This window comes from Trichomycterus rosablanca, chromosome 3 (genome assembly GCF_030014385.1).
Source record: "Trichomycterus rosablanca isolate fTriRos1 chromosome 3, fTriRos1.hap1, whole genome shotgun sequence".
NCBI lineage: Eukaryota > Metazoa > Chordata > Actinopteri > Siluriformes > Trichomycteridae > Trichomycterus > Trichomycterus rosablanca.
In genome coordinates this window covers 4,205,912-4,350,090 of record NC_085990.1, presented here as the reverse complement: position 1 = coordinate 4,350,090, position 144,179 = coordinate 4,205,912, and the positions used below count along the sequence as shown (strand labels likewise).

The window sequence follows — 144,179 nt, the reverse complement described above, 5'->3', positions numbered from 1 at the left end:
TTCATGTTGTCCTGCATTATTTAGTCTCTGCTGCGTAACAGTCAGAAAAAAAGTAATTTGTTGATCTGCTTATTCAGGGAAATTCTTTGTGAACTCAGCATTACAGGTCGTATTTTTGTGCTATTAAACAAGTCCATCAGACTTTTCCTGGCTTAATCTCTCTTTTTGTAGCATTTTCTATTAGGCTCTTATAATGTATGGAAACTGGAGTAGCTCAGTGTCTATCCAGATCTTTTTATTCATTCCGAGTGCACAGCCGTCTTCTGTTTCTTCTGGCTGAGTCAGCAAACTCGAGTAAATAACCGACTTTCAATTTGCCGCGGCACTATAATAACCAGACGCGGCTTTCTACAGGTGTTTCATCTCCTCCGGCTCTGGCACTCAGGACTTGGCAGAAATTATAAGGTAGAGGACAAGCTGAGGGCAGCTGTGAAAGATGTGTCCTCCTATATCACTTAAAACCCATTCTCGTTTTCACACTGGATTACAGTGGAACCACCGGAGCAGTCGGGATTTGATACAGCAGTTTCTCAAGGTGGGAAATGGGTTAGGACGGCTTTGTGGACAGTGAATGTGAAATGTTCAGGCCAACAAAGCTTCAGATGGTTAAGTAATCAATAGTCCTTGCAGACAGAATGTCCTTGATACAACGCTTCTCGAATTATGGTGGCACTGGTGGCGCACAAACTGTGCACACTAAAAGATAAGAAATCATTTAAGATATATGTCAAATAAATATATTATTTATATATGTTTTAAAAAGTATCAGAAAGGCTTGAGTCTGAAAACCTTGTGATCTCTCTACGTAGACGCATTTTACGTCATCCTATGCATTTTCTCCTGATTTAGCGTAGTCAATCTGTCTTCCGCTGCTGGTGGATCCCTGATTGCAGTCGAGGTGGGTATATTGCTGCTCACACCTCCTCCAATCCCATGCGCAGCCCTTAGCGGAACCCTTTTCACCCATGCATTCTGCACAAGAGCCTCTATTTGCCAATCAGGGTCCTTACACAGCATTTGAAGACCCCACCCATGTAGTCCGGTCATCCCGCCCTAGCAGAACCGTGTCTGCTGCAGGCACTGCCAGTTATGCCCGCTAGATGGCGCCCAGCCGACCGGTGGCAACCCCGAGTTTCGAAACGAGTGTGCTAGCGGAATATCCAGCTGCGCCACCTGGGCGCCGGCATGTCTAAATTCTTAGATTCCTTAAAATGCTTCTACTGAGGCGCCTTAATTCTGAGTGATAATCTGACTGAATAACGAGGGAGCATCCGACGCTTCCTGAGCGCCGAAGGCAATCCCAGCATTCAGTGCGGCACGACTTTTCTCACAAAAAATGACAATCATGACGGACGAATGCGGAGCAGTTCGAATGCAGTTCTTTTCAAATGTAAATAAATTCTCATTGATGTTTATTTTGTATGAAGGTGCAATTATACAAGTGTCATTTATTTGTAAATTCAGACTCGTCAGGGACATTTGACCTGTTTTCCGTACACAGAGGGGGGCGTTAGCTGGTGTGCTAGCGGGTTGTATTGCCTCAGCCCATCGGTTTAAATGATCTGAGGCTAACTGTGTTAGCTTAGTGATCTCTGTCTAAGCAGAGCGTCTAAATAATCTGCCTTATGAGTTCATGACTTATTAGAATCCTCTCCACTGAGGCAGCTGATCAGGTAGGCAGCAAGGCAGCTCACTAGGTTTTCAGTCAGGGGACTCCTGACTCCTGATTGGTTGTTTGACAACCATTATCTTGAGCTCTCGAGTTCGAATCTGGGTTCTTATACAAACTCACGATTAGCTGTGTGTCTGTAAGGGACAGGACGAAGTTTTACAGGGGTTCCTTATAATGACAGTTATTGAAACCTCTGGTGGCTGATCGATGGTGCCTGCACAATGAGATGGAGATGGGGATCAGTGCATGACTCTGTGTGCACGATACGGATCTTCATATGAATTCGCCTCGTGCAGATAAAAAATAGATCGATACTGGCCACACACTGTATAACCTTCTGCCATCTGGGAAGAGATACAGGAGCATACCAGCCAGGACCAGTTGGCTCAAAAACAGTTTTTTTCCAACCTCAATGACACTACTCTTCGCCGCTAACAACACAACACCCTGGACTACACACTGGACCTATTATTTATTATTGCACCGTAATACCATCAACACCCTGGACTACACACTGGACCTATTATTTATTATTGCACCGTAATACCATCAACACCCTGGACTACACACTGGACCTATTATTTATTATTGCACCGTAATATCATCAACACCCTGGACTACACACTGGACCTATTATTTATTATTGCACCATAATACCATCAACACCCTGGACTACACACTTGACCTATTATTTATTATTTATTATTGCACCGTAATACCATCAACACCCTGGACTACACACTGGACCTATTATTTATTATTGCACCGTAATATCATCAACACCCTGGACTACACACTGGACCTATTATTTATTATTGCACCATAATACCATCAACACCCTGGACTACACACTTGACCTATTATTTATTATTTATTATTGCACCGTAATACCATCAACACCCTGGACTACACACTGGACTGTTATTATTATTTATCATTTGCACCTGCACTTTACACAACTGCCATACATATAGTGTAGTTATACAGTAGTTACATATGTATAGTTATTTAGCAATGTCTTTATATAGTTATAGTTACAGTTGTATAGTTATAATTACAGTTATATAGTTATCTATTTACACATCTTTTATTATTTATTACTTTATTTATTACATACCTCACTAATCTTTTTATTATTATTACTGTTATTATTATAACATACACCTAACTAATTCCACTTTATTCATATGCTTATTATTATTATTACTGTTATTGTGTATATAGTACTATGTACATAGATAAAATTCCATATATGTAAATAGCTATAGTTATAATTATATATTAATATTACTCATGACATTCTCTGTTTTTCTTGCACAGTTCCACTATTTGCATTTCTGGTAGATGCTAACTGCATTTCGTTGCCTTGTACCTCTACTGAGCAATGACAATATAGTTGAATATATACAGTATATCTAGTGTTGGATGGAGGGCGTGTGTGACGGTTGTGACTCTCCTCAGTCAGGAGATGAATTATGGTTGGGTGATTGAATATGACTAATAAAAATGAATTCATTATTATAAGACACAAAGACTACAACTAAATTACAAAAATCTGCTGAAGAGACCAGTAGTTACACCACTCCTCTGATTTCAGTGTACAGCCTGTCATTAGATGTACAGGATGATGAATCCACTATGTCACATTTGACAGTCCTTGCAGCTCCTGCCTGGCAAAATGTGTTCTGATGGTTGAGAAGCTTAATTTGACTGTCATGAGCAGCTTCTTACTGCAGGACTTCACTACAATTTAACAGCATGACAGTCCAGTCAAGCAGCCCTGAGTATTTACTGGATATTATCGAGTGAATGAACGGCTTTAGAGGGAATCCGGTTAATATGTGCTTTACGACTGGCAGCCAGAGATGACAAGCAATATGGAAATAAACCTTAAAGTTTAAATTTACATTCATGATTTTGGCAGACGTGTTACAGGCCAAAGACTTTGTGTTAATGTATTCCCCACAGTAGGCTTGTGTCTCAGATCCACTCTTTGTTTAAATGACATTTATACTATATATTTACTGCACATGTGACTATAATGTAAATATTGTCTGTTTTATTGTCTGAAGAATTATAAATGTTTAAATAGATTTTTGTAATTAGCTGCCTAATGTCAGCTGGCTCTATAAACACATCACTCAGTTACTTGAATATTGATTTATTTATTTTTATTGGGATTTTAAAGTCATGTTTTACACACTTTGGTTACATTCATGACAGGAACGGTAGTTACTCATTACACAACATTCATCAGTTCAAGTTTTAATATCAAACACAGTCATTGACAATTTAGTATCTCCAGTTCACCTCACTTGTCTTTGGACTGTGGGAGGAAACCGGTAATGACTCTATAAATGCTACATTATTAATAAATAGTGTGGCCGGTAGCACTGATGTGAATTCGAACCATGAATACCAAAGGTAGTAGGTTAGAATAATTTACCACTGGACCACCCAAGTCCATTATTGTTATTATTATTATTTCTATTACTATATCAATTATTATTATTATTACTCTAACTATTATTATTATTATTATTACTGTTATTATTATTACTATATTATTATTATTATTATTAATATTATTATTATTATTACTATATTATTATTATTATTATTATTATTAATATTACTATTACTATTATTATTATTAATATTAGTGCTATTATTACTACTCTTACTATTATTATTATTATTATTAATATATTACTATCATTACTATTATTATTATTATTATCGAGTTCCGCACTCTGGCGGCTGAGTGCGGATGGGACGAGGGAGCATTAGTCGCCATTTTCCACCGCGGGCTAGGAGAAAGAATTAAAGACGAGCTGGCTGCTCGAGATCTTCCCACATCTCTCAAAGCCTTCTATCTCCTAGCAACCTCAATTGACACCCGACTCCGACAACGCGTCCGGGAGCGAGGGTCCCACCAACCCTTTTTCCGGCCTCAAGGTCCGCCCCGGGCCGTTTCGGGAGATCAGGGCCCGGAGCCCATGCAACTAGGGTCAACCCGGGGGGGCGCCCAACATCCATCCGGCCCCTCCACGAGAGCTCGCCCTCGGTTAAACGAGTAGGCCGCTCTCGTGGTAGGGAGTCGAGGGCGTGCCACTCCGCCATCCCTGGGCAAGGCCTATTTCTCAGCGCATTGCTACGCTGGGAGTCCGGGTCCACCGATCTCAAAGTCTGTGTCGATTCAGGCGCGGTGGAAAACTTTATTGACCACAACCTGGTACACAGGTGGGGGATTGAGCTTCAGCCATTACGGGTCCCCATTGCGGTTCACGCCGTGGACGACCGGGCGGTGGCCGGGAGTCCAATCACGCATCAAACGTGTCCTCTCACGATGCGTTTGGGGAGTCATGAGGAACGGGTCACCTTTTTAGTGACCCAGGTTCCCCAGCTTTTAGTGGTACTGGGGCACTCATGGCTTAAGAAGCACAACCCCCAGATCGACTGGCAGACCGGGTCAATCTTTGCGTGGGGTACTAGGTGCCAAGATGCTTGCCTGTTGCCAGCAAGCTTGTCATCGGCCCCAACAGCGTCCTTAGAGGCGGCCCCTGATCTGACCCGGGTGCCCCCTGTGTACCATGACCTACAGGAGGTATTTAGTAAGTCCCGGGCGCGGGACTTACCCCCACACAGACCTTTTGATTGCGCCATCAATCTGCTTACTGGCACTTCTCCTCCTAGGGGGCGCCTCTTCTCCCTGTCGGGACCGGAGAGGATCGCCATGGAGGAGTATGTCAGAGGGGCGCTCGATCAGGGGTTCATCCGACCCTCGACCTCCCCAGCTGGGGCGGGATTCTTCTTTGTGGGAAAGAAGGATGGGACCCTGCGCCCCTGTATCGATTATCGAGGTCTTAACGCTATAACGGTTAAGGATCGTTATCCGCTGCCGCTGATGGCCACAGCTTTTGAAGCTCTTCAGCGGGCTTCCATTTTTACGAAGCTGGATCTACGCAGCGCGTATAACTTGATCCGTATCCGGCGAGGGGATGAGTGGAAGACTGCGTTCATTACGCCCACGGGACACTATGAATATCTGGTGATGCCCTTTGGGTTAATGAATGCCCCTGCGGTCTTCCAACGCTTTATCAATGAGGCCTTACGGGAGGCCCTTGACCGATACGTCTATGTCTACCTAGACGATATCCTGATTTTTAGCCGATCCATCAAAGAACATGTCAGGCACGTCCGTCAGGTTCTTCAGCTTCTGCTCGACCACCATTTGTTCGTCAAGCTGGAGAAATCCGTGTTTCACGCCCCATCAGTCTCCTTTTTGGGGTTCGTAATCTCTCAGGGCGCCCTGCAGATGGACCCGGCTAAAACTAAAGCAGTGGAGGCTTGGCCGACTCCCAGTTCCGTACGCCAAGTGCAAAGATTTCTGGGCTTTGCTAACTTTTTTAGGCGGTTCATTCGGAACTTTAGCACGGTCGCCGCTCCTTTGACGGTCCTGACGGGCAAGGGTCCGTTCAAGTGGACGGTGCAGGCCCAACAAGCCTTTAACAGGCTTAAATCTCTCTTAACGACTGCTCCGGTCTTGCAGTTATCTGACCCCGAGGAACCCTTCATAGTTGCAGTTATCTGACCCCGAGGAACCCTTCATAGTTGAAGTGGATGCCTCGGACGTCGGAGTAGGGGCAGTATTGTCCCAGAGAGTGGGCCCAGAAAAGAAGCTCCACCCCTGCGCCTTCTTTTCCCACCGTTTGACTCCTGCCGAGCGTAATTACCCGGTAGGAGACAAGGAGCTTTTGGCCATCAAGTTGGCACTTGATGAATGGCGACACTGGCTCGAGGGGGCTAAACATCCCTTCCTTGTTTGGACAGACCACAAAAACCTGTCGTTTATCCAGCAAGCGAAGCGGATGAACTCTCGTCAGGCCCGCTGGTCTCTTTTTTTCAGTCGGTTCCACTTCACCCTGTCCTACAGGCCAGGGTCGAAGAACACTAAGCCGGATGCGTTGTCCAGGCAGTGGGACCTGACTAGACCCGAAGCGGAGCCTGTTCCCATTATTCCCCCGAGCCAAATAGCAGCCCCTGTAACTTGGGGCATATTCAAGACTGTTCGGGACGCCCAAGCAGCTGAGCCCGACCCAGGAGGGGGTCCGCCTGACCGACTGTTCGTACCATCGACAGTTCGCCGTCAGGTGTTTGAGTGGGCTCATGCGTCATCATTTGCGGCACATCCAGGAGTCTCTAAGACCCTGATCCTACTGCGCCGAAAATTCTGGTGGCCGCGGATGGAGGGGCAGGTCAAGGACCTAGTCCGAACCTGCGCAGTCTGTGCTACTAACAAGAGCACAAGAGAGCGTCCTCGCGGGCTCCTCCGTCCATTGCCAGTCCCTTCGAGACCGTGGTCCCACCTGGCACTGGACTTTGTCACAGGGTTGCCAAGATCCAGGGGATTTACGGTGGTACTGGTAATCGTAGACCGGTTCACCAAATCTTGCCTCTTCGTTCCGTTGCCCAAGCTCCCGTCTGCCATGGCCACAGCACAGGCTGTTCTGCAACATGTGGTGAGAGCACATGGGGTCCCATCCGACATTGTCTCGGATCGGGGTCCGCAGTTCATCAGCCAGTGTTGGCGAGCCTTTTGCCAACTCCTGGGCGCGACGGCCAGCTTATCCTCGGGGTATCACCCCGAGTCCAACGGGCAATCAGAGCGGGTTATTCAAGACCTAGGCAAGATGCTTCGGTGCCTAACAGCAGGGAATCCAGCCACTTGGGCGGATAAATTATTGTGGGCCGAATTCGCCCACAATACCCTGCACCATGCCGCATTGGGTATGTCACCATTTGAGGCACAGTACGGCTACCCGCCTCCACTGTTTCCTGATCAGGAACAAGAGGTTGCGGTGCCGTCTGTGCAGCAACATGTCCGTCGCTGCCGCGCCGCCTGGCGGAAAGCAAGACAGGCCCTCTTGGTCTCTCAGCGCTCCATGAAGCGCAATGCCGACCGCAGGCGACAGCCGGCTCTGACGTTTCGGCCAGGCCAACGTGTCCTCTTATCGACGAGGGATCTCCCCGTCAAAGGTACCACACACAAGTTGGCACCGAGGTACATTGGCCCGTTTAAGGTAGTCAGACGGATCAACCCGGTGACATATAGGTTGGAGTTGCCTCCCAGGATGAAGGCACACCCAACCTTTCATGTCTCCCAACTGCGCCCGTTCGCGAGCGGGGGAGCTTTACCCCTCCCACAACCTCCCGCCCCTCGTATCATCCAGGGTGCCCCTGCATTTACGGTCCGCCGCCTCCTGGATAGCAGGAGAGTGCAGGGTAGCACCCAATACCTGGTGGATTGGGAAGGTTACGGCCCCGAGGAACGTTCGTGGGTACCGGCTCGACAAATCCTGGACCCCGAACTGATCCGTGAGTTCCGTAGGAACCGGTCTGCGGGTCTTGGGACCTCGGGTGCTGTCCCTAGAGGGGGGGGTCCTGTTAGGGGGTCTGCGGCGTCTGATGGACTTACCACCTGTTCTCAGCGTCGCAGATCTTACAGAACAAAGAGCAGCGTGGCTTCTAATAGAGAAGCACGCTGATTAGTGCGAATGACCGGCACCTGCGCGTCCACTATATAAGTGGGCGTCGCCCGCTTACCGGCGTCGCACCGTTTGTTCTCTTACCTGGTTAATGGCTGCCTCGCACCAGCCTCTTTCTTTTATAGCTTAGGTGGTTCTCCTGGCGCCGTATGGTGGCAGGATGGGTAGGTCGTAAGGCCGAGGTAACTAGACCTAGCATTTTCAGTCTGGTGCGACTGTCGTGCAGCCCTCGCGCTGCTGTTTATTTAACCAGCGTCCCCTCTTTGTCAGCCGGTTAGCTGCCGGCTAAGTGCTAGCGTCGCAGCACTCGCCCAGCAGCGCTTTGAGCGCTATCCACTCCCCGGGGTATTCAGTAGCGTTATTGGCTCCCGCCTAGCGAGCCGCGCTCTCCCCGGAGCGACCCAGGTTCGATACCGGGCTTCGCTAATTTTTCTCTATTACTCTTGTTACCGGCCGCTTCCCAGCCTTACGCTGGTGACAGTGCCGTTCGGGCTCCCTGCTAGCCCGTCTTTTGTTTTCGCCCTTTTACCAAGTCTCGGTGGTTTTTCCCGAGCGCGTTCACGCTCGGCGCCCCCTCATAGACGCCTGAGTCCCCGCCTCCTCTAAGCCTCGCTGTAGCGAGCTGTGTCGGTGCGGCTCCCGCGAGTGAGCGACCAGGGTTCGCGACTCGCGTTTTCCGTTTTGTGTGTTTTTGTTTTCTCTGTTTATATTTCAGTTAGCCAGGACGATTTCGGCTTTATTCGGGATCCCCGGATTGTTTTTGGTTTATTGCCCTTTGTTCTCTGTTCGTTTCGGTTTACCTTGTGTACCTTTTGAAATAAAAACTGTTATTTTTGAATTCTCTGCATCTTGGGTCCTCTCTCTCTGCATACACATAACATTAACAGGATGATCAATATGCATTAAATGATGAGTTAAGAGGAAAAGTGTTTTAATTGATTAGTAAATGACCACAGGCAGATCTGAGAGACTTTGTTCTGCTTGAAAGCCAAAAAAAGCCAGAACTTATTTATCAAATGAGAATAATGTGTACCATATTATATCAGGTCTGAACCTGCTGACATGTATTATTTTCTTCTTCTTTATTAGTGTATATGTTAAGTTCTTAAAGATTTAAAGATAGCCGCTCAGGTGGCTCAGCAGCAAACCACGCTAGCACACCATACAGCTGGGCTGGGCGGCTACATGAAGAACGATTGGTTTGTTGTTCATACAGGGTGGGAAGCCAGAGCAGGGACCTCATAACTGATGTAATTACGACCTCTGCTGGCTGATTGATGGCGTCTGCGCAGAGTTGGGGAATAATACGTTGATCAGGGTGTGGCTCTCCGTTCACAAAGCTCATCCGCATATGAACTCGCCTCGTGCAGGTGAAAAGATGCAGTCGGCTACTGCACACGTGTCAGAGGGGTGTGTGTCAGTCTCGCTCTTCTCAATCAGGAGAGGAGATCAGCATTAGTAGAGATGAAGCTTAATGCAATCGGGTAATTGGATATGACTAGACTGGGAGTTTTTAAGATGATGCGGAGACTTGTGGCTGATGGCTCATGGTTCTACATGTATCCAGGCCTTTTGATCCATCAAATTTATCTAAATTACGAAACACAGTCAGAAAACCATCAGCCTCCATTCTAAATCATCTTAAATCTAACTAACGTGCACACTCACACCGAGCATAGCAAAATTCACCTGCTGTTCTTAAAGTGACACTTACCATATACAGTGGTACCTTGAAACTGCACGTCAGTTGGTTCTGAAAGTGCCGTCAAATTTAAAGACGTTGAGTTTTAAGGTTTTTTTTTTTCCATAAGGATGAGGGAAACCTGTTAATCTGTTCCATGGTCACGAGGAACTGCTTATATTTTAGGCTCATGTAAAATAATGAGGTTGTTTTTGATACTTATACACTGAAAATAACACAAATATAATATAAACACACTGAAATATAATTGAGAAACAGTTAAATACAATAAAAGCTGCACTTTGGCTTCACTTCTTTATTGTTTCCTTATGCTTCTTAATTGTGGAGATGCTTGATCTTGGAATACTGTATTCCGTTCACTTATTGTGCTAATAAACGAGTGAGGGATTTCATTAGTGGAGGGAACTTTTGAGCAGTAATAATTAAGAGAAGTTCAGTGCTCCTGTCTTCTTCTTTTAATACATTAAGTCACGTTAGGCTTTTATTTTTTAACAATAAGCGTTTTTAGAAGCTGATTCTCACAATTTCTCAGAACCTCGGCCAAGGGCGCAAGAAGAGGGTAGACTGCCTACAGTTCTGACCTGTCCCCAATAGAGAATTTTGAAAGGAAAAATGCGACAACGACGACCCCGTACTGCTGCACATCTTAAGACGTGTTTGCAGGAAGAACGAGACAAAATAAAAGCTGAAACACTAAATCACTTGGTCTCCTCCGTGCCAAAACATTTTTTAAGTGTGGTGAAAAGGAACGGCAACATTACAAAGTGGTAAATGCTTTACCGTCCCAACTTTTTCTGGAATGTTATGCAGGTTGAGCAGATAAAACATGAAATATCTCAGGTTCGTCCTGTCTGCAATTAAATAAAAGGCAAAGTAAATGTAAGAAACTCTGTGTTTTTTATTATTTGCATTTTCCATACTGTCCCAACTTTTTCTGATTTGGGGTTATAAAAACACTTAAGTGATTTATTTATCTAGGGCCATTTTGGCACCTACAATTAGGATGAAATATGACTGATAAGGATGCTTGTTGAGATACAATAACCTTGAAACAAGATATTTGGCACCGGTGTGGATATCTGTCACAGGTTTCATATAAATATCTCTTTCATTTACCAGTCCTTAAGCACCCGACGACCTACTCTCTCATCGGCACCCGATCTATTAATTGAAGCATCCAGCTCACACTAATGCAACGGGCATCAATCACATCACCACCGCAGTGTCCTTCCCTTTGACTTTGAGAAGACGCTCTATCTTATTTGTTTGTGACTCAGGTGTGATGGGCTCATGAAGCACGGACGGAAAGTCGAGCCTCTTCGTTACGAAGCCTTTAATTATGCAGATAGCATGACGTGGACAGCGCCACCGTGTGTCAGTGTTTAATAATGACTCTTTTTAAACATCATTCAGGCTAAATAAGAGCCAGTACGTACAGTACTGAGGGAGAAATCTTGTCTCTTATGGTGGCACGTCACTGTCATCCAAGTTCTATTACAGCCTCACATAATTACATAGATTTTAGTATCATTACATATGCATTATGTATTACCGCAATACAATCAGACCAACTTTTATTGCTTTTCTCCTTCTTATGTACTCATATTCATTTGGCCCAGGGCTCCTTTCACAGCGCCAGCCAGTTCTCGCAAAATTGAACCAGTCAATCACAAGCTGGGTAGCATGAGGTAAACACTAGGACTACAGTACATTCCTCACTACATTACACGTCCTCCTGTAAAAGCCTAATTATAAATGTATTAGTCATGAGCTGTAACTGCTTGTAGCAATAAAAAGCCAAGTTTACATTTAGCCTGATAACCCATTAATAGACCCACTAATACCCCTATCTAAATACGTAGATCATGTCTCTGTATACACCTCAGTTAGAATAGAACACGTCCATGTATACATCTCTATCCGAATAGAACATGTCTCTGTATACACCTTAGTTGGAATAGAACACGTCCATGTACACACCTCAATCAGAATAGAACACGTCAATGTATACATCTCAGTCAGAATAGAACACGTCCATGTATACACCTCGATCAGAATAGAACACGTCAATGTATACATCTCAGTCAGAATAGAACACGTCCATGTATACACCTCAATCAGAACAGAACATGTCTCTGTATTCATCTTAGTTGGAATAGAACTTGTCCATGTATACACCTCGATCAGAATAGAACACGTCAATGTATACATCTCAGTCAGAATAGAACATGTCTCTGTATACACCTTAGTTAGAATAGAACATGTCTCTGTATACACCTTAGTTGAAATAGAACTCGTCCATGTACACACCTCAATCAGAATAGAACACGTCCATGTATACACCTTAATCAGAATAGAACTCGTCCATGTATACACCTCAATCAGAATAGAACTCATCCATGTATACACCTTAATCAGAATAGAACACGTCCATGTATACACCTCAATCCGAATAGCACACGTCCATGTATACACCTTAGTTGGAATAGAACACGTCAGAAAATTGTACCCTTAAACCCGACGTGTGTGCGTGACCCAGATAAACCACACAGCAGCATAATATCATAACTGCTGCTTACCTGAGCTTCTCTTCTTTAAATTGAGACCAAATCTATATCCGTGTGTTGTTCCATTAGGGATATAATCTGTTTTTCTTCTTGAGAGTTTTTCATTGCCTTCTTACCTAAATGACACACATTAAAAAAAAAAAATCATATCTTGCTTTAGATTAGAGGAACAACTGAAATTCCGCCAATAAAATGAATACGGAAGATCTGATTGGTTTATACAGCTGTTTTTCAAGGCCTGAACCACGACTGATTCACTGAAACAAGTGCACTGTTTCCTAGAGTTGTTTACGCATGACACCATAATGAAACAGAGTAAGCAAAACGAATGCATCTTTACCACAGATAAGAGCACAGCTCCCTGATTCGATTCCTATGAATAATTTGTTTAAAAAAAAAGTTCTGACTTGTTTTTACTCAGTGATTCAGTACACACCTTGATCAGAATAGAACACGTCCATGTATACATCTCAGTCAGAATAGAACACGTCCATGTATACACCTCAATCCGAACAGAACATGTCTCTGTATACACCTTAGTTGAAATAGAACACGTCCATGTCTACACCTCAGTCAAAATAGAACATGTCTATGTATACACCTGTATCTGGGTTTTTACTCAGTGATTCAGTTTGCTGACCGAGTTTCAGAGCCAAAAGGGCACAAATGTCTTGAATAATGACACTATTGAGTACAAATAATTCATCTTACATATTTTTATGCAATATAATCTCTTTTCCCATACATCCTTATACCCCTAATCTAGTCGTGTCCAATTAACCTGATTGCGTCCTCTATACTGATTCGACCCTTCACCGCTGACTGAGGACGCCTCTCAACTGACATACGCCCCCTCCGGCACGTACAGTCAGTACAGACTGCATTTTTCACCTGCACGAGTCGAGTTTATACACTGACGGGCACTGTGTACGGAGGGCCATACCCCCATCAGCATTATTCCTCAGCCCTGTGCAGGCGCCATCAGTCAGCCAGCAGGGGCCGCAGTTGCACCAGTTATGAGGACCTATGATCCGACTTTTTACCCCTAACCCTGAACAACAGCCAATCGTTGTTCATGCAGCCGCCCAGCCCAGTCGGAATGCAGAGCTGAGATTCGATACGATGTATTCGAAACCCCAACTTTGGTGCGCTAGCGTACTTTACCGCTGCACCACCTGAGCGGCTAATATTTTAATATTTTAAGTAATTTTAACAACTACAGATATTCTGTGATTTTGTGTGGCTCTGCGATGGACTGGCCCCTGTCCCCGTCCATTGTTACCGGTGATTCTGTTTAGTAAAAATAAATAAATGAAATAAAAAATTATAATAACACAAAAATCTGTAAAATATAGCTATTGCTGACTTTTTAAAACATTTACCATGTAAAATGAAATCATGCAGAAAGTCTTCCCTAGATTTCACATGTTCATATCATCGCTATGGATTTGTTTTTTTTTTAATATCCTTGTTTCTTTTTAAATCTGATGCCTTGAATAGGTTCTTAAAAAGGTTGGGACTAAACAATAAAATGATTGAAGAAAGACAATAAAAGAAGCCTTAATTAAAGACTCTGTTGTTAGACACTTTGCAAAAACTGTGTAAGTCTCATTGCACATAGATATTTTAAGATTTTACCATCTACAGTCAACAACATTATTAAAAGATTCAGAAAACCCAGACAAATCCCGTCATGTTCAGTCCATCAGGACACAGTGTATTAAAATCAACATGTCTTCGTTTCAGCTGTATTGAATGCTGCTAGCACCAAAAAATAACTATTAAAGAAAAGTTATGTAGGATGGGGTAATGAACGGCTTGTGACAAAGGCACCAGGTTTAATTCATGAGAATGGACCCCTGAGCAAAAATGTAACCAAGACACAACAATACGATGGCAGTGTTCAGAAACTAAGGGTGCAAATGTTGCCAATATGCTTTAAATAAAACCGACCATCATTACTCACCATTTAACTGATAATCAAAATTTATACAACAGTTAGTTCCGACCTTACAATCTGATTGGTTGAGAAGCGTTCTAACCGTTTCACACCACAACTGTATCACTGTATCACACCAGTAACGACAAGCTTCATGCACACAAGCCGCCGGTTGTTTTTTAAGCCAATTTTTGCTCATACACATCCAGAAATTGATAAAATGGATCACTTTCAGATAACATTCGACTTGCAGCCCGTTTGGCCAGACTCTGAATTACATGAAATTCTGATTCGGTAAACGCTGTTAGGTTGGTTTTAGTAACGGAAGAACAGCTGAATACGCTGGAATTGGCGAGAAATGAACAGAATACAATTCGGCAAACAAGATGGGCTACGAAGTGCTTTACAGACTGGCTGTTACAAAATGAGGTAACATCCAGGTTAATTTATTTTTATTCCAAACTAGCGTTACTTTGTAGTGTTAAACTATATGCCTTTTTTAGCCTACTGTGTTAGGGGTAGGGAATTTTTACGGTTGCATAGCAGTAACTCATTCGTTGTGGAACTACTTTTTGGCGGAAGGTATTGTCAATATTAAAGCATATTCAATATGAAATTCAGGGCTTCTTTGATTTATTTTCTTTCTTTATTTTGTGTTGTATAAAAGCAATAGAACACTTGAGGTCGTGTGTTATCGCGAATAACATCACGGCTGTGATGATCTACGGCACTCGCCTTCGGCTCGTGACACACTCCCTCTCGTGTTCTGTTGCTTAAATAAAACATCACTGGGCTTCATATCAAGTCATTGTACTGAGATGAACATAAACACTATGTGCAGAACCAGGCAGAATCAAAGCTGTCCCAAATACACTAACATGTAGGGCCCTACACATTTCACGGCGGTCATTAAAGTACACTCATAAATTGAATGATAGAATAAATGGGAGCTACAATACACAGTACAGCGACCTTGACCATTTAATGTAGACCTAAAACATTCAGCGATGATTGCGAGGTTTCTGTCTCAAATACAAAAATACCCGCCTGCGCCCACAGAATTGGTTGAGCGTTTTCCAAACTCAGTTACCCGAGTCGTGTTTCAAGCTGCTTTACACTTCAACATCTTGGACATTTTGAGTAATAGATTACTAACTGAATTGCTGTAGGATTGCTAGGGTGCAAATTAACCAGTAAATGTGAGACACGTTTCAATGTTACGCAAATGAAAAACGTTGAATCGTTAAAAACAAACCAGCAAATTGCATAATAGACGGGAAAGGGCTCATTTCAGGGCCATGAATTAGGTAGGGCCTTACATATATTTACACACTGGATTATGTATTTATGTATGTATTCTTCATAATATAGACATACATGATGCTTCCAAACTCCTCACACTTTTATTATCTCATGCTTTAGTGCCCGGGCTCTGATTAGAAGTGTTTTATAACTTCTAATTGAAGTTTTAAGTTTTAAGTGTTTTAAAAAAAATAATAAAAAATGAAGTCAATATGGTAGCTAGTGTGAAGGGAAACCTTGCTTTGTTAATAATGGATGTGCTGGACACATGCCAGCGCTGGGTACCACAGTAGCCTTGGTGCATTGGCTTCCTCCAGAACCCAGCTGGCAAAAGGGCTTTCTAAATGCTTCCAATAAATACCTACACTTAGAGGCTGTTTGTAACCAGCAGCTGGGTGGTCAGTAGGGAACGGGTGACCTTGCAGAAAGAATGAGCGCGCTGAATGGCAGAGCGATTTCATAGCCGGGTTTGTGCTGCGGTCTGTCCGATTTTTATCTGTGCAATTGAGCATCGAACTGCAGGGGACACGGATTGTGAATGACCCTCAGGAGACGGCGGGCAAACGGTGAAGAGGCAGGGTGACAGGATCAGGCTGTGCACTGTTTGTAGCTTTTTGTGGATGTCTCTCCCACAGTAATGAAGTTAAATGATCAGAACAAACACTGCTGAGAGGACGGGGGCTGGAAATCATTTCTTCTGGATCAAAAGAAAAGCTAGACAACAGAGTGAACGAGAGACGGCGAGAAACAGGCTGTACGATCGATAGTTTTTTTGATACTGTTTTGTTTTATTGCATCCTTTTCTATACGCTCCATCATTATATTAAAATGAAAAGTCACCTTTATATGCTTGATGGGATTTTTTTAACAATAGATTATTTTTTTTTCGCTGAGATTAGTGACTTTAGCCTGAATGTCAAGCAAGCCATTAGTGAAAGGTTGCGGAGGTTGTTATGCATGTTAGACTGAAGCAGTAGAATGAAGGCATGAAGGAGCTTTATGAGACCGTTTTCATCAAAAGAGATCAAGGATGGCAAAAAGAGCCAAAACAAAGACAGACAGTGTTAACACTGAGAATACTAGGGATGTAACGACACATTCTACCCACGATTCATAATAATAATAATAATAATACATTTTATTTATATAGCGCTTTTCAAGATACTCAAAGACGCTTAAATGAGGTAAAATACTGGGTTCATGATACGATTTTTTCCTGATTTTTTAAACTAAATTAAATTGAAGACAAATGATGACAAAGTTTTCTTTTATTATTTCTCTTTAAAAATAAAATACTGTATTTGTGCTTATCTTTTATTTATCTAAATAATGAATGTCCTTTTATTTCTGAGGTAGGTACAAACTATGGAAAACAATGCTGCACATTTCCCTTGTTGTGTAAAAAAAAAACTGAAATGAAATTTCAAAACAAATCCCACATTAAATAAATGAATGAATAAAACAAATAAAGAAAGTATCCTCACATAAATACATTTGGCTAGAAAATTCCGAACCTGGCAACACTGTAGTGACATGAACCAGGCGAGGTGTATAGTGCCAGCGCACTCTGCTGTTTAAAGTGAATATCAATTCATTATACATGTGAACCTCTTTGAATCGTTACACATGTGAACCGATTTTTAACTTTCTTGTGGTGCATCGTTACATCCCTAGAGAATCCCTCCACAACATGAACTCAACCCCCACCGCACTCATTGGCTGCACTTGCCAGGTCATTATTATTATAGAATGCAGCACCCGGCTTATACATGTGCGTTCGGACGATCTGCAGTTTTGTATATTTACATTTACATTTTCAGCAATTAGCAGACGCTTTTATCCAAAGCGACTTACAGTTGTGACAGTATACAGTCTAAGCAATTGAATATGTATATATGAATACTATTTGAAAACTACTATATATGAAACTATTTGAAAACGGTCGTACAAACCTCTGTTTGACCATGCTGGCTAGCAAGAGACAGAATCATAGATTAGTTGGGGGTGGGTTGAATAGTGTGTTATCTGCAAGCATATGCATGACAAAAGAGGACTGATAGTGCTCTAATGGTTATGTAGAAGGAGGGGTTTGTCCTCAGGATCTCAGATTTTCAGTCAAGCTAGTGTTAAGGGCCTTGCTCAAGGGCCCAACAGTTGCAACCTGGCAACTATTATATTATATTATATATATATATATATATATATATATATATATATATATATATATATATAATATAATATAATATTTTTATTGGCAGAATTTAAGTTGTTCCTGTAATCTAAAGCAAGGTATGATTGTTTTTTATTTTTCCAGTATGTCATTTAGGTGAGCCGGCACTAAAAAACTCTGGGGCCCATGAGCTCCTAGTTACGCCACTGATGTCTGCCAAAACCAGGCACTGTACAATACCTGGCAAATAAAAAAGGGTGGTGGCAGCATCATGCCATGGTGGTGCTTTTGAATGGCAGGGACACGAAGACTGATAAGTATTAGGGGACAGATTAATGCATTTAAATACAGACAGATCCCTGAGGAAAACCAATAACTCTTATTCTAGTCAGGACTCATGATGCTAATAATTTCACTGCTTGTAATATTTAATTTGCTTGCAGCTATTATTAACCCTGATTGCAAACTGTTTATGATGACTGGCGTCTAAATGAGTTAATGAACTGAATGGATGGTGTAGCTGTTATGAAAAGTTGCATTTGCATACATTAATAGAACGCCACTCAGTCTCAATGTTCCCTACAGATAAACAATAAACACTAAAGGACGGCGGCTAATGTTTCAGCACTGAGATATGACTGGAGTTAAAGAGCTGAATAAATAATGAAATGTAATAAAAAGAAATACAAACAATTGTGCTTTTAAAGGTAAGAAGCTAGTAATTGCTTTGTGAGCCACCGGCACTTAAGCCGCACACAATACGGCACAGCATGACGTGATTACAGAGCCATGATAACATTTTGTCATTGTTTCTGCTGGCATAAGGCCCACACCGTGCCCACGTTCTCATGATGCATTTGATTAGATGATTTGACAAGGTACTAAAAGTACTGCGCAGGCACGTACGGCTGGAATCAAAACTGGCACAGACTGTTTAGTAAATAACACTGGATAGCAACAAAAGCTACAAAAACAAGCACGACTTTTTGTTTTTCACCAAGCCACCATGCCGCTCTTCTTGTATATTATAGTATTTTTACTACAGTGTATAAAGTACACTATAGTGCTGTCATTACTGCATGCTAGGAAACATACAGCTTTGTTAGCCCCCTTTCACCCTGTTGTTCAATGGTCAGGACCCCCACAGAGTAGGTATTATTTGGGTGGTGGATCATTGTCAGCACTGCAGCAACAATGACATGGTGGTGGTGTGTTAGTGTGTGTTGTGCTGGTATGAGTGGATCAGACACAGCAGCGCTGCTGGAGTTTTTAAACAGCCAACAGCGCCCCATGGGCAGCGTCCTGTGACCACTGATGAAGGTCTAGAAGATGACCAACTCAAACAGCAGCAATCGATGAGCGATCGTCTCTCGTCAACTTTACATTTACTAGAAGGTAGACCAACTAGGTAGGAGTGTCTAATAGAGTGGACAGTGAGTGGACACGGTATTTAAAAACTCCAGCAGCGCTGCTGTGTCTGATCCACTCATACCAGCACAACAGTGAGTGTAGAAACAAGGAGGTGGTTTTAATGTTATGGCTGATCAGTGTATGATAACAATAAGCCTCCTGATCCTGGAAGACAAAGAGTTTAAAAAAGCACAAATTTAATTGTGCACTCAAACACGAAAACTTTTTTGGTGCCGAAATGCCCCAACTTTGTCTTTAGGCTCGCTGTTAGTGGCCAGTTTGTGAATACTTCACTTAGTGCAGTTTTTTTATTACATTCTTTTACAAGCTGCTATAAAGTCTCTTGTATGACAGAATGTTCTTTTTAGTCGATTACATTTTAAAAGGCACAAAGTGTTTCGATTAGACTACTGAGGAGCGTGGCTGTAAATCTGGATCCCGTTATTACTGAAACAGACCGTCCTGCTTCTAGCCAGCTGTTCCTTCAATTAACCAGCTGTTTGATTAACTTACTTCAAATTAAAGATGGAAAAATATGAATATGTGGCTCAGTGTCACAACTGTAAATACTCAGTAAACAGCACCGTTTAAAATCAGACAGCTCGTTACTCAAATCTCTCCTGAGACTCCATGAAATATGTTTTGGGAATTATTCTGAATTGATAAATGATTAATACCTGCCAACAGTATTATAAATACAAGTTAAATAAATATGTTCGGGTGCAGAATTTAAAGGCTGTTTAATTCAGCAAAACATCAGGGCTGCAGTCTGACTGAAATTTTGGTTAATAAACTCTCAGAAGGCACAACTATTACACACTATTGTATTTAAGTTGTGAATTGGTGTCAGCATGGCCAACAGATATAACAATATAATAATAACACTGATTATCTCTTCATCACGGCACCTGTTAGTGGGGGGGGATATATTAGGCAGCAAGTGAACATTTTATCCTTAAAGTTGATGTTAGAAGCAGGAAAAATGGGCGAGCGTGAGGATCTGAGCGAATTTGACAAGGACCAAATTGTGATGTCTAGATGACTGAGTCAGAGCATCTCCAAAACTGCAGCTCTTTTGGGGTGTTCCCGGTCTGCAGTGGTCAGTATCTATCAAAAGTGCTCCAAAGAAGGAACAGTGGTAAACCGGCGACAGGGTCATGGGCGGCCAAGGCTCATTGATGCACGTGGGGAGCGAAGGCTGGCCTGTGTGGTCCCATCCAACAGACGAGCTACTGTAGCTCAAATTGCTGAAGAGGTTAATGCTGGTTCTGATAGAAAGATGTCAGAATACACAGTGCATCACAGTTACAGGGCTGTTTTGGCAGCAAAAGGGGGACCAACACAATATTAGAAAGGTGGTCATAATTTTATGCCTGATGTTCCAACTTGTGTTCTGGGGCAGCACGGTGGCTAAGTGGGTAGCACTGAATTGTTGTGTCCTATCCACTCATACCAGCACAACACACACTAACACACCACCACCATGTCAGTGTCACTGCAGTGCTGAGAATGATCCACCACCTAAATAATACCTGCTCTGTGGTGGTCCTGTGGGGGTCCTGACCATTGAAGAACAGCATGAAAGGGGGCTAACAAAGAATGCAGAGTAATAGATGGACTACAGTCAGTAATTGTAGAACTACAAAGTGCTTCTATATGGTAAGTGGAGCTGATAAAATGGACAGTGTGTGTGTGTATATATATATACGGACAACCACTACTGTGAGATAATGAAAACAACTGTGATAAGGCCTCAGCGGTCCTCTTGTAGCTGTGAATCCTCACATTTCTGTTTTGCACTGAGATGTTTGGACATGACGTGTGAATGTAATGTTTACGTGAAATCCTTTTTACCCATGTAGCTCATCTTTGCTTCTTATTAAGTATTCCACTTGAGTACTCTATTACGCCCTGTGCTGGCAGAAAACACAAGCACAACCCAGTTTGCACGGTTTACTGCAGAACTTGTGTACTGTAGCAGCTCGGGGTGTGATGGAGGAGGGAAAGGCTGAAATAGATGAATTCTGCTTAGGTTTAAGGTTAACAGCCTGTCAGTGCCACATTCTTATCAGATCACCTGAGATCGATAGCAGGGTCAGGCTCGCACAAAAATACATTTATCTCCTCACGTAGCACCACTTAGATCTCACCTCCACAGGTTATCTACACATGGCACGTATAGGAGACATATCATTTAGGATATACAGTTGCAATTGGAAATACCTCCCCCCACCCACCACCACCAAAAAAAGATAAGGATTTATAACAGTAAACTTTTCTGCAGAGCTGGATTTTACTTTTAAATGTTTATCAGTTTAATTATGCAGCAAATGAAGAAAGAGAATGAACGCTGTAGTATTTTAGAGTAGCAGGATATCGTGTTAATACTTGTTAATACCATGTCACAATTATTTAACCCCTACATCTCGGTCCTGGTGTTAGTCCCGCAATGCAGGGTTTACCCGTGTGCACAGTCTTCTCCATTTGGCGCGGCCTAGGGTGTCTACGGTGTCTAGGTGACGATCTTCATGTCTGCATTGATACAGTCCAGCCACCGTATCTTTGATCGTCCACTTGGGGGTTCAGTTGCAGGGTTGTTCGGGCCATCGTGTCCATACCAGCACAGCCTCACCTCTCTCATCTTCTCTTGGATAGGGGCGATGCTCAGACGTTTCCGGACGCCCTCGTTGGTGATGTGGTCCCACCCCGTTAGCTCCAGACTCCACCTGAGCATCTGCATTTCCATGACATGAAGGACTTGCTCGTGTTTTGGGTTACAACATGATTAAACCATTGAAAATGCAACAACATCCTTTAATTAGCTTCAGCTGTGATGTGGATTTGTTTGGTAATGTTGTTGAATTTTAGTTTTGACTGTAAGAGTAACAACACAGTTGGGTGAGTGTTGTACAGCAGTGTGTAAGTGATGACCTGGCTAACTGTCTATGTATGTAGTCTGGATTCCCATTCAGATACGGTTGGCACCAGATGCTAACCAGGATAAAAAGCATACAAGAGTCAGGAGACCAGATCCTTAGCAGTTTTATTATCCTTCAAAGTGGTATTACTGCATACAGAAGTATGGGCACAGCTTAGAACACCAACAAAACAGAATAGACATATTTTTGGGGAGGTTTTATGTACCCTAGGAGGAGAGGAGGAGATTAAGGGGGGAAATGGGAATGGAGAGGGGATTACAAAGAAGGTTGGGGAAATGTGATAGAGATAAAATGATGCTGGTTGTTATAGAGGGTAATTTCTCTACCCAAATGGTGTGAGGGGTAACACAGGATACAGGATGAGGGTCATTTCAATATTCAAAAGGTGTGAGGAGACAGTCAGGGGAGCAGTTATAATATGGTGAGAGGTGAATATTTTCTCTCAATAGTCTCGAGACCCTGAGGTCACATATGAGGACATTACATTATACCTCGTCCTGCTTAACTTAGACCTGTCGTCCCTATAGGTAGACACTATGCCATCTGCCATCTAGTGCTAGCAAAACTACTAAACATTAAATAAGTTAAAAACAAGATGAAAAATCAAAGCTCGAGCTTTTATATATATATATATATATAATATATAATAATATATACGTATATACAGTATACCACGCCCTTGTTTCTACACTCACTGTCCATTTTATCTGCTACACTTACCATAAAGAAGCACTTTGTAGTTCTACAATTACTGACTGTAGTCCATCTGTTTCTCTACATGCTTTGTTAGCCTACTTTTACCCTGTTCTTCAATGGTCAGGACCCCCACAGGACCACCACAGAGCAGGTATTATTTAGGTGGTGGATCATTCTCAGCACTGCAGTGACACTGACATGGTGGTGGTGTGTTAGTGTGTGTTGTGCTGGTATGAGTGGATCAGACACAGCAGCGCTGCTGGAGTTTTTAAATACCGTGTCCACTCACTGTCCACTCTATTAGACACTCCTACCTAGTTGGTCCACCTTGTAGATGTAAAGTCAGAGACGATCGCTCATCTATTGCTGCTGTTTGAGTTGATCATCTTCTAGACCTTCATCAGTGGTCACAGGATGCTGCCCATGGGGCGCTGTTGGCTGAATATTTTTGGTTGGTGGACTATTCTCAGTCCAGCAGTGACAGTGAGGTGTTTAAAAACTCCAGCAGCGCTGCTGTGTCTGATCCACTCATACCAGCACAACACACACTAACACACCACCACCATGTCAGTGTCACTGCAGTGCTGAGAATGATCCATCACATGTGAGCATCCAAAACATCTGTACCATTTAGGTGCTTTTGTGTCTGCAAGGCTCTGAATTACAAATGTACTTTTCTGTTGTTTATTGTTTGTTTTGCTGTTCACCTATCACGTATCGTCTGCATTCAAGAACAGCCAAGAACAGGTCACCACAAAACACAGCCTGACTTTTATCTAAATATATTCATGGCTTTGGCATAGTACAGTAGTATATAACCAGAAGAAGAACAAGCCGACACACTTACGCACAAACTGTAAGTGCACCAGGATGCATATTTACTCCTGGTGAACTTGTGTTCCAGATAAACATGGATTTATTCAGTCGAGCCCACGTTTAAAGTACATTTCATTACTATTGGTGCCAGCCTGTGCGCTGTCTGTTAAAGGTCAACATCATGCAGGTCGTGGTACGCTCGTACAATTCCTGGCTAGTGTGATCATCTATCACATAGTGACATACTGCGAAATAATGGAAAGGTTATGGCCAAACGCTACGGTGGAAATCAAAGCACAAGTCTGACATTTTGTCTGCACGCTTCTACTGACCATCTGTAACTCAAAACTGGACACAGGGTTAGGAAGTGCTGCGGTGATGAATAAGATTTTATACTGAATACACAGTGCATCTGTTGAACGTATTATTAAAAGTAGAAAATAAACATAACCTTTTCATCGTCGCCTAAAGCATTTGAATACAGCGGTTTAAAAAGCTCTCAGCCGAAATCCACACCAAGGAGTTGTGACTTATTTCAGCAGTTATGTAGGAGTTTTATGTAGCTCTATCTGTTGAACTGTACTGATCTTATAGTTAGTTTTAAAATAAGGTGCGATGAAAGCTACCAATGAAAGCTTTACTTCACCCCCACCCCTCATAATCCTACAGACAAAGAAAACAACAAATTAAAAGCTCGCAAAGAACACATTGACAATCACAAAGAACACAGTTTTCTTGTCATGATGACCGAACAGACAATGATGGACTACACAGGGATGGAATTTATAGAACAGTAGTTTCCCTCCAGGATTTTTATTTTTAGTGGGAAAAACTGGGTGGGAAAGAATTAATATTAGGATCAAATTGTTGTTCCTATACACTCTGTAGAGACTCGCCAGTCTAGTACGCTGTACTGCTGGGTAGTCGGCATTTGCTTTTTTGTTTGCTTGGTGTCAGTTAACAGTTAAATCATGGCAACCAGACGCCCAAAGGCGATGATGACACTGCCGGTGTGAACGATGAGTGATAAGAGATGAAAAATCACTGTCATAAGGTTGGACAACAGATGCCTTGGATAACTTAGCATAGATCTACTGTATATCTGAATCCCAAATAAATAAGCTGCAGCAATAGTTGATGAGGAAGAAGCCTTGAGATAAACCAGGTATACATTTAAAGCAGATGTAGTGCTCAAACATGATTAGATCTCTGGGCTCAGATCTAATTAGCAAATATGATCAGTCAAGCTAAAGTTTGTCATGGCAGCAGAGTTTTTGGGAGTGTAGTCTTGGAGCTTAGGATTGTGCCTGTATAGTTAGAAGGGTGTATGCAGAGCGTATTTGCAGTGTATTACGAGGGGTGGAGGATGAGTATTTGGTAGTATTTGGTGGGTAACGGGGCTGGAAGCCTGATTGGACGAGCCTGCTGAAAGCACTGGTGATGTGATCACATTTACATGTGATGTGATGTGATGTGATCACATTTACATTTTCTGCATTTAGCAGAGCGACTTACAGTAGTGCTTCCATAGTGAACATTACCTTACTTTAGTTCAAGTAGACAACAGTCCAAGAACACAAATCTGCTGAAACCCTGTTAGAACCAAAGTTGAATAAGAGCGTTAGTAAGACATGGACATGGAAGCACCTGCCAGGAGAGAGTTGCAGTCGTCCAAACGTGAGATCAGAATCAGAATCTTTATTTATTCGCCAAGTACCAGGTGTACAAGGAACTTCTCCACTCTCTTGGTGTATTATATAAACATAGACAGCACACTAACAAACTTTAAGTAATAAAAATTGAATGCAATGGAATTGAAATATAAAAGTAAACTAACAAAACCTCAAGTAGAAAAACTGTGCATTGGAGAAATTGACCTCAGTAGTAGGGTAAGGTGCATATGTGTGCAGGAGAATTATGGCAAGAAATAAACAGATGATACATACAGCAAGTGTGTTAAAGTGCAGTAGATGGTGGAGGTGAAATGCTGTGGTTGTTGACCTTCTGCTCGATTGATAGGAGGTGTTCATGTGGTAAGACAGTTCTTCTTACGTTCAGGCAGCGATGTGAGACGGGAATGCCTGTTTCACAATCGATATTTATCTATCTTTATATTTACTGGGGTTGAGATGTGAGCTCTGTGCAGTCCACTGGGGTTCCTCTTGTTTGTTTGTTTGTTTATTAGGATTTTAATGTCATGTTTTACACTTTGGTTACATTCATGACAGGAACGGTAGTTACTCATTACACAAGATTCATCTGTTCACAAGTTTATATGGAACACAGTCATGGACAATTTTGTATCTCCAATTCACCTCACTTGCATGTCTTTGGACTGTGGGAGGAACCGAGGACCTTCTTGCTGTGAGGCGACAGTGCTACCCACTTAGCCACCTTGCCGCGGGGTTCCTCTACGTCAGATCATGTCTTTATGGACCTTGCTTTGTGCACAAGGGCATAGTCATGCTGGAAAAGGAAAAATCCTTCCCCAGACTGTTGGCACAAAGTTTGAAGCATGTCATTTATTTGATAGGACTGATTTTATGCATGTGTTAGCAATGTGTGGCTAAAATACCCAATATAAAACTCAATCTTTAATGGGGTGAACATACATAGGTATCGTATGTGTTTTAAAGGCTTAATACCTCTAGTCTAGACAAATAACTAAATGATTCAAGGAACTGATTCATGACACAGAGAACATGCTAAATTAAACCCAAGATCATGAAACTATGTGGAAACAACACTACCCACCACACCAGCATAACACAATTACTATAATATTTACATGCAAACTATTATTAATGTGTCTTATTAGTTTATAGCACAAATATTGCTGTCATTAAATAACCGAGGCCAGATTCTGGTCTATTTTCTACCGGCTGGGTCATTTTTAAACATTAAATAATACCAGCCATATCTCATCAAATGACTCAGTGAGCTGTGAATGAGAAATTTAATACATTCCTCCTGGGGCAGTTAATTTTTCATAAAAAATCCTCAGACTTTCTCTCTATATGCATTTACATAGAGACTATAATACTGCATGGAATAATAATATTAAATAATCATTTACAGCTTGTTCGGTGAATTCTCACTCGCTGTAATTACAGATTTAATATGAACGTATAATAGAACTACATCAATCCTGCAATTTTGTTTATTACCTTGAGAGTACATGTATTTACCAGGTGTCGTTTATGTACAGTGACCACTTTATATGTATCTAGATTTTGCTGCCCTTAGAAAAAGTCAGGAATATAACCGCAGCAGTGCCTGAGTTCTGGGGGTTCGAATGATGGTTTGAATTAAGGGGGAACTGGTTGTGGTGTCTGTTCCTCCGAATAAATACATGAACCCCCATAAAAAGAGGTAAAAACAACAGTTTGAGAGGTGGTGATGGGGGTGTTATTTAGCTAAACACTTACAGTACTTGCCAATGTTAACATTCATAAAATGCAGCAGTTCACACAATCTAATTCAGAAACTCAGAAAGCAATAGCATTTATTAAAGAAGCTAAATAGCAGCTATGTACATTAACATACAGCACACTTACTGGCAACTTTATGAAGAAGCAACCAATAATGAGAGTGAAAGCAGGCGGACAAGATAAGAAATGGTACAGTCCACTTTAGCATGTTCTTCCAGGCATGAATGTAGAATATATGGGCTGGGCTCACAAATACAGAAGGCACAAGGTATTACGTGAACCTAGCCAATTTGTAGGACACATATCAGTGCACCTTTAGTGCAGGTCCCAAGCCCAGATATATTGGAGTGTTGTGTCAGGAAGGGCATTCGGAGTAGCTCAGACAAAGTAGCTCAGCTGCTTCAACAAAGTAATTAAAGTTTGTACATATTAATGCAACCACATTATTGTACGGTTTTTTTTAAAGATATTGAGGGGTGTGAAGACGTTTTTTATATCCAATGTACTAAGATGTTGTCATATTGATTGATTCTGGTCATACATATGATACATCCTGCACTACATTGGTTATCCTTTATCTGCATACATGATGATTTTATTATAATTTCATTGTATTTTCACAATTCAGCTTTAAAATAAAAGCCACATTTTTAGGCCATTTCAGTTCTGAACCATTTTAGTTCAACAGAGAGAAAAATATTCATTTTCTTTTTCCTTAAACTCACAGACCATCAGCATTTAGAACAACATCCTAGAGGTTGAATGAACAGCCCATGGTGGTCGATGGGCTGGAAAAAGGCAAGCGTGTGTGTGCATGTTCTTTTCCTCTTAAACCACATTCCAAGTCTGATGGATTGTAAGGATTTGTGAAGTGGAAACGAATTACGAAAGTCTCCAGTTTTCCCAAATGCTGCAGAATGAGCCTGAAGACTGCATGATCACCCTCCACATGATCACCAGAAAACACAGGAGAGAAAGTGACTCGAGTATAAACAAATGAACATTTGGATGCAACCTGCCGGGTACTCAATCCACCTTTGAGCTAAACCTAAATGCTCACCAGAAAACCACACAGGGAAACCAAGTGAACCGGAAATGGCTAAAACATAAGACCAAGGAGGACACTAGTCAGCCGGAAAACAAGACCAACAGAACATCGACTAAAAGGCCAGCAGGAGAAACCAGGCAGGTCATCCAGTCTGACTCTCAGCCAGGCATATCAGCTGATACTAGCTTACATTCACTTTGACTTTTATTTCATTACAGACCGTATGAACCCAAGATATATGTACCCTCTTCTTCCACAGCAAATGATTTGTAATGTGTGCATTCACACACATATGCACACATACACTAATCATCCAAAACATTAAAACCACCTCCTTGTTTCTACACTCACTGTCCATGTTATCAGCTCCACTTACCATATAGAAGTACTTTGTAGTTCTACAATTACTGACTGTAGTCCATCTGTTTCTCTGCATGCTTTGTCAGCCCCCTTTCATGCTGTTCTTTAATGGTCAGGACCCCCACAGGACCACTACAGAGCAGGTATTATTTAGGTGGTGGATCATTCTCAGCACTGCAGTGACACTGACATGGTGGTGGTGTGTTAGTGTGTGTTGTGCTGGTATGAGTGGGTCAGACACAGCAGCGCTGATGAAGTTTTTAAACACCTCACTGTCACTGCTGGACTGAGAATAGTCCATCAACCAAAAATATCCAGCCAACAGCGCCCCGTGGGCAGCGTCCTGTGACCACTGATGAAGGTCTAGAAGATGACCGACTCAAACAGCAGCAATAGATGAGCGATCGTCTCTGACTTTACATCTACAAGGTGGACCAACTAGGTAGGAGTGTCTAATAGCACTGCTGTGTCTGATCCACTCATACCAGCACAACACACACTAACACACCACCACCTTGTCAGTGTCACTGCAGTGCTGAGAATGATCCACCACCCAAATAATACCTGCTCTGTGGTGGTCCTGTGGGGGTCCTGCCCATTGAAGAACAGGGTGAAAGCAGGTTAAAAAGGTATGTGGAGAAATAGATGGACTACAGTCAGTATATGGTAAGTGGAGCTGATAGAATGGACAGTGAGTGTAGAAACAAGGAGGTGGTTTTAATGTTATGGCTGATCAGTATACATAGAGGCTTATGATACAGTTTATCTTGGGGCCACCTCACTTGCACTAACATGAAAATAAACTCACAGTGGAGAGGAACAGGTTGACACAGCAGTTCTAGTTACAGCAACAACATCCAACTGCGATTCTCAAGGGGTACAAAATGGGAAAACAGAATAAACATGATCACTAGTAATATGTGGCTAACGTGAGCCCCCAGAGCGCTGAGGTCCATTTGTCAACTTCATCGGCTGATATATTGCCAGCAGTTTCCTGGCTGAGAGAGCTGTCATGGCCCTTAATCTTAACAATAGCTAACTCACTAGGACATCAGAGCTTAATCCTGCATAATAAATGAGCTTAATTTGAGTTAATAAATATCTCTAACATGTTAAATACTACCAAAATCATGTGCAACCCCAAAAACGCAGTGAGAATCAGTGTATATTGTAACAGGTTGACCAGCAAATAGAGTGCAGGTCACATCAGGGCCACCAACTCAGCTGCCTGTGCAGAAATATAAGGTTAATAGGATTAATTAATAGGCTTACAATCAACAAATCCACAAAAAAAACTCCATCTGACGCTGTGAGCATGAACCATCAAAAATAAACCCTTTGTTCTAACCTGATGTTAAAGGATTCAGTAATGAACAGCATCATGGTGTGATTATCATTTTTAACACGATGGGTGCGTTAGTACAGTTGCAGGTACTAATAGTCAGATTGGTTGTAGCGGTAAGGATGTTTTCACAGCCAGAACAATCCTAACCTCATTAGGTATCAGGTATGTAGAAGGGATGGATACGATAGCACGATTTTGTCAGTGTGACCATGCTGGAGGAGACAACCACAGCTCTGAGGCACAAACATCAGCATCTGATGCTTTAAAAATAAGCCACAGGTCTGTAACCCCCATCGTGTACCTGTTCATTGATGGCTGAAGTTAGATCATTAGCTACTGCAGAAAACACCGGCTTCAGGCAGGGACAAAGTTTTCAGGGTGTCCCTAACACGGGTGGAAAACACGGCAGGAGAGTCAGTTGAACCCAGTGGCAAAGGTATCCAGGTGTATTGATTATGATTATAATCCACAGGACCACCACAGAGCAGGTATTATTTAGGTGGTGGATCATTCTCCTCACTGCAGTGACAATGACATGGTGGTGGTGTGTTAGTGTGTGTTGTGCCGGTATGAGTGGATCAGACACAGCAGCGCTGCTGGAGTTTTTAAATACCGTGTCCACTCACTGTCCACTCTATTAGACACTCCTACCTAGTTGGTCCACCTTGTAGATCTAAAGTCAGAGACGATCGCTCATCTATTGCTGTTTGAGTCGATCATCTTCTAGACCTTCATCAGTGGTCACAGGACGCTGCCCACAGGGCGCTGTTGGCTGGATGTTTTTGGTTGGTGGACGATTCTCAGTCCAGCAGTGACAGTGTGGTGTTTAAAAACTCCAGCAGCGCTGCTGTGTCTTATCCACTCATACCAGCACAACAGACACTAACACACCACCACCGTGTCACTGCAGTGCTGAGAATGATCCACTTGTGGGGGTCCTGACCATGGAAGAACAGCATGAAAGGGGGGTAACAAAGCATGTAAAGAAACAGATGGACTACAGTCAGTAATTGTAAAACTACAAAGTGCTCCTATATGGTAAGTGGAGCTGATAAAATGGTCAGTGAGTGTAGAAACAAGGAGGTGGTTTTAATGTTTGGCTGATTAGTGTATCTTATGTTTCAAGCTATCGCTGCACTTGAGAAATAGCTCAACAGCATTTCTTTTGTACTTTACGATTAGCTTAATAACAATAAAGATAAAGTGAATTTAATTAACCCCCCTCAGCCTGCCAGTCTTGTTATCCCTCACTGTGAGTAAAATAATAAGCACTTGCATCCAGACGCATTTCGTTTACAGCATGTTCTCTCTGCAGCACTCAAGCGATGCCAATTAGCAGCTTGGTTGTCTGGTTCAGATCGATCCTGATTGTTATTCAGGATCCTCAGAGCTCACCAAGAGTCTCCGAAGCCATTTCTCTGGTCCCTCAGACCTCAGGATCAGCACATCCTGCTCCCACAACCTTTGAACATCCTCCCTCAGAAAGCTCGACATCTTTTACTCAGACGGCCGCTGTCTGCCGCCCCGGGTCCTCTAACCACTGCCATTACACAAAGCCTTTTCAATAACAGCTTAAAAGTAGCCACACTAGTGGTCAGTACACACTTTTCTAACTCCTTATATACATCAAAGAGACACCGGGGGTGCTTTGATGTTTGGTTAGAGGTGTGGGAGGGGACGAAGAATAAATCCATTTCTGTGTTTCTCTCTCTAAGGGCGGCAGACAGGGAAGCAATCAGCCCACATTGCAAGTCAATTACAGTAAAGCATCCTGCTCAGTACCACACACCAAATAGTTCTTCTTTTAAATAGGGAGCTTAGTGTAAAATATCTACATATTTGTGAAGAGAACAGAACAGAAGGGGGACTAGTACAAACCCTAACCAAAAGAACATGGGAAACATGTGTAATAATAGACGAAAGACAAATATAGACAGTCAAAATCACAGGGCGGTGACATGATGTGGAAAAGACTGAAACCATGAAAAATAAAAATGATGTGGATGATCTCAAACTTGTGAGTTCGAATCTCAACTCTGCTATTGTCCAGCAGGGCTGGTTGCCGGAGAGGGTTCCTCATAACTGATGCAGTTATGACCTCTGATGCAGTTATGAAGATCAGTGCGTGACTCTCCGTGTGCAAGACTGAGCCCTGTATGAATTCATCTCGTGCAAGTGAAAGATGCAGTCGGTACTGGGCATGTGTCAGTCACGGCTCTCCTCGGTCAGGAGTGGAAGTCAGCAGCAGTGGACATGATCAGATGTGGAGGTGAAGTACACCCTTGTACTGCTTTGTAGCCTTATCTAATGCCTAGTTCACACTACACGATTTTTGCCCTGATTTTTCGCTCGGCGACTGGTCTGCGCTAGATTTCCCGGCACGGGAGCAACTCGGTGTTCGCTCGGCGATCGAAACTCGGCTCTCAATCGCTATGTGTGAACTACTCAACAACTCGATCCGAGCGGCTCACTGAGCACTTGCCGAGCTCTCTAGCTTGTCAAATATCTGGATCTGAGTTGCCCGACTGGCAATGAGTGCTATGTCGAACAGCCAATGAGAACGCAAGATATGGTGTGAGGGGAAGCGCAGGGGGGGAGATGTAAAAAGGTGGGACAGGGGCGTAATATAGTTTATATCAGAATACATCGGCACACACACAATATTAATTGAATTTATTAACCTCCAACTCACTATCGCTCTCTACTTGTTGACGTGCATTTTTGGACGTGGTATCATTAAACCCCTCGTCACTTCTTGCGTTTTTTTTCGTGACAAAATGAATTTTGGGAGACCAGAGAAGCTCGCCTGCGATTCCAGTTGGTGATAGATGGTGTAGTGTGAAACCCCCTATCACCGATCAGTCGTGTAGTGTGAAAGCCACACCGACCTGAAAGACTCCCAATTACAAGAGATCCAGTCTTGTGGTGTGAACTGTACAGCGACCTGACCACTTGGAAAGTCGTGTAGTGTGAACTGTACAGCGACCTGACCACTTGGAAAGTCATGTAGTGTGAACTGGGCATAAGGTGCAGCACTGGGGAGTGATCAGACTGTGCACTTATCTTCGTTTCGCCTGGTGATTTTCTGTCAGGACCCACCTGCTTGTTTTAAATCTTTCTAAAAGGACATTCTGACATTCACCAAAATTACACTCACAACCGGACAGACTCTGTCTCCAACAAATTCAAATAATGTCATAATGGCGTGATATAACGATCCTCCAGAATGCTGAAGGTTGAGATACCTCATCATAAATCTAATTACCGCTGTACTTAACTCAACAGGTTTAATGTGGAACTAGTAACGGGTCATTAAAGCTTACAACAGCGACGGCTGAAATGCTTTAACGTTGCAGGCAGTTAGCATGATCAGCGTAGCAGAACCAGCGGCGGCCTTTTCATTCTGCAATCTCTACTTTATGTTGCGTAGATAATAGCTCGTTTAAGATGACAGCTTGTTTCCTCTTTGCTACGACTGATCTGCAGCATTCGATCGCAAATGACTTAGTAAATGTAATTTACACTAATTACTTATAAAACGTGGTCAGTTCTTCATCCAAGTGCTAAACTAATAACACAATAATTGTCAGTCATGCCTTTATTACACGTATTATCACAGTCCAAGCTTAATGTGTTTTGACCTACACAGGGCTTACTGTAATGACATGGGTAAAGTTTTTGAGCATTGCGCTGGAGATAAATGTCAAGGATGGATCAGCCATGCCTGGCGTATTTTCCCTCACTGCTTGGCCAAGGAGAACAGCACAACAAATATGGATAAGATCCTCTTGCTTGACCAGATTTAGAGATGGGACACAGAGTGATCCGCTTCAGTGCATTTTACATTTGTTTCCATATTGCAGTAACAAAACGGGTCTCAGTACCTGGACGGCAGCCTCCAGTGTTACTGTTGTTATCCAATAACCCACGATTACTTTTGGGTCGTTCTTTGTATTGTTCGCTTCCATCCACATGACATGATGACTAAACCCGTCAATGCAACCATTTATAGCGATGCCATATGACTTTAGTTTACCGTACAAGTCCATAAGTGTCGGTTTTTACAGTGGCGCTAATAAGCCGTCGTAAAAATCTGAATTAGAATCAGCTTTATTCGAAAAGTATGTCTGAACGTACAAGGAATTTGTTCCCGGGTGTTGGTAGCTCTGTACAATATACAGACAGTACAGTATACAAACGCTAAGCAGACAATGTAAACATTATAATGTTAGAAGAAATACAGCCTGAGATAAATAATTAAAAATACAAATGAAATCAGACATAACATTACGACCACCTTCCTAATATTGTGTTGGAACACCCCACAAGAGCTGCAGTTTTGGATTTGGCCCTTGTCAAACTCAGATCCTCACGCTCGCCCATTTTTCCTGCTTCTAACATCAACTATGAGGATAAAATGTTCACTTGCTGCCTAATATATCGCCCCCACTAACAGGTGCCGTGATGAAGAGATAATCAGTGTTATTCACTTCACCTGTCAGTGGTCATAATGTTATGCTTAGTCAGTGTATGCAAGTCTACGGGACAATGGAACACATTAACAGGTTTCCCAACCATCCTTATGAGAAAAAATACCTTGAAACTCAACGTCTTTTATACTCAACGCCACTCCCAGAACCAATGACGTAGAGTTTCAAGGTACCACAGTATATGTAAAGTGCAGTGTGGTACGTAAAGCAGTGTACTGTGGGACATAAACAACAGGTCAGTTATATTTATTAATGTTATTAATTTTTTTTTGGTTACGTTTTTGCATCTGTGCACTGATTTACTTTGTAGTGGATCTTTTTGTACTTATATAGGTATATATGTACCTAATTAAAAACAATATATATGAAAAATACCTCCAGAAAAAAACATGATGCTGGACATCAAAACAGAGAAACCTGCACATTTATCCATCTACAAAAGGCAAGCCTGCTGAAATTTTCTATAGGGGCATGAATCCTACAAATAAAACACCGAAAGCTCAGTGTTCCATAACGGATGTGAAAAAGAAGTCAAGCGTAACAGAAAAATACCTGCAGATATTCACAGAACTTCTCTTGTACAAGTTCACTGTAAGAGACACTAAAAAAGATAAGCACTCATGGAATGACACCACTGAGAGAAACACCTCAAACAATCAGAGTTATAAAACACACACACACTGCAAACACTTCCAGAACAATTTACTGTTAAAAGTACTGCACATCAACACTATATCCACATCTTGAGATGTAAAGCATGGTGGATGGAGCATCGTGGTTTAAGGTTGTTTTAACAAATTTTACAGAAGAATAAATACCAGGAAAGTTGCCCATATACAGACACTATAGAAGTAATAGATGGACAATGCATCCTGACAACAACCTGAAAAGTATGTGGAAATAACCAGCATCGAGATTTACAAAGAGGAAAATTTGTGTTTTGAAATGATCAAGTCAGAGTCCTGATCTAAATGCAGGAAAGAAATTAAAGAAATCCCAGAACAATTCACAAATTATTCTATAGATCTTAAAAAGACATCATTATTAAGCACTGATATTGGCAATGCTAAAAAAAAGCCATAGCAAACATACTAAACATTCCTAAACAAAAACAACAACAAACAAAATAGTTCATCAGTAGAGCAATTTCGACAGAATGTGGTGCCATGACAAACGTGTCAGTTTTGCAGGTCGTGTATTCGGCTTCCCAAGGATCCTGACCAAGACAAACAAGTGGATTTTGTCTGTGGAGAATCATTTGCACTTGGGCATTTGAAGAGTGCGAGAAGGTGGGACCTAAAGAGAAAACATGCAAAGAATAGCGCACCAGACTACAAAAGCCGAATCCCGGACATTTATTGTGATTCTGGACGCATTTTTGAGGTCCAAAAGAGTGGACATGTCTGGAAAGGGAGGACGTATGGTCACCCTGGTTTAATTCCTTCTTACTTCTGTTCAGGCCAAATCAGCAGTACCTGAAAATGGTATTGCAGCTTAACTAGTTCTACTAGGTATTAAAAGAATGGGAACAGACAATTGTATTCAATAATTTACCAAGGTTGTTCATATTTCATTATAAAAGCTCTGACAATGGCAAGAAGCACTGATGGGTAAAATGATATAACGTCATAGCACAAGTCAAAAGTCAATGCGAGCACAAACCATACAGGCTGGGTGCACCACACATTGCACAACATGCTTAGACTGTCGACAAGCAATAAGAGTTGCAGGATGACCGGAAAGCAGTAGGAACAACAGTTACACTGTAAACAATAAGCAATAACCTACACCACCTTTTCCTCAAAACTAATCTGCTAAAAAGAAAACACTGAGCTCAAATTTTTGAATATTAGAGGATAATTTTATCCCACCAGCAAGGAAACAAAATCTGGGCATTTTCAGAGAACAACAACCCAGAAAATAAATATAGGATTATGGATTTGCAATTCCAATAGAGGGAAGCCTGCAGGCTTGGGGAATTGAAGACAACGTCAAGTGAAATAAATTAAAAATCTAAAATCTAATTTCTTACCGTAGATGGCTCGTACATATTATTTGGTTAAAAGCAGACGTGATTGAACACTTGTTTCTCTGCACTGTGCTCGATATTCCTCTATGCATGAAGCGCATGGAATTAAATCCAAAAGTTTATGACTCATGTACTTGATATTCGTCTCATATTTTATGATCACACATCATAACCCACACACTAAAATGCAGTGAGGCTGTACAAACTCCCACAGTAGCTTATTTTGCCCTCACAAAAGCTCGCACAGCACATGTTTACTCGTATTATTATTCAGACTTTACATAACTTTAAGGTTTCTATCCCTTAAGCTGCCTGAGGCTTCGCAGGAGATCTTTCACTGGGACTGAAAATAGAGATGCGCCCCATTCTGAGTAATATCATCACGTGTACAAACCCCAAAATCTGTGACTTGTGAAGTGTGCATTTATATTCAAACTACTGAGAAACAGCATCATGGGAGACGTTTGTGATTTCACATTTGGCGTTTACTCACTCAGTCACTCACTCACTTTCTTAACCGCTTATCCATTTAGGGTCGCGAGATGGGTGCTGGAGCCTAGCCCAGCTTTTCAATGGGCGCAAGGCACACAGTAACACCCTGGACGGGGCACCAGTCCATCACAGAGCAAACACACATACACCCACACACATACACACACATATTCAACTACCGGGCAATTCAGTGTCTCCAGTTAACCTGACTGCATGTTTTTGGACTGTGGGAGGAAATCGGAGCTCCCGGAGGAAACCCACGCAGACACGGGGAGAACATGTGAACTCCACACAGAAAGGACCCAGACCGCTTCACCTGGGGATCGAACCCAGGACCTTCTTGCTGTGAGGTGACAGTGCTACCCACTTAGCCACCGAGCCACATTTAGCGTTTAAATACAGATATTGATATTAAATGAGCTCTAAGTAGCGCGGCCGTGCGGCACTTTATGCTCCATAAATTAAACTAAAATACTCATGATGATTGTCTATATTATTCTGGTAAATGTGCTGTAACTTTGGGACATTTGTACATAATGTTTATCAAATTACCAAATTAATGTGCATCGGGTGCTTAGATAGACCCAAATCAGATAAATAAAATGTTCTGAGTTTGCTACTCTGGTGGTACGGTGGCTCCAGAGTATCTGGAGGTTCTGGGATCTTTTCCCAGGTGGAACAGTCTGGGTCCTTTCTGTGTGGAGTTTGCATGTTCTCCCCTTGTCCATGTGGGTTTCCTCCGGGAACTCCGGTTTTCTCTCCCAGTCCAAAGACATGCAAGTGAGGTGAATTGGAGATACAAAATTGTGTGTGTGTGTGTGTGTGTGTGTGTGTGTTAAGGTGTGAATGTGTTTGTGTGTATGTCTGCCTTGAAATCTGGGATAGGCTCCAGCACCCCCGGCGACCCTGATCTCAGCTTATTAATTACCTACAGTCCTTACAGCTTCACACAGGCTTTGATTTTTTAGGTGCATCTTGCATGTGTACAGTTAGTGATTGTAGCTTTTGTGTTAGGCAGATGCAGTTTTTTTTCAGCCCCCTTAACCCTGATGATCAATAAAAACAGAGAACATACTAAAGGTGCAAACTATTAAATTATTAAGGATACAATTTAAGTGACAGCGAATGTATTTCTGTACCTGTCTGTCTGATTGTTTGTTGTTAATGTGCTTCCATCCACAAGAAATACAAAGCATTACAGTACATTAACAGCATCTCAAATTCATATTTCCATAACCAAAAGTATGTGGACACCCTTCTTAATGATTCTTTATTGACATTTACAGCATTTAGCAGACACTTTTATCCAAAGCGACTTACAGTACTGTAACAGTATACAGTCTGAGCAATTAAGGGTTAAGGACCTTGGTCAGGGACCCAACAGTGGCAACCTGGCAGTGGCGGGGCTTGAACCAGTGACCTTTTATCTACTAGACCAGTACCTTAATTGCTGGGCTACAACTGCTTTCAACTTCTTGGCAACAGTTTAGGAATGACCCATTTTACCTGTAGCATGACTGTGTCCCTGTGTGTGTTTGAAATGTTTTACACTTTGGTTTCATTCATGACAAGACATGTAGTTACAGTTTACCCACAATTCAATAGTTTAAGTTTAATATCAAACACAGTCATGGACAATTTTGTATCTCCAATTCACCTCACTTGCACGTCTTTGGACTGTGGGAGGAAACCGGAGCTCCTGGAGGAAACCACACAGACACGGGGAGAACATGCAAACTCCACACAGAAAGGACCCAGACCGCCCCATCTGGGGATCAAACCCAGGACCTTCTTGCTGTGAGGCGACAGGTATGGCTTGGTAATACTCAGTTTGAGGCTAAGCCTCAGTGTAGTGTCAAGGGCAGTGGTAGCCAGCGGTTAAGGTACTGGACTAGTAATTAAAAGGTCACTGGTTCAAGCCCCACCACTGCCAGGTTGTCACTGTTGGGTCCCTGACCAAGGACCCTTATCCCTTAATTGCTCAGACTGTATACTGTTACAGTACTGTAAGTTGCTTTGGATAAAAGCGTCTGCTAAATGCCGAAAATGTAAATGTAATGTTAATGTTGTTATTGACCAATGTTAAAGACCTGTGAGTTTCAATACCTTAGGATGCTTTAAACCCTGTAAATGAATAAAAAATATAATAATAAATGGTGATTGTGTGTGTGTGTGTGTGTGTGTGTGTGTGTGTGTGGTACTGATATCAGCATATTGTAGGCAACTATATAGTTGTAGCCTAAAGGGTAAGGTACTAGAGTAGTAATTAAAATGCCCCTTGTTTAAGCCCCACCACTGCTAGGTTGCCACTGTTGGGCCCTTGAGCAAGGCCCTTAACCCTCAATTGCTTAGACTGTATACTGTCACAGTACTGTAGGTTGCTTTGGATAAAGATGTATGCTAAATGCTGTAAATGTATTGCTGTGATTTTAATACTGGGTACGCGCTGATACAGACTATAGGTGTACAGTTAGGGACCAGGGATCCTGTAAATATGCAATAACCAAAGGCTATTAAAATAGGATTAGTTTTCATAGCATTATAGCTGTGTGTGTGTGTGTGTGTGTGTGTGTGTAGATGTATGCACACTTGAATGTATATGTTTGAGACACGTTGATACACATAACCGTATTAGCCATGTCCCCCAGCACAGCTCGGATGAGATTACTGTCACATTTGATAAGGTGAAGGCCAGTTAAGTGAAAAGTGAGAAATTGAAAAAAGGAAATGGTAGCTGCATTAATTTCATTTCCAGATCAGGTGGCTAAACATATAAACGCATTACCGTGGTGCGCAGCACACTTAATGGAATATTCATGCACTGATGGCTGGGCTCCATCTTCCATTATTTCCTCTTGTCTATTTTCTGCCTGTGCTGTGATGACTGTCCTGGGGTCTTCACACCTCGATTTCACCACATGTGGATCTGAGCAGTATGAGGCCAGTTACAGTACAGCAGAGGTTACAGAAAAGCACAAGACTATATATATATATATACAGTGTATCACAAAAGTGATACACCCCCCACGTTTCTGCAAATATTTCATTATATCTTTTCATGGGACAACACTATAGACATGAAACTTGGATATAACTTAGAGTAGTCAGTGTACAGCTTGTATAGCAGTGTAGATTTACTGTCTTCTGAAAATAACTCAACACACAGCCATTAATGTCTAAATAGCTGGCAACATAAGTGAGTACACCCCACAGTGAACATGTCCAAATTGTGCCCAAATGTGTCGTTGTCCCTCCCTGGTGTCATGTGTCAAGGTCCCAGGTGTAAATGGGGAGCAGGGCTGTTAAATTTGGTGTTTTGGGTACAATTCTCTCATACTGGCCACTGGATATTCAACATGGCACCTCATGGCAAAGAACTCTCTGAGGATGTGAGAAATAGAATTGTTGCTCTCCACAAAGATGGCCTGGGCTATAAGAAGATTGCTAACACCCTGAAACTGAGCTACAGCATGGTGGCCAAGGTCATACAGCGGTTTTCCAGGACAGGTTCCACTCGGAACAGGCTTCGCCAGGGTCGACCAAAGAAGTTGAGTCCACGTGTTCGGCGTCATATCCAGAGGTTGGCTTTAAAAAATAGACACATGAGTGCTGCCAGCATTGCTGCAGAGGTTGAAGACGTGGGAGGTCAGCCTGTCAGTGCTCAGACCATACGCCGCACACTGCATCAACTCGGTCTGCATGGTCGTCATCCCAGAAGGAAGCTGACGCACAAGAAAGCCAGCAAACAGTTTGCTGAAAACAAGCAGTCCAAGAACATGGATTACTGGAATGCCCTGTGGTCTGACGAGACCAAGATAAACTTGTTTGGCTCAGATGGTGTCCAGCATGTGTGGCGGCACCCTGGTGAGAAGTACCAAGACAACTGTATCTTGCCTACAGTCAAGCATGGTGGTGGTAGCATCATGGTCTTGGGCTGCATGAGTGTTGCTGGCACTGGGGAGCTGCGGTTCATTGAGGGAAACATGAATTCCAACATGTACTGTGACATTCTGAAACAGAGCATAATCCCCTCCCTTCGAAAACTGGGCCTCATGGCAGTTTTCCAACAGGATAACGACCCCAAACACAACCTCCAAGATGACAACTGCCTTGCTGAGGAAGCTGAAGGTAAAGGTGATGGACTAAACCCAATTGAGCACCTGTGGCGCATCCTCAAGTGGAAGGTGGAGGAGTTCAAGGTGTCTAACATCCACCAGCTCCGTGATGTCATCATGGAGGAGTGGAAGAGGATTCCAGTAGCAACCTGTGCAGCTCTGGTGAATTCCATGCCCAGGAGGGTTAAGGCAGTGCTGGATAATAATGGTGGTCACACAAAATATTGACACTTTGGGCACAATTTGGACATGTTCACTGTGGGGTGTACTCACTTATGTTGCCAGCTATTTAGACATTAATGGCTGTGTGTTGAGTTATTTTCAGAAGACAGTAAATCTACACTGCTATACAAGTTGTACACTGACTACTCTAAGTTATATCCAAGTTTTATTTCTATAGTGTTGTCCCATGAAAAGATATAATAAAATATTTGCAGAAATGTGAGGGGTGTACTCACTTTTGTGATACACTGTATATATATATATATATATATATATATATATACACCCCGATCAGCCATAACATTAAAACCACCTCCTTGTTTCTACACTTACTGTCCATTTTATCAGCTCTACTTAACATATAGAAGCACTTTGTAGTTCTACAATTACTGACTGTAGTCCATCTGTTGCTTTGAGAATGATGATCCACCACCTAAATAATACCTGCTCTGTGGGGGTCCTGACCATTGAAGAACAGCATGAAAGCAGGTTAAAAAAAGTATGTAGAGAAACTGCGTATATGTAAACAGTTGCAATAAGAAATTTTCAACCCCCTCATGGAAGGACGGGCAGACAGACAGACAGATAGATAGACAGACAAACAGACAGATATATAGATGATAGATAGACAGATAGACAGACAGACAGACAGACAGACAGACAGACAGACAGATAGATAGATAGATAGATAGATAGATAGATAGACAGACAGACAGACAGACAGACAGACAGACAGACAGATAGTAGAGAGAGAGCAACAGACAGACAGAGAAAGAGAGATAGATAGACAGACAGACAGACAGACAGACAGACAGATAGATAGAGACATACAGATAGAGACATACAGACAGACAGACAGATAGATAGAGAGAAACAGACAGACAGACAGACAGACAGAGAAAGATAGACACAGACAGACAGACAGACAGACAGACAGACAGACAGACAGAGAAAGAGAGATAGACACAGACAGACAGACAAATAGATAGAGAGATAGACAGAGCGAGAGAGAAACAGACAGACAGACAGACAGAACCTGATTGAACTTCTGACTTTTTCAAAGCACCTCCAATAAGATGAACTGTTTGATATGAGGCAGTAAAAGAGACTCAGGCCGTACAATCAACGCTTAACATAACAAAACTTAACGTGACTTATTGTACTAAAAAGGAATTTTATTAGTGAAGAGAACTTATGATCAATAATAAATAAGAGAAGTTTAGAGCTGCTGTGTCGTTCTTTTAATACATTAAAACACATTAAGCTTTTTTTTTTTTTTTTAACCAGAAGCGTTTTAGACTCTGGGAGAAGCTGATTCTGATTCTCACAATTTCTCAGAAGCTCGAGCTGTAACACAAGTTTAAAAGTGAAACAGTGAGGAAAATCCAGATAAACACAGATACATGTGGAGCTGTAACACTGGATTTGACGGTTATTCCACACAAACGCAGATTCGTCTCATATTCACACTTTGATGAGCGCTGAGCAAATTTTGCGTTGGGACTCGTGATGAGCAAAGCGCAAAAAGCTTTTCATGTGATTGCGCCCTAATAGTATCATAAGATGACAAACTCTTGAGTTTAAATGGTGAAACATTTAGATTTCTTAACAAACCTCCATGTGCACTATTATTCAACCCCCAGCCGCATCATCTTGCATTAATACCTCTAATAAGCAATTTCAGCAAGTGCTAACAAGCTTCTGAAGCCTCTCTTTTGGAAACTTTGCCCATTCTTCCCATGCAGAAGCTTCCAGCTCCTTTGATGGGATTTGTGCGGTTTGTTTTCCATGCCATTCAAATCTGGAGTCAATAAGAAAGGGGCACCAGAGGAGTCCAAAATGAAAAGTGGTACATTGTGAAGTGAATGAGAGATGATGAAATGAGAGCAAATATACATGGGTATTAAGCATTCAGTTGTAGTGTACCAAAGCTTTAGCTATAGCTCGTTCGGAAGATTTCCATCATGAGAATTATCCGTGCTGCCACTGTGCAGTCACATTCCCATTAAACAACTCACACTGTGAAAGCTTTTCCTCCCGACTGCTAAAATGAACTTCGAATCACAAAATGTGACAAATATGTGGCTATTCATGCCATGTGTATTATGCAGTTCAAAGAGCCAATAAGTCAGCAGTAAAAAACACTACATGGCATAAGTATGTGGACACCTGATCATGAAAAGTGTTGGCTCACAAGCAACCCTCCAGTATAATCATAGATCCACATAGATCATATTAGATCCACACTGTCAGTAATGTTGACAAAATGTTTTTATATATTATACATACACTGATCAGTCATAACATTAAAACCACCTCCTTGTTTCTACACTCACTGTCCATTTTATCAGCTCCACTTACCATATAGAAGCACTTTGTAGTTCTACAATTACTGACTGTAGTCCATCTGTTTCTCTACATGCTTTGTTAGCCCCCTTTCATGCTGTTCTTCAATGGTCAGGAGCCCCTCAGGACGTGGTGGTGTGTTAGTGTGCGTTGTGCTGGTATGAGTTTTTAAACACCTCACTGTCACTGCTGGACTGAGAATAGTCCACCAACCAAAAACACCCAGCCAACAGCGCCTCGTGGGCAGCGTCCTGTGACAACTGATGAAGGTCTAGAAGATGACCAACTCAAACAGCAGCAATAGATGAGCGATCGTCTCTGACTTTACATCTACAAGGTGGACCAACTAGGTAGGAGTGTCTAATAGAGTGGACACGGTATTTAAAAACTCCAGCAGCGCTGCTGTGTCTGATCCACTCATACCAGCACAACACACACTAACACACCACCACCATGTCAGTGTCACTGCAGTGCTGAGAATGATCCACCACCTAAATAATACCTGCTCTGTAGTGGTCCTGTGGAGGTCCTGACCATTGAAGAATAGCATGAAAGAGGGCTAACAAAGCATGTAGGGAAACAGATGGACTACAGTCAGTAATTGTAGAACTACAAAGTGCTTCTATATGGTAAGTGGAGCTGATAACATGGACAGTGAGTGTAGAAACCAGGATGATCAGTGTATGATATAATAATGTGTTCAGGCACCATAATATTAACAACCTTTATTCTCTCCACTTTTTGCCCTTCAAACACTTTCCAAGTTGCCATATTACACTCAGACTTGGCATTTTTGGATGGGCAGATTGTGGTACAGAGGTCAGAGGGTTCAGCTTCCAGCTTCTTCCCCAGAGAAGCTTCTGGGTCTCGGGTTGTGCAGCATATACAATAAAATACTTGTACTTGACTGCAAACATCCAGATCAATGTCAAAATTTTCTCACTGAATGAGAATCTGTCGGAACGCCCGACTGTAGCTAATGTCAACAAAACGATGTGAAATTTAAAGGCAGAGAGCATCAGAGGCGTCTGCAGAGACAAAACGGTTACATTCAGCTCAATACAGAGCCTACAGGCAGACACACACCGTGCCTTCAAAATGTTCGTACGGCTTGCCAAGTACAAAGACAATAAAAAAGCAATTGTTGGTCAAATGTCTCAAGGTTATTATTTAAAAAACACAGCAAAATCAATGAGGTGTCATTTATCCCATCATAAAAATAAGAAATGGTTTCTCTAGAGTGTTTCAGAGCGTTGACTTTTGACTCATAAGCATTTCTACACCCACACCGTACCGTTTCCAATGGGCTCCAGAGCTGCCGTAGAAGCAGACACATCTTTTTTAAGTACAAAAACAAAACCATGATAGAGGACTAGAACAAAAGACTGAATCATACACCAAGATCCGATACAAACGGCTTACAAAAAACAAAGTGAGACACAACAGATAGACATGATATATAAAGGCTTATATACACATTTTATCCCCAATAACACTTTCACAACAATTATCAGTGAGCAACTTCACAAAGTAAAATGTTGGTATATGTTATTAATCCTCTTTTAAAAGTAGGTTTTAGCAGTGATATTAAATTACTACTAATAAATACACAGATCAGGCATAACATGATGGCCACCTTCCTAATATTGTGTTGGTCCCCCTTTTGCTGCCCCAACTGTGATACACTGTGTATTCTGACACCTTTCTATCAGTAGCTCGTCTGTTGGGTCGGACCACACGGGCCAGCCTTCACTCCCCATGTGCATCAATGAACCTTGGCCGCACATGACCCTGTCGCCGGTTTACCACTGTTCCTTCCTTGGACCACTTTTCATAGATACTGACCACTGCAGACCGGGACACAAGAGCTGCAGTTTTGGAGATGCTCTGACCCAGTTGTCTAGCCATCACAATCTGGCCCTCGTCAAACTCGCTCAGATCCTCACGCTCATCCATTTTTCCTGCTTCTAACATCAACTTTGAGGATAAAATGTTCACTTGCTGCCTAATATATCCCCCCCACTAACAGGTGATGTGATGAAGAGATAATCAGTGTTATTCACTTCACCTGTCAGTGGTCATAATGTTATGCCTTGTCGGTGTATATAGGAGATTTAATGACGTTAAGATGAAGTAAGATAAGGTTAACTTAACTTGTTGCAGCAGTACAGAACACAAAGAAAGACAACTAAGGAAAATGTACAAATAGTGTGTAGTTATTTACACTAAAAAGTATATAGTATATATATATTAATATATTATTATATATTATATAATATATTATTATTATAATATATTAATAATATATTATTATAATAATATATTATTATTATAACATAAAATATATTATTATAACATACATGTATTTTCTGGCATGACTTATATTTGTTCAGTTTAAATTTGGACAAAGACGCATGCTGCACACAAGCACCAAAACCTTGTTTTGAGTTGAAAATAAGTTGATTGAAGTTGATGAAGTATTTAAGAAGCTCTACATATCATATAGAAATAAGTATTTTGACATATATGTTACATAAATAATTTATTACACATACATGAGCATACATATTTGTATGGACCACACATATATGTCAATATATGAAATTGTTTCATATATAGTTTGCACAAATATGGGCATATATTTTATATATGAACATTTTATATAGGTACATGTATCACATGTGCGTATGGGTTGGAATAAAAAGTTTGAAAACCACTGATTTAATTTAATTTAAACCCTGTGTGAGTCCAAACAAAGAGCAGAATATAAAGGTCTGTAGTGTGAGATTAAGAAAAGACATATTGCTACTGAGCAGCAACCTGAGCAGCACGATACAAGGACTGAGGAGCTTTAAAGAAGCTGAAGGATCTCACTGAACAAAGAAAACAAAAGCCTTCCAATTATACAATCACTCAGAGAAGGAAAAACCAGCCCAGATTTGATTTACACCTCTGTCATCTGGTTTTAAGTGAGCTGCTAATTGCACTGACAAGCTGCTTAGTTCTGTGGTTTGGCACAAGCACACGTGACTCTGTGCTTCACATTTACAGGCATTTGTAAACAAACACTGACATGCGTGTAGAATTGAGAAAAGTGCATGATGTTGCTGTTTGCCTGATTTGTGGAACAAGTGCTGCATTATTTAGTTAAATAAAAAGACATACCTGATCTAACAAGTCCTGTCTTCCTTTTATTTCTCAGTTGTATTTTAGCGTGACAACAGCGCCCCCTGCGTTACTGTTGTTGTATTGCACAGTGAAACGCCTGACAAAAGCAGAACCACTCGTTTTACGCAAGCACAGATTAGTGGATCTCAGACTAAAGTGGGCTCTGGATGGGTTTAATCCCCCTTTATAACTCAAATACAGGTTATCCGTGAGAATACAGGGTCTCACTGAGGTATTTCTAAGGAACACAGTAATCCTGGGGCATCAGTGACATCCTAATTCACAGTAGATTTGTTTATTGATTAAATCTATTGTTATAATCATGTTTTAATTATATTTAATTTATAATTTTTTAATGTGTAAAGCACTTTGAAAAATCACAGTGTATGAAACACAGTGCTATATGAATAAACATGCCTTGCCTAAGGGTTGTTACCCCATGTGTAGTCATCTGAGTTGCAGATGGGGTGTGTTTATTTATTTATTAGGATTTTAACGTCATGTTTTACACTTTGGTTACATTCAGGACAGGACAGGTAGTTATTCGTTACACAAGGTTTGTTAGTCCAATGAACCTTGTGTAACAAGACACTGTCTTGGACGATTTAGTATCTCCAATTCACCTCACTTGTACGTCTTTGGACTGTGGGAGGAAACCCACGCAGACACGGGTAGAACATGCAAATTCCACACAGACAGGACCTGGACCGCTCCACCTGGGAAACGAACCTCCTTGCTGTGAGGTGACACTGTGCCACACTTTGAAACTAAGTTGTAAATAAATCAATAAATAAACAAGCATTTTTTAGTATCCAGTATTAATCAGAGAGCTCATGCACAATTTCACTTTGTTCATTTTTCATGTTTATGTTTTACCAACGATTTATCCTGGTTAGTGTCCCGGTGGGTCAATTTCCTCGAAATTACCTAGTGCAATACAGTGTGTGTGTTTTTGCCCAGTCCGATGTGTTTTCTACCTTTTGGCCAGTGAATCAGACCCACTGAGACCATGAAAAGGATAAAGTGGTGGTAAAACAGATAAACAATAAATGAATGAATAAATCAGACAATAAAAGAATGAATGGTCAGAATCACCACAACCTTACAAAGCAGAGGATAAATAAAGTGCAGTTTCTTAGGATTTCTCTAGTGTTGTTTTACATGGAAAAAATGTTGGATTTTTTCCCCTTTGCTGCTTTGGAAACCAAGCAAATGTACCTGATGTAAGTGAAAATGTAGGTGAAAATATTAAAACAGGCTGGATCCATTCTTACACTTTAACAGACTGACAGAGATACATAATCTACATTTGAAAGACTTGAACCAGTGTGTCAACATTAGGAAGCAACCAGAAAGAACAACTGCTTATATTAAGGTTCTCGGCCGGCACGGTGGCTCAGTGGGTAGCACTGTCACCTCACAGCAAGAAGGTCCTGGGTTTGATACCCAGGTAGGGCGGTCCGGGTGTTTTCTGTGTGGAGCTTGCATGTTCTTCGAGTGGGTTTCCTCAGGGTGCTCCGGTTTCCTCCCACGGTCCAAAGACATGCAAGTGAGATGAATTGGAGACACTAAATTATCCAAGAATGTGTTTGATATAACCTTGTGAAGTGATGAATCTTGTGTAATGAGTAACTACCGTTCCTGTCATGAATGTAACCAAAAGTGTAAAACATGACGTTAAAATCCTAATAAACAAACAATATTAAGATTCTCATGGAATACTTGCACTGCGTTTACTATATTTGGAAATTTAAGGTGGTTTTAGTTCTTTGATTATATTTTTCAGTACAGTAAATTATATTGTCATAATTAAGATCCAGATTTCAATATCAAAGCCTAGAGGGTCACAGTTTGACACGTCTCTGTATGATGAGGTCACGTGGCACAAGGCTTTTCTGTACCTGCCACTAACACACCTTGGCTCTCTGGTTTGGTTCTCTTTTAGCCCGTCGGTTCCATTGACCTGACAGTGAAGAGTGACTTCATGTCAGTAGCAGGTGATGGTCAGAAAGAGAGAGAGAGAGGAAGGCCAGTGTGTGCTGGTCTGATTTAGTCTCAACCTTACAGTACAACAGACTCAACTTTGGAACTGCAGGTAAGAAACGGCTAAACCTGTCTCATTTAGTTGTTTATTTAATAGTTGTTTTATTGCTTATATTTAATTAGCACATTAGTAAGTATTCAGTGTGGTGTAAAATCTAGATAGAAGGTACTTTGTGTATAAATGTGAGAAATGACTAGAATAAAACAGTAAAAAAAATATATATAAGCAAACCAAACTGAGCTGCTATTTAAAGCACAGATCACTTTAAATTCTGTACATAAATATTCTATTGTGCAATAATATTAATAATTACTACTCACAATGTACATACTCATTTCTCAGTTCTTGTAATTTTAGCTTATTTTATGCTGTACCTAGTTTTTTCTTTTAATAGTTTATATTTTTTGTACTTTTTTCTAATATATTTTAATTAGGGCTGTCTTTAATCGTATTAATTAACACGATTAATGCATAAAAAATTTTCAAGATAAAAATTTTTAATCAAATGATCTTTTATTGGGCTGTTTGTGCCACTTTAAACATACGTCACTGTGGTAATTTGCACTGCTTTAACACAGTAACATTGTGTTTATACTGTATAGAGATAACACAGCTCTTTCTCAAATTTGTGGTCGTGAGTTACAAATGACTCGAGCTGATGCTGCTACATATTGTGAAATGTCGGGTATTTTAAATAATCATTTTTGTTTTCAAAAAGCGTGAGAAATCATCACTAGACAAAATTACAGTTATTAATTGACACTTTAATATCATCTTTGGTCAGAGCACGCCTTTATCTCGTCAGGCGTCTGAGTGCACGGATACGCGTTACAGTCTAAATGAGCTCAGACTCCATCTAACTTTATTTCAGAGGAATGTGGATGGAAGCCTGTGGACTGTACACGTCGTGGGAACATTACAAACACTGGTGTTAAATGGATCGCAATGGACTGTAGACGCTTTAACATAGTTAACGATGTGGGTCGACATGACGTTATACGTGTTTCATCTAGAAATGGTTCATATTAGGACCCTGAGCGCCTGTTTTCAGTGGCAGGGTCACGAACAGGAAAAGATCCTCACTCACTATTACCAGATAATGTGAACAGACTTGTTATTTTAAATAACTGGCTGAAAGATGGGTAGCTGTTAACAACTCTATACAGGCATTGGCTGGCTTTCTAAAAAATAATTTAGATTGAATAATTGTATCATAATTTTATTAATTTTTTTTATTGGTAAACATGTTCTTGCAATAAAAATTTGCAAAACTGTTCAAATATTGCTTAGTTATTTTTGCCGTCGATTAATCTCGATTTAAAATTTTAATCGTGTGACAGCCCTAATTTTAATATTTTTAACCTATGTTTATTTTATTATTGTCTGTCTATCTATCTATCCATCTATCTATTGATCTATCCATCTATTCATCTGTCTGTCTGTCTATCTATCCATCCATCCATCCATCCATCTATCCATCCATCCATCCATCCATCCATCTATCCATCTATCCATCTATTTATCTGTCTGTCTGTCTGTCTGTCTGTCTGTCTGTCCGTCCGTCCGTCCGTCCGTCCGTCCGTCCATCCATCCATCTATCTATCCATCTATCTATCCATCTATCTGTCTATCTATCTTTGATTTTGCTGACTAATCTGCTTCATTTTCCTCACATATTCAACACGTGCTGTTAGTGGAGGAAGAACTCTAGCAGTTCTGAAGCCTCTGAAGATGTACGGCTTGTATCTGGAAGCTGTGAATGACTACATTAATGAGTCCTATGGGGAGGACGTGTGGCGGCTGATCGAAGCTCGGGCAGAAATCCCTCATCTCAAGTTTGTACGCCACCAGATGTACAAGTAAGGCTGCTATTTATGATTCAGAACAAGTAGCGTGAACCCGACTCTGGACCCGAAACTGTGCAAACATTTCAATTTTAAATCACGATTCAAGAAGTCTCATTAAACAGAGTTTGTTTGACATACACCAATCAGGCATAACATTAAAACCACCTCCTTGTTTCTACACTCACTGTCCATTTTATCAGCTCCACTTACCATATAGAAGCACTTTGTAGTTCTACAATTACTGACTGTAGTCCATCTGTTTCTCTGCATGCCTTGTTAGCCCCCTTTCATGCTGTTCTTCAATGGTCAGGACCCCCACAGGACCACCACAGAGCAGGTATTATTTAGGTGGTGGATCATTGTGGTGGTGTATCTCAGCACTGCAGTGACACTGACATGGTGGTGGTGTGTTAGTGTCTGTTGTGCTGGTATGAGTGGATCAGACACAGCAGCGCTGCTGGAGTTTTTAAACACATCACTGTCACTGCTGGACTGAGAATAGTCCACCAACCAAAAACACCCAGCCAACAGCGCCTCGTGGGCAGCGTCCTGTGACAACTGATGAAGGTCTAGAAGATGACCAACTCAAACAGCAGCAATAGATGAGCGATCGTCTCTGACCTTACATCTACAAGGTGGACCAACTAGGTAGGAGTGTCTATTAGAGTGGACAGTGAGTGGACACGGTATTTAAAAACTCCAGCAGCGCTGCTGTGTCTGATCCACTCATACCAGCACAACACACACTAACACACCACCACCAGGTCAGTGTCACTGCAGTGCTGAGAATGATCCACCACCTAAATAATACCTGCTCTGTGGTGGTCCTGTGGAGGTTCTGACCATTGAAGAACAGGGTGAAAGCAGGTTTAAAACGTATGCAGAGAAACAGATGGACTACAGTCAGTAATTGTAGAACTACAAAGTGCCTCTATATGGTAAGTGGAGCTGATAAAATTGACAGTGATTGTAGAAACAAGGAGGTGGTTTTAATGTTATGGCTGGAGCTTCCTTCTGCTTTGATAACCTCTAATAAGCAATTTCATTAAGCACTAACAAACTTCCGATGCCGTTCTTGTGGAATCGTTTCCGGTTTTAATTCATTACTCCGTAGACCTGTTGTCCAAGAACTCAGCAGGCCAATCTAAATTCCTCCTGGCATATTCCAGTCGAACCTACCTTTGCTTCTTGGTTAAAAGTGGCGTGCATTGCAAAGTCTTGCCAAGTCCTTGGTTGTTAAGTGATCTTATGGTTGCCTTATTTGCCTCAGTCTTAATCAGGTCATACTGTAAGTCTTTTGGAGTAACATGGGGGGACTGGTTTGTTTGAGATTGCTAAAGCCCCTGGATGAACTTTTACACGATGATGTGCATTGACTATTTGCAGAGGGTGGCTATTTGTAGGGAGCTGTAAGTGTCCGTTGGGAAAAATAAGGTGATGTGGGGATGGTCAGGTGACATGGAGAGCATTATGGGGCTTGTTCTTGTTACACTTTTCTCATAGGGTTGGATAAATGTGGAGACAATATAAATTAAACCTACCGGTACTATTTTTTTTTTTTTTGTTACAAAAGAACTGTTATCTCCAGGTAGACAAATAAAGTAGACACATGTACCAGAAGGTTGAATGATGTGTAGATAGTGAGTCAGGGAGGGTCTCAGATTAGCGAGGATGTCAGCTATAAAGAGAATGAAGAGTGGAAAGGCAGTTGGCCCAGTGTCCTAAGGATAGGAAGGTGAATGTCCTTCTGGTGCAAGTCAGACCCCGGACATACTGTAAATCTGATAGATACTTGAAGAGAGCAGTGCAAGCTCACTAGGGCAGTGATAGCTCAGTGGTTAAGGTACTGGACTAGTAAACAGAAGGTTGCCGGTTCAAGCCCCGCCACCACCAAGTTGCCACTGTTGGGTCCCTGAGCAAGGCCCTTAACCCTCAATTGCTCATCGTGTTCAGCTCATTGTGTAAGTCGCTTTGGATAAAAGCGTCCGCTAAATGCTGAAAATGTAAATGCAAGTAAGAATGGCCAAATGTTCCCCAAACTAGGTGTGCAAAGCAGGTAGGGGCGTATCCAAACAGACTGATGGCTGTAATTAAAGCAAAATGTGGCTCTTCAAAGTACTAAATCAAGATACTAATCATCTCTCTAACTATTTTACTGTAGTATTTCAGTCAAATACTTCATATCGAGTCTCAGCTCTGCCTGCCGGCTGGGCTGAGCGACCACATGAACAACGATTGGCCTGTTGTTCAGATAGGGGTGGGATACTAAAAAGCCGGATAGGGACTCTCACTCATAACTGATGCAATTACGACCTCTGCTGGCTGATTGATGGCACCTGCACAGAGATGGGAAAAGAGTGCTCTCAGGGTGTGTCTCTCCGTACACAGTGTTGATCTGCATTGCACTCGTCAAAGTGTAGGTGACTAGATGCATATGGCTGCTGCCCACGTGTCGGAGGGGGTGTGTGTTAGCTGTGTTCTCCTCAATCAGAGCAGGGATCGGCATCGGTGGAGAGGAAGCGTGACGCAATCGGGCAATTGGACACTAAAAGGGAAAAAAGGGAGAAAATTCATAAACAAAATATAAAAAAGTGACTATTACAAAGGGGTTAAGAGACTTTATATAGCCACTGTTCATGTCAAAACAGTATCAATTTCACAGGTCATAAACTTACAAACTATATTTACAGAAATAATTACAGTGTATCACAAAAGTGAGTACACCCCTCACATTTCTGCAGATATTTAAGTATATCTTTTCATGGGACAACATTGACAAAATTACACTTTGACACAATGAAAAGTAGTCTGTGTGCAGCTTATATAACAGTGTAAATTTATTCTTCCCTCAAAATAACTCAATATACAGCCATTAATGTCTAAACCACCGGCAACAAAAGTGAGTACACCCCTAAGAGACTACACCCCTAAATGTCCAAATTGAGCACTGCTTGTCATTTTCCCTCCAAAATGTCATGTGATTTGTTAGTGTTACTAGGTCTCAGGTGTGCATAGGGAGCAGGTGTGTTCAATTTAGTAGTACAGCTCTCACACTCTCTCATACTGGTCACTGAAAGTTCCAACATGGCACCTCATGGCAAAGAACTCTCTGAGGATCTTAAAAGACGAATTGTTGCGCTACATGAAGATGGCCAAGGCTACAAGAAGATTGCCAACACCCTGAAACTGAGCTGCAGCACAGTGGCCAAGATCATCCAGCGTTTTAAAAGAGCAGGGTCCACTCAGAACAGACACTCAGTTGGTCGTCCAAAGAAGCTGAGTGCACGTGCTCAGCGTCACATCCAACTGCTGTCTTTGAAAGATAGGCGCAGGAGTGCTGTCAGCATTGCTGCAGAGATTGAAAAGGTGGGGGGTCAGCCTGTCAGTGCTCAGACCATACGCCGCACACTACATCAAATTGGTCTGCATGGCTGTCACCCCAGAAGGAAGCCTCTTCTGAAGTCTCTACACAAGAAAGCCCGCAAACAGTTTGCTGAAGACATGTCAACAAAGGACATGGATTACTGGAACCATGTCCTATGGTCTGATGAGACCAAGATTAATTTGTTTGGTTCAGATGGTCTCAAGCATGTGTGGCGGCAATCAGGTGAGGAGTACAAAGATAAGTGTGTCATGCCTACAGTCAAGCATGGTGGTGGGAATGCCATGGTCTGGGGCTGCATGAGTGCAGCAGGTGTTGGGGAGTTACATTTCATTGAGGGACACACGAACTCCAATATGTACTGTGAAATACTGAAGCAGAGCATGATCCCCTCCCTCCGGAAACTGGGTCGCAGGGCAGTGTTCCAGCATGATAATGACCCCAAACACACCTCTAAGACGACCACTGCTTTATTGAAGAGGCTGAGGGTAAAGGTGATGGACTGGCCAAGCATGTCTCCAGACCTAAACCCAATAGAACATCTTTGGGGCATCCTCAAGCGGAAGGTGGAGGAGCGAAAAGTCTCGAATATCCACCAGCTCCGTGATGTCGTCATGGAGGAGTGGAAAAGCATTCCAGTGGCAACCTGTGAAGCTCTGGTAAACTCCATGCCCAGGAGAGTTAAGGCAGTTCTGGGAAATAATGGTGGCCACACAAAATATTGACACTTCAGGAACTTTCACTAAGGGGTGTACTCACTTTTGTTGCCGGTGGTTTAGACATTAATGGCTGTATATTGAGTTATTTTGAGGGAAGAATAAATTTACACTGTTATATAAGCTGCACACAGACTACTTTTCATTGTGTCAAAGTGTCATTTTGTCAGTGTTGTCCCATGAAAAGATATACTTAAATATCTGCAGAAATGTGAGGGGTGTACTCACTTTTGTGATACACTGTATATATATAAGTCAAATACTTAATACAAAATTCTTGAATTTCTTGTTCTAGTGACAATCTGATTCTTCGTCTGGCAAAGGCAGCTGGAGAGGTTCTGGGGAAGACTCATGATGAACTGATGTATGCCTTCGGAGTCTATATGGTCAAACGAATAGGAAACTATGGTTATGAGAGGATTCTCAAGGTACTGTGGGGCCAACACTACAGACAACAGAGACACATTTGTAATTAATAGCTTCTAATAAGTTTTTAGACAAATTATTAGCCTCTTAATCCACCTCTGCTTCTCGTTCTGTCTGCTTAGGTGCTGGGCCGTAATGTGCGAGACTTCATTAACGAACTGGATAACCTTCATGAGTACTTTCGCTTCTCATTCCCTAAAGTTCAACCACCAAGTTTCTGTGTGGAAGAAGAATGTGAAACCAGCCTGACACTTCACTATCGCTCCACCCGGAAGGGTTTTACTCAGTTTGTAAAAGGTAAGCACCAACTTGCTTAATAAATGAGCGAGCAACTTCAAATTCATTTATAATAATGTAAGCCAGTGGTTTCCAAATCGTGCACAGCAGCATCCTGGGTCACCTTGTTTGGTTTACCTTGTCAATCAGTTGAAGGAGAACATAACTTAATGCAAGATTGGAAATTATTTACTTCTCTCACCATCTACCGAGCATAATATTGTGAGAAGATTCAGGGTTTCCATTAAAATCACCATCTTGACAAGACCAGAAACCACAGCTGAATGTGCATGACATTTAAGCCCTCAGACAGCACTGAATGAGAAACAGTCCTAGATTAAATATAGCCACATAGGCTCAGGAGTACTTCAGAAAATCCTTGCTACTTAACCCAGTCCACCGCTGCATCAAGAAATGTTCTATGCAGAAATGCCACCTAAGAGGAAACAAAGGACAGTGAAAACCTGTGCTGTGATCAAATACCTCTATGGTTTAGCGCCTTTTTGCAAAAAATGGACAGTGAGATGAAAAGGATCATTCAGATCTGTAAGCTGTCAGTGTATTTGGACCTAAACAAGAAATCATGCAGCTTGTAACATTTAGTAAAGCAAGGTTAAGCTAGTAAAATGAACTAAGCCTTTTTTACACATGGTCAGGTCAATGTTACTATACAGTTTTTGTCATTACACTAAATTTCTGTGGTGGATTTTTGCAGGCCAGCTCTCTCAAGTGGGTCGACAGTTTTACAACACAGACATTGAGGTGGAGATTTTGTCAAAAGAGGAAACAGAGAAAATGACATACGTGGTAAGTGATGCCTACAAGTGCCTACAACACTCAGAAAATGTTTGGTCTTGCTAAAATAACCACGAACCTCACAGGAAAAGGAGTTGCCTTGATGGCAACATGTGTCTCTCTAAAATATAGAGAGATATATACGCCTCTGTGTCAGTGGTATCGTCACCCATCCAGTAATTTCAGTAATTTCCTTTAGGATAAATAAAGTATCTATCTATCTATCTGTCTATTTATCTGTCTGTCTATCTATCTGTCTGTCCGTCCGTTCGTCCATCTATCTATCTATCTATCTATCTATCTATCTATCTATCTATCTATCTATCTATCTATCTATCTATCTATCTATCTATCTATCCATCCATCCATCCATCCATCCATCCATCCATCCATCCATCCATCCATCCATACCCGTCTTTCTTTCTTTCTTTCTTTCTTTCTTTCTTTCTTTCTTTCTTTCTTTCTTTCTTTCTTTCTTTCTTTCTTTCTTTCTTTCTTTCTTTCTTTCTTTCTTTCTTTCTTTCTTTCTTTCTTTCTTTCTTTCTTTCTTTCTTTCTTTCTTTCTTTCTTTCTTTCTTTCTTTCTTTCTTTCTTTCTTTCTTTCTTTCTTTCTTTCTTTCTTTCTTTCTTTCTTTCTTTCTTTCTTTCTTTCTTTCTTTCTTTCTTTCTTTCTTTCTACATATAGAAAGGCTAAAGCAGCATAGCCCCATTAATAAATTATGACCTATTTTTGATATTTTTGCAGGTCTACAAAATGAATTTTGACAACGCTGCCTTTAAGCACCGCATGCCCCAGCAGAAAACAGCACCCGGTTATGAAAAGCTCCCTATGAAAAGGGGAATCTTCTTTGACATGTTTCCCTTTAGCGTGATCTTCCGCAGGGACATGACCATGTACCGCATCGGTGACGGCCTGAAGGAGGTCTTCTCAGATCTGCAGGGAAAAAAGGTCAATGAGGAGTTCACGCTGGTGCGGCCCATGCTGGAGTTCAGCTGGGATAATGTAAGTACATCACAGTGGTGTGTGATATACTTAACAATGTTAAATGTGGTAAGGATATACAGTATTAATAATAATTGTAAATCACAGTGCTGTGAAAAAGTATATCCTAATTTCTTCTATTCAGTCCTACCTGGCCCTATGTGAAAAAAAGTAATTGCCCCCTTAGCTACAAAACCAGCCAGTTAACCAGATTTAATTGACAAATTGGGTTCATTTTCACAAGCCTCACCCAAAAGGCTAGTAGATCTCGAAAAGCAGCATAAGACACCATCCATTCTCAAATACAGGTGTGAAACAAAGTCAATGAACTCCCTCAGGCTGGAAAGTCACACACAGCCATTGCTAAGGCATTGGGATGCCAGCGAACCACAGTGAGAACCATTATCCACAAAGAATCTTAGGAACAATATTGAACCTTACCAGGAGTGACCAGCCAACCAAAATTTCAGCACAAATGCATTAAGCATTCATCCAGGAGGCCACAAACGAACCCAGACGAACATCTAAAGAACTGCAGGCCTCACTTGCCTCATTTAAGGTCAATGAGCTCAATTCTACAAAAGAAACCATTGGGCAAAAACGGCATCCATGGCAGGCACAAATCACTGCTGCCTAAAAAAGAACACAAAGCCTTATTGCGTCATCAAGATGAGCAAGACTTAATAGACATAATATTCTTTGGACTGAAGACAGGAGTCCCCCTACATCTGGCTTAAAGCTACCACTGGGGCGGCACGGTGGCTAAGTGTTAGCACTGTCGCCTCACAGCAAGAAGGTCCTGGGTTCGATCCCCAGGTGGGGCGGTCCGTGTCCTTTCTGTGTGGAGTTTGCATGTTCTCCCCGTGCCTGCGTGGGTTTCCTCCAGGAGCTCCAGTTTCCTCCCACAGTCCCAAGATGTGCAAGTGAGGTGAATTGGAGACACTAAATTGTCCATGACTGTGATCGAACCTTGTGAACTGAAGAACCTTGTGTAATGAGTAACTACCGTTCCTGTCATGAATGTAACCAAAAGTGTAAAACATGACGTTAAAATCCTAATAAATCAACAAACAAACAATAAAGCTACTATTGCATTTCACCTGAGAACATAATTCCAACAGTCAAACATGGTGGTAGTGTGATGGTCTGGGGATGCTTTGCTTGATGGAACTATGTATTCTGCTCTCTATCAAAAAATCCTGAAGAAGAAGGAGAATCCACACATCAGTTTGTGACCTAAAGCTCGAGTGCTTTTGGGTTCTGCAGCAGGTCAATGTGTTTTTAATTAAGGTTTTATTCAGGCTCCCTTAATCTAATTAAATTCTATTGGGATGCAGAAAAAGTCAGTTGCAAGCTAGGAGACTTCTCATCCAATTCTATTAGATAAAGACTTTCTTGTGGAAAGCCTGTCCAAAAATGTGGAGGCTGTTATAGCTGCAAAAGGTGTGGCAACTTCATGGATTTGTAATATTATAACTAACAAGCTCATAGTTAGGTGTCCACATACTTTTGGTCATATAATTTACCTAGTGCTGGAACATAAAAGCACATAGTTGTTTGTCGGTACAGTTACGTCTGTATTTGCATTGAGTAATAAAACACCGATGTTTTCTGCTGTTCGTCAGATCTACACCCACCTGAACAATGTGTTTGAGCTTCTGTCAAAAGCGGTTGTAGAGAGCAAGCAAAAGGTTAACATCCCCAAACTCAGCAAAGAGGAACCAGAGGAGAAAGAGGAGAGTGAGAAGCCAAAAAAGGAAGAAAGAGGTAAAGACTGCTACCACACGGCTTCTTTTTTTTTTTTCTGGCAAAGAGGAACATGAATATTTTATTATTAAATTAAGTTTTTCTGTAGACTTCAAGGATCTGGAGGTGCACAAGATTTTTTTAATAAATTAATTTATTCAGTCAGAATTACACCATGGACTCACTAACACACATAGAGGCGTTATTATCGAGTTTTACTTTCATCCCTATTGCTACTTGTTGCATAAAATCTTCCCTACCAATGGCAACAGCGTTTACAATAAAAAGTGGTGCAATGTGCACAAAAACTTTATTATTATTATTATTATTATCTGCAGTAGTAATATCTAGATCAGGGGTGTTCAAACTTTTTTCTTGTTGGGGGCCAGATCGACTTCGAGAATGAAGTCGTATAAGATTCGATTACGAGAATAAAGTCGAAATGATTTCGAGATTAACTTGGAAATATTATGGCCATAGCATCCTCCTCGTGTTAAAATGAGGAATGTTCATGATTTGGTAAAGTTATACTTTCATATCGGTTTCACAGATAAAGGAATCCTCGATCCCCTGCACATCAGCACCAGTTTGTTACTAGCGTAAGGACGCTGAAACAGCTTTGCAATAAACTGTGTTTATTTAGAAGAGTGTGCGCCACCGGTGCAGTCAGCGGCGTCGCCAGTATTTCAACCAAGCCTTATGGACTTGTACGATAAACTGAAGCCGTATGGCATCGCTATAAATGGTTGCATTGACGGGTTTAGTCGTCATAACGTAGATGGAAGCGCACCGTACAAACAACGACCCAAAAATAATAATCACAGGTTACTGGATAACCACGGTAACGCGCAGTGGACGCTGCCTTCAGCGTTTGCGTGTCGATCCAGGTACTGAGACCCGTGCTTGTCTGAATTGACAAGCCTAAAACGGCTGCACACTCTTCGGCCATAATGTTTCAACTTTATTCTCGAAATCAAAACCAGTAGCCCTAATACAGTATGTCATTGTACTTTTGTAATAAAACAAACAAAAATATAACAGAGCTCCTGATTACTAACAATTCCACTTCCTTTTTATTTAAGTGACTGATGATCTATTGTCGACAGTCTCACCAGTTTATAATCCTAACGGGAAGATTATTAAACTTCTTTAAATTAAATGGTAATGGGCCGCAAATGGCCATAGTTTGGACATCCATGATCTAGAACTTTGTTAAATTTTTTTATGGGTTTAAGAGAGAAAAAGGGTTTGTTTGTATGACTGGCCTGCCTGCAGTCTAGACCAGTCTTATATTAACAGTATATGGCACATCATGAAGAGGAGAACCAGACAACTGCAAACACAGAGAGTGGAGTAGCTGAAGTATTTTATCAAACAAGAACAGGCAAAATACTACACAAGCAAACTGCAACAATAAGTGTCCTTAGTTTATAAACAATTAAAAAGTGTCACTGATAGGAAAGGTTATGTAACGCAGTGGTAATTATGCCAAACTTCCATAAAATACACTTGTTTTTTTTTTTACTTTTGTCAGGTAAATAATAAAGCTCATTCATTTTATTGCATTTTACAAAATGTACCAACTTCTCTGAAATCGGGGTTTGTATATTTCATTATGAAACCATTTTTAGACCTAAAGGCAGTGGACGAGATGAAAGGACCGGACCAGGAGTACAACAGCGCTCTGAACCAGTACAACAGTTCAACCAACTTCGGAGGAGAAGACATAGAACTGCTCGCTTTCCAAACAGTCACTGGTGAGAAGTACTATCAAAACACCAACACAACTACTGACACCTGTCCTAATTAGCCTAGCAACATGCTAAGTTGTTATAATTTAGGGGGGTAGTTATAAAAGATTTTGATTTTATCCTGCTTGACATCACATCACATATCGTCGCTCTCCGATGAAAAACACGTATCCCCACTTTTAGCGGTTTTCACTTTTTTGATTTGTTTGTTGATTGTGGGTAAAAATCTCTGTCTGTTCATAGCAGCGAATATCAAAATGACAAATGAAAAGATGAAAAATCACGCAATCTGTTTAACGAGTATCTCCATTGGCTGCTAGACCTGCTAAACCACGTATCTCCTCCTCCTTCCCCTCCGGTGCTGTTTGAGAAATGCGTAATGTTTGATATTTACAGTTTATTCAGGTTATTCAATCGCATGGTTGTAAACATGATTTATATTTGCACACATAAGTCCATTTTACATATGAAACCGACAGACTGATGACCTGATAAAGATATATTTTTATTTCTGTGCAGAATTGTATCTAAATGTCGCCATCTGTGGTTTATTTGCACCGTTACATTCAACCTTTCCTCATCGGACAGCGACGATATGCTACCATTTACCACTTCAATTTCATAATACATTTCTCTTTACTTTTATTTTAAGGTAAGTGCAGTGAAACTATATTTGAGGACATGCGAGAACCTCCCAAGAAGCCTCTCCATCTGAAGGGCCAGATGAAATACGTCCCCCAGTGGGATTCCCTCATCTTCCTTGGCACACCCATGTAAGATTTGATTTCTTCTGCCATGTCTGTAATACATTTTACATTCACAGCATTTATCAGACTGAATACAATGCAAGCAGTTTAGGGTTGAGGGCTTGGCACAAGGTAGTGTTTGATCTAGTGTCCAGTACCTTTAACTCTGATCTACCACTGATCTAAAACAGATAAAGTAAAAGCTAAACAAGTTGCTATAAAAAAAGCTCTCTGTTCTACAAATAATGCTTTGAATAACTCACTCTGGATCTGTGTTTTTTTTAGTATTGAGACTGTGGAGGACATGATTAAAATGGGCGTTTACGTCAATGACTTGAACCTGCATGACTCCAGCAGAGAGCTCATTCTGGCAGGAACTCAGCAATCAGCCGAGCTGCAGCTGGCTCTCGACCAGGTACGTCCACTTCGTTCCCATAAACACTGGACAGCTCTGGACAGCTCTTAAGTTATTGGCTAAATGAGCTCTTCACAATACAACAATTAATTGTTTGCCAGGCTTTTTAAAAGTAATGAGAGAAGAGCACAAAGGCACTTAAGGTATTAGTGCTGGAAATGAACACAGATCATGAACTGAGTACCTGAGACCCCTGGGTACCTGAAATAAACAATATATTGATATAAATGGTTTAATAAAAAAGAAGAGCTGGGCTGCCTGTTCCCTTCCCAGAAAGGTCCACTTTTTTAAAATGCATTTTCTCCCTTTTAGCGCTTCCAATTGCCCGATTACATCATGCCGATACCTGCTCTGATTGAGGAGGACGAAGCTAACCCACGCCCCCTCCGACACGTGGGCAGCATGCCATATGCATCTTATCATCTACACTTTGACGAGTGCGGTGCAGCTCAGCACGGTGTACGGAGAGACACACCCTCAGAGCACTCTTTTCTCATCTCTGTGCAGGCGCCATCAATCAGCCAGCAGAGGGCGCAATTGCATTTTTTATAAGAGAGACCCTATCCAGCTTAATTCCGCCCCTATATGACCAACAGGCCAATCGTTGTTCATGTGGAGGTCCAATGAAGTTTTAATCTGTGATTTGTTCAGGTGGCGCAGTGATATAACATGCTCAGTTCTGCCATCCGGCTGGGCTGGACGGCTACACAAACAACGATTGGCTGTTGTTCATACAGGATGGGGACCTCATTTCTCTGCTGGCTGATCGATGGCGCCTGCACAGAGTCGAGGGATAATGAGGATCAGGGTGTGGCTCTCCGTACACAAAGCTGATCCGCATATGAACTTGTCACATAGAGGTGAAAAGATGCAATCGGCTACTGCACACGTGTCGGAGGGGGCATGTGACAGTTTTCTCTCCTCAATCAGGAGTGGAGATCAGCATCAGTAGAAAGAGAGGAAGTGTAATGCAGTCGGGTAATTGGATACGACTAGATTGGGAGAAAAATATGACCAATTTCATGAATGTAGTTACCTCTGCAACGGCTGCAGACTATCACCTGCTTCTTCCAAAAATGCAGTAGCGACCACTTCTTTTCACCCGGCCTAGACTCACATTGAACTGTACTGTGTACGGAGGGTCATGAACTGTCATCTGTGACACATCCATCTCTCATCCATCCATCTCTCATCCAGCCAGGAAAGCTACAATTACAGCAGCAATGAGGAACCTATTCACCCACCCTCCCTCAGACACAACCAATGTGCCTAGCTCAGAATTCCATTGTACATACTTTTAATTATTAAGTCTAAAACTAATAAAGGAAAATCTTTGGTGCTTGTGCAGGAGCAACAGAAGTACGCCCAGCTGCAGGAGATCATTAAAAAGCTGGACGAGGAGAAGAAGAGAGGCGACTCACTGCTGTACGCTATGATTCCTAAAGCTGTGGCTGACCGACTGCGCAAGGGCAGCACAGCACTGGAGACCTGTCAAGTACACACACACACACACACTCGCACACTGTTAAATTATTCGGCTAGCCTTTATATCATTCGATTCACAAGTTCCTGTTAACAAAATCAGTGAGGTAAACGGATATATTACAGGGAGGGGTGGTTGATCAGCGTTGCCACTTTATTTTGCCCTTAGCTGAGTAAATAAGTGACTGTGTGATGCCTTGCATTTTTTTGGCACTCTGTCTAAATACAATGAGGTACATCTTACCCACAATGACATGAGGTTCATCCTTCTTTTTGACAAAATAGCCACAAATTCTAACAGACACACTCTAAAATCTTCATATCAGACTCTATATTACTGCATGTGGTTTTGGGGCGGCACGGTGGCCAAGTGGGTAGCCCTGTCACCTCACAGCAAGAAGGTCCTGGGTTCAATCCTCAGGTGGGGTGGTCCAGGTCGTTTCTGTGTGCAGTTTGCATGTTCTCCCTGTGTTTGCGTGGGTTTCCTCCGGATGCCCCGGTTTCCTCCCACAATCCAAAGACGTGCAAGTGAGGTGAACTGGAGACACTAAATTGTTCAAGACTGTGTTTGATATAACCTTGTGAACTGATGAACCTTGTGTGTAATGAGTAACTACCGTTCCTGTCATGAATGTAACCAAAGTGTAAAACATGACGTTAAAATCCTAATAAACAGACAAACAAACAGCACATGGATTTGAAACAGGAGGTTTCCCAAGCGATTGATCAGCTGTCCACATACTATCGATACGATTCTGCTGTTTTGTTTTGGTTTTAGTGGCTGATTCTGATCTGTCCTTCAGGTTTTCCCTGATGTGACCATCCTGTTCAGCGATGTGGTCAAGTTCAACGAGATCTGCATCCACATCACACCCATGCAGGTTGTGGACATGCTCAACGAGATCTACATCGTGTTCGACACCCTGAGTGAGAAACACAACGTGTATAAGGTAACAGCATATAAAGGAACTACACTGATCAGCCATACCATTAAAACTACCTCATGGTTTCTACACTCACTGTTCATTTTATCAGCTCCACTTACCATATAGAAGCACTTTGTAGTTCTACAATTACTGACTGTAGTCCATCTGTTTCTCTACATACCTTTTTACCCTGCTTTCACCTTGTTCTTTAATGGTCAGGTATTATTTAGGTGGTGGATCATTCTCAGCACTGCAGTGACACTGACTTGGTGGTGGTGTGTTAGTGTGTGTTGTGCTGGTATGAGTGGATCAGACACAGCAGCACTGCTGGAGTTTTTAAATACTGTGTCCACTCACTGTCCACTCTATTAGACACTCCTACCTAGTTGGTCCACCTTGTAGATGTAAAGTCAGAGAAGATCGCTCACCTATTGCTGCTGTTTGAGTCGGTCATCTTCTAGACCTTCATCAGTGGTCACAGGACGCTGCCCACGGGGCGCTGTTGGCTGGATATTTTTGGTTGGTGGACTATTCTCAGTCCAGCAGTGACTGAGGTATTTAAAAACTCCAGCAGCGCTGCTGTTTCTGATCCACTCATACCAGCACAACACACACTAACACACCACCACCATGTCAGTGTCACTGCACTGATCAGTGTACGATGGACGTTTTACTCTTATTTTTTGTGTTGCAGACATCAGATTCTAATTTTTTTTATGTTTGTGCTATAAAATACACAAAAATTAGGGAGCCAAAACATTAAAAGTATTTTCTTTGTATTTTTCTGACTTAAATAAAGGTTCATAAGAACAAACAGACTAGTGTAAATGAATAGTCTAAAAGTCTTAAGTAACTTACAAAACCCTGTCATTTGTTAAGTTTATTAAAACATTCAGATCAACGTGACGTTCCCTGTTTTCAGGTTGAAACCATCCGAGATGCCTACATGGTGGTGGCTGGGGTGCCTAATAAGACCACATTTCACGCTCATCATATCTGTGACATGGCTCTAGACATGCTGAGCTCCATCGATCATCTTAAAGATCCCTCAACGGGTGATAACATTCAGATCCGTGTCGGTGGGTGCACTCCTGAGATCCTAAGTTATTACTGTACATTCATAAAAAAAAATGTATTTTACACCTTTCTGATTCGACATTTAGTATAAATTAAACACATTTTTCTACAACCCCAAATCAGAAAAAATGGAAAATGCAAATAATAAAAATGAGTTTCTTACATTTACTTTGACTTTTATGTGATTACAGACAGGATGAACCTGAGATATTTCATGTTTTACTTGCTCAACTTCATTTCATTTATTAATAAACATCCATTCCTGCATTTCAGACCTGCAACACATTCCAACACATTGCAACACTTTTCACCACACTTAAACGATGTTTTGGCACCGAGGAGACCAAGTGATTTAGTGTTTCAGCTTTTATTTTGTCTCGTTCTTCCTTTGAACACGACTTAAGATGTGTAACAGTACGGGGTCGTCGATGTCTCATTTTTTGTTACAAAATTCTCCACACATTCTCTATTGGGGACAGGTCAGGACTGCAGGCAGGCCAGTCCAGTACCTGTACCCTCTTCTTCCACAGCCATGCCTTTGTAATGTGTGCAGCAGGTGGTTTTGTATCGTCTTGTTGAAAAATGCTGGACGTCCCTGGAACAGACGAAGTCTTGAAGGCAGCACATGTTGCTCTAAGATCTCAAGGTACTTTTCTGCATTAATGCTGCATCACAGAAGTGTAAATGACCTTTACCAAGGTCACTGACACGCCCCATACCATGACAGACCCTGGGTTTTGGACTTGTCGCTGATAACAGTCTGGATGGTCCTTTTCGTCTTTGGCCCGGAGCACACGACGTCCATTTTTTCCAAACAAGACCTGGAATGCTGATTCATCTGACCACAATACACATTTCCATTGTGTGATGGTCCATCCTAGATGTCTCCGAGCCCAGAGAAGTCAACGCCGCTTCTGGACATGTTTAACATAAGGCTTCTTTTTTGCACAGTAAAGTTTCAAGTATCATTTGTGCAGTAACTCCGTATTGCAGTGCTTGACAAAAGGTTTGATTAACTAATCCCTCACTCATGTGGTTATATCAGTTATTGTTGAGTGGAGGTTCTTGATGCGGTGCCGTCTGAGGGATGGAAGATCACGAGCGTTCAGATTAAGCTTGCACCCTTGGCCTTTACACACTGAAATTCCTCCCAATTCCTTGAATGGTTTAATGATATTCTGCACTGTAGAGGGAGAAATATGCAAATCCCTTCCAATCTTTCTTTGAGGTTCATTGTTTTTAAACATTTCAATCATTTTTTCACACATTTGTGGACAAACTGGATCCTCTAATCATCTTTACTCATCAAGGACTCAGCCTTTCCTGGATGCTGCTTTTGTACCAAACCATGATTACAATCACCTGTTTGGAATCACGTCATTATTTAGTTTTTTCACCTCATTACTAGCCCTAAATTGCCCCCGTCCCAACTTTTTTTGGAATGTGTTGCAGGCCTGAAATGCAGGAATGGATGTTTATTAATGAATGAAATGAAGTTGAGCAGATAAAACATGAAATATCTCAGGTTCATCCTGTCTGACATCAAATAAAAGTCAAAGTAAATGTAAGGAACTCTGTTTTTTATTTTATTTGCATTTTCCATACTGTCCCGACTTTTTCTGATTTGGGGTTGTAATTAATTGACTTGTAGTTTAAGTGACAGTTAAATGTGTAATGGGCAGTAAAATCCCATAAATGATATTTTCTAGGGAAAAGTGAACTCGAACAATGCGAGGGTAATACATGTTTTCCACGCTATTTCCAGGTATCCACTCTGGCATGGTGGTGGCAGGGGTGGTGGGGCTGAAGATGCCGCGCTACTGTTTATTCGGAGACACCGTTAACACCGCCTCTCGGATGGAGTCCAACGGAGTGGTAAGAGATGATCACATGTTTATTAATTCATTAATAAAGAGACGAGGCGACAGGAAGCAACAAAGGGCAGGTCCCGAGACAAACGAAGTATTAAGAAAGTTAATCACGTTCATTAAAATTGAGAGAGATGATTGTGTTTGTTTGTTTGTTTATTCTGGTCCTGCTTTGTGTTTAGGGTATGCAAATCCACATTAGCCAGACCACCAAGGACCATTTGGAGCACGAGCCATACAACATCGAAGAAAGGGGGAAAATATTTGTAAAGGTACCTATTAAACTACACAAACATTATACGGCCTGATGTGCATGGTGTCGCATCCTAGAGTGAGTTGTCCTCTTGTGTGTGTTGAGACATAAAAAAATAGTAAAATTACTTTAAAATTCTTATCCGCTTATCCAATTAGGGTCGCCGGGGGGGGTACACCCTGGACGGGGCACCAGTGCATTGCAAGGCAGACACACACACGCATTCACTTATAGGGCAATTCAGTGTCTCCAATTAACTTGACTGCATGTCTTTGGACTGTGGGAGGAAACCGGAGCACCCGGAGGAAACCCACGCAGACACGAGGAGAACATGCAAGCAAACTCTGCACAGAAAGGACCCAGACCGCCCCACCTGGGGATCGAACCCAGGACCTTCTTGCCGTGAGGCGACAGTGCTTATTTAACGTGCTTCCCGTTAAATGTAATGAATATTAACACATACATAAATTTGTTTTGTAATTAAGGGTAAAGGCTACATGAAGACGTACTGGCTGAAAGGAAAGAAAGATTTGTCCTTTAAGAATCCAGCTGAGCTTCGATACAGCAGTGAGCACAAGGACTCGGATGATCGGAGCTCTGCTGGGTGAGTACAGAGGATTAGGTAGGCAGACTTCAGACTAGACTAATTAAACATGTAGATTTAATAGTTAATAGTAGATTATAACAGTCTCCACCCTTCTGGCTAAGTTTGGGCTAATTAAGTCACAATATACATAAAGTGTCACTTTAGACACTTAGGCTGGACATGTTGTTCATAAGGGGTGGGATATTAAAGCCGGATGGGGTCTCTCTCATCACTAATGCAATTACGACCTCTGCTGGCTGATTGATGGCACCTGCACAGAGACGGGGAAGAGAGTGCTGGTGCGTCTCTTCGTACACAGTGCTGATCCGCACTGCACTCGTCAAATTGTGGGTGACAAGATGCATACGGCTGCTGCCCACATGTCGGAGGGGGCGTGGGTTAGCTTCGTTCTCCTCAATCAGAGCGGGGATCGGCAATGGTGAAAAGAACAATTGGACGCATAAAAATAAAACAATACACTAAAAATGCTTGAATCCAATAGAGTAGAAGAGAATAGAGACTAAATTACAACTATAATTAGGAAAAATACTTTTCATTAGGCAGACAGAACAAACTAAGTGAAACAGAGAAGACAATGCTACAACAATACACAAAAAAAAAACTAGAATAGAAATTAATTAACCTAAAAGACTATAATAGAGGAATAAACTAATGTAAAAGAATAATGAGAACAATATTTAATTCAATAACATGTCTTAGGTCGGTCTGTTTAAAGATGATCTGCACTAATAGATTTTTGTTTGCTTATTCTTCCAAAAATCTTTCCTTTCCTTTTTCCCCTCTGATGAACTTTTGTGTAGTTCCACTTGTACCAGTACCAAGCACTCGAACTCCAACCTAAACCACCCTAATGAGGAGCAAGCTGAAGGAAAGCCCATCCCGGCAGACCTGCCCCCTGACACACTCCCACCACTGGAGGGCACCATAGACGTTTCTGCAACCACTAACGAGCCCCAAGACAAAGAGAAAGTAAAAAAGACCAAAAACAACAGAGGAGGCAAAGCCGAGAACACCTCAGATTCGCAGGGAAGCTCGTCCCCTGCCGAAGACCAGAAGAACGAAGGTCCGGTGGGTAATAACAAAAGGAACAGCTTCAGGAACCAGTACATGCGGCTACCGGCCAACCTGCCCCTGCGCAGCACGGCCTGCACCCTGCTGTGAGCTGTACGCAAACCCTCATCCTGCTGGTTTAGGCAGAAGGAACCTCATAAAAGCCCAGATTTACTGACACAATACATTGTGAACCAACAACACCCAAACTTTGGAATTCACAGATACACCAAAAATACACCCAGTCCGAATGTTAATACATAACAAAGGTCTCATTCAGTACAGATGTGGAACCAACATCATAGATTTAGGATTTAGGATTTCACACTCTACAATTAGTCCATTATCACAGCAGTATTCCAAACAGATTCAACACCTGAAGGTCCCTTACAAATATAAGTCATTTTTACATGTTATAATTGAAGAAAATAGTGTTGCTACACACACCCGAGTTCCCATCGTATGGCACATTGCATTTTTTTTGCAATGGGTGGGTGAGGGCTTACACCTTCAACACGCTGAAACCACTGACACTTATTATAGATGGAAACTAAAAATAAAGATTAATATGTGGTGGTACAAAAATACAGCTTAGTAACAAGTACTTTTTCTTCTTCCACGGCCTTTGTCCCGTTGGGTTGTGGGGTCGGCTCTCGGCGGATCATAATCCGCATTGATTTGGCACAGTTTTTACGCCGGATGCCCTTCCTGACACGACCCTCCCTATTTAATCCGGGCTTGGGACCGGCACTACAATGCACTGGCTTGTGCATCTAGCGGCTAGGTATCTATAGGACAATTCAGTGTTTCCAATTGGCCTGGTGGCATGTTTTTGGACTGTGGGAGGAAACCGGAGCACCCGGAGGAAACCCACACGGACACGGGGAGAACATGCAAACTCCGCACAGAAAGGACCCGGACCGCCTCATCTGGGTATCGAAGCCAGGACCCTTTTGCTACCCACTAAGCCACCGTGCCGCCCTGCTTGCCATGTGTGACTATCAATAGAGCTGGAACATTTTAGAAGTAAAAATATAGTATAAAAGTAAAAATATAGAAGTAATAATATTTTTATACAGTAAAAATCTTGATTGATGTTGAAATCTTTGCCCATTTTGTCTAATTGTTAAATCAAATCCGTGTTAAGCTTTACTATAGGCAGCAGTATAAAGATACATGGAGGGGGGGAAACTTCAAACTAGAAAGTATTATTTTGACAATATCCCAAGATCATTTACTCTATTTTACCTTTACTGCTCTCAAATGTGAACATGGTGGACTCTACTGTCCACAAAGGGAAACATGTTAATATTCAAACATCTCATATCTTCCCTTCTTGTACTGCTAGGAAAATAAGGAAATATTTATTACAGAATATTTATTAAATATGAAATACTGATCTAAATATTAAATACTGAAATAATTATAGTTAGAAATAATTAGAACTTTACATCTGTGGTCACCACAGGTCTCCACATACACAACGGACTAGGGATGTAACGATACACTGTACTCACGATGCGATAAGATTCACGATACTGGGTTCACGATACGATTTTTCCCCGATTTTTTTTTAAACAAAATGAAATTGAAGACAAATTATGACTATTTCCTTTTATTATTTCTCTTTAAAAAATCTAATATTTTATTTATCTAAATAAAGAATGCCCTTTTATTTCTGAGGTAGGTACAAACTAAATAAATAAATGAATAATACAAATAAAGAAAGTATCCTCACATAAATAAATGTGGCTGGAAGATTCCGAACCTGGCAACCCTGTTGTGACGTCAACCAGGCGAAGTGAATATCGATTCATCTTAAAAGAATAACCGGTTCGAATCGTGGCACATGTGCACCGATTTTTAACTGTCTTGTGGTGCATCGTTACATCCCTACAACACACACTTGTAACTTACATAATTTGAGATGCATTATGGGAACATTAGTTCAAATGGTTGGTGTGACGGAGGAGAATGTTTGGGACATTTGGTCTGCTGTGGCAATTAAGACTACATAAAAGAACAAATAACCAGGTGAGAGGCATTGGTAAGTCTGGTGTAGCTGCCTAGCTAGGCCTTACAGTATATATTCTAGTAATGCTCCAAAAAACCACATCCCTAGAAGACCTTCATTTTAATTTAACAGTATTTTTTGTTTGTTTTTTCTTCCAGTTTTTTTTATTATTGAATGAAGCAGGCAGTCACTGTTCAGCTCATTCGAGCAACAATCCTATAAGCATCTGTCAGCTTGTGTTTACAGATTAGGGAAGTTTTCTCACCCTCGTAATCACCTGTCCTGTCGTGAATGTAACCAAAGTGTGTAAAACATGATGTTAAAGTCCTAATAAATAAATATCTGTATGCTGCTGCTGTCAGGTAACGTAAGGTGCTGTTTTAGCCAAAGTGTTCAGTGTGTTGTGTCAGGATTTAAAGGCTGACACTCCAGCTTTGGGTTCACAGAAATGTTCATTATTCTTAACAGCTCACTCATGATGTATTAAACAAGTTGGTTCTGAATTGACTCCATTAGAATTGTGTCTGTACAGTTAGAATCTTGGTTTATTTAATGAGTGGAATGATACTGATCTGCATGAAACGTGTTCTGTATTGTTCTTTGTAATGCTGATGATGGGTATGTTTTATCTTTTGCATTTAAATATAAATATTTATGGGACATTACTGTGAATTGTTTTTCTTTCTTCTGCACCTAATTGATTGATGAATTAAAAGACTTCAGCAGAGACACGAGTGGCCTAAAACATTTACACGTATAGATTTTATACTCATGCTGTAATGTTTAGCAAGGACATCACAGTACATGAAATATTTAGCTAAAAGTATGTAAACACCTCTTCTAATTTAAGGTCGATAAGGTCTAATTTAAGTCCCTTGGTTCGATCATTGCACCCATTGAAAAGCTGGAATAGGCTCCATCACCTCCCCATGACCCTGATTGGATAAGCGAATAAGAAAGTGAGTGAGCGAGTGTTTTAGACTCACACCCATTGTTAACAGGTGTATAAATTCTTCTATTTCATTTTCATGGTCTATTTACTGCTTTATCCTGGTCTGGGTTGCAGTGGGTCAGGCTGCTTAAGGGGCTTCTCAAAGTATTAACATCTTTAACATTTATCTACAACGTATACTGGAGGTTACAAAAGAACAGATCAAAATCTAAGAAGCGTCAGGCCTCGTTCATCTTAGATAAGGTTAGTATTCATAAAACGAATAGCTTTCAATAATAATGGGTGGCACAGTGGCTAATTGGGTAGCACTGTCGGCTCACAGCAACAAGGTCCTGGGTTCGATCCCCAGGTGAAGCGGTCCGGGTCCTTTCTGTGTGGAGTTTGCATGTTCTTCCCGTGTCTGTGTGGGTCAAAAGACGTGCAGGTGAGGTGAACTGGAGATACAAAATTGTCCATGAGTGTGTTTGACATTAAACTTGTGAACTTGTAACTACCGTTGCTTTCATGAAGGTAACATTTACATTTTAGGCATTTAGCAGACGCTTTTATCCAAAGCGACGAACAGTTGTGACAGTACACAGTGTAAGCAATTGAGGGTTAAGGGCCTTGCTCAAGGACCCAACAGTAGCAACCTGGCAGTGGTGAGGCTTGAACCGGCAACCTTCCAATTACTGGACCATTATCTTAACCATTAGGCTACAGCTGCCCTGGGTTACCAAGAGTGTAAAACATGGCGTTAAAATCCTAATACATAAAAATAAATTCAACAATAAGAACATCATACCAGCAGTAAAACATGTTAATGGTACAGTGATGGTGTGGGAATGCTTTGCGTCTTAAGAGCACAGACGAGTCGCTATAGCTGAAGGACACAATTGTTTTTTTCTCTATCAAAAAATACTAAAAAGGCCGCTCAGGTGGCGCAGCGGTAAAAACACACGCTGGAACTAGAGCTGGGATCTCGAATACATTGTATAGAAACTCATCTCTGCCTGCCGGCTAGGCTGAGCGGCCACATGAGCTGGATGGGGTCTCTCTCTCATGACTGGTGTAATTACAACCTCTGCTGGCTGATGGCGCCTGCACAGAGACGAGAAAAGAGTGCTCTCAGGGTGTGTCTCTCCATACACAACGCTGAGCTGCACTGCACTCGTCAAAGTGTAGGTGATAAGATGCATATGGCTGCTGCCCACATGTTGGAGGGGGCGTGGGTTAGCTTCGTTCACCTCAATCAGAGCGGGGATCGGCATTGGTGGAGAGGAAGCATGACGCAATCGGGCAATTGGACGCGCTAAAAAATAGGGAGAAAATGCATATATATATACAGTATATATATATAAATACTAAAAGAACATTTCTGGTCATCATTTAATGATTTGAGCTCCTTACATCAATGTAAAAGCTTAATGAAGGCTATTTTTATAAGATATCTGGTTTATTAGAAGTGTTTGGTTGCAGTAGTGTTGCATAACTTATCATTCAGTAAATATGATTATTATTTATAAATGTGCTTTCCTTGTTGTATATTTTAGTTTGTACGTGGATCTGAAACCACTTAGTGTGACAAATTGCAAAACAGAAAATAGAAGTGCTTTTTTACAGCCCTGATATATTATTATTATTATAATGATCTCGGACACACAAGCTCATGTTGATCATATAAACTATAGCGTCGTCAATCATTTAAGTGCAAAAAAGAATAATAAAAAAAGCAGCTAAAATATGAAGAAGTGAGTAAAATCTAGAGCGGTGTGTGTATCTCTCTCCCTAACCACACTCACATTCATGTCAGATGTCACTCTACGATAAATAGGAAGTCATCAGGAAACCAAATAAGCGACACTTCCTGTCTGTTGCCTTGGAGACAAACCCAATTCCGCAGTTGCCCTGACTTTCCCTGCACGGCTGCTGCAGTCTCTCCGAAACACAAAACGATCCTCACTTCAGATCACAGTACCGTACAATCATCTTCCTGCACGTTCTGATCATTTACGATGCACTTACAGCAACTTTAAAAGTAAAGTGAGCAAGATTTACACACCCTAAACACATTCAGATCAGAAATGATCCAGACACGGTGGTTTAATCCACAGCATTTATAAATACGGCCACCTCTGACTAATCGTTTGAGTCTGGTTTAAATTAGGACGGCATTTAACTTGACCCTTAAGTCTGTAAACAATCTCCAGCTAATGATCAGAGCCAATTCAACGTGTAAAACATGTTTTTAAGAGAGACTGGGTTGGGTCCAAATGGTTGTAATTTAGATAACAAGCAGATAAGCTGCCGTCTTTGAATTTCATGTCACTAGTTCAAGAATGGAGGGGAAATAAAACAATCCTACAAGAAACTAATGCTAAAAAAATCATTTATACATACACCGATCAGCCATAACATTAAAACCACCTCCTTGTTTCCACACACATTGTCCATCTTATCAGCTCCACTTACCATATAGAAGCACTTTGTAGTTCTTCAATGGTCAGGACCCCCACAGGACCGCTACAGAGCAGGTATTATTTGGGTGGTGGATCATTCTCAGCACTGCAGTGACACTGACATGGTGGTGGTGTGTTAGTGTGTGTTGTGCTGGTATGAGTGGATCAGACACAGCAGCGCTGCTGGAGTTTTTAAACACATCACTGTCCCTGCTGGACTGAGAATAGTCCACCAACCAAAAATATCCAGCCAACAGCACCCCGTGGGCAGCGTCCTGTGACCACCGATGAAAGTCTAGAAGATGACCAACTTAAACAGCAGCAATAGATGAGCGATCGTCTCTGACTTTACATCTACAAGGTGGACCAACTAGGTAGGAGTGTCTAATAGAGTGGACAGTGAGTGGACACGGTATTTTAAACCTCCAGCAGCGCTGCTGTGTCTGATCCACTCATACCAGCACAACACACACTAACACACCACCACCATGTCAGTGTCACTGCAGTGCTGAGAATGATCCACCACCTAAATAATATCTACTCTGTGGTGGTCCTGGGAGAGTCCTGACCATTAAAGAACAGCATGAAAGAAGCTAACAAAGCATGCAGAGAAACAGATGGACTACAGTCAGTAATTGTAGAACTACAAAGTGCTTCTACAGTGGGGCCAAAAAGTATTTAGTCAGCCACTGATTGTGCAAGTTCTCCTACTTAGAAAGATGAGAGAGGTCTGTAATTTTCATCATAGGTACACTTCAACTATGAGAGACAAAATGAGAAAAAAAAAATTCAGGAAATCACACTGTAGGATTTTTAAAGAATTTATTTGTAAATTATGGTGGAAAATAAGTATTTGGTCAATAACAAAAGTTCAACTCAATACTTTGTAACATAACCTTTGTTGGCAATGACAGAGGTCAAACGTTTCCTGTAAGTCTTCACTAGGTTTGCACACACTGTAGCTGGTATTTTGGCCCATTCCTCCATGCAGATCTCCTCTAGAGCATTGATGTTCTGGGGCTGTCGCTGGGCAACACGGACTTTCAACTCCCTCCACAAATTTTCTATGGGGTTGAGGTCTGGAGACTGGCTAGGCCACTCCAGGACCTTGAAATGCTTTTTACGGAGCCACTCCTTCGTTGCCCGAGCGGTGAGTTTGGGATCATTGTCATGCTGGAAGACCCAGCCACGTTCCATCTTCAATGCTCTCACTGATGGAAGGAGGTTTTGGCTTAAAATCTCACGATACATGAGCCCGTTCATTCTTCCCTTAACACGGATCAGTCGTCCTGTCCCCTTTGCAGAAAAACAGCCCCAAAGCATGATGTTTCCACCCCCATGCTTCACAGTAGGTATGGTGTTCTTGGGTTTTTCTTCTTCCTCCAAACACGACGAGTTGAGTTTTTACAAAAAAGTTCCATTTTGGTTTCATCTGACCACATGATATTCTCCCAATCCTCTTCTGGATCATCCATATGCTCTCTGGCAAACTTCAGACGGGCCTGGACATGTACTGGCTTAAGCAGGGGGACACGCCTGGCACTGCAGGATTTGAGTCCCTCTCGGCGTAGTGTGTTACTGATGGTAGCCTTTGTTACTTTGGTCCCAGCTCTCTGCAGGTCATTCATCAGGTCCCTCCGTGTAGTTCTGGGATTTTTGCTCACCGTTCTCATGATCATTTTGACCCCACGGGATGAGATCTTGCGTGGGGCCCCAGATCGAGGGAGATTATCAATGGTCTTGTATGTCTTCCATTTTCTTACAATTGCTCCCACAGTTGATTTATTCACACCAACCTGCTTGCCTATTGTAGATTCACTCTTCCCAGCCTGGTGCAGGTCTACAATTTTCTTCCTGGTGTCCTTCGACAGCTCTTTGGTCTTGGCCATGGTTGAGTTTGGAGTCTGACTGTTTGAGGCTGTGGACAGGTGTCTTTTATACAGATAACGAGGTCAAACAGGTGCCATTAATACAGGTAACGAGTGGAGGACAGAAGAGCTTCTTAAAGAAGAAGTTACAGGTCTGTGAGAGCCAGAAATCTTGCTTGTTTGTGGGTGACCAAATACTTATTTTCCACCATAATTTACAAATAAATTCTTTAAAAATCCTACAATGTGATTTCCTGGATTTTTTTTCTCATTTTGTCTCTCATAGTTGAAGTGTACCTATGATGAAAATTACAGACCTCTCTCATCTTTCTAAGTAGGAGAACTTGCACAATCAGTGGCTGACTAAATACTTTTTGGTCCCACTGTATATGGTAAGTGGAGCTAATAAAATGGACAGTGAGTGTAGAAACAGGGAGGTGGTTTTAATGTTATGGCTGATTGGTGTAGTGTAGAAATGAGTTATGTAAGCGGTGCAGTTTCATGTTGCTTATTAACCACTTTTAACAGAGTTACACTCATCTAGTGCAGATTAATGATCTATCTCAGTCACACCACGTACAACCCGTATTACTGCTATGTTCCCAGTGATTAAGGGTAGGCTCTGTAGAGGCTGGTCAGAATTGTGTCATTAGCACAAGGGTGGTGATGGCTCAGTGGTTAAAGTACTGGACTAGCAATCAAAAGGTTGTGGGTTCAAACCCCACAGCCACCAAGCTGCATCTTTTGCCCCCCTGAGCAAGACTATTAACTCTCAATTGCTTAAAGTGTATTCAACTGTATTCAGTCATAATTGTAAGTCACTTTGGATTAAAGTGTCTAAACGTCATAAATTGAAGGGCAGTTGTAGCCTAGTGGTTATGGTACTGGATTAGTCATCAGAAGGTCGCTGGTTCAAGCCTTACCACTGCCTGTTTTCTGGTGTTGGGCCCTTAAGCCACAATTGCTTGGACTGTATGTTGTCACAGTTCTGTAAGTTGCTCTGGATAAAAGGATCTGCTAAGTGCCGAAAATTTAAATATAGTAAAAATTAATACATTATTAAAGCTAACACAATAAGCTCCCTGCTTCTTATATTAACTTTAAATGTAGTAAGAACTGTCAGCAGAATATATCAGAGACCCCCCTGAGTCTCTGTGCTCTCTCTCTTAATGATTTACTGATAAATGTTAATGTTTTACTTAGTAAAACTGATTGAAATATCTGACAGTTGCATTGTATCACACTCATCTGTCAGACCGCCGGTATCCTGTGGACGTGAATCAGACTTCAGCAGTGGCTCTGACGTGACGCGCTGACCCTTTAACCGGCCTGCATCACAGGATTACTGCTAAATTCTTTACAGGGGTTTCACTTGTAAGGACACGCAGGGGCTCCGTCAGCACCTAGCAGTGAGAGAACGGGGTGGAGTGTGTGTGTGTGTGTGTGTGTGTGTGTGTGTGTGTGTGTGTGTGTGTGTGTGGTAAAAAAATGAGACAGCACAGACATGCACACTTAGGGGTGTGTCTTTGACAATTAGTTCCTCAAGGAAGTACAAGTCAAATTATCTTGAAACACAGTGCCGAGCAGATCAGCGAGTTCACGGGGCAGATCTGGTGCCGTTTCTTTTTGGTGTGTTCTGCGGAGGGGATTCCATCTGAAAAGAGAACCTGGATGACCACCTGAGGTGCAGGCAGAAGGAGGACAGAGATTTGACACAGCAGAGGGAGGGAAGGAAAAGAAAACGCAGGTAAGAACTTATACACACGCTGACCTATGCCCTCGAGGTAAAAAGCGCAGTACAGCGTGCCAGTTCACATAGATCGAGAGATCTGAGGCTGCTGGGGTTTATTGAGATATCAGATAACGTATCTACATAACGGTGCTGGAGATTTTTAAGGGGGAAAGTGTAGAAAATACTCAAAAGCAACATCAAGCAAAGAAAAAATATATTATGTAAATCTTTCATTAATATTAAATGAGTATATCTAAGAGATGAGCTGTCGTGTTCAGCATCTGGAACAGCTGGCTCATGTACGAATGTTTTTTCTTTCTATTTCTACACGTCCGACAGTCAGTTGCAGTTTGGAGGGAATATTTCCTGTGTTCAAGCTGAAACACGCACCATCTCTGGTTTCTCTGTATTCACGATTACGCCACAAAAAGATGGACTAAAAACTGGACCTCACCTATCTAGCCGTGACCTAAATACTTTGTGTTGACCGCCACTATGTCCGATCCAGAATACTACAGCGTAAAAACTAAAAGGCCTCTAGAATTAGAATTAGAACTGACTCACTGTCTTGTGAAATTGTAAAAAAAAAAAAAAAGGAAAGGTTGGTAAATCTGCTGCTGCTCAACAGAAGTTTCACTTCCTTTTTGAGTGGCCCTGTACATTCCTCAGTCATTTTTCAAAAAAACAACGGCTACAGCCGAGCTGGGCGTAAAGAATATGATGACACACACACACACACGGAGAGAGAAGAGTCTGTGCTTGCCACGGCGCGAAGCAAACATTCCACCTTAATGCGTCCTGTCGCTTTTACTCACCTAGAAAAATTATATAAAAAATAGCTGAGGATGTTTGTCAGGACTGATAGGGCGCATCTCAGGGGCCATCGCTCATTTGTTTACAAAGTCACAACAGATCATAGTCTTTTCTTTTCAGCAATCGTGACGTGTGTGGTAGATTTCTCTCAGCTATGTTCAGTATACACTGTATCACTGTCCATTTTATTAGCTCCACTTAACATATAGGAGCACTTTGTAGTTCTACAGTTACTGACTGTAGTCCATCTGTTTCTCTGCATGCTTTGTTAGCCTCCTTTCACACCACAGAGCAGGTATTATTTAGGTGGTGGATCATTCTCAGCACTGCAGTGACACTGACATGGTGGTGGTGTGTTAGTGTGTGTTGTGCTGGTATAAGTGGATCAGACACAGCAGTGCTGCTGGAGTTTTTAAATACCGTGTCCACTCACTGTCCACTGTCACCTTGTAGATGTAAAGTCAGAGATGATCACTCATCTATTGCTACTGTTTGAGTCATCTTCTAGACCAGGGGTGTCAAACTCATTTTCACCGAGGGCCACATCAGCATTATGGTGGCCCTTAAAGGGCCGATTGTAACGTATTCTGCTGTGATTGCAGTCTGTTGTTTTTCTTGGAGGCTAAATTCTGCATTTATATTGTCCTCCTTTACCACAGACACAGCCTCATAACACAAGAGATGCACCGGTTTCCCTTCCTGAAGCATAAACTTGTATTCACTTTCATTAAATTTCCTCCTTATGCTTAATTTTCTTAATTATCTTCATGTACATTTTGGGATTATTTGTAAATATTTCTTAACATCATCTGCTGGCGGGCTGTGTCACCTTGCAGGTCACAAAATCAGCCTGCATTTTGAGAGATGCAGTTTATGTAGTATTTTACAGTGTATTTTAAGACAATTGTTCTGCCCTCACTAATAGTTTATCCCCCTTTCTCAGCTAGACAGACAGACAGACAGACAGACAGACAGACAGACAGACAGACAGACAGACAGCTCCCTTCAGAACACATTCGGTTTTATTTGCTTCCCAGCTGTGTGATACACTGTGTGCATCAAAATAAAGTAAAAATACAAACAATAAAAACAATAAAGAACTTAATACAGTAAAAGCACACAGCTGTAGTTCAGTGTTACATCTGGTACAATATGAGATTTACCCAAACGTAAAATAGCGCTAACGAGTTAGCATTTTGTGTAAAGATACTAATTGCTATAGTAACGGTAACAATTGTATTTAATTACGGTAAATTTGTAACTAAAACGCTGTGATATACTCACTAAACACTTGCAAACAACTGAGAATATAAACGCCACTACTTACAGACGATGCTTCTGTATTATATTGCAAGATAATTCTTTTTATTTACTATTATTGTTTACATTACTGACTACGCTACCCCGCGTTCTTTTGCCGTAAAAGTCACATGGCCTCTAGCGAAGGTCAAAGTTAGTTGCCATGACTACCATGTCAACAGTTGCCGCTTAAAGGTGCAGGCGTCCCATTAAATTATAAGCGCGTCTCTGTAACGACTCGAACCATCACAACAATCATACAGTCGTTTAAGCTCTCGCGGGCCACATAAAATGACGTGGCGTGCCGGATTTGGCCCGCGGGCCTTGAGTTTGACACCCCTGTTCTAGACCTTCATCAGTGGTCACAGGACGCTGCCCACGGGGCGCTGTTGGCTGGATATTTTTGGTTGATGGACTATTCTCAGTCCAGCAGTGACAGTGAGGTGTTTAAAATCTCCAGCAGCGCTGCTGTGTCTGATCCACTCATACCAGCACAACACACACTAACACACCACCATGTCAGTGTCACTGCAGTGCTGAGAATGATCCACCACCTAAATAATACCTGCTCTGTGGGGGTCCTGACCATTGAAGAACGGGGTGAAAGGGGGCTAAGAAAGCATGTAGAGAAACAGATGGACTACAGTCAGTAATTGTAGAACTATAAAATGAGTGTAGAAACAAGGAGGTGGTTTTAATGTTATGGCTGATCGGTGTAAAAGAGGGAGTACATATGAACTTGCTGAACATCTCCCTCCAAAATAATGAGCATTAATATGAACTTGCTGAACATCTCCCTCCAAAATAATGAGCATTAATATGAACTTGGGCCACATTTGCTGGGGGATCCTCCAGATTTCGAAACATGACTCCAGGGATTCACTTTCATTAGCATTACTAAGGATATGCATTGATGTACTTTGTGGCTTCATTGGTGTCATTGGAAAGGTGTTTTATGGACGTCTATGCCCCTTCCAACACATTTACAGTTGGCATTAGGCATCTTCTCAAAGCATGCACCAATCCCAGATTCAGACGATGATCTCCGGTGATCTCTGGCTGAGGAGAGCCACAGGCTAGCACTCACCTCCAAGTGTCAAGCCACCAGATACATTTACATTTTCGGCATTTAGCAGACGCCTTTATCCAAAGTGACTCACAGTTGTGACAGTATACAGTCTGAGCGATTGAGGGTTAAGGGCCTTGCTCAAGGGCCCAACAGTGGCAACCTGTCAGTGATGAGGTAAGAACCAGCGACCTTTCGATTACTAGTCCAGTACCCTAACCGCTAGGCTACAATTGTTCTTAAAAAATACTTTCCTATGTACTCTGGTTATATCTGTTTGCTACACAATACCCACTCTGGCTGAGGAGAGCCACAGGCTAGCATGCACCTCCAAGTGTCAAGCCACCAGATACATCTTTACACCAGTAAGTGAATTTCATATTTGCCAACCAGTCGAGCAGTCAGTAGGGGTCACTGTTGCAGCCGCAAGGAAGTAACCCCCCCCCCCCCCCCCCCGCTTCAGACATTTACACTTACATTTACAGCAGTTAGCAGATGCTTTTATCCAAAGCGACTTACAGTACTGTGACAGTATACTGTCTAAGCAATTGAGGGTTAAGGGCCTTGCTTAAGGGCCCAACTGTGGCAACCTGGCAGTGGTAGGGCTTGAACCAGCAGCCTTCCGATCACTAGTCCAGAACCTTAACCGCTAGGCTACAACCGGATTTTAATTATGACCATTGAACCTCCAGCCAGGCCACTGGGACTGATTGCGCAAACAGACACATTTTAACTGTGGATTTAATAGTGGTGTGCTTTACACCAATCCATCTGACACCTTGCATTGTACACGAGGACCTAAAGCTCATATGAAGCAGTTCTCATGCTAGTGCTGCTTTTATTTATTTATTTGGGTTTTAATGCCATGTTTAACACGTATGTGTCATTACTGTCTGCTTATTTTATCTTGTCTTAATAATTGAGCTATTTTATATTTTCATTTTAATTTTTTATGGCTGCAAGGTAGGTCAAGACTGTTCATGCTGCTTTTAAGGGCAGTTTAAAACTTTCAGGTATGTGTTCCACCTGAGGACGGACCATTAATTGCATTTTAGCACTCACCTGTCCTGTTTGGTCAGCTTATGCCCAGTTCACACTACATGATCTTTGCCCGGATTTTCACTCGGTGACTGGTTGGCGCTAGATTTGCTCAAACTATTCTCATAGTTTGGGAGACCAGAGAAGCTCGCCTGTGATTCCTCCTGGTGATAGATGGTGTAGTGTGAAAGACCACGACTTGAAAGACTCCCGATTACAAGAGATCCAGTTGTGTAGTGTAAACTGTACAGCGACCTGACAACTTGGAAAATCGTGTTGTGTGAACTTGGCATAATGTAGCTGGTTTCCACTGTAACAAAAGCAGCACTTTGATCAGGGCCGAAATCTGACAGAATGACAGTCAACTGTGACGTGTAGTGACGGTTTTATAGCTGTAGTACAATTCATTCTATCACCAATGATAATCTACAGAGATCATTTTATAATACTGATAGTAAAAGTGATGTAAAGACTCATCGCAGGTTATGATCTCTAATCTCACTGCAGTTGCTACTGATAAGAGTGGCGATTACATTTCCACATGGGTGATACTAGGTTTGAAAAAATCTTTATCTTCAATAAATGGAACGATGATTTAGAAGCTGTATTTCTGTTTACTTGGGTTGCCTTTATCTTATATTTAAAATATTTGGAAGATAAACAAGCTAAAATAGAAGTAAGGGCAACTACTTTTGCACAGCACTTAAGGAATCTTGCTGTGTTTATATGAATAATTATTACATAATACGCACATACTGCAAGTATGCAAAGTAATATCATAATAATTAGTCACCAATTAAAGAACTGATAAAGCCAACCGTGTCTACAACTGACTTTAATAAAGAACACCGATCAGGCATAACATTATGACCACCTTCCTAATAATGTGTCGGTCCCCCTTTTGCTGCCAAAACAGCCCTGACCCATCAAGGCATGGACTCCACTAGACCCCTAAAGGTGTGCTGTGGTACAGTATCTGGCACCAAGATTTACAGTTGCTTGTCTGTTGCTTTCGCTCCCCACGTGCATCAATGAGCCTTGGCTGCCCATGACCCTGTCGCCGGTTTGCCACTGTTCCTTCCTTGGAGCACTTTTGATAGATACTGCAGACCGGTAACACCCCACAAGAGCTGCAGTTTTGGAGATGCTCTGACCCAGTCGTCTAGCCATCACAATTCTAGCCCTTGTCAAAATCGCTCAGATCCTCAAGCTCGCCCATTTTCCTTCTTCTAACTTTGAGGATAAAATGTTCACTTGCTGCCTAATATATCCCCCCCACTAACAGGTGCCGTGATGAAGAGATAATCAGTGTTATTCACTTCACCTGTTAGTGCTCATAATGTTATGCCTGATCGGTATATGTAGACTGTACATAACTACAGTGGTACGTTGAAACTCAATGTCAATTGTTTCTGGGAGTGGTGTTGAGTTTAAAACATAATAAGGATGTTTGGGATACCTGTTAATGCGTTAATGCTTGTTAATTGTGGAGATGCTTGATCTTGGAATATCGTATTCCGTTCAGTACCGGCGCATTCACACGAGAAGCGACAAAACCGCTTTTACACTGTGCCGTTATTTCCTATGGAGTTTGATGGTGCACAAACTTAAAGTGACTTATTGTACTAAAACAACGAGCGAGGGATTTAATTAGTGGAGGGAACTAATGAGCAGTAATAATTAAGAGAGGTTTAGTGCTCCTGTGTCGTTCTTTTACTATATTAAGTCACATTAAGCTTTTTTTTAATGAGAAGCATTTTAGACTCTGAGAGAAGCTGATTCTGATTCTCAGAATGTCTCAGAACCTCGAGCTGTAACACAAGTTTAAAAGTAAAACAGGAGAATGCACACTTTGATGATGTTTTACCGCATGGCTATTCATAGTTAATTTGAAATTAAACAAATATTTGTTTTTAAAAGCTGAACATGTTGAATTTCTCCAGGCAGGGTAGTGAGGTTATGACCTGCACCATAGGTGCATCCTAATGATATGTTTAGTGCTGCCGCTTCAGTATAACACACACTATAGGACGACAGGATGTTTTACATGCCAAAAAGCTTTAAATTAACATTTCACACACACTCAGAATGTTTAGAGGTGCGTATACAGTCACAGCCTTGGGCTACATGCTGCAGTCATGAGTGGAATGCTAAATATTTACCTTTTTTTGTGTATATTCCACCAATCAGATGGGGAAACACACGTTTTCATTACTTGTGTAGGCTTTGCAGCTGAAACCTCAGCCACTCACATGCTAATTAATAAATGTAAAAAAATACAAATTATTTAATAATTAATTATTTTTGTTATGTACACCGATCAGCCATAACATTAAAACCACCTCCTTGTTTCTACACGACTATGACTGTAGTCCATCTGTTTCTCTGCATGCTTTTTTTAACCCGCTTTCACCCTGTTCTTCAATGGTCAGGACCCCCACAGGACCACCACAGAGCAGGTATTATTTAGGTGGTGGATCATTCTCAGCACTGCAGTGACACTGACATGGTGGTGGTGTGTTAGTGTGTGTTGTGCTGGTATGAGTGGATCAGACACAGCAGCGCTGCTGGAGTTTTTAAATATCATGTCCACTCACTGTCCACTCTATTAGACACTCCTACCTAGTTGATCCACCTTGTAGATGTAAAGTCAGAGACGATCGCTCATCTATTGCTGCTGTTTGAGTTGGTCATCTTCTAGACCTTCATCAGTGGTCACAGGACGCTGCCTATGAGGCACTGTTGGCTGGATATTTTTGGTTGGTGGACTATTCTCAGTCCAGCAGTGACAGTGAGGTGTTTAAAAACTCCAGCAGCGCTGCTTTGTCTGATCCACTCATACCAGCACAACACATGCTAACACACCACCACCATGTCAGTGTCACTGCAGTGCTGAGAATGATCCACCACCCAAATAATACCTGCTCTGTAGCGGTCCTGTGGGGGTCCTGTTAATTGAGACGTAATCACTGAATGTTATCACTGTAGAGGAAATGTCTAGGGTGAACAACAGCTTAGCAATGAAGTGGCCCACACAAGTTTACAAAGTAGAAGCAGGACCATGAATCTGCCCTGGGTGTAAACACTTTGAAAGCAATGTCAGCATTGATGCTTTTTGTTCATAGCTTGTGGGAATTCATCAGTAGGATTAGTGTAAAGCACACCACTACTGTATCAATAGAAATGAGTTAACTAGAGCAGGGTTTCAACTTTTTTCCTAGCAACCCACATTTTGTCCATGATTTTTACTGCCACCCAGCCAAAACAACACATATATATATATATTTTTTTCCTAATCTAGTCATATCCAATTACCCTGATTGCGTTACGCTTCCCCTCTACCTATACAACCCTCCACTGCCCCCTCCAACATGTGTGCAGTACCGACTGCATCTTTTCACCTGCACGAGGCGAGTTCATTTGTGGATCAGCTTTGTGCACAAAGAGCCACACCCTGATCAACGCATAATTCCTCGACTCTGCGCAGGCGCCATCAATCAGCCAGCAGAGGTCATAATTGCATCAGTTATGAGGAGCCCTGGTCCGACTTCCACGCTGTATGAACAACAGCCAATCGTTGTCATCTAGGTGCCCAGCCCAGATGAGCTGAGATTCGAAACAATGTGTTCGAGATCTCAGCTCTGGTGTGCTAGCATGTTTTACACAACACAAATTTATCAAAACATCAAATGTATCAAAACAAAACTCGAAACGAAATATACCTAATTAATGAAATTGGTGGAAATCTGGTCCCACTGTGGTTCACAATGTGTAACGTATACACATAGATAGATAGATAGATAGATAGATAGATAGATAGATAGATAGATAGATAGATAGATAGATAGATAGATAGATAGATAGATAGATAGATAGGCAGACTGACTGACAGACAGACAGTCAGATAGATGATAGATAGACAGACAGACAGATTGATAGATAGACAGACAAACAGATATATTGATAGCTAGATAGATAGACAGATGGGTAGACTGACAGACAAACAGACTGATAGATAGATAGATAGATAGATAGATAGATAGATAGATAGATAGATAGATAGATAGATAGATAGATAGATAGATAGATAGATAGATAGATAGATAGATAGATAGATAGATAACAGTGCAGTTATTAATGATGAAGGATTTGAGTGAAAATTGAATGAGTGAAAGTAAAAGTGCAGGGAGGTGCAGTTGTTAAAAATGAAGTAATGATTTAATAATGATGATTAGATAAGCACAACAGTTGGCAAAAGCTGCAGATCTTTTTTATTTTCTTAAGTCACAGAGTTGATGCGCTTTTTTATGCTGTGTGCTACTGAGTTATGACCCAATTTGGAGTTTGCATGTGGAAACTTGTGTGAGCAATGCAATCGGCTTGTTCTTCATACCTGCCTTTGCATGCTCACCGAACGCAAGAACCTAAAAAAAAAACAGGAACAGGAAGCACATCAAGCTTGCCTCGGTCGCTTTTACTTCGTTCTGTAAAAATAAAACTAGAACAAACTGAATAGAAAGGAATAAAACATGGATCTGACATGAGCATCACATCTAGGTTTGTTTACATGATGTGCTAACACTGACGAAATCCTTTAGGATGCGATTTTTACCCCCATCAGAGCTCGGTTCTTCCACCGAGGCCCTGAGGGGTATCCTCAAGAGTTAAAAACACAGCGCACAAACATACATGAGACACAGAGGATGTGGCATTGAGCGCTACATATGGCACACTGTGACAAAAACAAGGCCTTTGTTGACTGAAATATATTGTCGAGCAGATAAATTACGTTTAATAACACATTTCAATTACTATAAGATGTGAGCGCACTCATATACAGCCTGGTGACTAATTTATTATTATTAGAAAAAATATTACCTCAGTACGTCACCAAAAGTCACCACAACAGCTTTTGTGTGCCTTTTACAATGTGTTCTTTAAAATTATCAGCATACAACTGTATATGTACACCGATCAGCCATAACATTATAACCACCTCCTTGTTTCTACACTCACTGTCCATTTTATCAGCTCCACTTACCATATAGAAGCACTTTGTAGTTCTACAATTACTGACTGTAGTCAATCTGTTTCTCTGCATGCTTTGTTACCCCCTTTCATGCTGTTCTTCAATGGTCAGGACCACACAGAGCAGGTATTATTTAGGTGGTGGATCATTCTCAGCACAGCAGTGACACTGACATGGTGGTGGTGTGTTAGTGTGTGTTGTGCTGGTATGAGTGGATCAGACACAGCAGCGCTGATGGACTGAGAATAGTCCACCAACCAAAATTATCCAGCCAACAGCGCCCCGTGGGCAGCATCCTGTGACCACTGATGAGTAACAGCAGCAATAGATGAGCGATCATCTCTGACTTTACATCTACAAGGTGGACCAACTAGGTAGGAGTGTCTAATAGAGTGGACAGTGAGTGGACACGGTATTTAAAAACTCCAGCAGCACTGCTGTGCCTGATCCACTCATACCAGCACCACACACACTAACACACCACCACCATGTCAGTGTCACTGCAGTGCTGAGAATGATCCACCACCCAAATAATACCTGCTCTGTGGTGGTCCTGTGGGGGTCCTGACCATTGAAGAACAGCATGAAAGGGGGCTAACAAAGCAGGCAGAGAAACAGATGGACTACAGTCAGTAATTGTAGAACTACAAAGTGCTTCTATATGGTAAGTGGAGCTGATAAAATGGACAGTGAGTGTAGAAACAAGGAGGTGGTTTTAATGTTATGGCTGATCGGTGTACATATACAGTTGTACAGTACAATGTACAACTGTTAGAACATGCTGATAATGTTGAAGAACACATTGTAAAAGCCGTATCATTTGATTTTCATGCACTTAAATGTATTATCTGACCCCTATAGCGCTTTCCCACCAAAATAACCTTGGTTCTTGAACCGGTTCTGTTCAGGTTTCTTTGAAACTTAGTTTTATTCCTAGTTCACACTACACGATTTTGCCCTGATTTTTACTCTGGGACTGGTCGGCGCTAGATTTGCCGGCTTGGGAGCAACTCGGCGATGGAAACTCGGCTCTCAATTGCTATGTGTGAACTACTCAACACCTCGATCCGAGCGGCTCGCTGAGCATTCGGTGACCGAAGAGAGATTTCTATCATGTCAAATATCTGGATCTGAGTTGCCCGACTGGCAATGAGTCCTATGTCGAACAGCCAATGAGAACGCAAGATACGGGGTTATGGGAAACGTAGGGGAGAAGTTGGCTTTTTTAAAGATGTTTCTGTGGGTCAAAGACAGAGGTGCTCAGGTGGCGCAGCATGATATTCTGCGAGCACACCAGCACAGAGATTGTGAACCCCTCGGTTCAAAATACGACGTTGCCACCGGTCAGATGGGCACCATCTAGTGGGGATAAATGGCAGTGCCTGCAGCAGACACTTTTCTGCAAGGGCGGGATGACCGGACTATGTGGGTGGGGTCTTCAAACAATGATTAGCAGATAGAGAGGCACCTGTGCAGAGTGCATGGGTAAAAAAGGGTTCCGCTAAGGGCTGCGCACAGATCGGAGGAGGTGTGAGCAGCAATATACCCACCTCGACTGCAATCAGGGATCTACCGGCAGCAGATGACAAATTGACTACGCTAAATCTGGGGAAAAGGGGAGAAAATGCTGTCTAGAGAGGATATTAGAACGTTTTTGCTCATGAGTGTATATTTCAAATGTAAATGTACATATAAACCCTCCTGTCTTATCTTTTCTCTTTTCTGCTCATTACAAAGACATGGAGGGCTTCAACTCCAAGGACTTGGCAATGAAAACCCAGAAGAAGCTTCTCAGCAAAATGGCCAACAAGTCGGTAGTGCAGATGTTCATTGATGACACCAGCAGCGAGATCCTGGATGAGCTGTACCGAGTGTCGAAGGAGTACACGGGGAACCGCACAGAGGCCCAGAAAGTCATTAAGGACCTGATTAAAGTGGTGGTGAAGATAGCTGTGCTCTTCAAACACAACTGCTTTAGCGATGAGGAGCTCAACTTAGCCCAGAACTTTAAGAAGAAATTACACCAAGGAGCCATGACGGCCATCAGTTTCCAAGAGGTAAATACAAAATACACTAAAAAATATCAGTCAGATAAGGGGCTGTAAGGGGGCTGTATGGGGCTGTATTGAATTGTTAGGGTTAAGGTCAGAGTAAGCGTCAGGGTTGGTTAGACTTACCACTTCCATTTTACAGAGACCTTAAACTTAAAAGGAAATTAACTATTTGGCTAATTTATGTGTACATCAATGTTTACATTTTATCAGCTTCACTTATAGGAGCACTTTGTAGTTCTACAATTACTGATTGTAGTCCATCTGTTTATCTGCATGCTTTGTTAGGTATTATTCAGGTGGTGGATGATTCTCAGCACTGCAGTGACACTGACATGGTGGTGGTGTGTTAGTGTGTGTTGGTATGAGTAATGCTGATAGAGTTTTTAAACACCTCACTGACACTGCTGGACTGAGAATAGTCCACCAACCAAAAATATCCAGCCAACAGCGCCCCGTGGGCAGCGTCCTCTGACCACTGATGAAGGTCTAGAAGATGACCAACTCAAACAGCAGCAATAGATGAGCGATCGTCTCTGACTTTCCATCTACAAGGTGGACCAACTAGGTAGGAGTGTCTAATAGAGTGGACAGTGAGTGGACACAGTATTTAAAAACTCCAGCAGTGCTGCTGTGTCTGATCCACTCATACCAGCACAACACACACTAACACACCACCACCATGTCAGTGTCACTGCAGTGCTGAGAATATATAGTGGAATATGCAGTGCTGAGAATATATAGTGGTCCTGTGGGGGTCCTTACCATTGAAGAACAGGGTGAAAGCAGGCTAAATAATTGTAGGACTACAGTAAATAAAAAGGACTACAGTCAATAATTGTAGAACTACAAAGTGCTTCTATATGGTAAGTGGAGCTGGTAAAATGGACAGTTAGTGTAGTTGCTTTGGATAAAAGCGTCTGCTAAATGCCAAAAATGTAAATGTAAATATGTAAAGGCTCTTTAACTCCACCATCAGTTACCTTAACCAATAGTTAATGGGAAAAAATCCATTGTTGCCCATGTTGTTTTCTTGTTTATCCTGGTGCCATGCCCAATCAGTGAAAATATGTAAAACACACATGAAGAACTTCATGAGACACGCAGTACTGGCCTGTTTTCTGTCTTTTGCTTGTTCACAGCTTAACCACAAAGAGGAAGATAAAATCTCTAATGGTTACAGAAGTCTAAAAGTAAGAAGCAGCAGAACCAAAAATGTGCAAGTCCGTGACACGTTCAAACATTAGAGTAAATAAAACAAGAGCAAACCAAACAGAAAAGTGTAATTCGTGGTCTACAATGTCTAGAGACCATAAATAGATGTAGTGAAAGACAATGCACAGCGATCCTGACCAGGTGTGACATGACGTTTGCAGCACAAGCCACTGGTTTAGATCGCATTGCGTGTAAATAAAGGCTGGATGAACTGAAGACGAGAGCACTCAGTAACAGTATACCAAATGAACAATGCTTGTCAGCAGACCTTACCGCTAACCCGAACTCTTCAGTTTGACCACAGAGTCTAAATGCCACCAGTGGCTGCTGCAGACTTACATTCAACAGAAGTTTCTTGACCAACATTTTCATCACCCACATCAACAGTGGCACATTTACACACTCACCATGCAAATGTTTGAACTGGATGTAAAACAGACAGCTACATCTCATCTTCATTCATGCAGTGTACAGTAGTAGCTCAGTGGTTAAAGTACTGGACCAGTAATTAGAAGGTTGCCAGTTCACGGTTGGACTTTAAAGCCTCTCAGTTGTGATATTTGTCCCTCCTGCTAGCCATTACATTTACACAGATCAGGCATAACATTATGACCACCTTCCTAATATTGTGTTGGTCCCCCTTTTGCTGCCAAAACAGCCCTGTAACTGTGATGCTCTTGTGTATTCTGACACCTTTCTATCTATCTAACTTCCTACGTGCATTTTTGGACGTGGTATCATTAAACCCCTCGTCACTTCTCGCGTTTGTTTTCATGACAGAACGCAGTTTGGAAGACCAAAGAAGCTCGTCTGCGATTCCAGTTGGTAATAGATGGTGTAGTGTGAAACCCTCTTATCGCCGATCAGTCGTGTAGTGTGAAAGCCACACCGACTTGAAAGACTCCCGATTACAAGAGATCCAGCTGTGTAGTGTCAACTGTACAGCGACCTGATGACTTGGAAAGTCGTGTAGTGTGAACTTGGCATAAGACGGATGTCATTTTTAAACCTTATTTCCAAATATATACATTAACTTTCTTTCTCATCACTTCAGGTGGAGTTCACCTTTGACAAGGGAGTGATGTCAGAGATCCTGACCTCATGCAGGGACTTGCTGCTTAAGCTCGTGGAAAAGCATCTCACTCCAAAATCCCACGGACGCATCAACCACGTCTTTAACCATTACTCCGACCCGGCTCTCCTCACCCAGCTTTACAATCCCAGCGGTGCTTTCAAGTCCAACCTCAACAAAATCTGCAATTGTCTCAACAAACTGCTGGAGGAAGAAAAGTTATGAGTGTCGTAACACTGAGACTTTTAATGCAGTTACCTTCAAGAAAAGCCAAGGTACTGGACTGATAAAGCACGGTGCAACATGTACATTTTGGACGCATTGTGACCTACTGGTACAGAACTTTATTACTAATGCAGATACTGTTTAATATTGTGCTTTGTCTGTGGTACGATAACTGCGCAGTACACAACGAAATAAGATTATTTGAATTATTTGCTTATTTTCCTTTAATCTGATGTGATCCGTTTGTAAACAGATTCGTTACCTTTTAATTTTTTTCCATTTTCCCTCAAGCCTGCCGGTAGCAGAGCTGAGATCTGAACTTATGAGTTCGAGTTGTCAGCTCTGTTGTGCTCTTTCTCCCATTTTTCTCCCAAATTAGCGTACTCAATTTGTCTTCCACTGCTGGTAGATCCCTGATTGCAGTCAAGGTGGGTATATTGCTGCTCACGCCTCCTCCGACCCGTGCGCAGCCCTTAGTGGAACCCTTTTACACCCATGCACAGCGTTTGAAGACCCCACCCACATAGTCCGGTCATCCCACCCTTGCAGAAACGTGTCTGCTGCAGGCACTGCCAATTATGCCCGCTAGATGGTGCCCAGCCGACCTGTGGCAACCGAGGAATTCAGAATCTCGGCACTGGTGTGCTAGCGGAATATCCCCCTGAGCCACCTGGACGTCCGCTAGTGAGTTTTAATGCTGCACCAAGGTCAAATTTATCCAAAAACCTCGGTGAATGTTATTAACTACAGGAGCTAATTATAATAGATAAGGTACTAAGCTCTAAAATCAAAATGTAACCGTAATAATGACACAATTAACCCTAGTGCAATTAAGTCAAAATTATTCCTGTCCAGAACAATTAATTCAACCACATAGCATGTAATTAATGGAATGTGAAGAATTATACCGTATATATGATAATAAATCCCAGCTGTATAGTAGTAAGGAATACTTACTGCCACCTGATGAAACCTGGCAGTAAATAAACTTGTGTTTTCCCATAGGTGTGTGTACATTAGACTGTTTATCAGCAGCATTTGCTAAAAATACATTTCTAAAGTTTAGTTCTAAATAAAGGTTTGTTATATTGCAGTATTACATTTTCAGTGTTGCAATTGAAAGCCAAATGTAGCATATAAAACCCTTGTGTTATTTTGTGATCTCATAGTTCCACCAGCATTTCTACCATGGCAAAGCCACCACACATCATTTACTGGCTTAACCTGTTACATGGCAAGAACATCATGATGATTAATATAACAATGTGCCAGAGAACAAAAACCCAATAAAATGAATAAAGACTGCAAACCAAGCTCTGTACTTCTCATAATAATTCCTCAGTGTACACTGATCAGCCATAACATTAAAACCACCTCCTTTTTTCTACACTCACTGCCCATTTTATCAGCTCCACTTACCATATAGAAGCACTTTGTAGTTTTACAGTTACTGACTGTAGTCCATCTGTTTCTCTGCATACTTTGTTAGCCCCTTTTCACCCTGTTCTTCAATAGTCAGGATCACCACAGGACCACCACAGAGCAGGTATTATTTAGGTGGTGGATCATTCTCAGCACTGCAGTGACACTGACATGGTGGTGGTGTGTTAGTGTGTGTTGTGCTGGTATGAGTGGATCAGACACAGCAGCGCTGCTGGAGTTTTTAAATAACGTGTCCACTCACTCTATTAGACACTCCTACCTTGTTTGTTCACCTTGTAGATGTAAAGTCAGAGACGATCGCTCATCTTTATGGAATGCTCTCCCCAAACACCTACGAGATTGTCCTGACCTGTCCAAATTCAAGTCACTTCTCAAAACTCATCTATTCAGAGTGGCATTTAACTTGTAACAACACAAAATAAATGCTTTTATTTTTGCTATTCTTTTTAATAGTTTTTATACTTAGATCACGACAGAAATGTGAAGTCCTAGATCCTAAAACTTGTAAAGTTTTCAGTTTCCTGATTGCATGTAAATCTGTCCTGCTTCTGTCTAATTTTAAGAAATTGTTCTATATTTGTTGTTCTCTCTCATAATTTAGCTAATTTTTAATGAACTGTCTTATGCTGCTCTCTTTGTTTTTATCTTAATTATTCTTGATGTTGATGTACTATTTTGATTTTGTACTATGATTTGTATGGTGTATGTACGTATTTGTTTTGATTATTTGTCTTATGTAAAGCGTCTTTGAGTATCTTGAAAAGCGCTATATAAATAAAATGTATTATTATTATTATTATCTTTTGCTCCTGTTTGAGTTGGTCATCTTCTAGACCTTCATTAATGGTCACAGGACGCTGCCCACGGGGCGCTGTTGGCTGGATATTTTTGGTTGGTGGACTATTCTCAGTCCAGCAGTGACAGTGAGGTGTTTAAAAACTCTGATCCACTCACCAGCACAACACACACTAACACACCACCACCAAGTCAGTGTCACTGCAGTGCTGAGAATGATCCACCACCTAAATAACACCTACTCTGTGGTGGTCAGTACAGTCAGTAATTGTAGAACTACAAAGTGCTTCTATATGGTTAGTGGAGCTGATAAAATAGACAGTGTAGAAACAAGGAGGTGGTTTTAATGTTATGGCTGATCAGTGTACATCAGTTCATGTTACACAAAGAATATCAACAAATATTTTACAAAACTCTCTTTATTCATCACTGATTACTTTCTGTTTACAATCTTTTAGGAATTATTACATTTTCACATTAAGTCACTTGTGCAATATGTACATACAGAGAACATAAACCTGGGAAGAGCATAAATCCCTCGGTCACTCAGTGATTCAGGAGCTTATTTTGCAGAACATGTGAATGTTCTCTGGGTTTTTACTTGGTTTTGTGCTACTGCTGTTCATAAACATTTACATGATATACATTTCTAATCCCACCTAAAATCCATCTGCATTCAAAATGTCCTGTCTGTCTTACTACGCTGTTTAAACTTAATTGTGGATGCAAACTAAGCACCAGATGAATAAATAAATAATAAAGTAATGATCAGTAATTTATTTTCTAGGAAACACAGTGACATTTCTGAAAAGAGAAAAATAAACTATGTACAGAGGGCATAGAAAGTATTTAGACTATTTGACTGTTTGCACACTTTGTATTGTGGGTTAGATTTTAAATGGATGTTTGTTTGTTTGTTTATTAGGATTTTAATTTCATGTTTTACACTTTTGGTTACATTCATGACAGAAACGGTAGTTACTCATTACACAAGGTTCATTACTTTACAAGTTTATATTGGACAATTTAGTATCTTCAATTCACCTCACTTGCACGTCTTTGGACTGTGGGAGGAAACCGGAACACCCGGAGTAAACCCACGCAGACACAGGGAGAACATGCAAACTCCACACAGAAAGGACCCGGACCACCCCACCTGGGGATCGAACCCAGGATCTTCTTGCTGTGAGGCGACAGTGCTACCCACTTAGCCACCGTGCTGCCCTTTAAATGGATGTAATTGCCAGTTTCCCATCAGTCTACACTTTGGGCCCTTCAGAAGGGCCCTTAATTCTTTCAGATCCAGGAATCCTGGCCAGGATAGCTTCCAAAGAAGCTGTGATATGTGGAAGAAACAATTTACTGTACCTGTGTATATGTATATTTTATATATGACAAAGGCATTCCATCTGACCTAGATTATTATTATTATTATAATTAATGCAAAGCAATAGAGTTTTTCAACAATTAAAAATCAGACCCCGAACTGAGACGCTTCACAAAACTTCACACAGATTTGTGAAGGATCTGAAGATGGCAAATCCCAGACATTTACCATCCTGCCAGAGTTTAAGAGGATCTGCCATAAAGAATGAAATAAATGCCCAAATCTAGACGTGCAAAGCTTGTAGAGACGTATCCAAGAAGATTTGCAGCAGGAGAGGTTTCTAAAAATAAACGTTCTAAATAATTTTGAGAATAAGAATAAGAAGTTTTCGATGGTTAAATAAGACACATTACAGGCGATTAGGAGTAGATTGATTGGTAGACAGGAATTATATCCATTTAAAATAAAATCCACAACACAATAAGGGCAAAATGTCAATGAGTCTGAATACTTTCTAAATAAACTGTATACCATTAACAGATCAGTGCCAGAATAACTCACCATAATATATTATGCATTAGAATAAATAAAGATTTTACAGTAATATTATGGCTGTGGGTCAGCAAGATGACCAATCCTGCAATCCTGCTTTGTAACATATTCTTGCTGGCAATGTAATAGCTATCTGACCATAAACTGAGGTACATGTAAAGTAACCATAATGAATTACTGTAACCCTGCTTAACCAAATGACTCGAAAGTCACATGGCTTTTTGCTTTGAACAACGTGGCTCCACAAATGGATCACTCACTCACTTTCTTTACCGCTTATCCAATCAGGGTCGTGGGTGCTGGAGCTTATGCCAGCTTTTCAATGGGCGCAAGGCACACAGTAACACTCTGGAAGGGGCGCCATTCCATCGCAGGGCAGATACACACACATACACACACCCATTCACCTATAGGGCAATTCAGTGTCTCCAATTAACCTGACTGCATGTTTTTGGACTGTGGGAGGAAACCGGAGCTCCCGGAGGAAACCCACACAGACACGGGGGAGAACATGCAAACTCCACACACAAAGGACCCGGACCGACACGCCTCGGGATCGAACCCAGGACCTTCTTGCTGTGAGGCGACAGTGCTACCCACCGAGCAAGCGTGCCACCCCCACAATGTCAAATAGCAAAGCAACCATATGTCAAAAACATACTATGTTACACAATTAATGCTAATGGAGGCAGATGTTCGCCATGCCACAGTATCAAAGCTCAGTTTTAGTGAGCACATTTACCGAAATATCACAGAACCAATTTAGTTGCATTGCTAATGATTCAGGATCTCAGAAATGCCAACATTAAACATCACAAACCATTCTGCATTAGACTAAAGTGCTTTAAAAAAAGAAAACAGCTTAATATCTGATTACATACGTCTGGTCAATGTGTCCTTTATTCCTAATGGACTATGTACAGGACAGATAAACAAAACCTGTTTTAAGTACTTTAAATAAAACAGTTTTCATTTATAGTTTTAGTCTTCTTGCCATGCAGGGTGTGCCTGAGTTAAAGGTCAAATATTCAGACTGGCAACTTTACTAGAAACACGTGTACACCTGCAAGTACATTTAATTATCATATCATCCAGTAATGTGGCTCCTGCGGTATGCATTCAATCATACAGACACTGCACAGACATTCACTTACAACGTGAGAATAAAAAATGACTTTGCTGGATGGTTGTTGGTGCAGGACGAGCTTGAGTTTAAATGTCAAAAAGTGCTAATCTCATGGGAGTGGCAGTAATGCAGGTGGAAATACCGTGTCAATTAAAGATGTCAGAGAAGAACGGGCAGATTTCTGAGCTGACAAAGGCTACAGTAACTTAAATAACCATGCCTTAAAAAATAGAGGCGACAAGACACTCCCATCAGCCAAGAATAAATACCTGGGGCTACAGTGGGCACAGGTTTACTGAATCAACCAGTTAAAAGATTAGAAAAACACTCAAGTTTTGCTGAATATCTATTTCTGTGGCACCGTGCAGAGGATAGGATCATAATTTAGAATAAATAGCATTAATTTATGTCAGTGTAACATATCAACCACCTTACTGGCACACACTGGGTTCTTTAATACTAATGAAGCTTTGTTTGAATGCCAGAGTCTATCTAGTATCCATGTACCCATATTTTTACCTTCAGCATAATATTGCAGCCATCACCAGATCTGAATCTAAATCATACACTTTATATAAACTATGGCACCAAGAATTAAAGCTGGTCTAAGAGCAAGGCAAGGTTTTGCTCAGTACATGTATGGTGTTTCTACAACCTCAAATCAGAAAGTTTTAAAATAAAAACACAAAGTTTCTTACATTTACTTTGACTTTTATTTGATGTCAGACAGGATGAACCCGAGATATTTCATGTTTTATCTGCTCAACTTCATTTCATTTATTAATAAACATCCATTCCTGCATTTTAGGCCTGCAACACATTTCAAAAAAAGTTGGGACGGGGGCAATTTAGGGCTAGTAATTAATGCAGAAAAGTACATTGAGATCTTAGAGCAACATGTGCTGCCTTCAAGACGTCGTCTTTTCCAGGGACGTCCAGCATTTTTCAACAAGACGATGCAAAACCACCTGCTGCACACATTACAAAGGCATGGCTGCGGAAGAACAGGGTAAGGGTACTGTACTGGCCTGCCTGCAGTCCTGACCTGTCGTCAATAAAGAATGTGTGGAGGATTTTGAAAGGAAAAATGCGCCAACGACGACCCCGTACTGTTGCACATCTTAAGACGTGTTCACAGGAAGAACGAGACAAAATAAAAGCTGAAACACTAAATCACTCGGTCTCCTCGGTGCCAGAACGTCTTTTAAACGAGGTGAAAAGGAACAGCAGCATTACAAAGGGGTAAATGCTTTATGGTCCCAACTTTTTTTGAAATGTGTTGCAGGCCTGAAATGCAGGAATGGATGTTTATTAATAAATGAAATGAAGTTGAGCAGATAAAACATGAAATATCTCAGGTTCATCCTGTCTGACATCAAATAAAAGTAAATGTAAGAAACTCTGTTTTTATTATTATATGCATTTTCCATACCGTCCCAACTTTTTCTGATTTGGGGTTGTAATCAAGTAGACAGTGAGTGTAGATCTTCTTCTTTCCTTTAAGTCTACACATCTTACTAGTTTTGGTTCTCTTCTTATCTGTCACGTGTCAACAAGTTGCCAGTCACACTCAATAAGGTAGTGTTAATTTTCTGTGTACACCAACATGATGTGCTACCATCATACCACTGTCTATGGTTCGCACATTAAGTACCGTACAATCCCCAACCTGCTGCCCTGAGCACTTCACAGAAGCCAGAAAGCTTTGGTAACAGCGTCAGAGCTGAAAGATCTCGTCTTCTCTGTCCATCAGTTTTCTGGTACGTTTAGTGATGGTAAGTGGCACAGCGCCCAGCATTGCCAGCTGGCTCGGGGGAGAGCTCCTGGTATTCTGACTGCTGTATTGAAGCGTTTCCATTGAAGAAAACCTTAAAACAAAAGATTTTTTTTATTAATTAGGATTTAACACACATACAACATGTTGGCAACACTTTATTAAAGGAGAACCATAATGTAAAAACAAGCACACACAAATCTTTCATTCATAAACAGTGTGTGTTATAGACAAGTATATATTTTTTTATGTCTGCGTGAGTAGGAAGGATTTGTAACTTCACGTTTGTGTGTAACCATGAAAGTGTGAATCTTTGTGTGTATCGCCACATGACATTGCAGCAGGAAATAGAGCAACGTGCACCTTTAGCTCATCTTTATATCTGATTTTTTGTACTATTTTTCCACAGCTTATTGTTCTACTATTGCTTGAATGTAAGAGCAGTTGTATTTGTTTGTTTGTTTGATTTTGTTTGTTTGATGTGGTACATAGGTTGCGTATTGTAATTTAAAGCAAATTATAGAAGATGTTTTAGATTTAAATGCGTCCAAAAAATTAGTATTGGCCGCTCAGGTGGCGCAGCGGTAAAAACACACGCTGGAACCAGAGCTGGGATCTCGAACACATCGTATCGAATCTCGGCTCTGCCTGCCGGCTAGGGCTGAGCGGCCACATGAACGACGATTGGCCTGTTGTTTAGATATGGGTGGGATTAAGCCGGATAGGATCTCTCTCTCAAAACTAATGCAATTACGACCTCTGCTGGCTGATTGATGGCGCTTGTACAGAGATGAGAAAAGAGTGCTCTCAGGGTGTGTCTCTCCGTACACAACGCTAAGCTGCATTGCACTCGTCAAAGTGTAGGTGATAAGATGCATACGGCATGCTGCCCACAAGTCAGAGGGGGCGTGGGTTAGCTTCGTTCTTCTCAATCAGAGCGGGGATCGGCATTGGTGGAGAGGAAGCATGACGCAATCGGGCAATTGAACGAGCTAAAAGGGAAAAAAAAGGGAAGAAAATGCATAAATAAAATATTAAAATATATATATGTAGTATTTTCCCTGGTGCTGTTGTCTTAAGTAGGTTTTGTATATCGTTTTCATTAAAGAATTTCAGTCTTCTGTGTTTAGCAGTCCATCAATATGTGTTTAATTGTTAGTCTATCTTTACATAGCTGGCAAGTTGGTGCATCTTCCCCTGTAAGAAGGTGCTTGTGTGTCACCTTGGAGTGTCCAATGCAGCATCTTGTAAGGATAGTCTGATTTAGTCGACTGTCCATTTTAGTGTAGCATTTTCCCACCTTTGGCTCTATTTCATATAGTTGTTGTGAGGTTTGCTGTCCCATTCGTTTTGCCATTTTTTTTTTTTTTTTTTTGAACTGGTTTTTTATTATTTATCACACAGAACAATACATACAAATTTCCAACATGTATGAGATGTATTCATAATCACAAAAAAGAAAAAACAAAAGTGGTAAAAAACATAAATTAAATAAATAAATAAATAATAATAATTAAGAGAAGAGGTAGTTACAGTTCTTGCATTTCAGGCATTAATGGTAACCATTTTTTGTTAAACAAATCTGATCTTAGCTGTAATCTTGCTGTAATTCTCTCCATAATAAAAACCTTTTTAACCATATCTCTCCATTGTATAATGTTAGGTGGTTGAGGCTTTAACCAACACACTGTAATCGCTTTCTTTGCTACCAGAAGCAGAATTCTTAATAAATATATCATGTCCCCGTCAGTCACATTGTCAGGTGGTATACCTAGTATATATAGTGCAGGGTCTAATGCAAATCTGATTCCTAAAATTTTAGTAATCTCTTTTTGAACTCTTTTCCAAAATTCTGATAATTTAGGGCAGTCCCAAAATGTATGAGTCAAGTCCCCCACTTGTCCACAGTTCCTCCAACATAGCTCAGATGTATTACTATATTTTGATGTAACAGAAGGTGTATTGAAGTATCTCATTTTTATTTTCCAGTCAAATTCCCTCCATGTTGGACTATTAGTTAGTTTATGGCCTGCTATGAATGTTTCTTCCCATTCGTCATCTGTTACTATAATATTTGCCTCTAACTCCCATTTTTCTTTAACCTCTATATTATTATCTTCAGAGTCCGCCTGTAACGCTTTATACAGTTTAGATATTATTCCTTTTTTAGTCTCTTCTTCTGCATATGTCATTAATAATTCCTCTATTTTTGATGATTCTCGGCAAATATTCTCCCATTCCCTATGTTTCTGGAGGTAATGTCTTACTTGGAGGTATTTATAAAAGTTGTGAGTTGGTAGTTCAAATTCTTGTCTAAGTTGTTCATATGACTTCATGTTTTGCCCACTGAACAGTTGTGCAATGTATATTAACCCATTATTTGCCCACATTTTGTATCCTGCATCCATAGTAGATGGCACAAAATCTGGGTTTATTGCTATTTTAGTGGCTCTACAAATGGAATTGGATAATTTTAACTTCTTTCGCACCACTGTCCATATTTTCATTGTTCCCCTGATCCATTCATTTCCTATTTTTAATTTTCTCTGTGTTCTTTCAGTTAAAAATGGAAGTGACTCCAATGGTACCACTTGGCATGACCTTTGCTCCATTCCCACCCATATTGCATCTGTCTCTTTAGTTATCCACATGATTACCGCTCTCAATTGTGCAGCCCAGTAGTAATTTTTTAAATTAGGTAGATTTAATCCTCCTTTGTCTTTTGGACAAAGAAGTGTCCTATATTTAATTCTAGCTTTCTTATTTTGCCATAAAAATTTTAATATATATTTATTTAATACTTTAAAAGTAGAGCTAGGAACCCGAATAGGCAGTGATTGAAATAAAAACAACAACCTTGGTAGGACATTCATTCTAATAGTTTCTATTCTTCCTGTCAGGGTCAAAGGCAATATCTCCCATCTAATCAAATCCTTTTTTATCTCCTTTATTAATTTCCCATAGTTCTCTTCATATAATCCAGATGTTACAGGTGTGATAATAATACCCAGGTATCTAAATCCTTTATTAGTCCATTTAAACTGAACTTTCCCCTCTAGTTCTTCTGGACATTTTCCTGAGAGCATCATAGCAATTGACTTAGATTCATTGGTTTGGTATCCTGATAGTTCCCCATACTCCTTTAAGTTAATCAATAATGCTGAAATAGATGATGTTGGCTCACTAATGTATATCAATATATCATCTGCAAATAACGATACTTTATGTTCTATGCCCCCATCATCTCTTATTCCCTTTATATTGTTATTTATTCTTATTGATTCGGCCAATGGTTCAATACATGCTGCGAACAATAATGGACTAAGACAATCGCCTTGTCTTACTCCTCTTTTAAGATAAAAAAATTCTGAACAGTAACCATTAACTCTTACCCGTGATTTTGGATTTTTATATATTACCTTTACCCATTTTATGAAGGTTGGATGAAACCCAAAAACTTCCAATGTATGATATAGAAAATTCCATTTTACTCGGTCAAATGCCTTTTGTGCGTCTAGGCTGAGCAACATGGTTGGCTGGGGATTCTTTTTAGTGCATGACACAATGTTTAACGTTCTCCTAATATTATTAGCCCCCTGCCTCCCTGGAATAAAGCCTGTTTGATCTGTTTTAATTAATTTAGTTATGTATCTCTGCATTCTTTGTGTCAGTATGCTTGTTAATATTTTCATATCCATGCAGAGCAAACTAACAGGTCTATATCCCTCACAAGCAGTTGGATCTTTGCCCTCCTTATACATGACTGAAATAATGGCCTCTGACCAAGTTTTTGGTGGGTCATCTGATGATAAAGAATAATTAAACACGCTAGCTAACACTGGTGTAATCTCTTCTGCAAATTTTTTATAAAATTCTCCCGGGAACCCATCGGTGCCCGGGGATTTATTATTTTTAAGGGTTTTTATTGTATCCAAAATTTCCTGTATTGTAATTGGTCTTATCATTTCATCTGCCTCTTCTTCTAATAATGATGGTAACTGTAGTTTTTCAAGAAATGTTTGTGTTTTTTTGTCTGTGATGTCAGATTCTGAGTCATTATATAATTCTTTATAATATTCTGCAAAGGTCTCTGCTATCTCTTTTGGCTTTCCCAGAATTTGTTTGGAAGTAGGGTGTTTGATTTTCGAGATTGTCCTATTTGTTTGTGCTTTCCTAAGTTGGAATGCTAGTAGACGGCTTGCTCTGTTGCCCATCTCGTAGTATCTTTGACTTGTAAAGCGTAAAGCTCCTTCGGCTCTATATGTCAAAAGTTCCTCTAGTCTGTGCCTGGTGTTTTTCAATTCGAGAAGTGTGTTGTTATCTCCTTTACTTTTATGTTCTATTTCCAATTCTTTAATTTTACTCTCCAGGTCTTTTTGTAGTTTCATCCGTATTTTTTTTAGTCTAGATGTTATTTCTATTATTTTTCCTCTTATTACTGCTTTACCCCCCTCCCATAAGATTGACGGTGATACTTCACCGTTATCATTTAATTGAAAGTATTCCAGTAAGCTTTGTTTTATTTCTTTTACCACCTTCTCATCTGACAGGATCGATACATTAAGTCTCCAGTATTTATAAAAATATTCTTTATCTATCTCTATTGTTAGTGTGATGGGGGCATGATCACTTATAGTTATGCTTTCTATGTTACAGTTCAGAACTTTGTGGGTATATTGCTGGGAAACACAGAAAAAGTCTATTCTTGAATAACTTCCATGCGGATTTGAATAGAAGGTAAAATCCCTCCCTCTTGGATTATTATTTCTCCATGGATCTACTAGACCTAATTCTCTAATCAAATTATTTAGTGCCTTAGACTTTGTTGTGATTGGTCCCTGTTCTGGTGGCAGTCTGTCTATTTTCCCATTCTGTACCACATTAAAGTCTCCTCCCATTATTATCATCCCCCTTCCATTACTGGTAATCACGTTTGCAATGTTTTTTTTAAAAAATATTTCTTTTTCCTCATTCGGAGCATACACATTCAATATCGTTAGAGTTATATCACCTATGTAGCCAACTACCATTACATATCTTCCCATGTTGTCTTGTATTACATTTTCTGCAGTAAATGGTACGGACTTATTTATTAATATGGCTACACCCCTTTTTTTCCCACCTGAGGCGTAAAATACTTGATTTACCCAATCCCTTTTCAGTTTTTTACATTCACCCTCCATTAAATGTGTTTCCTGTAGCAAAGCAATTGAGCACTTTAGTTTTTTCAGTTGGCTCAAAATCTTCTTCCTTTTGATGGGGTGGTTTAGTCCATGGACATTATACGAAACAAGATTCAACCTATTCATATAATTTTCTTTTGAAACATATTGGTTCTGTACCTCTTAGAAAACAATACAGTTAAATAAAGCAAAAAAACCACATTGTACAAAAAATAAACAATATGCATCTCCTTTCGAACTAATGTACAATAACAACAGTATGTGACTTCCAAAAGTATCATGCCCAGAGAGATGTGGCATGTTCTCTCTGGGAGAATAATGCTATGTGCATCTGCAACTTCCCAGCTGTTACACAAAGTTGCCATTTACTCTAACTGAGTGTCTATCTAACTCCACCCAACCAATATTATTGTTGTTTTATATAAACAATGTCTCATTAGCCTCCTTTATTTATGTAAAGTGTATTCTACATTAGGCTGATGTTAATTGTCTCTTTAATTTCAAGGACTATATTCATTTATGTGTTTATTCAAATCATTTCTTTGAGCCCTACCGTACTGCCCATATAAATGAATTCAGTCTATGGGGTCCTGCCAGTTAGCCTCTGTATTTTGCATCTGTTTTCTTTTTCCCCTTCTCCTTGTCGCCATGGTCCAGTTTTCTTGTGTCATCCCTCTCCGTAGATTATCTGTCTCATCTTCCTCCACACTGATCCCCATTTCCCTCAACATCGGTGCCGCTTCTCTTAGTGTGGCATAGGTTTTAGTTCCTGATTGCAATAGCACTTTCAGCTGTGCAGGGTATGGTGATTGTGCCTTCACGTTTTTCTCCTTTAGTTTTTTAATCACGTCCCTCACCTGTTTCCTCTTTTTCTGTACTTCGGTTGTGTAGTCTTGATTAAAGTAGACAATCCGCCCCTCGTACGTGATCTTTTGTTTCCACGCTTGCTGTATTATGTGATCTTTTATCCGACAGTCTAAGAACCGGACAATGATTGCTCGTGGGGGGGCGTTTTCTTTCGGTTTAGGAAGCAGAGAACGGTGTGCTCTTTCAATACGGATTTCTAGATCATCCGCGATTTGCATTGACGTGCGAATAAATTCCGTTATAAAACCGATAGTGTCATTTTTCTCAGATCCCTCCGGAATGCCATGAATCCTTATGTTGTTACGTCTCATCCTTGACTCTAAATCGTCACACTTTGCGGCTAGTTTTACCTCTTGTTGCAGTAGAAAAGCGACTGACTTCTCCAGCTGCGTTGTTCTGTCCTCCGTGTTTCCTAGCCTTTCTTCCATGTTTACTGCGCGATTTTCTAGATTAGTTGTTCTCTCCACTAACTCTCTCACACTTGTTTCTAATCTTGCCAAAGTTCTTTTGCTATCATTCACTGCATCTGTGTGTTCTTGTCTGAGTTTGCGGATTTCCATCAGTATTACCGAGTCTTGTTCTTCTTCCGCTATCAATTTCCCCCGCGCCATCTCTTTCTCAACTTCGGTTCCTCCTTCTGTAGTATTATCTTTCCTTACAGACCTCATTTTCCTTTCCATCTCTTTCGCTGGGCTTCCTCAGTCCTTTCTTTATAAGTTTATCTCTCTTTCTGCCGTTTATGTCGCTTAAAGGTGCTAATTTTAATTGGTTTTATTAGAGCTATGTTTTCTGCTGCCTCCTTCTACATAGCGCCACCGGAAGTCCTTCTGCCATTTGTTTTTAATAAGAGAAGATTTTTGGAAAGGCGCCTGTGTGTTGGGGTTGGGGGTCGCGTGGTGATCGTGTCTTCAGTTGATGTTCTAGCAATCTGATCTGAAGAGCAGTTGTAGCCTAGTGGTTAAGGTACTGGACTAGTAATTGAAAGGTTGCTGGTTCAAGCCCCACCAATTTCAGGCACCAATGAGCAAGGCCCTTAACCCTTAATTGCTTAGACTGTATACTGTCACAGTACTGTAAGTCGCTTTGATAAAAGCTGAAATGAAATTAGAAATGGCGATTCTATTATTCTATATTATTTATTTACTAGGATTTTAACGTCATGTTTTACACTTTGGTTACATTCACGACAGGAACGGTAGTTACTGGTTACACAAGATTCATCAGTTCACAAGTTCAATGTCAAACACTCCAATTAACCTTACTTAATGTCTTTGCACTACGGGAGGAAACCGGAGCACCTGAAGGAAACCCACACAGACACTGGGAGAACATGCAAATTCCACACAGAAAGGACCCAGACCGCTCCACCTGGGAATCGAACCCAGGACCTTCTTGCTGTGAGGCGACAGTGCTATCCACTGAGCCACCGTGCCACCCTATTACTCTAAAACATATTATGGCCTGCTGTATTACCGTTACTAAGGGACAGTGGTAGCCTACAGCCACTTTTGGGTACATGAGCAAGGCCCTTAACTCTGTGCTCCAGGGGTGCCATACAATGGCTGACCCTGTGCCCTGACCCCAGCTTCCAAACAAGCTGGGATACGCAAAGAAAGAATTTCGTTGAACTGTACATTGTCTGTCGTTGTCTGTATATGTATATATGAGACAAATAAAGGCATTCTATCTATGACAGACCAAGAACTTACTGCAGGAAGAATGACTGCTCGCACCCTTTATTAACATCCCACATTTCATGACAAGCTTTATGCATTTACTCACTGTTTTTCTCCTGTTTGACACGTCTTCACGGCGGCTTGTTTTGATTCCCGGATCAAACCGTCCATTCTTCTGAAATAGTCTGATGGAGAAAGATCTGCAGCCACTTCTGGACTTTCAGAGTCTGTTCCATTCTTTGCAGAAACGTGATGATGTGAATTACTTTCTTTGTCTTTCTGACTTGACTCCTCGTCACGAAGTTCATTCTCGCTGGTAAATGATAGAGATTCTGCGAGTACAGGGATGTAGAGGAATTTTTTCAGGAATATTGAATCGTTGGTGTACAGTCTGTTTGCTCTTTTGATTTGCTCCATCTGCAAAGCACAGATAACAGGTTGAGTCAGAGAGATCAACAGTTTAACAGAAGTCAGTCACCAACAAGGTAAACATTTCTAAGTGTTTAGAAAGTGTAAAGATTTTGAAAGTCTCAGAATCACTACTGTACTGGTGTAATTATAGCAAATACACTATAGGTACACAATAATGTCAATTATGTCACGTGCTAAGAATGGTTTACCATCTTAATAAGATCAAGTGTCCTACAGTTTCGTCTGGCACATGCGTTGTGTGGCAGTGGTTTCCACTAGATTTATAAGTTACATACAAGTGGCACAGCAAGAAGGTCACGGGTTCGAACCCCAGGCGGGGTGGTCCATGTCCGTTCTGTGTGGAGTTTGCATGTTCTCTCCATGTCTGCGTGGGTTTCCTCCCACAGTCCAAAGACGTGCAAGTGAGGTGAACTAGAGATATAAAATTGTCCATGACCGTGTTTGACAATAAAACTTGAACTGATGAACTCACACCTAAAGGCAATTTAGTATCTCCAATTAACCTGACTGCATGTCTTTGGACTGTGGGAGGAAACCCACACAGACCATGCAAACTCCACACTTGCATTTATTTATTTATTATGATTTTAAGGTCACGTTTTACACACTTTGGTTACATTCATGACAGGACAGGTAGTTAATGGTTACACAAGTTCACTGCACGTCTTTGGACTGTGGGAGGAAACCGGAGCTGCCGGAGGAAACCCACACAGACACAGGGAGAACATGCAAACTCCACACAGAAAGGAATCGAACCCAAGACCTTCTTACTATTCAAACATGTTTAACAGCATGTAAACATACTCACAGACACGCCGTATTTCAGAGCCAGGCCTTGTAACGTTTCTCCTGGTTGAACTTCATGCTCGATGCGTTTTTGTCGGATGGACAGAGACGAGGTTAAACTCCCGTAAGATTTAGTGCGCTGTCCGCGGAGCAGCCCGTCCGACATCACGAGTTTCAATTACTATCACAACTGTGGGTGTTGATATTTTATCAGCTCGATTAGGACGTCAAAACACATCTGGAAGATCGACGTGGTTGCTACGTACAGATGTGTATTGTCAATTAATTTGGCCGGTCACTTATCCGACAGTACTGGCTAACCTCCACTTACTTTCCGAACCAAAACAGTAACACTAGCAATGCCAGCAACCTGCATAAGTCGTTATAAAGAGTTCGCATTTGTGCTAAGCTAAAAAGCTAACGTGAAAACATGTTAGCGAACTTTTCTGACAGCCCATATTACACTGTTTACTACATGTAACCCTCACTTTTTTACAAGCTCTACCTGTCATATACACATAATAACATAATAAACATGCAGTCGTTGCTAGCCTGTTGTCTTTTTTAGTTTTATTTAGCAGTAGCAACTGTTTCAATTGAGGCTAGCCAAACGAGCTAATGCTACAAGCTAAACTACGTTTCCCGTGTTGCCATGGCTTCCGCTCGCCTTTAAAAGTCCACCCACGAAAAATCATGCAACATTCAAGTGCTCAGTACAGTCCTATTATAAAGTGCTACTTTCTAAAAGACAGTTTAATCAAGAGAGACGAATGATTCCTCAACACCGATCACTGAAACTCTAAAATCTTTTAGTTTTAATATTAAAGCGGGACGTGTTAAAGTTTTTACCTTTAAGGGACGTTAATTTGTAACATTTAGGTAGGGAACTCATAGACACTGTAATTCTGTTAGCACACGAAGGTAGCATCATTTGGTTTTATAAACCGGAAGGTGTGTGGACCAGCACATCTATGAATTCATTGGGGTCAGTTTTGGGTTCAGTTTTGGGTTCAGTTTTGGGTTCAGTTTTGGGTTCATCAGCCAAGCATGTCTTTCAAAAGAGAAGGTGATGACCAGAGTCAACTGAACGTTCTGAAGGTAGCTGTTATTTATGTGTTAATAATCTATAAATGAAGAAATACAGAGTAAGAATAGCATCACGGTGTTCCGCACATTACGTTTTGGCTGAGTGTTTGATAAAACTTTTATTTAATTTTACATTTCTTTATTTCTTTATTTTTACACTCACTACCGCTTTATCTTAATCACCAACGCTTCGTTCTGATTACTGCAGTTTTGTTATAATAACCACAGCTTTATCATGCTTATTACCAGTTAATTCTGATCACTACCAGTTCATTCTGATCATTACCAGTTCATTCTGATCATCACAGCTTTATCCTGCTTATTACCAGTTAATTCTGATCACTACCAGTTCATTCTAATCATCACAGCTTCATCCTGCTTATTACCAGTTCATTCTAATCACTACCAGTTCATTCTGATCATTACCAGTTCATTCTAATCACCACAGCTTCATCCTGCTTATTACCAGTTCATTCTAATCACCACAGCTCCATCATGCTTATTACCAGTTCATTCTGATCACTACCAGGTCATTCATCCTGCTTATTACCAGTTCATTCTAATCACTACCAGTTCATTATGATTATTACCAGTTTGTTCTAATCATCACAGCGTCATCAAGCTTATTACCAGTTCATTCTGATCATTACCTGTTCAGTCTGATCACTACCAATTCATTCTGATCATTACCAGTTCATTCTAATCATTACCAGTTCATTCTGATCATTACCAGTTCAGTCTGATCATTACCAGTTTATTCTAATCCTCACAGCTTCATCCTGATCTGGCCAACATAAGCAGACACTTGGCAGTGTTATCGATTTAATAATGTAGATATAATTCTGCTGTGTTAAAAACTTTACACCAACATCGTTGTTTTTTTAAAACAATTAGGTCGACCTTTGACTTCATTACAATTTTTTTTTTTTATGTGTAATTAATAGGATCTTCATAAGAAAGCACTAAAGTTGGTATGGTTAGTTTTATAGTGGTGCCAGACCAACAGACCAACCAAACATATTTGGACTGGTACCAACATGAATACTGGTACCACCCCCCCCCACGACCCTAATCTGCAACTATTTACTGTAACTAGAAGTAAAGCCATTTTTAATTGATTAACTCATATACAGAGTAAAATGCTGTTTTACAACTATTATTAGCAGACAATAAGTTACACATTTTACATTGTTAATACTATATATAAATAACTTGTGTGCTCGCCTTTGATTATATCAGTGCTGTACCTGATGTTTTACTGTTGCAGAAACGGCGTGTTGCAGACTTGCTGTCTAACTTCATACCAGAAGACGAGGCTTCTTTACTGAAAAATGGAAGGTAGTTTATATCCTCAGTGTTCTCAGTATAAAGCTAGAACACATTACCTGACTACAGGTTGCTGCATACATGACTGAGTTGTATTTCGTCCACAGTGGGCTGAGTGGTTATATAATAAAAATATAATATTGTAAAATAACATAGAGTTTATTGAGTAGGGATGTAACGATGCACTCTACCCACGATGCGATATGATTCACGATACTGGGTTCACAATACGATTTTTTTCCCGATTTTTAAAACAAAATTAAATTGAAGACAAATTATGACGAAGTTTCCTTTCATTATTTCTCTCTAAAAAATAAAATAAAATACTGCATTTGTTCTTATCTTTTATTTATCTAAATAAAGAATACCCTTTTATTTCTGAGGTAGGTACAAACTATGCAAAACAATGCTGCACATTTCCCACATTATATAAATAAATGAATAATACAAATAAAGAAAGTATCCTCAAGTTCCACATCTTCACCTGCTGTCGCCATGTCACTAAAGCAGTGTAGTGACAGGGTTGCCAGGTCAGTCAAAAATCACCACCTCACAACCTTTAAAATTTCACCCATTTCGAATGATTCCCAATTTGGCTGGAAAACCCCGAACCTGGCAACTTTGTGTAGTGACGTCAACCAGGCGAGGTGGATAGCGCCAAGGCACTCTGCTGTTTAATTTGAATATCGATTCGTTTTACATCTCAATCGATTTGAGTCGTGGCATTTTTGCATTGATTATTAACTGTTTTGTGGTGCATCGTTACATCCCTGTTATTGAGTATTGTTAAGTATTGTCAGGTGTCAAAAGTCAGGCGTTTTTGACACCCCCCTACATGTTTAAGGATTGGAAAGAGCCCCATTTATTTGATGCTTTCTGATTGATTTATTGTACCCTAAGAAATGCAAGCCATGGGCATCACTATCTGTACATGTAACTATTACTACATGATTCACTCATTAGATTCATGTGATTTACCATTTTCTATTTGTATTTTGATGTTTAAAACACCTATATTAGAATAAATGAATAATATTAATATGTCAATCTGATTACATCTGTTCTACCTCTGCATTGTATAGGTATTGCTGTTTGGTATGTTCTCATCGTCCCATTTTCGATACAGTGGACATTCTGACTGTACACAGAAAAGGAAAGCGGCATCTTGAAGGTTTGCTGGTTCTTTGTTTATCTTTTTATGTTTTATTATATGATTTATGTAGATTTTCCACATTTTGTCTGGTCTCTCACTTTTTTAAGGTATAAAATGGTTTTATGGCAAAAAAACTCAGCTAAAACACGAGGTTGTTAAAAGACAACATCAAGAATATGTTAAACAAGAAGATAACCGACAGGTAAAGCAGATTGTTCACACTGTTTACTGTTGTGTCTTTAACAGACTTGATAAGATATTTTAACAGACAGATCGTTTTGTTCATAGGAAGCCGGCAGTTCCGCACCTTTACTCACAGAGACACGAAAAATCACCCATCATGCTTTACTGAGAGCCACTCCTTACAGCAGCTGCCATAAGAAAGCCTGGTAAATGCTGGGTTATTAACTGCATGTACTGAAAACCTTTTAGAGATCATCTGTAGAGATAAGTTTAAGCCTAAACATCACAATATATCTATATATAGTCTGATATGCTCAGTAAGCTACAGCATAACGTATTAATGTATTAGTTTAGGTTTTTTTTTTACATATCACTATTCTGCCTATGTTTTATTTGTTTTATGTACAGTGTATCACAAAAGTGAGTACACCCCTCACATTTCTGCAGATATTTAAGTATATCTTTTCATGGGACAACACTGACAAAATGACACTTTGACACAATGAAAAGTAGTCTGTGTGCAGCTTATATAACAGTGTAAATTTATTCTTCCCTCAAAATAACTCAATATACAGCCATTAATGTCTAAACCACCGGCAACAAAAGTGAGTACACCCCTTAGTGAAAGTTCCTGAAGTGTCAATATTTTGTGTGGCCACCATTATTTCCCAGAACTGCCTTAACTCTCTTGGGCATGGAGTTTACCAGAGCTTCACAGGTTGCCACTGGAATGCTTTTCCACTCCTCCATGACGACATCACGGAGCTGGCGGATATTCGAGACTTTGCGCTCCTCCACCTTCCGCTTGAGGATGCCCCAAAGATGTTCTATTGGGTTTAGGTCTGGAGACATGCTTGGCCAGTCCATCACCTTTACCCTCAGCCTCTTCAATAAAGCAGACAGAGGTCTTAGAGGTGTGTTTGGGGTCATTATCATGCTGGAACACTGCCCTGCGACCCAGTTTCCGGAAGGAGGGGATCATGCTCTGCTTCAGTATTTCACAGTACATATTGGAGTTCATGTGTCCCTCAATGAAATGTAACTCCCCAACACCTGCTGCACTCATGCAGCCCCAGACCATGGCATTCCCACCACCATGCTTGACTGTAGGCATGACACACTTATCTTTGTACTCCTCACCTGATTGCCGCCACACATGCTTGAGACCATCTGAACCAAACAAATTAATCTTGGTCTCATCAGACCATAGGACATGGTTCCAGTAATCCATGTCCTTTGTTGACATGTCTTCAGCAAACTGTTTGCGGGCTTTCTTGTGTAGAGACTTCAGAAGAGGCTTCCTTCTGGGGTGACAGCCATGCAGACCAAGTTGATGTAGTGTGCGGCGTATGGTCTGAGCACTGACAGGCTGACTCCCCACCTTTTCAATCTCTGCAGCAATGCTGACAGCACTCCTGCGCCTATCTTTCAAAGACAGCAGTTGGATGTGACGCTGAGCACGTGCACTCAGCTTCTTTGGACGACCAACGCGAGGTCTGTTCTGAGTGGACCCTGCTCTTTTAAAACGCTGGATGATCTTGGCCACTGTGCTGCAGCTCAGTTTCAGGGTGTTGCCGATCTTCTTGTAGCCTTGGCCATCTTCATGTAGCGCAACAATTCGTCTTTTAAGATCCTCAGAGAGTTCTTTTCCATGAGGTGCCATGTTGGAACTTTCAGTGACCAGTATGAGAGAGTGTGAGAGCTGTACTACTAAATTGAACACACCTGCTCCCTATGCACACCTGAGACCTAGCAACACTAACAAATCACATGACATTTTGGAGGGAAAATGACAAGCAGTGCTCAATTTGGACATTTAGGGGTGTAGTCTCTTAGGGGTGTACTCACTTTTGTTGCAGGTGGTTTAGACATTAATGGCTGTATATTGAGTTATTTTGAGGGAAGAATAAATTTACACTGTTATATAAGCTGCACACAGACTACTTTTCATTGTGTCAAAGTGTCATTTTGTCAGTGTTGTCCCATGAAAAGATATACTTAAATATCTGCAGAAATGTGAGGGGTGTACTCACTTTTGTGATACACTGTATAAGCCATACAGAGAGACAGAGAGAGAGACAGAGAGAGAGACAGAGAGAGAGACAGAGAGAGAGACAGAAAAAGAGACAGAAAGAGAGACAGAAAGAGAGACAGATAGATAGACTCAGACAGACAGATAGATAAACACAGACAGACAGATAGGTAGATAGATAGACACAGAAAGAGAGACAGATATATAGACAGATATATAGACAGATAGATAGATAGACAGACAGATAGACTTAGACAGACAGACAGAGATAGATAGACACAGACAGACAGACAGATAGGTAGATAGATAGACAGACACAGAAAGAGAGACAGCTATATAGACAGACAGATCAACAGAGAGATACACAGATAGAAGACATGCAGACAGATAGGTAGGTAGATAGATAGATAGACACAGACAGGCAGAGAGACAGCTATATAGATAGATAGATAGATAGATAGATAGATAGATAGATAGATAGATAGATAGATAGATAGATAGATAGATAGATAGATAGATAGATAGATAGATAGATAGACACAGACAGGCAGAGAGACAGCAATATAGACAGACAGACAGACAGACAGACAGACAGACAGACAGACAGACAGACAGACAGATAGTAGGTAGGTAGGTAGGCAGACAGACAGACAGACAGACAGACCTGTTGATGTTATGAATTATGTTTTGGTACATTTACAACGTCAGTAGTTAATTAACACCTAAAATGCAACATGACATTTTATGTTACTTTTAGAGCTGCACTGTGTGTGCTTTGTTTATCCTTCACAAGATGGCGCCATCCATGACTGTTATACAGTACACAGAGTTTTAAACCCTTTTTAAAATATAAAATACAGCTTTCATTTGCAAACATATAAAATATGTTATTGTAATTAATACATGAACAGGCAACAACAAAGTGTGCAACATGTGTATAGTAAAGCAACAGCCTGTTCATGTTCTAATCTAACAAACATGATTTATACAGTAAACCTTCCTCCACTGTAACTTTAACTAAATCACATCACGTATTTGTGGGGGTATTTACAGACAGGGACAGGCAAGCATTCAGTAACAGTATCATTTAGCATCACAAGATGCTCTTTGGGATATTGTAAAATCATGCTGGTATAATACAGGTCATCAGATTTCAGCTTAAATGCACAGTGACACCCACAAAGAGGAACATACCAAACACAAGAAATTATATTATTCATGTAATACAACTATTTATTCAAAGTAAAGTAAAGTACAGTATTCGTAGTAAATTTTGGGAAAAAAATATATTAAAATATAATAATTTGCATTAGTGTCTCTACTGTATTTTGTTTTACCAATTTACACTTATTACTTCTTTTTAATTTTAAGTGAAAGGACTGAAAACCCCTCAACTCAGCTGGATCCAGACTTCCGGAGCCATCATGGTAACAACAGCAGGCCCATTCAGAACGTTATACCCACTGCTGAAATAAAAATCAGTAAAGAAACCAAACCTGTCTGTGGTCAGAGAAGTAAGTCTGATATGCTCAGGAATCTACAGCATAAAGTTTTAATCTGTTAGTTTTTTATTTTACTTATCACTTTTCTGCCCGTGTTTTATTTGATGTATGTTTTTTCAGCAAGTACAAGCCAGTGCCAGAATGAAATACTGAAAAGAAAAAAGGAAAGCGCCTCGGTTGCCGCTAACACTCTGGAGTCTGAGCCTCTCACAGAGCAGAGACGCAGAGAACTAGAGGAATACCTGAAATTAAAGAGGTGCAGTATAATTCAGCTGATTTATACACACGTTTAATGTCAGCACACTTCATCATACAGTCTGCTGTGTTAAAAAAATAAAATAAAATTTCCATGTTCCTGTGGAACAAACAGTTGGTCACCCTGTTCTGCTATACATTTACATTTTCAGCATTTAGCAGACGCTTACAGTACTGTGACAGTATATAGTCTGAGCAATTGAGGGTTAAGGGCCTTGCTCAAGGGCCCAACAGCAGCATCCTGGCAATGGTAGGGCTTGAACCAGTGACCTTTGGATTACTAGTCCAGTGCCTTACCCACTAGCCTACAACTGCCCTCAACATTATTTAATTTTTCTGTTACAATTTTTTAATTAAATTACATTTTTGACATTTAGCAGACACTTTTATCCAAAGCGACTTACAGTCTAAGCAACTGAGGATTAAGGGCCTTGGTCCAGGGCCCAACAGTGGCAACCTGGCAGCCTCTATTTAATACAATTTAGAACATGACTACAGGGATTTTCATTTATTCAGTTATAAGAGCATTACTGGGAATTGGAACTAGTACAGGAGGTATTACTGCACAACATTGCTTATTGGAATGAATTGGAAAGCCGTTTACAACAGCATTCCTATTTATTCTACTGTGCTTTTGGGTTGGAGGCCAGAACACAATCCGGACCGCTTAAGTTCTTCCAAAACAATCTTCCAAAGCAAGCTGGTGCGTGGTCATGCTAAGACAGCAAAGGACCGTCCTCTGTTGTTACACATTTACATTTTTAGTATTTAGCAGATGCTTTTATCCAAAGTGACTTACAGTACTGTGACAGTATACTGTCTAAGCAGTTGAGGGTCAGGACCCCGACAGGACCATCACAGAGCAGGTATTATTTAGGTGGTGGATCATTCTCAGCACTGCAGTGACACTGACATGGTGGTGGTGTGTTAGTGTGTGTTGTGCTGGTATGAGTGGATCAGACACAGCAGCGCTGATGGAGTTTTTAAACACCTCACTGTCCCTGCTGGACTGAGAATAGTCCACCAACCAAAAATATCCAGCCAACAGCCCCCCGTGGGCAGCGTCCTGTGATCACTGATGAAGGTCTAGAAGATGACCAACTCAAACAGCAGCAATAGATGAGCGATCGTCTCTGACTTTACATCCACAAGGTGGACCGACTAGGTAGGAGTGTCTGATAGAGTGGACAGTGAGTGGACACGGTGTTTAAAAACTTCAGCAGCACTGCTGTGTCTGATCCACTCATACCAGCACAACACACACTAACACAACACCACCATGTCAGTGTCACTGCAGTGCTGAGAATGATCCACCACCTAAATAATACCTGCTCTGTGGTGGTCCTGTGGGGGTCCTGACCATTGAAGAACAGGGTGAAAGCAGGTTTAAAAAAGTATGTAGAGAAACATATGGACTACAATCAGTAGTGGAGCTGATAAAATGGACAGTGAGTGTAGTGTATTTAATATTGTATTTGTAAACAGAACTGCTTATTGGAGGAATCTGGTTTACAAAACAACTTTGTATTACCAGTATTGAGCAGTACTGAATATTTATTTGGTTTCAGTGCTGGATGGATACAGGATCCCAGTGGAAAATGGATAAAGGATGAAAACGTGGAGTTCGATTCAGATGAAGAAGAACCGGCCTCACTGTTACCATCTAGTGAGGATACATAGTCACTGCAGCGAGTTCTGTGGCTGAAGAGTTCTACCTGCTTCCTCAAAACGACTTCCTGTTTTCAGTTTAACGTGCAGAAAATACAGGAAAGCAAAAGGAACCGCAGAAGGAACGGCTAACCAGTGAGGAAGCTGGTTTCACATGCAAAAATGTTAAGTATGTGTCTTACTGTTCACTAAGAACACAGTCAAAGTACCAACAAACAGGTCGTTATGTTTGGGACAGGGTTTTTCAAGACAGTTTGGGACTGTCTTTCAAGCGACACAAACAACACAAATGATGCATCTTCCACTCTCTGCTCTGCTCTGTACAATCTGGTCCCACTGTGGTTTAGTAGGTGTAACATCAAGCCTCCACAAGGGGGCATTCGTGTACAAGTTAATTTAATTTTTTTTTTTTCTGCTACCCCTTTTGGCTTACAACCCTGTTTTAGGATGCTGTTACCCTTATTGAAATACCAGAATGTATTAATATGGACGAATATAAATTAAAACCATCCTTTCATCCATCACAGAACTATTTCATAACCAGTCAGTTTTTTATGTAAGCTCACATTTAGTACCTGATTAATTACAGACATTTTTTCAACTGTTACCAAAGCTGTCAAATTATATCTGCAGTCATGACATTTAGTAGGTTGTCTATCAGTCTCCCAATCCACCACTCTACTGTGCTAAAAAATATGTTAAATAGTGTACCACCAGAGGTAACACTGTGTAGTATACAGTGGTGGGCAGTGGTAGGTTGGTGGTTAAGGTGGTTCAATCCCACCTCCAAATTGCCGAATAACACACCAAGGATGACATATAGACCAAGTCATACACACAGGGTCAGAATCGGCCTCACCAGAATAACCCACCAAAACCTGATAAAAGGAGAAAACAACCTGTGAAATCTGCCAAACACCCATTATGATAAAACACATCCTGATATCACTGCTTATGCACCTTAAAAAGGTACAGTCAAACCAGCCCGATTTATCTGGACACAGGAAAGTGTAGTTGGTGAATAATCTAGATTATCAAATTGTTAAATGTATGTTAATTAATAAATTTACAATAAATTAATAAAAGATGTGATTTAAATGGTACAGTGGTAAAATACACTAACACACCCGAGCTGACGTCTCTGTAGGGTGGATGCTGAAAGGAATTCTTCATAACTGATGCAATTACGACCTCTGCTGGCTGATCGATGGCGCCTGCACAGAGACCAGGAATCATGGGGTCGATGTGTGATTCTCCATGCACAAAACTGAGCCCTGTATGAACTCATGTGCAGGTGAAAAGATGTAGTCGGCTACTGCACACGAGTCGGAGGGGGTGTGTGTTAGTTACAACTCTCCTCTGTGATGAGTGGAGGTCAGCAGCATTAGAGAGGAAGCGAAATGCAATCGGGTAACTGGATACGGCTACACTTGGAGAAAATTTGAGGAAAAAATGCACAAAAAATGTCTTTTAGACAAAGATGAGTGTGTTCCAGTTAATCAATCATAACGCATCAGTTGCTGAAATCATAAAAAAATCGTAAGTGTCCCTTACAAGTGTGGATTTCACTGTGGAAATAAAATTAATCATTCAAACTGCTTGTTAGTGTATTTAAAATATTGTTTTTGACTAAATGAATACCATTGTAAGAAGATATAAGGAATAATGATATGCTACCTCATGTATTTACGTCAAGTATCTTTCCATGTTCACAAATGAGAAACAGAATCTCTCATGACATTAAGTCACAGCTCAGGATCCTGCACCGAATACCTTAGTGGGGTGTGTATGTAGGGTGTATGTAGAGCCACTGCTGCTCTCTCAGTTTTGACCACAGTGATGTCCAGGATGTAATTAACACCAACAACCAAAAGCGGTCCAATTTTAAAATTAGTTTAGTAAATAAGTACCTTTGGATTTAAAGTTGAACTCAGTAGTTTGTGAGTCGTTTAAGAGAAAATAATTGCCGTTATAAAAAGACGTGAGAGGTTTGCAGCTGTTCCAAAGGTGGAACATCAATCATCCTGTACACGCCCCTCGCCTCTGACCTGGTATGAAGCTATATTTGGAGCGGTGTAACTAAATCCCAGGGGACTGGCTCTCACTGGTATAAATAGGCAGGTGGCAGTAGATTAGGCTGCATTAGGGTGGGAAATTGAATAGATCCGACCAGACGGAGCTCAAAGAGATCAACGGTAAAAAGCTCAGTCTGCTCGATGAACGCATCACACACACAATGGTTATTCACAATAAAGAGATGAATGGCCAAAAAGTACAGAACTGCATACAAGTAGGAATGGTAATCGTATGGCTTGACTAAAATCTGTATTTAGTTAAACGTCTAGTCTGTTAAGTATTTTAAAACAGTGTAAATCATAACCAAAGCCATAACATTAAAACCACCTCCTTGTTTCTACACTCACTGTCTATTTTATTTTATTCCATTGTAGTTCTACAATTACTGACTGTAGTCCATCTGTTTCTCTGTGTGCTTTGTTAGCCCCCTTTCACCCTGTTCTTTAATGGTCAGGACCCCCACAGGACCACCACAGAGCAGGTATTATTTGGGTGGTGGATCATTCTCAGCACTGCAGTGACACTGACATGGTGGTGGTGTGTTAGTGTGTGTTGTGCTGGTATGAGTGGATCAGACACAGCAGCGCTGCTGGAGTGTCCACTCACTGTCCACTCTATTAGACACTCCTACCTAGTTGATCCACCTTGTAGATGTAAAGTCAGAGACGATCGCTCATCTATTGCTGCTTTATCAGTGGTCACAGGACGCTGCCCACGGGGCGCTGTTGTCTGGATATTTTTGGTTGGTGGACTATTCCCAGTCCAGCAGTGACAGTGAGGTGTTTAAAAACTCCAGCAGCACTGCTGTGTCTGATCCACTCATACCAGCACAACACACACTAACATGTCGGTGTCACTGCAGTGCTGAGAATGATCCACCACCCAAATAATATTTGCTCTGTAGTGGTCCTGTGGGGGTCCTGACCATTGAAGAACAGCCTGAAAGGTGGCTAACAAAGCATGCAGAGAAACAGATGAACTACAGTCAGTAATTGTAGAACTACAAAGTGCTTCTATATGGTAAGTGGGGCTGATAAAATGGACAGTGAGCATAGAAACATGGAGGTGGCTGATCACTGTACAGTACTGTGACTGTGGCAGTGGTGGGGCTTGAACCAGTGACCTTCTAATTACGAGTCCAGTACCTTAACCACTAGGCTACAACGTCTCTAAAAATGTTGGAGTGCCTTGAATGAATCAAGCACATGAAACAATGTTGATGGCGGTGAAACGTTTAATGACTACTCATCGATCCATGAGTAAAACCTCAGAAATGTGGAAGCTTGTATAGCATGAAATGGTTGTTCACGTCATTTTATGATCTCAACAAAACTGAAGCCTGATTAGACAAGTTAGAGAGTGTTTTATTTAAAATATGTACAGATCTTATTGTTAGAAGCACCATATAGCAAAAAATAAATCAAATAGAATTAATAATGACTCAGAAATACAAGTCTTTTTACAAGTTTACAAACTGATTAATGGCACGAGACTTTTATTAGTTGAGAACACAAAGGACTTGATGAAATTCAGGGTTTACAATACACAGAGCAGGGCTGAAGTTAATGATATCCACAATTAAAGATGAATTCATGGTTAATTGGCATTGCAGGGTAGTCTGTGTGTCTGTGTCACCGGCTGGCTTTGTGGCTGGCGAGATGATCATCCCACCCTCTGCTGGCGAACTAAATATGAAAGAAAAATACATTTATAAATTTTTTTACGATTTTAACGTCATGTTTTACACTTTGGTTACATTCATGACAGGAACTGTAGTTACTGCTTACACAAGATTCATCAGTTTAAGTTTAATATCAAACACAGTCATGGACTGATTTTTGTGTCTCCAATTCACCTCACTTGCACATCTTTGGACTGTGTCCTTTGTCCTGAAACTACAAAGTGCTTCTATATGGTAAGTGGAGCTGATAAAATGGACAGTGAGTGTAGAAACAAGGAGGTGGTTTTAATGTTATGGCTGATCAGTGTATATTTACATACACTATATAGAGAAAGTATTGTAATTTTGAATTCATGTGTCTCAACTACAACAGTTGCTAACAGGAGTAATAAATTAATTATATAAAGGGAAACTAAATTATTTTAACTTTGCAGCAACAGTTTGGGGAAGGCTTTTTCCAGTTTCAACATGACTGTGCCCATGTGCACAAAGCAGAATTCTATAAAGACATAAAGAAAAGCTCGGTTTAAAGAATCTCAGGACACGGAGCCCTGACCTCAGTATCACTGAACAGCTGTGGAAAAAACCAAAACATCAACTGAGGCTTCCTTGACCAACATCAGTGGCCATCCGTACAAATTTCCAGGACCCTAAACTAGCAGTTTATGCTTGAAAAACCCTTAAATTCTGTAAAGAAGAGTGGGCAAATGTTTGATTGCCAAGGGTGGCACAACCAGTGTTTAGGTTAGGCAATTACATTGTTACAGGTTTTGAATGAATCTTTGACTAAATAGAATAATTTAGAAGCTGCATTTTGTGTTTATGAATGTTATATTTAAAGTAGGTGGATGATCTGAAACATTTAAATGTCACCATATGTGTCAACACAAATGTGGATGCCTACATACTAAATATCATCTTATCAGTTATCAAGCTCTTTCTAATACTAATCCCTAAGGTAGGAAAGATGCTGTAAGTCATTCTCTGTGGTTAAAACAACACACTCTGTGTACAGTAACTCACAGTAGTCGTTATTTCTTGTGATGGCCATGGCTGCTCTGGCACGGGGGCCCTGCTGGGTAAAGTGGTAGCCGATCTTTAGGATGCATGCGTTGTTTTCCAACATGGAAGCAATTTCCATCTCTACAGAGTCTCCGAGCTTCTGCCTCTGTGTGAAGACCAAACACAAATCATCGATGAGTTCAATATGATGAATGTGTGAATTCTGTGTTGTAAAAAACTTAGAATACACTGACAGCTTAACAATGCAATGATTGTTACATCATAACAAAGCTAGCTATGTTTTTTTACCTGGTTGTCTATCTTGATTTCAGCTAGAGTGGTGTTTCCAGACAAGGCTTTAATGATCGCCATCATTCCCTCTGCAGTAATGAAGTTGGACTCGATGTTTAGACTCTGCAGTGTGGTGTTTCCTGTTAACATTTCAGCTACGGCCTGGCCAAAGACGACAGAAGATCAAAGAATCAAGTTTGGTCTCAATAAATATGGGGACAAATTCTCAATTTGACACTAAATTAGGGTTTTTCAAACTTTTTTCCAGTGACCCATATTTTGTCCATGACTTTTACCACGACCCAGGCCACACAAACAACTCATCAAAACAAAACACAAAACGAAATGTAATTAATTATTAAAAATGGTGGCAAACTGGTCCCACTGTGGTTTACAAGATATAACGTAAACCTCCACAAGAGGGCACTGAATGCACTAAATTGCTACAATTTAGTTAAATTAACGGCATGGTGGCTCAGTGGGTAGCACTGTTGCCTCACAGCAAGAAGATCCTGGGTTCAATCCCCAGGTGAGGCGGTCCGGGTCCTTTCTGTGCAGAGTTTGCATGTTCTCCCTGTGTCTGTGTGGGTTTCCTCCGGGAGCTCCAGTTTTCTCCCACGGTCCAAAAACATTCAGTCAGGTTAATTGAAGACTCTGAATTGCCCTATAGGTGAATGGGTGGGTGTGTGTATGTGTGTCTGCCCTGCGATGGACTGGCGCCCCGTCCAGGGTGTTACAGTGTGCCTTGCGCCCATTAAAAAACTGGGATAGGTTCCATCTAAACTGGGAAAAAAGGGGTTAAATATAAAATGGATAAAAAAAATAGATAGGTGTACAGTATAAGCATATAAGTACTTGAGTATGATCAAGATGTGCATAAAGTGCAAACTAATGTGCAAATGCAACTTTAGTGAGTAATGACTACATGTATAAATACAGTACATACATATATGTGCACAAACATGCATATACATATATACATACATACATACTATATGTATCTATACATTTAAATGACCAAGCAAAGCCCAGAAAACACTTATATAAACATTCGTGTAAAACAGGGTGTAGAATGTTGGTTCTGAGTACTCACATAGGCCACAGGATCGTTACTGCGTGTAGCAGCAATGCTCAAGCTCAGTACATGAGTGTTGCTCTTCATAGCCTGGAAGATCTCCTTCAGCGTGGGGATGGGAATATCCTAAACAATAAAGCACTTATTAATAATTATAGTACTAAGGTGGAACTGATGCGTCTATCCAAAGCGATCCACAACTGTGACTAAACACAATCCAAACAACTGGGATTGAAGGCCTTGCTCAGGGGTCCAACAGTGCCAACCTGGGTAATACTTATGGCAATACTCACTAGTCATGTACCTTAAGCGACAAGGTACCCCTGTCTTACACAGAAACATGGGTTTTGAGGACCTGGGTCACTGTTTGTGTAGAGTTTCACAGTCCGTATAAGTGAGTTTACTCCTGGTACTCTTTCCTCTCACCTTTCAGTAAAACATACAAAAGGTTTATACTGATTTATCGTAGTCAATTTGTCTTCCGCTGCTGGGGGATCCCTGATTGCATTCGAGAAGGGCATATTTCCTGCTCACGCCTCCTTTGACCCTGGCGCAGTCCTTGGTGAACCCTTCTTTTCACCCATGCACTCTGCACAGACGCCTCTATCCACTAATCAGGGTCCTTGCACAGCGTTTGAAGACCCCACCCACTTACAGTCCGGTCATCCCGCCCTAGCAGACACAGTGGCCAGTTAGTGTCTGCAGCAAGCACTGCCAATTATGCTCGCTAGATGACGCCCAGCCAACCGGTGGCAACGTCGAGTTTCAAACCGAGGAGTTCAGAAACTCGGTGCTGGTGTGCTAGTAAAATATCTCGCTGCGCCACCTGGGCGCCACCTGGGCGCCCCCCTTCCAGGGTTTATTCCTACCTTTCGCCCAGTGTTTTGGGCACCGGATCCTGCAATGCTGACTAGTATAAAGTGCTGGTGGCTCATTGGTTGGGGTACTGGACTAGGGATCAGAAAGTCACTGACTCAAGCCTTCATCTGCCAGGTTGCCAATGTAGGGCCCTTGAGTAAGGCCCTTAACCCTCAATTGCTAGGTTTGCATAGTCACTGTCAGACTTGAAGTGTCTAGTGAAAATGAATGACTTGGGATTCAGGTATAAATTACTGCGATGTTGTTGAGGTTAACATCTGTCAGGCCGCTGTCATTTTTCTGGATCCTGTGCAGAGTGTCCTCAACATCTGTGTCATTAGGAGGCTCATCAGGGTAGATTTTATACACATCAGGCTTCACTACACCTACAGAAGCATGAGATGAACCATATTAGAGGAATAACAATGTAAAAGGAAACTGAGGAAAGTTACATATGTTATATTTCTGAGCTTAATTAAATAATAAAGTAGTACATACTGTTAATGCCTTCTGTGTTGGCGATCTTGCCAGTGACACCGAGGGCATCATAATACTGCTTGTTGCTCATCAGTGTGTACATTCCCAGGATGGCTGCAGAGACACAAAACAGGTTATTGCACTAGTTTGTTATGCTAGCCCACCATTGCTGAGATTCGGGTTCAAATCACAATGGTGCTATCGGCCAGCCAAACATCTACACAGACAGTGGAGGGGGTTGGGGTAAAGCCATGTGATAACCAGGGCAGAAACTAAAACAGATTGTGTTTTATCAAAAACTAAAGAATGACAAGGTGAGAAGAATCTTTAATCCTTTAAAGATCTTTAATCTTTAATAAGTCCCATATCTTTAATAAATAACAAGAACGTGGGAACATTACAGTACCATTTGATTTATTGTAATGAGTTCTTAACATTTTTATAATGGTCAATGTAATTAAAACTGAATAAATCCGAGGCAAACCATAAGTTCAGATGTTGTGGTTTTGAGTCCCCTTGTCCCACTGGAAGGAAGGTTCACTGAAAATCAATACAAATTTATCTTGATCAAACTTTGGGCTGCCTAGAGATAAACTGCATGAAACCCATTTTTTGGGGTGTGTTTACTTTTGTATGGGATTTTTTTCCTAACCCAATCATACACTGATTTTCGCTCGATGACTGGTTGGCGCTAGATTTGTCAGCTCAGGAGCAACTCGGCGTTCGTTCGGCGATCAAAACTCACCTCTCAATCGCTATGTGTGACCTACCCAACAACTTGATCCGAGCACTCAGTGACTGAAGATAAATATCTTGCTTGCTAAATATCTGGATATGAGTTGGCCGACTGGCAATGAGTGCGCTGTCGAACAGCCAATGAGAACGCAAGATACGGTGTAAGGGGAAACCCAGGGGAGGGGTTGTAAAAACGTGAAATACGGGCATAATATGATTTCTATCAGAATACATCAGCACACACAAGCTTTACAGTATTTGTGATCTTATTACCCACACCAAACCATAATACCCACGCTGCATTGCAAAAAATATTTATTAACCTCCAACTCACTATAGAACAATTCCTGCTGTTCACGTAGCCAAATCCACTCAGATTCATTTATTTTTCGTACTTGCATTTACGCTGCACATCAGCGCACAAACAACTTTAATCGCTTGCTACTTGTTGACATGCATTTTTGGACATGGTATCATTAAACCCCTCATCACTTCTCGCATGTGTTTACGCGACTAAACGTACAGTAGTTTGAGAGACCGGACAGACTCGCCTGCGATTCCTCTCGGTGATAGATGGTGTAGTGTGTAATCGCCGATCAGTTGTGTAGTGTGAAATACACAACGACTTAAAAGACTCCCGATTGCAAGAGATCCAGTCGTGTAGTGTGAACTGTACAGTGACCTGACCACTTGGAAAGTTGTGTAGTGTGAACTTGGCATAACCTAACGTTTACTAAATGCTGTAAATGTAAAATATTACGCTTTTTTAACGACAAACAACATGCAGAAGTAACATATGGTTGTTTTGTGAACTTGCACAACTGAGAAAACAGCAGGACGAGTGGAATCGTGGCTATAAACATCCAGCACCAAAGAGAAGTCTGTGACTCAAAAGTTCATGGAACATTAGAAGGAGGGTTTGGTTGCATTGCTATATTGTTACACCAAGAAGCTGGCAGAGGTTGGTAGTCTTGCAGAATGATTTATTACTTGGATGGTTAAATGGATTCCCCAAAGAGTTGATTGGAAATTATTTCCATTTCCATCATCATTTATAGTACCGGAGCCAATTATGAATGCCACGCACAACCCAAAGTTCTCCCACCCGATTTAACCACTGCCCCCAACAACAGCAGTGCTATACGTGCTTATATTAGTGTCAAGCACTTATACCAGTACCAAAACCTAATACCAGTGAAAGACATGAATGTTACAGGTATAAACCATCCACCATTTATTTCGAAATAGTCAGTTGTGTTGCTATGATTGTTGTTTTCCATTAACAGGCAGGGTAAAGGGTGGCTGGCTTAAAATCCATACCTACACCCACAAAGTGTACCTATACACCGATCAGCCATAACATTAAAACCACCTCCTTGTTTCTATACTCACTGTCCATTTTATCAGCTCCACTTACCATATAGAAGCACTTTGTAGTTCTACAATTACTGACTGTAGTCCATCTGTTTCTCTACATGCTTTATTTAGCCTGCTTTCACCCTGTTCTTTAATGGTCAGGACCCCCACAGAGCAGGTATTATTTAGGTAGTGGATCATTCTCAGCACTGCAGTGACGCTGACATGGTGGTGTGTTAGTGTGTGTTGTGCTGGTATGAGTGGATCAGACACAGCAATGCTGATGGACTTTTTAAACACCTCACTGTCACTGCTGGAATGAGAATAGTCCACCAACCAAAAAAATTTCCAGCTAACAGCGCCCAGTAGGCAGCGTCCTGTGACCACTGATGAAGGTCTAGAAGATGACCGACTCAAACAGCAGCAATAGATGAGCGATCGTCTCTGACTTTACATCTACAAGGTGGACCGACTAGGTAGGAGTGTCTGATAGAGTGGACAGTGAGTGGACACGGTGTTTAAAAACTTCAGCAGCGCTGCTGTGTCTGATCCACTCATACCAGCACAACACACACTAACACACCACCACCATGTCAGTGTCACTGCAGTGCTGAGAATGATCCACCACCTAAATAATACCTGCTCTGTAGTGGTCCTGTGGGGGTCCTGACCATTGAAGAACAGGGTGAAAGCAGGTTTAAAAAGTATTTAGAGAAACAGCTGGACTACAGTCAGTAATTGTAGAACTACAAAGTGCTTTCATATGGTAAGTGGAGTGTTTAAAACCAAACAAGCAATGTAGCTGAGAAATACATGTTTTCCTGCCATAAAATGAATGTCGCAAAATGATCTGTTTCCAAAACTACCCCCCATTAACCCTGTCCGTGTGGTAATGCAAACCCAGTGGCTATTGGCCAGCTTATTTTGGTGACTTGCTGAGCTATGGGAATAAGATACTGTGTGGTACGGCTCTAGCTTCATCACATCTGTAGTGCATAGTGACACTTAGGAATATCACTTCTTCGTAGATAAAAATAATCTTAGACATCATACAGATATGAGCTGGTGAAAAGTGGCCAATGACAGACATATGAAGTGTCACAAAATGTTCTATGTATTGAGTGAATCTAGAAGTTGCTGTTTTGAGAAGAATGAATGAAGTGTTATATCCTAGGGTATACAAAAATAGTTACAATAGAACAGTCATTCATACACCAATGAGGCATAACATTATGACCACCTTTCTAATATTGTGTTGGTCCCCCTTTTGCTGCCAAAACAGCCCTGCAACTGTGATCTATCAGAACCAGCATTAACATCTTCAGCAATTTGAGCTACAGTAGCTCGTCTGTTGGATCGGACCACACGGCCCAGCCTTCACTCCCCACATGCATCAGTGAGCCTTGGCCGCCCATGACCCTGTCGCTGGTTTACCACTGTTCCTTCCTTGGACCACTTTTGATAGATACTGACCACTGCAGACAGTTTTGGAGATGCTCTGACCCGGTCGTCTAGCCATCACAATTTGGCCCTCGTCAAAGTCTCTCAGATCCTCACGCTCGCCCATTTTTCTTGCTTCTAACATCAACTTTGAGGATAAAATGTTCATTTGCTGCCTAATATATCCCCCCACTAACAGGTGCCGTGATGAAGAGATAATCAGCGTTATTCACTTTACCTGTTAGTGGTCATAATGTTATGCCTGATTGATGTATGTTTAACTGAATATTTCCATATTGTGCATATTGTGTCTAGTTGTGCTAATTGACTTGAATATTGTGTTCAATTTTCAAAAAGCATCAAATTATTGCACAAATGTATAATGATTTTGATTATTGCTCATTCTCACATACTAGTCGGACGTCTTTTGTTACACCAGCTACCCAGAAGGGAGGATAAAGCCCCCCAAAATTTGTGCTACAGCATTTAAAAGTGAACATCTTGGTGTTGGTGGTCAATTAGAAAGAAGCTCTTCAGTCATTTTACACGATCATATGAACCTTTTTTATTTAAGCATTTCATTCACATTGTTTACAATCACTTCATAGCTTTAAAAAGTATTTTTTACTTTTATTAGTGTGTAAATTTGACACAATACTGTGTGTAAGTGTGTAAAATATTAAAGCACAGAGCTAATTTGATGTGATCTTCATTATTTAAACCATGTTTTTTTTCTATTTTATTTATGCATTTTCTTTTAATTTATCGTAGTCAATTTGTCTTCTGCTGCTGGGGATCCCTGAATGCAGTCGAGGTGAGTATATTGCTGCTCACGCCTCCTCCGACCCGCAGAACCCTTTTTCACCTATGCACTCTGCCAATCAGGGTCCTTACACAGCGTTTAAGGACCCCTCCCACAAAGTCCGGTCATCCCGTCCTAGCAGAACCGTGTGTGCTGCAGGCACTGCCAATTATGCCCGCTAGATGATGCCCAGCCGACCGGTGGCAACACCAAGTTTCGAACCGAGGAGTTCAGAATCTCGGCGCTGGTGTGCTAGTGAAATATCCCTCTGCACCACCTGGGCACTTATACCATGCTTGATGTTGTGCGTCTATCATGATATCACCCACCTGCAATGTCACACATTTCGGCGTCTGTAGCGTTTTTCAGAGCTTCTTCCAGCTCTGGCTCCAGGGTGATCTGCTCCTCAATAGGGATCTGTCCTGATCCAGGTTTGGGGATAAATTTCTTTCCTAAGGAATAAAATAAGCATTTAGATTTAAAATCAAGGTCCCTGGGTTACTGCTCTTTCTCTACAGAGATGATTTCTGTGCTACCTCTCTTTTCCCCGGTGAAAGGAACCAGGTCTTCCCGGTCCTCGTGTTCCAGAGCCTGTTTCTCCAGATGATCTAGGAGAGCGGGGCGGTCAAACGGCCCTGTTGGACTCTTTTTGGTCTGATCGTGCTGACGGAAGCCAGCTGGAAGCATCGCATTCTGGAGAAATAGCAGAAAACGCTCAGAATGTCTGAATTCCTGTATACTGTGATTGTGCTTGCATATACACTGATCAGCCATAACATTAAAACCACATCCTTGTTTCTACACTCACTGTCCATTTTATCAGCTCCACTTACCATATAGAAGCACTTTGTAGTTCTACAATTACTGACTGTAGTCCACCTGTTTCTCTACATGCTTTGTTAGCCCCCTTTCATGCTGTTCTTCAGTGGTCAGGACCCCCACAGGACCACCACAGAGCAGGTATTATTTAGGTGGTGGATCATTCTCAGCACTGCAGTGGCACTGACATGGTGGTGGTGTGTTAGTGTGTGTTGTGCTGGATCAGACACAGCAGCGCTGCTGGAGTTTGGTTAAATATTATTGTTCAAACTGGCTCATATTGTAGTTAAAGTGAGTCCTGTTTTAACCCTAAAAACCAGTTGTTCAGGTGTTCAACGTACAATGATTGGCTTATCCGAAGTGGGAATGTTAAATGGGATTCCTCATAACTGGTGCAGTTACGACCTCTGCTGGCTGATCGATGCACCTGCGCAGTGAGATGGGGGATAATGGAGATTGGTGCGTTACTCTACGTGTGCAATACGGATCTCCATTTAAACTGGCCTCATGCAGGTGATAAGAGGAGGCGTGTGAAAATCACAGCCCTTTTTGGTCAGGAGTGCAGGTCAGCACCAGTAAAGGAGGTGAAATACGATCAGATAATAAGATATGACTAAATGGTTTAAATGGTTTCTTGCTGCCAACACATCTGATTTAGCTCATGAGCTAATAATCAAGCCGTTTATTAGCTGGATTAGTTCTGTCAGAGTCAGTGGGCCTCTAGAAAGGACACTGACAAACCCGATGCTAATGCACGCTTAATTTAAATCTGTATCTGGCTGTAAAGCCTGTAATTACTTTAGCACGGTATAATACATGTAGTTTTTTGCAGCACATTTAGGAAGCCGCTTCATGGTGGGTTATGTTTATTAATGAGCGATATGTTCTCTACCTCGGGGTCCATCTCCTGCAGCTCATACTCGAGCTGCTCCAGCTCCTCTGCGCTGAGCCCCTTGAGGATGGCATCCTCGTCAATGTCCCTGGGGTCGCTCTTTGACATCTTGGCTGCTTGATCTAACTCCTACCGCACACTGCCAGCCTAGAGACAGAGAGCCCTGAAAAAAGAAAAAGAATAAAGGCACGGAATTCAATGGAAGCTTTAAAGTACAAATAGATTCATTACGCTTTTACGAGCACGGCGGCTGATGCAAGACGTGGCAACGGGAGTGGATCGCTATTAAAGAGACGACTGACAAATGGTCTGGGTTTCTTTACAAATTGTTCTATGTCGTCTCTAAATCAGTTTCATTAGGGGAAACCTTTTTACTCTTCCAGGAGGTCCAAGGACTAGACAAAAACAAGCAAAAAAGGAAAAATGTATTTCATTATTATTGTTTTTCTCTGGGGTGCCACGGTGGCTTAGTGGGTAGCACTGTCGCCTCACAGCAAGAAGGTCCTGGGTTTGATCCCCAGGCCGGGCGATTCGGGTCCTTTCAGAGTTTGCATGTTCTCTCCCCGTGTCTGCATGGGTTTCCTCCCACAGTCCAAAAACATGCAGTCAGGTTAATTGGAGACACTGAATTGCCCTGTGTGTGTGTGTGTGTGTGTGTGTGTGTGTGTGTGTGTGTGTGTGTGTGTGTGTGTGTGTGTGTGTGTGTGTGTGTGTGTGTGTGTGTGTGTGCCCTGCAATGGACTGGTGCCCCGTCCAGGGTGTTACTGTGTGCCTTGCGCCCATTGAAAAGTTTTCTTTGTGACCTATTACTGGTCTACAGTATAAGGTCATCTAACCATGATTGCTGGGTATCCCATTCCAAAACCATTGGCATGAACATGGAGTTGGTCCCCACTTTAAATTTACAACAGCCTATTCTCTTCTGGTATGGCTCTTCACGTGATTTAGGAGTGTGCCTGTGGGAAGTTGTGATGATCCAGTAAAAAGACGAAGGTGTTAGGAGTTCCTCCATGCCAAATTGGTTAAACCTCTTTATGGACCTTGTTTTGTTCATGGGGAACAGTCATGCTGGAACATAAAAGGCTTGTTTGTGGGTGGCTGAACCTTGTTGTAATTAGGAGGGGTGTCTACATACTTTTGGCCCTGTAGTGTATAGATAGAGAAACAGGGAGAGAGAGAGAGAGAGAGAGAGAGAGAGAAAGATCTTTGCTATTCTTAGTGGCAGAACGGCAGGCCTGAGTTTTAAGTTACAGTGGCGAGAGCTGCGTTTCCACATTTATCAGTGGCTTACGATTACAGTCAGGCTGTCCTCACTGCTGCACACCCACTTCTGAACACAACTGATAGGAAACACTGAGCAAATCCCCGATTTTACGTCACCACGCCCGAATACAGAGACATATTCAACAAATATTCAACACTCGGGCCAAGAACTCACTAGCAATGTAGGATCAAGTTCTTAAAGTCTAATTTACTCTAATAAAGGACTATACAGGTTAATATTTTGGACATATACATGAAAACACTGTTTGAATGAATCTAGAAATGGTATAAAACCTCAATTATTAATTCATTCTTTGTCTGTTTTAATAATGCTTTATTCTAGGAAAGTTGTAGCCTAGTGGTTAAGTACTGGACTAGTAAGCAGAAGATTGCTGGTTCAAACCAACCACTGCCCAGAGATGGGGACTCGAGTCGCACGTAAGTCGCACACACAGCCTCAACTCTGACTCTTTTTAAATGACTCGGACTCGACTCGTGACTCGCAAAAAATGACTTGTGGACAACAAAAGTCAGCAACATTAGTTACGTGTGACAATTATATATATATATATATATACGTATATATATATATATATGATCCGACATCATTCTGATCGTGTCATTTTCTGCTCTCTAATAAAGCTCTGACCGTCTTAACCCGCAATGCACCCAATAGGTAAATGTTCCAGCCAGCTTCCAGTGTAGTGATGAAGCGTCGCTCCCTACTTAAAATGGTGGAATACCCTACGTAGTACACTTCACAGTAACAGATAATGTAAATGGAACGCTCCTACAGAATTGACGCTAATGGTTGAAAGAACGCTTACTGAATCTCCTGATCAGACCTCCTGATTTTAATTGTCAGTAAGAATTGCTGTTATTTGCATGTATTTCGTTTGCAGCGTCACACAGATGACGTGGTAATGAAACGCTTGATCGGCTTTCTAACGAGTTCGTGTTTTACTTCACAACCGGGAAAAGTTTGGAGGTTTTAAATTATAAGCACATTTACAAAATAACGGATTCTATTCCTAATGGGACACACGCTTATAAATATAACAGCATCTGGAAGAACATAAGCTAAGGTAAGCAGTATTATGGATTTTTTGCTGTGTTTGGGATTTTGGCTGCTGTGCAGTCATTTGCAGTGAAAACAAAACGTCACTTTAAGCTTTTAACTGGTACCTAAGAAAGTAAAGGCACAAAGTTGTTTTTATCTGAACTTACAGATTATTTGTTTATTTCTACGTTACACTTGCAATATAAGTTTTGTGTAGATTATATTGACTCGTGACTTGATTCAGACTCTAGCCTGAAGACTCGTGACTTGACTCGGACTCGTATTTTGTGACTTGTGAACATCTCTGCCACTGCCAGGTTGCCAATGTTGAGCCCTTGAGCAAGGCCCTTAATCTTCAGTTGCTTATACTGTAAGTCGCTTTGGATAAATACGTTAGCTAAATGCCGAAAATTTAAACGGTCAGGGTCACGGTGGGTCTGAACCATTGGCCGAAAGGCACAAACACCCTGGACGGGTTGCCAGTCCATCTCAGGGCAAACACACACACTTAAGACAATTTTCAATAGCTCCAATTGGAATTGGCCTGACTGCGTATCTTTGGACTTGTGGGAGGAAACCGGAGCACCCGGAGGAAACTCATGCAGACACACGGAGAACATGTATAACTCCACACCTTGAGGAACTTGGTAAATCAAACCCAGGCCCTGATTGCTGTGACGCAACAGCAGTACCCACTGCCACCATGCCGCCTTAGTACTCAATTAACAAAACTTATTGTAAAGGATGATACAGTTAGATTACAGGTGAGCAGTGATTAATGTCACCAACTATTTTGTGAGGATAGTCAAGGTATGACAATGTTTTTTACACCCTGTGGTACACACACTGTCCATTTTATCAGCTCCACTTACCATATAGAAGCACTTTGTAGTTCTACAATTACTGACTGTAGTCCATCTGCTTCTCTACATGCTTTTTTTAACCTGCTTTCACCCTGTTATTCAATGGTCAAGACCACCACAGGACCACTACAGAGTAGGTATTATTTGGATGGTGGATCATTCTCAGCACTGCAGTGACACTGACATGGTGACATGAGTGGATCAGACACAGCAGCGCTGCTGGAGTTTTTAAATACCGTGTCCACTCACTGTCCACTCTATTAGACACTCCTACCTAGTTGGTCGACCTTGTAGATGTAAAGTCGGAGACGATCGCTCATCTATTGCTGCTTTTTGAGTTGCTCATCTTCTAGACCTTCATCAGTGGTCACAGGACGCTGCCCATGGGGCACTGTTGGCTGAATATTCTTGGTTGGTGGACTATTCTCAGTCCAGCAGTGACAGTGAGGTGTCTAAAAACTCCAGCAGCGCTGCTGTGTCTGATCCACTCATACCAGCACAACACACACTAACACACCACCACCATGTCAGTGTCACTGCACTGCTGAGAATCATCCACCACCCAAATAATACCTGCTCTGTGGTGGTCCTGTGGGGGTCCCGACCATTGAAGAACAGCATTAAAAAGGGGGCTAACAAAGCATGCAGAGAAACAGATGGACAGATGGTCAGTAATTGTAGAACTACAAAGTGCTTCTATATGGTAAGTGGAGCTGATAAAATGGACAGTGAGTGTAGAAACAAGGAGGTGGTTTTAATGTTATGGCTGATCGGTGTATAATTACTCTTTTATAAAGCCTTTGTTGTTGTTGTCAAGCTGACGTCCAAAACCTCTGATCCACACGACATTGGCTTGACATGTTGAGAGAACACCAACAAATAACACCAGACCTAATTATAAATAGGTGTAGACAAGGTCAAACCTGGTCAGTCCCACTGGTCAGGGGACATCTTTATATGAGTTCTGCATGTTCCCCAAGATAGCGTGGCTGACTGCCTGCTTTGTGCACCTGTCTAAAAAGCTCCCAAAACACATCAAACTCATCGACTCTGCTTCAAACAACATCGTGGAATGACAAAGCGGTGGGTGGCACCTGTTCAGCCAGCTGGTACTAAAGCATGTTGAAGTGACATTTTTTCCACGTGGAATCTCTCCACACTTTGCTCCATATAACCAACCTGGTGCATCCAATTAAACAGTCGCCAGTAATTTGTCCTAGAGGTCAGAGAAATGTTCTTTATTTGTTATTACTGATGTTGTCCCTAATAAATAAGGCCCTACCTAATCGACACCCGTGAAAATGGTGGCACGGATCGTAAAATGAGACTTTTCCAGTGTAATATGCAATTTGCTGTGAAATTCAAACTTGAAGGTCCTACGGCAATTCAGTTAGCAATCGCTCAGTCAAAATGTCCAAGATGTCGAAGTGTAAAGTAGCTAAAAACACGACTCGGGTAACTAATTTGGAAAACTGTTAACCAATGATCCATATATTACCACTATTACACTTATCCATACCTATGTCTGATATATTTTATATCTGATACACAGTCTATATTCATATTCTGTTCTATTATATATATATATACAATTTGCACATACTGTTTTTCTGTTGCATACCATATGCTGTATAAATGCACCTTATTTACTGAAAGGGGGGAATCTGTGTCAAAACACGGTCGAGAATTTTTGTTTTTGGGACAGAACATGAAGCCTCCCATTGTTGCTGGATGTTCTAGGTTTACATTCAACTATTAAGGGAGCTGTGCTGTGTGTTGCAGCTTCCATTTATTCTACCATTCAATGTATGAGTCTTATTTAATGACTGACGTGAAATGTGGTGCTTTTCATTAAAACCGTGAAGCCTGTGATTTTTAGTAGGGTCCTCATTATAATGAAGAATATAATTAATAACATCAAAATAGAGAGGCTTTCCACGAGGGATTGGAGTGTGTCTATGGGAATTTGTGATAATTTAGTCAGAATTTCCAGCATTTGGCCCAGACTTTAAATGTTAGAGCCAGTTGTATTAGAGGATAACACAGAGTGTACTACTGTCTGATCTGTGTAGCTCACCAGGATGAGCAACTAACATTCCTAGTTTGCACAAATATCACAAGTCCTTCTGTGAACACACTGCAAAGTGTTAGCAATAATAATCATCAGCCATCATTACAGTAGATGATCATTTCGTAATGAAAAGTCACCTTAGTGACCTCATTAGCATGAAAACATTAACAATGTCAAACATGAGCATACATATTGGACTTCCAGGGCATCTGGTGGATCGAAAAAACATCCCTGCAGACGCAAGCAAGGTCATGCTGTTACAGGTCTGCATCTCAAAATCCCCAAACCGCCTGTATGCTGTAACAAGGGTGAATGTCAGATCCTCAAGCTCAGCTAAAGTCGACAGAGTAAATGATTAGGTAAGTTTTTACTGGGTAGAGGTAGCTTAGTGATTAAGGTACTTGACTAGTAAAAGCACTTGACTAGGGGTTCAAGCCCCATCACCACCACCGAATTGCCACTGTTGGGTGCCTGAGCAAGCTCCCTTACCCTCAATTGCTGGAGTTGTATTAAGTCATAATTGTAAGGTTTTTATAGTATTAAATAAATCATGAAGGTAATAAAGGTAATTCCCACAAAAGTAATTCTGGGTCACCTTTATGCACCCAAGCAGCCAGCCCACCACAACGCTGTGTCCCGTGTGGCGACAGTGGTCAAACTCAGGAGTGACCAGGATCATCTGGGGTGGCTAAATTGATCCTTAAAATTGTTAGTAGTAGGGATGTAACAATACACTCTACCCACGATGCGATGCGATTATCGATACTGGGTTCACAAAATTAAATTGAAGACAAATTATGACAAAGTTTCCTTTTATTATTTCTCTTAACAAAACATTAAATTAAATACTGTATTTGTGCTTGTCTTTTATTTATCTAAATAATGAATGCCCTTTTATTTTTGAGGTAGGTACAAACTATGCAAAACAATGCTGCACATTTTCCTTATTGTGTTAAAAAAAAACCTGAAATTAAATAAATAAATGAATAATATAAATAAAGAAAATATCCTCACATAAATATATTTGGCTGGAAAATTCCAAACCTGGCAACCATGTAGTGACGTCAACCAGGTGAGGTGAATAGCTATGATTTGAATCGTTACACATGTGAATCGATTTTTAACTGTCTTGTGCTGCATCGTTACATCCCTAGTTAGTAGTTGATAGTTGATCGTTAGTGGTTTAAAGTGGCTTTTATTTTAATTCCCCACATTAACAGAAACATGTTTACATACACTTACAGGGACATGGATACCATGACAGTATTGGAAATTTGTTAATTTTTGCAAGCTTTGTGTATTTTCTGTGACTAACTGACTAAAGCACATACTTTTTGTCTAAAAAGACGGCCTCTTGTTGGTCTGTCTGCTTTCTAACCTTTCTACAGAGCTTCCAAGACGTTTCAGTTCATGGCCCGGTCTAACGTGTGTACGCAAACCAGCCCTATTTATACAGGCACAGAAAAGTCACCAGGCGCAGTCAATCAATAAGAAGAAACGAGGAGGCCAGGTAAAGTGTATTATGATCCTTTGGGTGACTTTGTTTCCATGTAAATGAAGTTCCTTCAGCTGGCCCATCACACACAAGATTTCTCACTATTCGTGGGTCAGCTCCTTCAGGTCTCACCATCCGAGTGTAAAATTCCAAATCAAGCCCAGCTTAATTTTAGCTTCAGAAGTCACCCTGTTTGAACAGGGTAAAATCACCCCCAGCTCTCTGCTTAGCCTCCAATCAACTATAATAGTTCTACTATGTATTTTTAGGACATAAAACACACTTTTACAGACATTTAGTTAGAAATTACTGTACAGTGTCTTGTGTAACAGGCTGATAAATAAATAAAGTGTGCACGTTTGTTTTAAAGCCTTACTGGCTGCTTAGAATTTGGTGAATTCTAATGGTGGAGACCTAGAATTAAACACTGCAATACAAAGCACACCTTGTACAATATCAACACAATGAAATTCCTTTATATATTATATATTGTTATAGATAAATGCATGAAATGCAACCTGCTGCCCTGCAATGCCAGATTATTACTGAGCACAAAACAGTAATAATAGTCACCTATAGTCAAAGTAAAGCTAAATATCTTATAGCTATGTGTACAGTATTTCCATATCAATAATAATGATAATAGTTTAAGTTAGATTAATCAATACACAGGTTTAAAACAAACACACACACTGACACATACACACACACACACTCACAGACAGATTAAAGAGAGATTTAATAGAGATTAAAGAAGCCCAGGCCTCTTGTGTCAGTCAGAAACTGCTACTCACCTGCACTCCGAGTCGGTGCTAAAGCAGGGCTGAGCCAGCATTTGGAACCAGAGAGCGCCGATACTTTTCTCCCTTTCCCCACCCACAGTGGGCTCTCCCCACCCCTCACCCCTCACCCCTTACCCTCTCTCCCTCCCTAATAAACTCGGCCTGCTTTCTGGCTAATGCTGAGACAGGCATAGTGGCAAACAGTTGTTGAGGTCAGCATGGCAGTATGTTTTATTTATTTAAAAGTGTGTTTGGAGATATATATATACCGATATAGAAGCACTTTGTAGTTCTACAATTACTGACTGTAGTCCATCTGTTTCTCTGCATACTTTGATAGGTCCCTTTCATGCTGTTTTTCAATGGTCAGGACCCCCACAGGACCACCACAGAGCAGGTATTATTTGGGTGGTGGATCATTCTCAGACCTGCAGTCACACTGACATGGTGGTGGTGTGTTAGTGTGTGTTGTGCTGGTACGAGTGGATCAGACACAGCAGCGCTGCTGGAGTTTTTAAATACCGTGTCCACTCACTGTCCACTCTATTAGACACTCCTACCTAGTTGGTCCACCTTGTAGATGTAAAGTCAGAGACGATCGCTCATCTATTGCTGCTGTTTGAGACGGTCATCTTCTAGACCTTTATCAGTGGTCACAGGATGCTGCCCACTGGGCGCTGTTGGCTGGATATTTTTGGTTGGTGGACTATTCTCAGTCCAGCAGTGACAGTAAGGTGTTTAAAAACTCCAGCAGCGCTGCTGTGTCTGATCCACTCATACCAGCACAACACACACTAACACACCACCACCATGTCAGTGTCACTGCAGTGCTGAGAATGATCCACCACCTAAATAAAAATTATGTTGCTTTGCTAACTAAAGTATCTAAATAATTTTCTTAGATACAGGAAAACGTAATCAAATTAAGTGATCCACTACTTTTACATTATACTGTTACAACCTAAATATTCTATATGAATAATTTAATACATGGAAAAGGTGCTTAATAAATAATAAATAAAACAAGAATAAATATGGTGGCAGCTACACAAACTAAACATACCTAACTTGGTCCATCACAAGTTTGCCATTTCTTAACTGAACATTTTTTTACAATTATTTTGTTCTGTGCTCACATTATTTAAAAAAAAAAACATTTAACCATTCCTGCATTGTATCACAAGCGCAATGATATCATTGTTTACAGAAATACCAGGACACTTCTGAATGACTATTTTGCAATCATATTTTGCAACAAGAACTTTAAGTTTACCCTTGACCTGTTCCTTCTTTCCTCACATGATATTTATGCTCAGTCATCTGCCTTCATGACAAATCACAATGTGCTCACTGACTCATCACTGACAGACAGAGTTTACTGTACTATATATACTGTAGATGTGATATTTTACTAAAACAGAATCAGACAAATCAAGAAAGACTCGAACAATAAATACTCATCTTTACTAACCGTTTTATACTGATCATGTTGGTAATTAGTCTGATTGCATTCGGCATCCAAGAGAAACAAGTAGTCAGGTGGGGTTTCCCCTCGCTGCCGCTGTAATGTGGGATCGGTCTTGGCACATGTGGTGGTGGAATCACATAGGGCATAGCGTGTCTCATAATACACAACATGGGTCTGTGTGGGAACCCACAACAACCAGGTGATAAGTAGCGGGTACCGTCTGCATGTTGGGCAGACGGATTGCTTGGAAGTCCTTGGCCAGAACAGGGGTGTTGCAAGCAGTAGTACACAACTACAATGAATAATTAAAAGGAATTAAAAAAAATAAATGGTAAAAATGCTGTACGGCACTACAACACTTATAACAAAAATGAATGATGCAGCATTGATGGATAAAACACACCTAAAAAGACTAGAGAGCATTTTACATTGACCATTATAATTGACTATAAATGTAACAGACCAATCTGCCATATAGATAGATTGTTTGTTTGTTTATTAGTATTTTAATGTCATGTTTTACACTTTGGTTACATTCATGACAGGAACTGTAGTTACTCATCACACAAGATCAAGGTTATATTGAACAGAGTCATGGACAATTTTGTATCTCCAATTCACCTCAGTTGCATGTCTTTGGACGGAAACTGGAGCTTCCGGAGTAAACCCACACAGACACGGGGAGAACATGCAAACTCCACACAGAAAGGACCCGGACCGCCCCACCTGGGGATCAAACCCAGGACCTTCTTGCTGTGGGGCGACAGTGCTACCCACTGAGCCACCGTGCCGCCCGATAGATAGATAGATAGATAGATAGATAGATAGATAGATAGATAGATAGATAGATAGATAGATAGATAGATAGATAGACAGACAGACAGACAGACAGACAGACAGACAGACAGACAGACAGACAGATAGGTAGCACTTTATTAATCCCAAGGGAAATTGTTTATAGCTCAGCTGGGAACACAGATTACAGTTCATGCCCACATGCCATGCCATTATGACTCATAGTATCAGTTCCTTTACCCGACAGCCTCATTGAGCGTTAGTTGGCTCCAGGTGGAGATGTTTCTACTTAATCTTACTTTGCATCCCAAAAGGTTGCTGGCTTCTCTGTTGGCAATCTGTTTTTCTGTCAGCACAAATATCAGAGATCTCAGCAAGTGTGGTGGTGACTTTTTTTGCCATAACAACTGAACCATTTTAAATGGGCGAGTAACCTCAGAGTGACCCTCTAATGAGCGGGCCCAACAGATGAATCCACTTGTAATGTGGGCTGTGTCAGCCGATGGAGTGATTGTCTTTACTGGACTTTCTCTCTCTATACTAGAACTCAGTTGTAGCTGGCTCAGTTGTAGCTCAGAGTTGCTGGCCCAATTATGACAATCAGTTTTCATTCTGATTTTATCCCTTTTCTCTTCAGTATCATTGTTATTTCTTTTTTTTCTATTTTATTCATGCATTTTCTCCCAAGTTTTAGTGTAGTCAATGTGTCTTCCGCTGCTGGGGATCCCAGATTGCAGTCGAGGTGGGTATATTGCTGCTCACGCCTCCTCTGACCCTTAGCAGAACCATTTTTCACCCATGCACTCTGCACAGACGCTTCTATCTGCCAATTAGGGTCCTTAAACAACGTTTGAAGACCCCACCCACATAGTCTGGTCATCCCGCCCTAGCAGAAACGTGTCTGCTGCTGTCACTGACAAGTATGCCTGCTAGATGGTACCCAGTGGACCGGTGGCAAGGCTGAGTTTCGACCCAAGGAGTTCAGAATCTCGGCACTGGTGTGCTAGCAGAACTGCTACTGTTATTTTGGCCACCCCTTACTTTCTTCAATTCCCCTCTTAGTTGTGGCTGTTTAGCTCCAGTATTGTTCTATCTTGGTTAATTATACAGCATCTTGAGTTAATTCAAGCGCTTCTTGTGCTTCTGAGGCAAGGCACAACACACCCTGTTACAATAAATATTTACATTTACATTTTCAGCATTTAGCAGACGCTTTTATCCAAAGCGACTTACACAATGAGCAATTGAGGGTTAAGGGCCTTGCTCAGGGACCCAACAGTGGCAACTTGGTGGTGGCGGGGCTTGAACCGGCAACCTTCTGTTTACTAGTCCAGTACCTTAACCATTGAGCTATCACTGGCCCTACTGTTGGTATTCTTCACACAGGGTGTTTTTTGTAAGACTACAGTACAATGGAACTTACATTGGAACTTACAATGGAACTTACATTACATTTTAAATTTACTAATAGCACAACTAAAGATGAAGACTACTGTGTGTGTGTGTGTGTGTGTGTGTGTGTGTGTGTGTGTGTGTGTGCGCACGCGTGCGTGTGTGTTACTGTAAGATGATGTAACTGGTGGTATCGGGAGGTTTTGGTTTGATCAGTGATATTACTTGATCTAAAAAGTATTAGAATTATTGGGGAACTCCACTTACTTACCTTACGTATGTTATTAGAAAGTGAAAGATAACCAGAATCTAGTACCTGGAAGAAACTCGTCAACCTGTCAATCATGCCTCACTTAAACATAGCCAGATCTCAGGATAAGCACCAGCACTTTCACTTTGCTATTATGTAAATCAGACTGATTGTCTGTACCTGCAAGTACATGCTTCACATATGGCAGCGAGTGAATTACTTGTTTCCTTTTCCTTTTTTTCTATTTTAAAGGTTTTTTTTTTCAAAGACAGAGAGCCAAAGTAGCATCTCACCCTGCCTTTCACTTCTAGCTTCTGAGCAACTAACCATCAGACATTATAAATTATTCCAACTAACCAGCTTCAATATTACTCTTAATGAGTTTCCATGTTTGAGCTAGTAGTCTTGCCAGTGGTTCTCAAAGCAGTGTTCAGGACCTCTGGGGGTCTGTTATATTGTTAGAGGGTCCACAATTTTTTTATAACTATATATTTATATAGATTTTTTTTTTAATAATAAATAGATTACTTACACCTTCATTAATGTAAAGTAAATTAATGTGGAGAAACATCTACCTGCTAAACGTGAGTCCCTAACATTTAAATAATTGTACTTGTTAAATAAATCTATGGGGGTCCCATTATTTTTTACACACAAAAGAGACACTTACCACACGTACTCTAGACTCTGTATTACTAAATATATGACTACAATATGATTACAACTACTATGTATTTTTGACAGAAGACTAAAACTTAAACTACTGGAGTATATGCTACCAAATTATCACTGCTTATTGGATACGAACTCCAAATAAATATGCACAGGGCAGCAGATGCATTTCGTGCCCATGTGGGTGTCTTTCAGGTTCTTCTAGTAGGTGGATTGGCAGCTTTAGCTTTCCTCTAGGGTGTGAGTAGACACTGTACCTAGCCATGACCCTAATCAGAATAAAGTTGGCTATACTGATAGCATGATAGCATTAATACACTGGTACCTTGTAACTCAACGTCCCCTAAACTCAAAATCTTTGAAACTCAACACCCTTCGTCGAGAAATTTGTACCCTTAAACTCAACATGTTCAGTTTTTTAATTATTTATTTAATTTTAAATTAACAATGAACAGCTGCTTTGTTTAGCGCTCAGCTTGACATCAAGCATCTCCACGATTAAGAAGCATAAGGAAACAATAAAGAAGTAAAGCTAAAGTGCAGCTTTTATTATATTTTTGTATTGATTTTTAACTGTTTTTCAATTGTATTTCGGTGCTTTTATATTATATTTGTGTTATTTTTAGTGTATAAGTGTCAAAAACAACCTCATTATTTTACACTAGTCTAAAATATATGCATTTCCACGGGACTATGGAACACCTCAAAAAGACATCTTGAAACTCAACATCTTTTAATAATAATAATAATAATAACAATAATAATAATAATAAATTCAACTTATATAGCGCCTTTCATAGTACCCAAGAATGCTTTAAATAGGAATCATAATCACAAACATATTAAGAAGAGATTTAAACTCAGAGAGAGAGGAAGAGAGACGAAGAGGGAGAGGAAGAGAGTTCCACAGTGTAGGGGCAGCAACACTAAATGATCTACCATCCACGGTGGTCAGCCTTAACTAGGAGCAACCAGGAGACCAGCATCTTAACTTGCGGGAAGGGACTTAGCGATGTAAAAGGTTAGCCAGATACCAGGGAGCCAGACCAGTGCCTTAAAAGTGAGCACTAGAATTTTATATTAAAGACGCTTATTGACTGGAAGCCAATGGAGTTGTTCTAATACCGGGGTGATATGTTCGTGTTTTTTAGACTGGGTCAGCACTCGGGCAGCAGCATTCTGAACGATCTGCAAGGGTCGGAGGTATTTTGAGGGAAGCCCAAAGAGGAGAGAATTGCAGTAGTCCAGTTTTGAAGTAACAAAGGCATGTACCAGGGTCTCAGCAGCTTTAAAGGACAGAAACGGATGCAGTCGAGCGACATTTCGAAGCTGGAAGAAGGCTGACTTCGCCAGTGAACTTATATGTGGCTCAAGTGACAAGAGAGGGTCA

The 144,179-nt window shown here is 41.1% G+C and overlaps 5 protein-coding genes across 6 annotated transcripts; 3 read left to right on the top strand and 2 right to left on the bottom strand.

Annotated features, from left to right (window-relative positions):
- Nucleotides 1–50,582: 50,582 nt before the first annotated feature.
- LOC134310052 (soluble guanylate cyclase 88E-like) lies at nucleotides 50,583–69,307 on the top strand. Its single transcript, XM_062991568.1, has 16 exons — nucleotides 50,583–50,710; nucleotides 55,092–55,224; nucleotides 55,345–55,519; nucleotides 56,214–56,305; nucleotides 57,039–57,296; nucleotides 58,901–59,042; nucleotides 60,653–60,778; nucleotides 61,425–61,545; nucleotides 61,804–61,933; nucleotides 63,282–63,428; nucleotides 64,219–64,365; nucleotides 65,264–65,420; nucleotides 67,184–67,257; nucleotides 67,469–67,558; nucleotides 68,025–68,143; nucleotides 68,962–69,307. Exons 1-16 carry the CDS (start codon nucleotides 50,583–50,585, stop codon nucleotides 69,305–69,307), a joined length of 2,385 nt encoding a protein of 794 aa, XP_062847638.1.
- Nucleotides 69,308–78,136: 8,829 nt separating this feature from the next.
- tnfaip8l2b (tumor necrosis factor, alpha-induced protein 8-like 2b) lies at nucleotides 78,137–92,135 on the top strand. Its single transcript, XM_062991722.1, has 3 exons — nucleotides 78,137–78,215; nucleotides 89,183–89,502; nucleotides 91,766–92,135. The coding sequence occupies exons 2-3, from the start codon at nucleotides 89,185–89,187 to the stop codon at nucleotides 92,006–92,008; spliced, it is 561 nt and encodes a 186-aa protein (XP_062847792.1). The 5' UTR covers nucleotides 78,137–78,215; nucleotides 89,183–89,184; the 3' UTR covers nucleotides 92,009–92,135.
- Nucleotides 92,136–98,682: 6,547 nt separating this feature from the next.
- lysmd1 (LysM, putative peptidoglycan-binding, domain containing 1) lies at nucleotides 98,683–108,261 on the bottom strand. Its single transcript, XM_062992481.1, has 3 exons — nucleotides 107,992–108,261; nucleotides 106,858–107,168; nucleotides 98,683–99,119 (listed from the first exon to the last, which is right to left on the bottom strand). The coding sequence occupies exons 1-3, from the start codon at nucleotides 108,133–108,135 to the stop codon at nucleotides 98,969–98,971; spliced, it is 606 nt and encodes a 201-aa protein (XP_062848551.1). The 5' UTR covers nucleotides 108,136–108,261; the 3' UTR covers nucleotides 98,683–98,968.
- Nucleotides 108,262–108,916: 655 nt separating this feature from the next.
- Nucleotides 108,917–118,745, top strand: scnm1 (sodium channel modifier 1). Of its 2 annotated transcripts, XR_010011337.1 has the most exons (9): nucleotides 108,917–109,067; nucleotides 110,323–110,393; nucleotides 111,464–111,552; nucleotides 111,642–111,736; nucleotides 111,823–111,923; nucleotides 115,121–115,263; nucleotides 115,372–115,507; nucleotides 117,075–117,343; nucleotides 118,322–118,745. XR_010011337.1 is itself a non-coding variant. In XM_062992480.1 (8 exons), exons 1-8 carry the CDS (start codon nucleotides 109,017–109,019, stop codon nucleotides 117,184–117,186), a joined length of 798 nt encoding a protein of 265 aa, XP_062848550.1. In that variant the 5' UTR covers nucleotides 108,917–109,016; the 3' UTR covers nucleotides 117,187–118,266. The 2 variants fall into 2 exon arrangements, 1 of the variants encoding a protein (XP_062848550.1); XM_062992480.1 differs by lacking the exon at nucleotides 118,322–118,745 and having other exon boundaries at nucleotides 117,075–118,266.
- Nucleotides 118,746–120,728: 1,983 nt separating this feature from the next.
- On the bottom strand, nucleotides 120,729–138,296 carry tmod4 (tropomodulin 4 (muscle)). The gene is made up of 10 exons (XM_062992479.1): nucleotides 138,225–138,296; nucleotides 130,679–130,841; nucleotides 129,504–129,660; nucleotides 129,297–129,419; nucleotides 124,656–124,748; nucleotides 124,413–124,543; nucleotides 123,318–123,425; nucleotides 122,243–122,386; nucleotides 121,955–122,099; nucleotides 120,729–120,935 (listed from the first exon to the last, which is right to left on the bottom strand). The coding sequence occupies exons 2-10, from the start codon at nucleotides 130,784–130,786 to the stop codon at nucleotides 120,913–120,915; spliced, it is 1,032 nt and encodes a 343-aa protein (XP_062848549.1). The 5' UTR covers nucleotides 130,787–130,841; nucleotides 138,225–138,296; the 3' UTR covers nucleotides 120,729–120,912.
- Between the last annotated feature and the right edge of the window lie 5,883 nt (nucleotides 138,297–144,179).

Bases quoted from the DNA above. Each gene is read 5' to 3' on its own strand.
- tmod4 (XM_062992479.1), bottom strand. From the start codon at position 130,786: ATGTCAAAGAGCGACCCCAGGGACATTGACGAGGATGCCATCCTCAAG. The intron at 129,661-130,678 runs GTAGAGAACATA...CTATTTCTCCAG, and splicing joins TGCAGGAGATGGACCCCGAG to AATGCGATGCTTCCAGCTGG. The intron at 124,544-124,655 runs GTATGTACTACT...ATGCTTCTGTAG, and splicing joins CAACACAGAAGGCATTAACA to GTGTAGTGAAGCCTGATGTG.
- LOC134310052 (XM_062991568.1), top strand. From the start codon at position 50,583: ATGTACGGCTTGTATCTGGAAGCTGTGAATGACTACATTAATGAGTCC. The intron at 64,366-65,263 runs GTAACAGCATAT...CCCTGTTTTCAG, and splicing joins AGAAACACAACGTGTATAAG to GTTGAAACCATCCGAGATGC. The intron at 67,258-67,468 runs GTTAACACCGCC...CTTTGTGTTTAG, and splicing joins ACTGTTTATTCGGAGACACC to GGTATGCAAATCCACATTAG.
- lysmd1 (XM_062992481.1), bottom strand. From the start codon at position 108,135: ATGTCGGACGGGCTGCTCCGCGGACAGCGCACTAAATCTTACGGGAGT. The intron at 107,169-107,991 runs GTGAGTATGTTT...TGTGCTTTGCAG, and splicing joins CTCTGAAATACGGCGTGTCT to ATGGAGCAAATCAAAAGAGC. The intron at 99,120-106,857 runs GTGAGTAAATGC...TTTTGTTTTAAG, and splicing joins TGTCAAACAGGAGAAAAACA to GTTTTCTTCAATGGAAACGC.
- tnfaip8l2b (XM_062991722.1), top strand. From the start codon at position 89,185: ATGGAGGGCTTCAACTCCAAGGACTTGGCAATGAAAACCCAGAAGAAG. The intron at 89,503-91,765 runs GTAAATACAAAA...TCATCACTTCAG, and splicing joins CGGCCATCAGTTTCCAAGAG to GTGGAGTTCACCTTTGACAA.
- scnm1 (XM_062992480.1), top strand. From the start codon at position 109,017: ATGTCTTTCAAAAGAGAAGGTGATGACCAGAGTCAACTGAACGTTCTG. The intron at 111,553-111,641 runs GTTTGCTGGTTC...CACTTTTTTAAG, and splicing joins AGGAAAGCGGCATCTTGAAG to GTATAAAATGGTTTTATGGC. The intron at 111,737-111,822 runs GTAAAGCAGATT...TTTTGTTCATAG, and splicing joins AACAAGAAGATAACCGACAG to GAAGCCGGCAGTTCCGCACC.